Source organism: Coregonus lavaretus (genome assembly GCF_964263955.1).
Source record: "Coregonus lavaretus genome assembly, chromosome: 10".
Taxonomy (NCBI): domain Eukaryota; kingdom Metazoa; phylum Chordata; class Actinopteri; order Salmoniformes; family Salmonidae; genus Coregonus; species Coregonus lavaretus.
Window position 1 is genome coordinate 55001689 of NC_139997.1, and position 144179 is coordinate 55145867.

The following is a 144179-nucleotide window of genomic DNA, read 5'->3' on the forward strand; positions in this document are numbered from 1 at the left end:
TTAAGGATCATGTCACCTCCACCTTACCTGACACCCTAGACCCACTTCAATTTGCATACCGTCTCAATAGATCCACAGACGATGCAATCGCCATCGCACTGCACGCTGCCCTATCCCATCTGGACAAGAGGAATACCTATGTAAGAATGCTGTTCATTGACTATAGCTCAGCCTTCAACACCATAGTACCCTCCAAGCTCATCATTAAGCTCGGGGCCCCACTCTATGCAACTGGGTCCTGGACGTCCTGGACTTCCTGACGGGCCGCCATCAGGTGGTGAAGGTAGGAAACAACACCTCCACTACGCTGATCCTCAACAAAGGGTCCCCACAAGGGTGTGTGCTCAGCCCCATCTTGTACTCCCTGTTCACCCATGATTGCGTGGCCATGCAAGCCTCCAACTTTTACAGATGCACAATTGAGAGCATCTTGTCGGGCTATATCACCGCCTGGTATGGCAACTGCACCACCCACAACCGCAGGGCTCTCCAGAGGGTGGTGCAGTCTGCCCAACGCATCACCGGGGGCACACTGCCTGACCTCTAGAACACCTACAGCACCCAATGTCACAGGAAGGCCAAAAAGATAATCAAGGACATCAATCACCCGAGCCACGGGGTCGGTGGACACTGTGGCCCCATCCAAAGTTACCTCCTGGGCCAGACTACACTCAATGGACTTGCTGAAGAGATGAGTCTTCAGTAAACACTTAAAGATTGGGACAAAAATATCTTAGCTGTTTGCTTAGAAATTCTAGAAACAATAAGGAGGCCTGTGTCTTGTGACCATAGCATACGTTTAGGTATGTATGGCAGGACAAAATGAGAGAGATAAGTAGGAGCTTTGAAGGTTAATAGTAAAACCTTGAAATCCGCCCTAACCTTAACAGGAAGCCAGGCTAGCACTGGAGTAATAGGAGCACTAGCTGAAGTTTATTTTGTGCCTTATCCGGGTAGTGAGAGAGTAGTCGGCGAGTAGAGCATTACAGTAGTCTAAACTTGAAATGACAAAAGCATGGATTAGCTTTTTTGCAGGTTTTTGATATGCTACGAAGATGGAAAAAAGCTGCTCTTGGAATATATTTGATGTCTTTGACAAAAGAGAGATTGGGGCCAGAGTAACACTGAGGTCCTTCACAGTTTTTTTTTAGAAGAGTGCACAACCTTCGAGATTCATTGTCAGGTCCAACAACATACAGTGGGGAAAAAAAGTATTTAGTCAGCCACCAATTGTGCAAGTTCTCCCACTTAAAAAGATGAGAGAGGCCTGTAATTTTCATCATAGGTACAAGTCAACTAGGACAGACAAAATGAGGAAAAAAAATCCAGAAAATCACATTGTAGGATTTTTTATGAATTTATTTGCAAATTATGGTGGAAAATAAGTATTTGGTCAATAACAAAAGTTTCTCAATACTTTGTTATATACCCTTTGTTGGCAATGACACAGGTCAAACGTTTTCTGTAAGTCTTCACAAGGTTGTCACACACTGTTGCTGGTATTTTGGCCCATTCCTCCATGCAGATCTCCTCTAGAGCAGTGATGTTTTGGGGCTGTCGCTGGGCAACACAGACTTTCAACTCCCTCCAAAGATTTTCTATGGGGTTGAGATCTGGAGACTGGCTAGGCCACTCCAGGACCTTGAAATGCTTCATACGAAGCCACTCCTTCGTTGCCCGGGCGGTGTGTTTGGGATCATTGTCATGCTGAAAGACCCAGCCACGTTTCATCTTCAATGCCCTTGCTGACGGAAGGAGGTTTTCACTCAAAATCTCACGATACATGGCCCCTTTCATTCTTTCCTTTACACGGATCAGTCGTCCTGGTCCCTTTGCAGAAAAACAGCCCCAAAGCATGATGTTTCCAACCCCATGATTCACAGTAGGTATGGTGTTCTTTGGATGCAACTCAGCATTCTTTGTCCTCCAAACACGACGAGTTGAGTTTTTACCAAAAAGTTCTATTTTGGTTTCATATGACATTCTCCCAATCCTCTTCTGGATCATCAAAATGCACTCTAGCAAACTTCAGATGGGCCTGGACATGTACTGTCTTAAGCAGGGGGACACGTCTTGCACTGCAGGATTTGAGTCCCTGGCGGCGTAGTGTGTTACTGATGGTAGGCTTTGTTACTTTGGTCCCAGCTCTCTGCAGGTCATTCACTAGGTCCCCCCGTGTGGTTCTGGGATTTTTGCTCACCGTTCTTGTGATCATTTTGACCCCACGGGGTGAGATCTTGCGTGGAGCCCCAGATTGAGTGAGATTATCAGTGGTCTTGTATGTCTTCCATTTCCTAATAATTGCTCCCACAGTTGATTTCTTCAAACCAAGCTGCTTACCTATTGCAGATTCAGTCTTCCCAGCCTGGTGCAGGTCTACAATTTTGTTTCTGGTGTCCTTTGACAGCTCTTTGGTCTTCGCCATAGTGGAGTTTGGAGTGTGACTGTTTGAGGTTGTGAACAGGTGTCTTTTATACTGATAACAAGTTCAAACAGGTGCCATTAATACAGGTAACAAGTGGAGGACAGAGGAGCCTCTTAAAGAAGAAGTTACAGGTCTGTGAGAGCCAGAAATCTTGCTTGTTTGTAGGTGACCAAATACTTATTTTCCACCATAATTTGCAAATAAATTCATTAAAAATCCTACAATGTGATTTTCTGGATTTTTTTTCCTCAATTTGTCTGTCATAGTTGACGTGTACCTATGATGAAAATTACAGGCCTCTCTCATCTTTTTAAGTGGGAGAACTTGCACAATTGATGGCTGACTAAATACTTTTTTTCCCCACTGTATCTCTTTCTTTCTTGGGACTAGGGTTGCAAAGGAACTGTATATTACTGGAAACTTTCTAAGTTTACCAGTAAACTACCAGAATACTTTGTAAATTTCAAGGATTTTATGTAATTTATCACAAGACATCTAGTGGCCGTATTGGGTACTTCAGATTATCACAGGTGTCTGTAATTATCTCTGGCCCTCTGTGTGGCCTTATCACATGTAAAATATATAAAATAATCAAATAAAATGATTTTAAAATAAACAATTGAATGACAAAGCTGTAAAACATTATCCTAACTTTATAAAACGTGTTGTTTGGATCCTGGATGCTGATTGAGTTGTGGGACACCAACTCCCGCCAAATGCCATGACATGTTAATGTCATAGTTCCACTGTCCCACAGCCCAGGCTAGGGAAAAACGCGTCTACACATAATTTTCCCATGCTACTATTTGGTTTGAAACAGTTGGGGGTTGTATAAACCTACCTTTCTGCCTCTACAACCTGTGCAACAATCTATCATTTTACAAATGCGATCTCTCCCATGCCAGCAAAAAAGAGGCAAGCACTGGCTGTCACCAACCAGCGCCAGGACCATGGACAGTTCTTCCACTCGTGTGCCATCAACGGATATGTCACTATTAACATCACCAACTACCTTGGTCAGCTAGTTGTTGCCTATATAGGCCTATTGGATATTTATTAAATCATTATTTATTGAAGTTCTTGTCTCTCATCATCATTGAATCTCTGCCATCTAGCTACCTGCCAATGATTTGTTTAGCATAGCAACGTCGAATTAATATATTGTTTAGAATGAACGACTGGGTCAAAACATAAGGAAAGAACTAACGACCAGCCCGCTTGGGTAGCAACTTCAGAATGCAAAAACGAATTTACTCATTTAAAAATTGTTTTTAATTGTAAAATGTAATTCATCTTTTTTTTGTTGTTGTTGCCAACCGTTTTATACAATCAATAATTGTCACGGTTTCGGCCGAGGCTGCTCCTCCTCCTGGTTCGGGCAGGCTTCGGCGGTCGTCGTCCCCGGAGTACTAGCTGCCACCGATCTATGTTTCATGTTCGTTTGGTTTTGTCTTGATGTTGTACACCTGTGTCTTGTTAGTCCTCGTTAGTGTCCTAATTAGTTCTCGTTGTGTGTGTTTGTCTTTGTGTGTGATTGCTCTTCTGTTTCGTGTTGGAGCTACGTACTTCCCTCCAGTGTTTTGGAGAGGTTTTTCGCACATGTTAGTGCGCCGTTTGTTTGACGCCTGTGTGCGCCGTTATTTCGCCTTCGGGCTTATTGTGCTTATTTTCTACGTGAATATTGCACTAAAGTCTTTTGGACTGAGCTTCTGCGTCCTGCGCTTGATTCATGCACCACACCCACCTTCAGCACCCCTTGACAATAATGCCCTTGAACCCGGGAATTATCCTGTGACAACTCCCTCCAAGACCTGTATCCCGGCCCTTGGCTTCACCTCGGGCCTCAGAACAGCCCTTGTTGGGAGTTGTCACACAATAATTCATGGTTCCTCAGGCATTATTGCTTAAATAAACCATCAGCTTAGTGAATATCGTTGCTGTTTTATATAAGGGTTTCAGCATGGAATATCCTTTATATTTTTTTACACCGTTTTAATTATTTTACTATGTCAATATGTCTTTGTTGTAAATATTTTGCCGTCAAACTGGTGGCTGTTGTGAAAAAATGTCAATAGTTGGAAGAGTTGCAAGGTTAATAGAAAATAATGACACTGTTTTTTTTTCATTAATTAGGCTATTTTCTCTTGAACCATATGGTCTATCCACTAGAAACTAATGGACAACATGGACACATACTGTATATACAAAAAATTAATACTTTATATGTTTTTTTAGTTATTCAAGGATAAATTACCAAAGTTTCCATAGAGTGCCATAGATTACCTGTTAATTGCCAAAATTACAGAACATTCTGGTAACTTTGGTAAATTACCAGTAGCTTTGCAACCCTACTTGGGACCTACAACTAGCATATCTGCTTTGTCTGAGTTTAACCTCTTAACGATCTGACTATTTTTTTCAATTTTCCCCTAAAATGACATACCCATATCTAACTGCCTGTAGCTCAGGACCTGAAGCAAGGATATGCATATTCTTGATACCATTTGAAAGGAAACACTTTGAAGAATATAAGATATAATTAGATCTGGTAAAAGATAATCAAACAGAAAAACATGCGTTTTCAATTTTTTTTGTTCCATCTTTGAAATGCAAGAGAATGGCCAAAATATAATATTGCAGTTTAGGCGCAATTTAGATTTTGGCCACTACACTGCAGCAGTGTGTGTGCAAAGTTTCAGATTGATCCAATGAAGCATTGCAATACTGGACGTGCCGAATTCGTCAATTGATACATTTTCAAGTACACAACTATAGATAACATACAAAAATGATATGGTAATACAAAATATAAGTTTACACACTCCCAGGAATGTCATACATGATGGATCATTAGCTTATACACTAACTTTCACACATCTAGAGGACCGGACGGGGTGGGTGTGGAGCCAGAGACAGCAGGGGTTCAAACTGTAGAACCCAGTTCCTACATTTGAATATAAAAATTTATTTTATCAAACAAAACTATGCTACATTTGATCTCTGGGACCCTTAGGATGACAAATCAAAGCAAGATTACTGAATGTAAGTACATTATTTACCTTCAGAAGTGAATGTATCAAACCAGTTGCCATGATACGTATTTTTTTGTTGTGCACTCTCCTCGAACAATAGCATGGTATGTTTTCACTGTAATAGCTACTGATAATTGGACAGTGCTGTTAGATTAACAAGAATTTAAGCTTTCTGCCCATATAAGACATGTCTATTGCCTGGAAAGTTTGCTGTTACTTACAACAGTCATGCTAATCACATTAGCGCACGTTAGCTCAACCGTCCCGTATATGGGACACCCATCCCATAGAAGTTAAAAGTACATTTCTTCTGGTTTCTACTGGAATTGATTTCTTCCTGCTACAGTGGTCTAGTCCCACGGTCCCTTTCTGAGGGGACTGGGCATTTGGTGTCGTGTTAACAGTGTGGTACAGTGTCTGCTGACCACTTTCCCCTTGGATGCACCCGTCCACCTCACGCTCTGTCAGTCATGGCAGCTTCAAGATGAAGCGCCAGATGCCGCTGTCCCCAGTGGTCCCTGTGTGTGTGTGTGTGTGTGTGTGTGTGTGTGTGTGTGTGTGTGTGTGTGTGTGTGTGTGTGTGTGTGTGTGTGTGTGTGTGTGTGTGTGTGTGTGTGTTCATGTGTGCGTGCATGTGTGCGTGTCTATGTGTCTGCATGTAAGTGTGTCTGTGTCCTATCTATTTATCTATCTCTATCTAGGCTACATATTTGTGGGTGTCAGTATATGTCCTGTGGTTGATGAAGCAGTCTAGTCATACAGTGTGTGGGGAAACAGATGGGCCATTGATGGTGAGCAGGGAGAGAGTCACCCGTCCTTGACTATCTAAATCCATGAGCAAAGCAGCCCAGTCAGTCACTCATCTAACATGTTGGAAAGTGCATATACTGTAGAATTGCACCAATCTCTCAAGCATAGATCCTGTTTACATATGCAGTTCAGCTTTTTACTTTACCTTATGCAGCATAAAAATCATGCATTATTATTATTATTATTATTATTATGCATTTACGTGTATACGCAAGTAATGCAGGATATTTTGCTCAAGGACACACAACAGTGTCCCTTGGGAGATTCTTCCTCTTCCTATACTCTATAGTAGTGTTTTTCTCCTCTTTAGCTAGAGGCTCAAATGGACTAGACAGTAGATGAGACAGTACGTTGAACTTCCTGTCAGAGGACTTCTTATCTTTCAGAGGTTTTCCTGCTATTCAAATAAACCTGGAGCCTTTTTCCCATTTAATCATCCCAGAATGTTATATTATTGCCATCCGGCAGATAGCCTAGCAGTTAAGAGCGTTGGCCAGTAACCACAAGGTCGCTGGTTCAAATCCCTGTGTTGACGAGGTGAACAATCTGTGGATGTGCCCTTGAGCAAGGCACTTAACCCTAATTGCTCCTGTAAGTCACTCTGGATAAGAACATCTACTAACAATGTAAAATGTCCTCTCCTTTGGTGAGGGCTCATCTCTCCACTGTGATCATAGCGAGGTGAGAGATGGTTTCATTGATATTGCTAATCAATTGAGTTAATGGATGGGCTATGATGGCTTCCGTTCATCTGAGAGGAACAGCCCCTGGGTCTGAGTGTGAAGAGATTCCGCCAGAGTCAGGAAGACAAAGCTATTTGCCTGGTTATTGTTGCCTCTCCAGATGAGGTTTAATACGTTCTCCCGAGTGGTGCAGCGGTCTAAGGCACTGCATCTCAGTGCTACAGGCGTCACTACAGACCATGGTTTGATTCCGGCTGTGATCGGGAGTCCCATAGGGCGGCGCACAATGGCCCAGCGTCATTTGGGTTTGGCCGGGGTAGGCCGTCATTGTAAATAAGAATTTGTTCTTAACTGACTTGCTTAGTTAAATAAGGTTTAATAGCCAGTCAGTGGCATGATCAGGCTGATAGGCCAGTGAATGAGGGCCCAATTAAAGCTTCATTATTGTTGGGAATTGGAAGGAAGATTCCCTGATAAAGGACAGAAATCTTACCACTAGCTTGACTTTCACTGAATGCATGAGGCTAAGTGCCACCTTTTGCTTAGTCTCTCTGTTACTTGGTGGTATAAGGGCAATTCCATGGTAGCAGAGTCATGCTGAGACTCTGATGTTTCACTTTAAAATGTATGCCAAACAATAATTGCAAAGTTAAACAAACCATACAATTCCATGCACAAGGACAACCTTTAGCAATTTCCACTGAACATTTTACAAAAACTCATTTACTTGAAGAATCAATCAAATTTCAATCAAATGTATTTTACATCAGCAAATGTCACAAAGTGCTTCTACAGAAACCCAGCATAAAACCCCAAAGAGCAAGCAATGCAGATGTAGAAGCACAGTGGCTAGGAAAATCTCCCTAGAAAGGCAGGAAACTAGGAAGAAACCTAGAGAGGAACCAGGCTCTGAGGGGTGGCCATTCCTCTTCCAGCTGGGCCGGGTGGAGATTATAAGAGTACATGGCCATTAAGGCCAGATTGTTCTTCTAGATGTTCAAACATTCATAGATGACCAGCAGGGTCAAATAATAATCACAGTGGTTATAGAGGGTGCAACAAGTCAGCACCCTCAGGAGTAAATGTCAGTTGGCTTTTCATAGTTGAGCGTTCAGAGGTCAAGACAGCAGGTGTGAGAGAGAGAGAGAGAGAGAGAGAGAGAGAGAGAGAGAGAGAGAGAGAGAGAGAGAGAGAGAGAGAGAGAGAGAGAGAGAGAGAGAGAGAGAGAGAGAGAGAGAGAGAGAGAGAGAGAGAGAGAGAGAGAGAGAGAGAGAGAGAGAGAGAGAGAGAGAGAGAGAGGTGTAAGTCCTGTCGAAACAGCAGGTCCGGGATAAGGTAGCAGGTCTGGTGAACAGGTCAGGGTTCCATAGCCGCAGGCAGAACAGCAGAAACTGGATCAGCAGCACGACCAGGTGGACTGGGAACGGGGACAGACAGGAGTCACCAGGCCAGGTAGTCCTGAGGCATGGTCCAAGTGCTCAGGTCCTCCGGGAGGGAGAGAGAGAGCGCAAGAGAGAGAGATGGGAGAATTAGAGGGAGCATACTTAAGATCACACAGCACACCAGCTAAGACAGGAGAAATACACCAGATAGGACAGACAGACCCTAGCCACCCAGCACATAGACTATTGCAGCATAGATACTGGGACTGAGACAGTGGGGGTCGGGGACACTGTGGCCCCCATCTGACGATACCCCCAGACAGGGCCAACCAGGCAGGATATAACCCCACCCACTTTTCCAAAGGACAGACCCCACACCACCAGAGGGATATCAACAGACCACCAATTTACTACCTTGAGACAAGGCGGAGTATAGCCCACGAAGATCTCCCCCACCACATGAGCCCAGTGCAGATGTAAAGTTTGGTAACAGAATGACGGCACCAACAGCACAAACCATCATTCTGTTACCAAACTTTACATGTGCACTGGGCTCGTGTGGTGGGGAAGATCTTCATGGGCTATACTCTGCCTTGTCTCAAGGTAGTACGTTTTGTTTTGTAAATTGTTAAAAGTTGTCCCTTGTACATAGAGTTGTATGGTTTGTTTAACTTTGCAATAATTTTTTTGGGTTTGACATACAGTACATTTTAAAGTAAAAATTCTAAGTCTCAGCTTCACTCTGTTACCGTGGGAATTACCCATAAACTCTATGACTATCCTGTGACAGCTGACGTGTCCTGTCATAAGAATAAAATTCATCAGAATGCAGTTTTTCTTAATCCACTGCAAAGTTTTATTGGCTTAGCAAAGCATTGTATATGACTTAGCCTATGTTGGATACTCATTATTCAGAAGGCAACGCTTAGTGTATTTTGCAGTATGTGTCATCTGTGACTGCAGTCAGTATGTCAGCATACTTGGAGTTATTAAATATGATTGACATGACTAGGGGATTATCCCATTAACCCAGTTTCACTGTTAGCACTTAGTCTACTCTGTCTGTTTGCAATGAGATACATTGACGTTGTTTTAACTGAATGAACGCATACGCTAAATGGCATTAAGCTGGGAATGAGCCATTAATTCAGTATGACCAAATTATGAATTATTCTATGAATATAGACTATTACTGGTAATTACATAAGCCTTAGTTACCAACCTGAAAATAGCTAACTCAAACATTTGCTCCTTTTAATTCTGTTGAAAACAAAAATTAGCATATAACTCTCTTCCAATGAACAATACATTACACAATTAAGGTCCTATATAATGAACCGAGGTGTGTGATTTAGATTTAGTTTCTGAAAGAGGAAAACAGTGTTGGCAGGCAGACACAAGCAGGCAGGCAGCCAGACACCAGAGGGAATGGATGGAATCCCCATTACAGGTGTGTTTTGCACTCAGGCTCAGCACTTGGCATGTTTCAGACGTCGAGACAGGGAGTTCCATGTCCTCGCCAGACACATTTTCTAAATAATTAAATGATTCTCCACGCTTTGAATATTGCATGTACCAAACTAAAGAGGGGTCCCCAAAGCACACCAGTGAAGAACTGTACAAAGCCTGTTTTAAATGTCTCAAAAAATTTAGGCCAAACCTAAATGACACACAACCCTTAGGCTTCCTCAGAGGACCCAGCCAAGTCTCCATTAAGAGAGACCAGAAGACTGAAGGAGGACTCATAGGTCAGAAAACTGTGTCCACAATGACAAACAGACTGTCATTCTATTGTCCGATATTCTACACTAACACCATTACAGTAAACAATCTAAAAGATGGCGGAGTACTGTACTTTTGCCGTTTATCTTTACTTTTTTTTTAATGATCGACAAGAACCTTTGAACATCAGATCGGCAGTTACTAACCTCAATTCCAGCTTCAACTTCGAATTCTACTCATCTGCCCTAGGCTCTTTGTGTACCTCCGACCCAATCTTTGGGCTACCCAAGAGGAAATGCCGGTGAAAAAGAGGCAGGAGCATAAAAGAGGCAGGAGTACCGAGCCATGCATGAGGGCCCCCACCACCCCAGAGGACTGGGTGATCTTGCTCTCGAGGCCGACCTGAGTAAGGCAGACATCTTCACAGTAATTTTCAGGAGAGCATGCATACTGGTGAGACTAAGGCGAAGGGTAAACCAGCCCCACTTCCCTCCATCCTATGGTCCACTCTATTAGTCACTTGAGAATAAGATAGGCATTTAATGCACGCTTCGACAAAAACAACACAGAGCCATGCATGAGGGCCCCCGCAGTCCCAGAGGACTGGGTGATATTGCTCTTGAGGCCAACGTGAGGAAGAATTTTAATCTGGTCAACCCTCGCAAGACCGCGGGGACGGACGTTATCCCAGGGCGCATTCTCAGAGCATGCACAGACCGGCTGGCAGGTATCTTCAGTCATTTTCAGGAGAGTGGGCATCCTGGTGAGACTAAGGCGAAGGGAAAACCGGCCCCACTTCCCTCCATTCTATGGGCCACTGTTAGTCACTTTATAATAAGATGGGTGACCTCTGATAACGGATTTGCTATCAATTAGACTCTCTTAACTGCAATATTCTCTGTTTTTTCTGAAACAGGCTTTTGGAAATGATACCCACCATGGCTATCTAACTTGATGGACAGTGGATTCTGGAAAATCCAGAGGGGGAGGAGTATGTCCCTTCATCAACAACAAATGGTGTGCAGACTGTAGCGCAGTAGAAGTCTCTACCTATTGTTCACCCATCTTGGAATACCTGATGATCAAATGTGGACCCTACTGAGAGATTTTTCATCTTTTATCATGACTGCTACATATATTCCACCTCAGGACAACAACAACAAGCTGGCACTTAACGAACTGTATGAGGCTATAAACAAGCAGGAAACCATGCATCTGGAGGCTGCTTTTCTTGTTGCCGGTGATTTTAATTCCACATCACTAAGACACGTGATGCCCAACTACTATCAACACATCTAAAACAGGAAGTACCCGTGACGTTCTCTGTAGAGAAATGGTCCTGCTGCAGGACAGTTTTGCTAGCCCTGACTGGAATTTGTTCCGGGACTCTGCCAATAGCATTGACGAGCAACCACCTTCGCCCCCAGCTTCATGAGGAAATGCATCACCGACATTGTCCCCACAGTGAAGGTTCACTGCTTCAAAAGCCCTGAATTAACACCTAGGTACGCGCTAAGATAAAGGACAGAGCTATCGCAGCCAACCCCAAGGCTATGGCTGAGGACACAAATGTGTACAAGAAGTGAGTAAGGATCTGGTCAACACTCGCACGGCCGGACGGTATTCCAGGGCGCATAACGTTCTCAGAGCATGCGCAGACCAGCTGGCAGGCATCTTCATTTTCAACCTCTCCTTGTCCCAGTCTGTAATCCCCACATCTCAAGCTGACCACATTCATTCCTGTTTCCAAGATCTCTAAGGCTAACTGCCACAATGACTACCACCCTGTAGCACTCACATCTGTAATCATGAAGTGCTTTGAAAAGGTGGTCATGGCACACATCAACTCCATCATCCCAGACACACTCCAATTTGCATACCGCCCTAACAGATCTACAGATGATGCATTCTCAATTGCACTACACAATGCTCTCTCCCACCTGTAAGTAGCCTTGCACGAGCCTTGGCTTGTGCAAGCCGAAATGGCTCATAGGGATGGAGCCTATCTCCTGTTCTGTAGCGTGAGCCAGCTTGATGTACAATTACACCCCCTGGACAGGACTCTAGTCTGACTTAGGGCCTTACCCCCAATCTATCTCCTTAATGCTGAGTGCCAAGGGGAGACGCATCAAGTCCCATTTTTACAGTCTTTGGTATGACTCAGCCAGGGAGCAACTGCTCAGCCTCCGACCGCAAGGCACTACAGAGGGTAGTGCGTACGGCCCAGGACATCACTGGGGCCAAGCTTCCTGCCATCCAGGACCTCTATACCAGGCGGTGTCAGAGGAAGGCCCTCAAAATTGTCAAAGACTCCAGCCACCCTAGTCATAGACTGTTCTCTCTGCTACCGCACGGCAAGCGGTATCGGAGTGCAAAGTCTAGGTCCAAAAGACTTCTCAACAGCTTCTACCCCAAAGCCATAAGACTCCTGAACAGCTAATCATGGCTACCCAAACTATTTGCACTGCCCCCCCATCCCCACTACTACCCCATCTTTTTTACGCTGCTGCTTCTCTGTTAATTATTTATGCATAGTCACTTTAACTCTACCCACATGTACATACTGTATTACCTCAACTACCTCAACTAGCCGGTGCCCCCGCACATTGACTCTGCACCGGTACCCCCCTGTATATATAGCCTCCCTACTGTTATTTTATTTTACTTCTGCTCTTTTTTTCTCAACAATTTTTTGTTGTTGTTTTATTTTCCTTTTTGTATAAAAAAATAAATGCATTGTTGGTTAAGGGCTGTAAGTAAGCATTTCACTGTAATGTCTACACCTGTTGTATTCGGCGCATGTGGCCAATACAATTTGATTTGATTTGATTTGGAATTCACAACCTTCCGATCTCAGGGTGGTTAGAGTGGAATACCTATATAGGTCTTTCTATAAACTAGGGTACCAGTGAGCATTTTTTGTAGTGGGCAACTGTTTGGAGCTGTTACAAAGTCATTAATAATAATCAGTCTGTTTTTCATGTGAATACATTAATAAGATATAAAGGGGGAATAGATACATTCAATTCAATTCATGAATTGTATCAAAACCTACATTTAAACCCTTTCTTATGCTTGGAGTTTTCACATATTTGGCTAAAATCATGTGACATAAAACACTACCTTTTTTCCCTTACATGTATAATGCTGCTGTTTGTCTTTATATCATATACTAAGCATTTGACAATTGAATTACACGTTGAACTTGATCCTGTAAAATTGCTGGATATTGCTGTCAAACTCTTTTTTGTATGGAGATCTCAGAAGTGCACTGTGACCTTGTAACATTTCGTATCGCCCTATGTTACGGTGTGAAAACTGTTTTCATGGGCACAAATATCCAAAATAATGTATGAGATTGCAAAATAGAATGCTTCTAACAGAAAGAGTAACTTTATCAAGATTAATCAAACAAAAATGGATACTGTCAGTAACGGGGTTCTTCAATAATTATGCATAACAGTTGAGGATTGACAGAACATTTTGGTGTCTATGTTGTTAGAGCGGTCAAGATGATTAGCCTATGTCGTGGACAATATTAAGTCAAGATTCCTGAGGTAAGATTACGGTACGTGTATGTTTTGATCTTTTGCCTTCCAAGTTAAAGCAGAGCAATTGGGAAAGTGAAAACGGCCTTTATATTAGTTTTTAATACAAAAAAATACATCTCAAATGTGGCTTGTTTTTTGTTGTTTTTGCATATAAAACCCCTAAACATGTTGTTTAGCAATGTTTAGCATGGCTATAAATGATAGAGAAGTTGACTAAAGTACAAACAGACCTGGCTACTAGGCATGACAAAGAAACATGTGGTGTCCATGTTTCATGTGACATTTTGAATGACATGTAGATGTTTTGTTGTTGTTAGGTGGAGTTATGGTCTCATTGCACCTATCTAGACTTTTATTCCTGCCACTACACGTGACGTTGCAAGAAAATCCTATTTAAATGTATATCAAACCATTTAGAAATGTTGACCCTGATGTCACACATTGGCCCCTTTATTTATAGAAAGACCCATATGAGAACGCTGTTCATTGACTACAGCTCAGCGTTCAACATCATAGTGCCATCCAAGCTCGGGACTGAACACATCCCTCTGCTACTGGATCCTGGACTTCCTGACCCCAGGTGGTGAGAGTAGGCAACAACACCTCCGCCACACTGACCCTCAACATGGGGGCCCACCAGGGGTGTGTGCGTAGCTCCCTGTTTACCCACAAGTGTGTTGCCATGCACAACTCCATAATTTTACATTTAAGTCATTTAGCAGACGCTCTTATCCAGAGCGACTTACAGTTAGTGCATACATTATTTTTTTATACTGGCCCCCCGTGGGAATCGAACCCACAACCCTGGCGTTGTAAACACCATGCTCTGCCAACTGAGCTACAGCCAGCCATTCCCTCCCCTGGGCCAATTGTGCGCCGCCCCATGGGTCTCCCGGTCGCAGCTGGCTATGACAGAGCCTGGATTCAAACCAGGATCTCTAGTGGCACAGCTAGCACTGCGATGCAGTGCCTTAGACCACTGCGCCACTTGGGAGGTTATCAAGTTTGCTGATGACCCAACGGTGGTAGGCCTGATCACCAACAGTTTAAGCTAGAGATTTGCATGGGCTGCATCTCAATCCACTGCATGCATCCGCCTATGTCGGCCATCTGCATTGGTGTTTGTCTGACCATGTTTGTCACACCATGAGACATCCCAAAAATCGGTCTTCTCACCAAAAAAAATGGTGTTCTCCGTTTTGCTCTATGACCACAACAAGCTCCACGGGACTTGTCTGAAGGTAACTCATACAAATGAATGGAGGTAGTTTTGTGCCAACAAAAATAAGGGGTTATATATGTGTCCAAAAAAACTAAAATATTTCCTGAGCTTTCTTATATCTCCAAGATATAGGACAGACACTTCAAAACCTTATTCCTTATGATTAATTTTTTGACTGTCATTTTGCCATTTATGAATTTGTTATTCAATGCATTTCAATGGCCTATAGTCATAAATTCAATATTTTATCAAATATTTTTAATATATATTTTTTGATACCTAAAGGGGTCCTAAAATTCCAAATCAAATAGCTAAATGATCCATAACCATCTTAAAACAATTCCATATGTTAGCTTAGATGAAAGACTTGAATATGGTTGTCTAGCAATGATCAACAACAAACTTGACAGACTTATTGCATATGCATGCTTGTTGCATTCTCCCTGGTGCACTCGTTCTTTCGTGAGCTGGTTGCTCATTCTAAATAGTATAATGTAATCTGTTCAAAACAGTGGCAGCATGTGCAGCAGTGGTCATTCAGTTTTTGAAATGCAAAAGTGAAATAATGTAGGTGTTTTTATGCAAATGCACAGATCACTTTATATATCTTCTCAAAGAAACTACCGGTAGTTCGAAAACTTGCCATCGTATTTCTGTCATGATGCTTTGTTGACTCCAACCACTCCAACCACCTCGCGTCCCAGGTATTCAGCCAATCAGCGGCCGCCGCTGACCCCTGCACATTGAATAAGGGACTGTCACTGACCTGCATATACTTGCACTCTCATGTTCCTTCAACCTGTATCGTACTTCTTGTGTCTTTTTTTACCGTATATTATTATATCACTGCATTGTTTGGAAAGAGCTCTCAAGGTAAGAATTTCACTTTACTGTTTTACACCTGTTGTAGCCTGTGCATGTGGCGAAATTTGAAACTTGAAAATAGTGAAACAAAACAAATAATGAAATTACTACATTCTTAGAAAACAAAACCAGAGTCAGGCAGCAGGGCTATGGGAATCCAATTCTTACTGTTTCAGAGAACAATCATTCCCTATTTTCAATTTGTCAGTTGATGGAATGAATTTATTTGCTCACAAATCAGTCCTAAAATAGAACAGAATATAATCCTCTGTGGTGAATAGATCCCTGAGTGACCTTTCCACACATTTGTCAGCTCAACAAATGAGGCTTCAACTTTAACTGCCTCACAGAGGTCAGAATTGTTAAAAGTGTCAAACCTTAATAAAACATTAGCTGTGTCTGCGGGGGGAGGGGGGAGGGGGGAGGGGGGAGGGGGGGCTTTACAGCACAGTTATGTGTGATTTCAGTTAATGTAGTGTGTGTGTGTGTGTGTGTGTCTGTGTTTGTGCGTGTGTGTTTGTGCGTGCGTCTGTGTTTGTGCGTGTGTGTGCATGTCTGTGTTTTTGTGTGTGCGTGCGTGCGTGTTCTGTGTGTGTGTTCTGTTTTGACCTTGTTTACTTAATGTCTCCCTTGGTGCTTGTGTCCCCCTGCCTGGGTGTCCAGCTGAGCTGCAGCCTTTCTCTGACAGCACGACAGCAGGTGGAGGAGATGGAGGTGTAGACACATAGGTTGCATCTCAAATGGCACCCTATTCCCTATGTAGTGCACTACTTTTGACCAGCACCCACCGGTCAAAAGTAGTGCACTATATAGGGAATAGGGTGCCATTTGGGACACACCCACACAGATGGCTTACAGTGGGTAAGTCCTACACAACACTCCTCTAGCAACGTCTAAGAGCAGCATCCAATGTACCTGAATCATTGGCATTTCAGTCTGGAGACACTCTGTCAAACATTGAAGTCTGACAATACACCTTGTTGTGATTACGCAGTCCACTTTTCATATTCAGCCTGAAACATTGATTGAGTCAAACGAAATCTGGAAATGGTGCTGTATGCACTCTAAATACTCACCAAGAAATCCTGCAACTAGGAAAGGGTGTCTTTGAAAATGAAGTTTATTCAATTAAAGATAAAGCAAATGAAAGAGAGAAAGAGGGAGAGGGGGGATGGGGTACTATTGGCCAGCATTGAAAACGACCAAACAAAGCGTCAGAATTAAGAGTGGTGTTTTAAACAAGGCTGTTCTGGTGAGAGGCAACAGATGAGAAGATAAATGGCTGTTCATTTCCACGTGTCAACAGTAATTCATGAGGGTGTCAGTCAGTGCCAAGGCTGCATAGACCTCTGTTATCTCCTGTCCTGCTCTCTTCACAGATAGCAAAGACTGTCCACACAGACAAAAGGTACGTCTCTAACAGTGACTTGACTAGTGCAGGGTTTTTGGGTTTGATAAACCTGGACAGCCTAACAATTGAGGCTATTTTCAATTATGAAAATCCCCATGTAGGAATCAATCTTTGATTGAGGTAAATCTTGGTTCAATATTTTACAATCAACCCTCTCTTAATGACTTAAGGCTTGCTTTGAGATGAAGAATGAGAATCAAAGACCAATGCTAATTGCAGTCAGGTAGTATCTACTATACAGTGCCTTCAGAAAGTATTCATACCCATCTACTTATTACCCATTTTGTTGTGTTATAGCCTTATTGTTACACCCGTCTACACACAATAGTGTAACTCAGTTGGGAGAGCATGGCGCTTGCAACGCCAGGGTTGTGGGTTCGTTTCCCACAGGGGGCCAGTATGAAAATGTATGCACTCACTAACTGTAAGTTGCTAACTGACGTAAATGTAATACCCCATAATGACAAAGGGAAAACAACATGTTTTTAGCAATTTACGCTAATTTATTGAAAATTAAATGCAGAAATATCTCATTCACATAAGTATTCACACCCCTGAGTCAATACATGTTAGAATCACCTTTAGCAGTGATTACAGCTGTGAGTCTTTCTGGGTAAGTCTCTAAGAGCTTTGCACGCCTGGATTGTACAATATTTGCCCATTATTCCTTTCAAAATTCTTCAAGATCTGCCAAATTGATTGTTGATCATTGCTAGACAACTATTTTCAAGTCTTGCCATCGATTTTTCAAGAAACTGTAACTCGGCCACTCAGGAACATTTAATGTCTTCTTGGTAAGCAACTCCAGTGAGATTTGGCCTTGTGTTTTAGGTTATTGTCCTGCTGAAAGGTGAATTCGTCTCCCTGTGTTTGGTGGAAAGCAGACTAAAGCTTTTCCTCTAGGAGTTAGCCTGTGCTTCTCTCCATTCCATTTATTTTTTATCCTGACAAACTACCCAGTCCTTAACGATTACAAGCATACCCATAACATGATGCAGCCACCACTATGCTTGAAAATATGGAGTGTGGTACTCAGTAATACGTTGTATTGGATTTGCCCTAAACATAACACTTTGTATTCAAGACAAAAAGTTAATTGCTTTGCCACATTTTTTGCAGTATTACTTTAGTGTCTTGTTGCAAACAGGATGCATGTTTTGTACAGGCTTCCTTCTTTTCAATCTGTTAATTTGGTTAGTATTGTGGAGTAACTACGATGTTGTTGATCCATCCTCAGTTTTCTCCTATCACAGCCATTCAACTCTGTAACTGTTTTAAAGTCACCATTGGTGGTGAAATCCCTGATCGGTTTCCTTCCTCTCCGTCAACTGAGTTAGGAGGGATGCCTGTATCTTTATAGTGACTGGGTTTATTGATACACCATTTCAAGTGTAATAACTTCACCATGCTCAAAGGAATATTCAATGACTGCTTGTTTTATTTTTACCCATCTACCAATAGGTGCCCTTCTTTGCGAGGCATTGGAAAACCTCCCTGTTCTTTGTGGTTGAATCTGTGTTTGAAGTCCACTGCTCGACTGAGGGACCTTACAGATAATTATATCTGTGGGGTAGAGAGATGAAGTAGTCATTAAAAAATCATGTTGAACACTATTATTGCACACAGAGTGAGTCCATAAAACTTATTGTGACTTGTTAAGCAAATGTGTACTCCTGAACTTATTTAGGCTTGCCATAACAAAAGGGTTGAATATTTGACTCAAGACATTTCAGCTTTTCATTTGTAAATAATTTGTAAACATTTGGAAAAATTCCACTTTGACATTATGGGGTATTGTGTGCAGGCCAGTGACCAAAAAAATACCTAATTGCATGTGTTTTCCCAGCTCCTGGTTGTGTTTTGATCTGAATCTTGACATTCAAGATGTGTCTGAGGTTTCACATTGTGAGCATACAGTGTCTTGCAAAAGTATTCATCCCCCTTGGCGTTTTTCCTATTTTGTTGCATTACAACCTGCAATTTAAATTGATTTTTATTTCGATTTCATGTAATGGACATACACAAAATAGTCCAAATTGGTGAAGTGAAATGAAAAAAATAACTTGTTTCAAAACATTCTAAAAAATTAATAACAGAAAAGTGGTGCGTGCATATGTATTCACCCCCTTTGCTATGAAGCCCCTAAATAAGATCTGGTGCAACTAGTTACCTTCAGAAGTCATATAATTAGTTAAATAAAGTCCACCTTTGTGCAATCCAAGTGTCACATGACCTCAGTATATAAACACCTGTTCTGAAAGGCCCCAGAGTCTGCAACACCACTAAGCAAGGGGCACCACCAAGCAAGCGGCACCATGAAGACCAAGGAGCTCTCCAAACAGGTCAGGGACAAAGTTGTGGAGAAGTACAGATCAGGGTTGGGTTATAAAAAACATTCCAATGAGCACCATTAAATCCATTATTAAAAAATGGAAAGAATATGGCACCACAACAATCCTGCCAAGAGAGGGCCGCCCACCAAAACTCACGGACCAGGCAAGGAGGGCATTCATCAGAGAGGCAACAAAGAGACCAAAGATAACCCTGAAGGAGCTGCAAAGCTCCACAGCGGAGATTGGAGTATCTGACCATAGGACCACTTTAAGCCGTACACTCCACTGAGCTGGGCTTTACGGAAGAGTGGCCAGAGAAAAGCCATTTCTTTAAGAAAAAAATAAGCAAACACGTTTGGTGTTCGCCAAAAGCCATGTGGGAGACTCCCCAAACATATGGAAGAAGGTACTCTGGTCAGATGAGACTAAAATTGAGCCTTTTGGCAATCAAGGAAAACGCTATGTCTGGCGCAAACCCAACACCTCTCATCACCCTGAGAACACCATCCCCACATTGAAGCATGGTGGTGGCAGCATCATGCTGTGGGGATGTTTTTCATCAGCAGGGACTGGGAAACTGGTCAGAATTTAAGGAATGATGGATGGTGCTAAATACAGGGAAATTCTTGAGGGAAACCTGTTTCAGCCTTCCAGAGATTTGAGACTGGAACGGAGGTTCACCTTCCAGCATGACAATGACCTTAAGCATACTGCTAAAGCAACACTCGAGTGGTTTAAGGGGAAACATTTAAATGTCTTGGAATGGCCTAGTCAAAGCCCAGACCTCAATCCAATTGAGAATCTGTGGTATGACTTAAAGATTGCTGTACACCAGCGGAACCCATCCAACTTGAAGGAGCTGGAGCAGTTTTGCCTTGAAGAATTGACAAAAATCCCAGTGGCTAGATGTGCCAAGCTTATAGAGACATATACCCCAAGAGACTTGCAGCTGTAATTGCTGCAAAAGGTGGCTCTACAAAGTATTGACTTTGGGGGGGTGAATAGTTATGCAAGTTTTTTTGTCTTATGTCTTGTTTGTTTCACAGTAAAAAATATTTTGCATCTTCAAAGTGGTAGGCATGTTGTGTAAATCAAATTATACAAACCCCCCCCCCCCCCCCCCCCAAAAAAAATCATTTTAATTCCAGGTTGTAAGGCAACAAAATAGGAAAAATGCCAAGGTGGGTGAATACTTTCGCAAGCCACTGTATGGGGAGCAGAGAGCTCAGAGAAGAGGTGCTAATTAGAACAGTAGATATAATAACCCTGTCAGTCACTGACTCTCTGCAGAGGCAAAACACACTGCCTCCCTGTGAGGCAGCAATAACAAAGAACAGGTAAGGTACGTACTGCACTGTATATCTGTACCTATAGTATAGCCTTGTGATATGAATGGTATATCTCTGGATATCTGTTCCGTTTTGGTCTGAACTGTTTCATGTATTCCCAGGTAGAATGTGCTTCAATGATCATGTGATGCAGGTGTCCTGTGCAGAAGTACCTTCGACTAGATCTGTATGCACTTTAACCCTCATACTGTACTACCAACATATTTTACATACTGTACATGGGTTACAAACTGACCCAAGAAGAAACTATTGGAAAAAGGAATAATCATAGCAAAATATCAACTTAATTCCTATCAAAACATCATTAGACATGTACAGAATGTTTTCTGAAATAAAAAATAAAAAAACTGACTTTTAGCACAATTACAGTTCATTTGCATTTTCTGTCAAGCTTTTTTCCCCAAGTACGATCCACATTAGTACTAAAAAGCTGATTTACCATCAATTCATTGTAGTATCATTTAGTTTTTAAAATGTTGAAGTAAATATGAATTTTGGCATATTTATGTGGTAAAAATGACTGCAATTTAAAGAGGCGGTACAACAACATTTGAAATATAAGTAATTTTATTGACAAAAAGTGATTCATCCATTGATCCTGAGAGACAATGACCAAACATATGGCTTAGTTTTCTTTATGTACTTACCCCACAGCCAGCATTAGCATTGCCGCTAATGACACAGTGGGATTGGTAGGGCCTATGGCAGGATGCTTCAAAAAGCATGGCCAAATCCTCAAAGTCACTTCAAACCAAATGTTATAGCAACCAAAATACCATAACAAGTTGCACTTAGAGCCCAATTCTGACCCGAGTTAAGAGTAAATAGAACGTAATTCCCTTTTTTTATGCACTTTTCTCTCTATGTGTATTCTGACCTTGAACATTTTGGTTTTTGCCCAAGCACTACACAGCTGATTCAAATAATCAAACCTTGATGATGAGTTGGTTATTTGAATCAGCTGTGTAGTGCTAGGGCAAACACCAAAACGTGGACCCAGGGGCGGCCCCAGGACCAAGTTTGGGAAACCATGGCTAGAGAACCTGCCGGTTCCAAGTGGAAAAAGCATCTACTTTATTTTTTCAGATATAAATAGCACCATTCTCCATGCACTGTAATTTACAACTTGATAAGAGCTATTGATATGAGCTAGGTAAATGAATAATCCGTTTGGATAAGGGAATTGTAAATATAAATTACATTTGTTTTCGATATTATTAACCTTATAATCGCTGTAGACAAATGTGAAACCCATCATATGGCAGCAAACTGAAGCATGTCAACATATCAACATTCCCACAGTAAAGTGTAGTGTATTGAGATTATGATGGTGTTAAATGTTTTTTAAGTGGAACTGAAAGAATGTTGATTTTAGTATCAAGAGGGAATGTTTTAGTGTAACGCCACATACAACAGACAGGAAGTGTGTTGTAGACAGGGGAGACTGGTGATTGGCCAGAAGAGGGAGCATCTCTTTGCATTGTTTATAAATAGGGGCTAGACTACAGAAAGGGCAGAACGGCCATTCCAATCTGAGGCGCCGTTCTCCGGGTGTCATGTCACCTGTCACTTATGCTGAAAGCTTGTGATCTGAATAAACTTATGATCAAGGATTCAGTATGAGCGGACTCCTTTGTTTATCAGCAATAATTGCCACCACTCACTCGATACGACAAAAGTTTATGATATACAGTGCCATTATGCAGAATTTAAATTTCACGGCCTTGGGATGGGCACTCTCAAATGTCTTTATTATAGGCTACCCCAACTTTCTCTGTTTCCTATTTCTATCATGTTAAATATTAGCCACTGTCAGTATCGACCGTCGGTAGGCCTAATAACAACACAGATTCAACTGCCAATTTACTGTTAGTTATTTTCAGTTGGTATAGCCTACATGATCATTCCATTTAATTCCATTGTTTCGTTTAGCTTCATTTGCTTCCTCTGTAAATGCCGTCACGGCCATGTGGTTGTTGCTGAGGATCATTAGTAACAGTTGATAATATAAAAAAGACATGTAGGCTAATTAAATTGTTATGGAGCGGAGCGCAGATCAAGCCATAACAGTTTGAACACGATACATGGTGCAATACTTGGCTGTGTCATCACACAGTTCCATGGTTAGTGCAGGCAATTGACACACTATTCTTCCTAATATAATTGTACACTAATCTACAGTATGTCCACTAATCTTCCAACATTACCATGGGTTAAAGAACTGAAGTTCATATCGATACAGAAACACTAAACAATTATTCAGATTGATTTAGAACAAGTTGATTGACAAAGTCATGAAAAGTTGGAAGAATTTAATAAACCACTTTTGGGCTTTGATAAAAAAATATGCTCAGAGTGTGGCGGGTGATTTCGGACGGAGTCAGGCGCAGGAGGTTAAATCACAGAATATATAGTTTAATCAGGAACACAGCGGTACGCATCAATGCGTAATAGACTCCAGTGCAACAAGGCACACGGGTGAATATCCCGGCGATACAAATATAAAGTAGCTCACCGAGCTATAATACCTCCACAATAAACAACCACAAACAAAAACAATGGGGCAGAGGGAAAACTTATACAGGTACTGATGAGGGGATATGAACCAGGTGTGTGTAATAAACAAGACAAAACCAATGGAATGATGAGATGAGGAGCGGCAGTGGCTAGAAGGCCGGTGATGACGAACCGCGAAGCCTGTCCGAACCAGGAGAGGAGGCAGCTTCGGAGGAAGTCGTGACACAGAGTGACCATTGGGTTCTTGGTCACCTCCCTGACCAAGGCCCTTCTCCCCCAATTGCTCAGTTTTGCCAGGCGGCCAGCTCTAGGAAGAGTCTTGGTGGTTCCAAACTTCTTCCATTTATGATGGAGGCCATAGTGTTCTTGGGGACCTTTTTTGGTACCCTTCCCCAGATCTGTGCCTCGCCACAATCCTGTCTCTGAGCTCTATTTATATAATTCATGGCTTGATTTATGCTCTGACATGCACTGTCAACTGTGGGACCTTATATAGACAGGTGTGTGCCTTTCCAAATAATGTCCAATTAATTTAATTTACCACAGGTGGACTCCAATCAAGCTGTAGAAACATCTCAAGGACAATCAGTGGAAACAGGATGCACCTGAGCTCAATTTCGAGTCTCATAGCAAACTGAATACTTATTTAGACGTGATATTTCAGTTTTTTTTTTTTTTATAAATTTGCAAACATTTCTAAAAACCTGTTTTTGCTTTGTCATTATGGGGTATTGTGTGTAGATTGATGAGAAAAAACAAACCATTTAATACATTTTAGGATAAGGCTGTAATGTAACAAAATGTGGTTAAAAGTCAAGGGGTCTGAATTCTTTCCAAATGCACTGTATGCAGCATTTACCGTGAATGCAGTCTCCGTGAATGGAAACATTGACTTCAATTTAATCACGCTATAACGCTGATCTTCAGCGCTACAGATTGAATCCAACCGCTACTGTACAGATGTGGACCAGGATAATGAAGAGAATGGAAGTCTGGAGCATTGAAAACAACAGGACAAATACTTTCTGTACAGGTCACAGCTTGCTTTATTTTCATTTCAAACCTATGGGATGCACACTGAGAAACTACTCCAGGCTTTGCTACATATCATCTACCAAAATCACAATAGTTCAAAAAGCGTTTTTGACAACATCAAAAAAATGTAACGGAACAAAACTATGCAGAGAAGCTTATCTAGAAATGGATCTAAACATTGCAGAACCAACCGTTTTAGCAAAGACAGTGATATACACACTGTTCCCCATCATCTCCACGTCTTGGGTATTTATCCCTAGCTTGGCCCACATATTGATGTTGTGTACAGTATCTGGACTGTTTGCTAAAGTGAAATGTAACTGGCAATAAGGTCGTTATTCTCCCATTGAATTATTTTACAAATATCATGAAACCTAGCTACAACAATGCACACACAGAAACTAGCATGAATGCATTGGGCTTTATACAGCTTGGCTCGATGAGGGAACTATGACATACAGTACAGTACATTGAAAAGTGTTCAGTTATCAAACCGTCATGATAGAGAATACTTAGCTAGCTTTGCTCAGATCATTCAGGAAATCTATTGTATATTGGTGTTCATGTTCAACTTCCATAGACGTACAAATCGGTACTCATCAGGGAAAACCTTTTTTATAAGAATGTATTACAGTATGATTATGCACAGAGTGACATAGATATGCCTGGACTTCAATCAGAAACATGTTCCTAGTGTTTATCATGACATGCCTTCCACTACATACAGTCATGACACTACAGGAGGACTAGCAGATAACAGGTGCACACATCTGAAAAATGAAGTTTGACTCTGTTAGTAGCAGCTCAGAAAAACATTGACTCGTGCCTTTGTACAAACAGTTGTTTGATATCAAATACAAAACAGCAATAACAAGTTTTAAAAAATAGTGATGATAAATAATGAATACATAGAGGGATGAGACAGAGACAGCCGGGAGAGAAGGGAGATTTGGATATGGGCAGGAAGGCGAGCGTGAGAGTACTCTGAGCCAAGCAAGAGACTGGGGAGACAGACACTCCCTGTTAAAAGCTTGGAATGGAGACGGGCAGACAAGGTAGGGTTGGTGGGAGGGTTGGGCAGGCAGACTCAGTGCCCGTCTGTGTTGGGCGGCTTGGCGTCATGTGAGGCAGCGCCAGCAGGGAGCCAGGGAGAGACAGAGCGAGAGGTGGTCTGCTTGGCCATGCTGTAGTGGCTGATCACCGTATAGAAGCGCCCTCGGGAGTTGGCATCCTGAGCCGTGTAGTAGGCCTCCAGAGAGGCAGGGATGCACCGCTTATGCTGCAGGGGGGCGAGAGAGAGAGTGGGGAGCGAGGGTTCAATATCATACTCTCCTCATTTACACACTGTTGCACAGCATTAAGGGCTTTTTCTGGTGAAGAGGTTGTTTTTTTCCTCTGGAGAGTGCAGTGGCTGTGTCTAAAGGTGACTCTGTACAGACAATTAACCAGTGTAGTTGTAAGGCTTTGTCCCAAATAGCACCCTATTCCCTATGTAGTGCACTACTTTTGACCAGGGCATATCGGGCTCTGGTCAAAAGTAATGCACTATATAGGGAATAGGGTGCCATTTGCGACACACCCTAAGACCCTGCAGGGCCCACTCACCTTGTATATGAATCCGTCTGGGCAGCTGTGGTCGTAGGTGAAAGCCTTGTACACCACCAGGAATACTATGCAGGCCAGGAAGGCCAAGGCCAGGACTATGAGGATAGTGACCTGCGAATGAGAGATGTCATACACACCGTTCAATTTAATAGCTGCCGGTGATATCAGGTCTCTAGTCAAAGCAGAGGTCAAAAACATCTTAAAGCAAGGTTCTGTTATGTCATTTAATAAATATGATGGAGTTTGACACTATAATATCGGTATATGTTCAAAAGAGCACTCAAACAACTAAAACAATAATTATTACTTGTCTGTTGACAAGGTAAGAGAAAACAAGTCAATATTCAGGATATACAGTGCCTTGCAAAAGTATTCATCCCACTTGGCATTTTTCCTATTTTGTTGCATTACAACCTGTAATTTAAATTGATTTTCATTTGGATTTTCATTTGGATTTTCATGTAATGGACATACACAAAATAGTCCAAATTAGTGAAGTGAAATTTAAAAAATAACTTGTTTCAAAAAATTCTAAATAATAAATAACGGAAAAGTGGTGCATGCATTTGTATTCACCCCATTTGCTATGAAGCCCCTAAATAAGATCTGGTGCAACCAATTACCTTCATAAGTCACATAATTAGTTAAATAAAGTTCACCTGTGTGCAATCTAAGTGTCACATGATCTGTCACATGATCTCAGTATATACACACCTGTTCTGAAAGGCCCCAGAGTCTGCAACACCACTAAGCAAGGGGCACCACCAAGCAAGTGGCACCATGAAGACCAAGGAGCTCTCCAAACAGGTCAGGGACAAAGTTGTGGAGAAGTACAGATCAGAGTTGGGTAAAAAAAAATAATCCCAAACTTTGAACATCCCACGGAGCACCATTAAATCCATTATTTAAAAAATTGAAAGAAGATGGCACCACAACAAACCTGCCAAGAGAGGGCCGCCCACCAAAACTCACGGACCAGGCAAGGAGGGCATTAATCAGAGAGGCAACAAAGAGACCAAAGATAACCCTGAAGGAGCTGCAAAGCTCCACAGCGGAGATTGGAGTATCTGTCCATAGGACCACTTTAAGCCGTACACTCCACAGAGCTGGGCTTTACGGAAGAGTGGCCAGAGAAAAGCCATTGCTTAAAGAAAAAAATAAGCAAACACGTTTGGTGTTCCCAAAAGGCATGTGGGAGACTCCCCAAACATATGGAAGAAGGTACTCTGGTCAGATAAGACTAAAATTGAGCTTTTTGGCCATCAAGGAAAATGTCTGGCGCAAACCCAACACCTCTCATCACCCCGAGAACACCATCCCCACAGTGAAGCATGGTGTTGGCAGCATCATGCTGTGGGGATGTTTTTCATCGGCAGAGACTGGGAAACTGGTCAGAATTGAAGGAATGATGGGAATGATGGCTAAATACAGGGAAATTCTTGAGGGAAACCTGTTTCAGTCTTCCAGAGATTTGAGACTGGGACGGAGGTTCACCTTCCAGCAGGACAATGACCCTAAGCATACTGCTAAAGCAACACTCGAGTGGTTTAAGGGGAAACATTTAAATGTCTTGGAATGGCCTAGTCAAAGCCCAGACGTCAATCCAATTGAGAATCTGTGGTATGACTTAAAGATTGCTATACACCAGCAGAACCCATCCAACTTGAAGGAGCTGGAGCAGTTTTGCCTTGAAGAATGGGCAGAAATCCCAGTGGCTAGATGTGCCAAGCTTATAGAGACATACCCCAAGAGACTTGCAGCTGTAATTGCTGCAAAAGGTGGCTCTCCAAAGTATTGACTTTGGGGGGGGGATAGTTATGCACGCTCAGGTTTTCTGTTTTTCTGTAATAGTTGTTGTTTGCAAGTTTTTTTGTCTTATGTCTTGTTTGTTTCACAGTAAAAATTATTTTGCATCTTCAAAGTGGTAGGCATGTTGTGTAAATCAAATGATACAAACCCCCAAAAAATCAATTTGAATTCCAGGTTGTAAGGCAACAAAATAGAAAAAAGGCAAGGGGGGTGAATACTTTCGCAAGCCACTGTAACTCATCATCATTTGTCTCCAGAAATGCAATCTGAGTAGTGAGGTAGAACGTGTTCATTGCCTGCCATATTAAGCCCAGTGGAGACAAACAGATTCAATAAACATCTTCACTAATTACATTTTTCACAACCCAGCAGCCAAATTGGTCACAAAATGCAATTGAAGCAGACAGATGCAAAAAAAAAAAAACTCCCTAACCACATCCCTAAAAAAGACAATCCAATATGTCAGAATACATTACATTACTTTCAATTGAGTGATGCAAAGAAGTCTATATATATATTTGGTGCTTAAAATGTGTATTTCCCTGTTAGACAATATTATTTTATAGTGGGAGGTTAACATATAATAGGACCAATTTTCTCCCTGTTCCTCCTGAATCTATGATTGGGTGCTTTGGAGCGCTGGTTAATAAAAATCATGCAAATGTATGTAAAGGATAGCTGAGAGATGTAAGAATGGTATTGCAATCTGATTACTTTGAAGAGGAGTGAAAGAACATGTACACACGGCAAAGCTCTATCATAATATAAATGTGGTGTTAGTACAGTAAAACTCTGGTTTAGTACAGCACCAAATCAAGTGACTGAAGGGCTATTTTCATCCTCAGTTCCATAATTAATCATAATGCACCATAAAACCATTTCTCTGTTTCCAATGGCCTCCCTCCATATTGCCCATCACGCCATCTCGGCAGGATGTTAGGGTAATTACATGTAGATAGCGTGCTGATCAGCAGAAATTAGGGTGATTTGTAAAAAGGGAGCACAGAGGCTAAATGACTATTGGCTTGGGTGTTAATGTGAGGACACATGTTTGGTTCTGTCAGAATGTTCATTAAATTACATTCGCTTATCACACACCCTTAACATGTGAAATGGGTATTAGGGCTTGGGCTCAAATAGATTTAAACATACTGTAATAACCAGTATTTTGCATCTTACGTTTGATTTTAAAGCATAGTAATTCAAAACTCAATCAATCTTTCTAAATAAATAAATACTATAACAAAACAGATTTTTCAACTGCAATTCTTTGGCAGTTGTCCACATGACATATAAACACATTATCCCAGTACAGGAGTGTTTAAGCATTAAATTGATAGCTTTGAACCTAGATTTGAAGAGTATTGGTAATACTGACAGAAGCATGTGGACCATTAATATTAATGATGACCTTTTTACATTATTCATAATCTCAATGAACCCTAAACCTCACAGGATTTGGTTTAATAATAATAATAATATGCCATTTAGCAGACGCTTTTATCCAAAGCGACTTACAGTCATGCGTGCATACATTTTTTTGTGTATGGGTGGTCCCGGGGATCGAACCCACTACCTTGGCGTTACAAGCGCCGTGCTCTACCAGCTGAGCTACAGAGGACCACGTTTAATGTCATGACACTAATTTGACATCCGTAGACACTGGATTTTCTTTATCTGTCTATATGTCCATAGATATATCATAATATTTCCATTACTGGTGGCCAGCATTTGTTAAGCCTGTATAAGACTCATCTCACAGCTAGCATCCATTCCTATTTAGTGTGTCTCCCTCTTCAGGTATCACCAATACAATGGTTGGCTTTGTCATTGTGTCCTTCTAGTCAGAACACTACAGTATACTGAGGAAATGGAACCCTACTATTGAACAGGGAAGTCTGAATCACACAATCTAGTATATTCCTCCTCTAGGTGAGGATATGTTTGCCAATTTCCACCACATCAAATGTCCTACATTAATACAACACTACCCACATGGAAAAATACTATACTATCGCATAAATACTATAGTATTCACTGTAGTGTTTTTGCGGACTTTACTGTAGTATTCACTGTAGTATACTGTAGTATTTACAGTCAAACTGTAGTATATACTATAGTAATTAATGTTCCATAACCTGTATGTAGGTAGGACTGTGGTCTGAATGGATAGTTCAGAGCTTCTGCTTTTTTCTATAATCTGAAGGGAAGACAATATGTGATCTGCAGTGCATTCGGAAAGTATTCAGGCCCGTTGACTTTTTCCATATTTTGTTACGTTATAGCCTTATTCTAAAATGGATTACATTTTTTTTAATCCTCCGCAATCTACACACAATAACCCATAATGACAAAGCGAAAACAGGTTTTTAGAAAACATTTCAAATGTATTAAAAATAAAGAACAGAAATACCTTATTTACTTAAGTATTCAGACCCTTTGCTATGAGACTCAACATTGAGCTCAGGTGCATCTTGTTTCCATTGATCATCCTTGAGATGTTTGTACAACTTGATTGGAGTCCACCTGTGGTAAATTAAATTGATTGAAAAGGCACACACATGTCTATATAAGGTCCCACAGTTGACAGTGCATGTCAGAGCAAAAACCAAGCCATGAGGTCGAAGGAATTGTCCACAGAGCTCCGAGAAAGGATTGTGTCGAGGCAAAGATCTGGGGAAGGGTACCAAAAAATTTCTGCAGCATTGAAGGTCACCAAGAACACAGTGGCCTCCATCATTCTTAAATGGAAGAAGTTTGGAACCACCTAGACTCTCCCTAGAGCTGGCCGCCCGGCCAAACTGAACAATTGGGGGAGAAGGGCCTTGGTCAGGGAGGTGACCAAGAACCTGATGGTCACTCTGACAGAGCTCTAGAGTTCCTCTGTGGAGATGGGAGAACCTTCCAGAAGGACAACCATCTCTGCAGCACTCCACCAATCTGGCCTTTATGGTAGAGTGGCCAGACGGAAGCCACTCCTCAGTAAAAGGCACATGACAGCCCGCTTGGAGTTTGCCAAAAGGCAAGATTCTCTGGTCTGATAAAACCAAGATTGAACTCTTTGGCCTGAATGCCAAGCGTCACGTCTGTAGGAAACCTGGCACCATCCCTACGGTGAAGCATGATGGTGACAGCATCATGCTGTTGGGATGTTTTTCAGCGGCAGGGACTGGGAGGCTAGTCAAGATCGAGGCAAAGATGAACGGAGCAAAGTACAGAGAGATCCTTGATGAAAACCTGCTCCAGAGCGCTCAGGATCTCAGACTGGTGTGAAGGTTCACCTTCCAACAGGACAACGACCCTAAGCACACAGCCAAGACAACACAGGAGTGGCTTCGGGTCAAGTCTCTGGATGTCCTTGAGTGGCCCAGCCAGAGCCCGGACTTGAACCCAATTGAACATCACTGGAGAGACCTGAAAATAGCTGTGCAGCAATGCTCCCCATCCAACCTAACAGAGCTTGAAAGGATCTGCAGAGAAGAATGGGAGAAACTCCCCAAATACAGGTGTGTCACGCTTGTAGCATCATACCCAAGAAGACTCGCTGCTGTAATCGCTGCCAAAGGTGCTTCAACAAAGTACTGAGTAAAGGGTCTGAATACTTATGTAAATGTAATATTTCAGTTTTAGTTTTATTTTGTATTAGCAAATATTTCTAAAAACCTGTTTTTGCTTTGTCATTATGGGATATTGTGTGTAGATTGATGAGGGGAAAAACACAATTTAATCAATTTTAGAATAAGGCTGTAATGTGGAAAAAGTGAAGGGGTCTGAATACTTTCCGAAGGCACTGTATACTTTACATGTAGGCTTCTTACTTATGGGTGTCAAAAATTGGGATATGGAGGATATATGCAGGGTAGGGTTTATAGGCAGGTTATATGCAAATTAAACACTGTAGTATTTACTATAGTTAAAAATGTGGTGTTTTTGCGGACTGTAGTGTTTTTGTGGACATTATTGTAGGATTTACTACAGTGTTTTTTTGTGGATAATACTGTAGTATTTACTATAGTATTCTACAGTATACTACAACATGCTATAGTAAGTACTACATATGATCAAGAGATACTACAGTGTGTAGTATATTATACAAGGGGAGGGTCTAATCCTGAATGCTGATTGGTTAAAACTGCATTCCAGCCGGTGTCAACTAATAGTCTTGGAATTAATTGTTTTAACTTGTAAACTGTGTTGGTTGTAAACCGATGTCTGTCATAGTTAGTAAGCTACCCAGTCTGCTTAAGAAGTGATTGCTACCAATTCACACTGGACGCAGGTCCAGCCACTTCTTTTGTTCTCTGCAGATTACAACTCAATAGCTTAGTGTTATTAGCACAACCTCTTTGTTCAGCGGCAGCTGTCCCCAAAACGAAGACTGTCCCTGAAACAAAGACAGTTCTGACAAGTTGTTCTGCGGGAGTTAGTCGAGGGAGGCCCCGCTCTCTCGCTTCCCCAGATGTTTAGTTAATTTCATTCCGATCTCTTTTGCATTATTGTAGCCTTTTCTGAGCCTGTCAACTATGTGTCTGACTATCCCTGTTTTCTCCTCTCTGCACAGGCCATACAAACGCTTCACACTGCGTGGCTGCTACCACTCTAATCTGGTGGTCCCTGCGCGCATGACCAACGTGGAGTTCCAGGTCTCCGGCAGCCTCTGGAACTGCCGTTCTGCGGCCAACAAGGCAGAGTTCATCTCAGCCTATGCTACCCTCCAGTCTCTCGACTTCTTGGCGTTGACGGAAACATGGATTACCACAGAAAACACTGCTACTCCTACTGCTCTTTCCTCGTCTGATCATGTGTTCTCGCATACCCCGAGAGCATATGGTCAGTGCGGCGGTGGCACAGGAATTCTCATATCTCCCAAGTGGACATTCTCTCTTTTCCCCCTGACCCATCTGTCTATCTCCTCATTTGAATTCCATGCTGTCACAGTCACTAACCCATTCAAGCTCAACATCCTTGTCATTTATCGCCCTCCAGGTTCCCTTTGAGAGTTCATCAATGAGCTTGACGCCTTGATAAGTTCCTTTCCTGGGGATGGCTCACCCCTCGCAGTTCTGGGTGACTTTAACCTGCCGATGTCTGCCTTCGACTAATTTCTCTCTGCCTCCTTCTTTCCACTCCTTTCCTCTTTTGACCTCACCCTCTCACCGTCCCCCCCTACTCACAAGGCAGGCAATACGCTTGACCTCATCTTTACTAGATGCTGTTCTTCTACTAATCTCCTCTCCAAGTCTCCGACCACTACTTTGTATCCTTTTCTCTCTCACTCTCCTCCAACACTACTCACTCTGCCCCTACTCAGATGGTAATGCGCCGCCGCAACCTTCGCTCTCTCTCTCTCCCGCTACTCTCTCCTCTTCCATCCTATCATCTCTTCCCTCTGCTAAATACTTCTCCCTCCGGTCTCCTGATTCTGCCTCCTCGACCCTCCTCTCCTCCCTTTCTGCATCTTTTGATTCTCTATGTACCCTATCCTTCTGGCCGGCTCGGTCCTCCTCTCCCCTCCTGCTCCGTGGCTTGACGACTCATTGCGAGCTCACAGAACAGGGCTCCGGGCAGCCGAGCGGAAATGGAGGAAAACTAGACTTCCTGCGGACCTGTCATCTTTTCACTCCCTCCTCTCTACTTTTTCTTCCTCTGTTTCTGCTGCTAAAGCCACTTTCTACCACTCTAACTGTCAAGCCTCTGCCTCTAACCCTAGGAAGCTCGTTGCCACCTTCTCCTCCCTGCTGAATCCTCCTCCTCCTCCCCCTCCCTCCTCCCTCTCTGTGGATGACTTCATCAACCATTTTGAAAAGAAGGTTAATGACATCCGATCCTCATTTATTAAGTCAAATGACACCGCTGGTCCTGCTCACACTGCCCTACCCTATGCTTTGACTTCTTTCTCCCCTCTCTCTCCAGATGAAATGTTGCGACTTGTGACGGCCGGCCGCCCAACAACCTGCCCGCTTGACCCTATCCCCTCCTCTCTTCTCCAGACCATTTCCGGAGACCTTCTCCCTTACCTCACCTCGCTAATCAACTCATCCTTGACCGCTGGCTATGTCCCTTCCATCTTCAAGAGGGCGAGAGTTGCACCCCTCCTCAAAAAACCTACACTCGATCCCTCCGATGTCAACAACTACAGACCAGTATCCCTTATTTATTTTCTCTCCAAAACTCTTGAGCGTGCAGTCTCTAGCCAACTCTCCTGCTATCTCTCTCAGAATGACCTTCTTGATCCTAACCAGTCAGGTTTCAAGACTGGTCATTCAACTGTGACTGCTCTTCTCTGTGTCACGGAGGCTCTCCGCACTGCCAAATCTAACTCTCTCTCCTCTGCTCTTATCCTTCTAGACCTACAGTATCTGCTGCCTTTGATACTGTGAACTATCAGATCCTCCACTCCACCCTCTTGGATTGCGTCATACCTGACAGGTCGCTCCTACCAGGTGGTGTGGCGAGAATCTGTCTCCGCACCACGTGCTCTCACCACTGGTGTCCCCCAGGGCTCAGTTCTAGGCCCTCTCCTATTCTCTCTATACACCAAGTATATCCTCTGTCATATCCTCACATGGTTTCTCCTATCATTGCTACGCAGACGACACACAATTAATTTTCTCCTTTCCCCTTCTGATAACCAGGTGGCGAATCGCATCTCTGCATGTCTGGCAGACATATCAGTGTGGATGTCGGATCACCACCTCAAGCTGAACCTCGGCAAGACAGAGCTGCTCTTCCTCCCGGGGAAGGACTGCCCGCTCCATGATCTCGCCATCACGGTTGACAACTCCATTGTGTCCTCCTCCCAGAGTGCAAAGAACCTTGGCGTGACCCTGGACAACACCCTGTCGTTCTCTGCTAACATCAAAGCGGTGACCCGATCCTACAGGTTCATGCTCTACAACATTCGCAGAGTACGACCCTACCTTACACAGAAAGCAGCTAAGGTCCTAATCCAGGCACTTGTCATCTCCCGTCTGGATTACTACAACTCACTGTTGGCTGGGCTCCCTGCCTGTGCCATTAAACCCCTGTCTAAACTTTTTTGTCTAAACTAACACCTGACTTATTTCACCTGCTAGCACTGACTCGTTTAAAGAAATGTACGTATTGTGATCAAGATGTAGTTGTCCCTGATTGCACTGACTTTGCTCACAGCTGCTTGTTTGAAGAAGTGTACTTACTGTGATCAAGATGTGGTTGTCCCACTGGCTATCCTAAGTTGAATGCACCAATTTGTAAGTCACTCTGGATAAGAGCGTATGCTACATGACTTAAATGTAAATGTAAATGTATTCCACAAGTTACCACCGGCTAAATCTATGACGTTGAAATGCCTATTTACTCTGTTCCATCTGACTGCGCAATCCACTGTCTCATCAGCCCAGCCAGGCATTTTATAAACTTGATCTCCACTATAAAAAGCATCTAGACATTATCTCACATTTCTTTTAGACTAACATTCAGTTTTCAACAGTGGAGATTTGTATAAACCTTGCAGTATGTCTCTCCGACATTTGCAACATTGTTTCAATATTCAAATTTGATCTCCAGCTGTCCCATAGTAATGAACATGTCGGGAGTCGGGATGAGACAGACAGGAATGAATCAACATCATTTCTATGGATATATACAAATAATTAACAATAGAAAACAGGTAAAACTAAATTAAGTGCAGCTAGATTGCGGTCTTTCCAGCTTCAGTTTGAAGTGATTGTGTTAGCTGTGTTGTTGGCTAGCTCCTCTGAACAACAGTGTCCTGACAAGAGAGCACATTTTCTGCACCAGGCGAAATCACACATCATTAGCTCATTGTTATGGATGTATCCAAATAAATGTCACTAGAAAACAGCGTAAACAAACGCAAATGCAGCTTCTTTGCTGTTATTCTGGCTGCAATGTTTGATGTGACTGTAAGTTAGCCGTAGTTGGCTAGCTAGCAAGCAAGGGATAAGAACGTTGCCAGCCAGTATGGCAATGGAACATTTAGAACGAACGACTGGGTCGATAGATACAGTACAAAAAGACTGAACGACTGGGTCGCATCTCTGGCAACCGAACCGATAGAACGAACGACCAGCCGGCTTGGGTAGCAACCCTAGATTTGTGTCGGGACTATATCTTGTGGAAGGATTAAATAGTATGAATAAATGAATACAAATAACATTTTTTATGAAAATATGTCAATCATTATTTGAATATGTTGGTAACCTGTTGTATAAAAAGGCTAACTTCGTCTCGGGCCTAACAACACCCGTGCCAATATATCCTCCAAACACCAGCTTCTCTGGCATTATCACTAAAGTATTCTACAGTACACTACAGAATTCTGTAGTAAGTACTGTAGTATTCTTTAGTAAACTGTAGTATTTTTTTCATGTGGGTATTGGCAGATGTGCTCCTCGCTGGCACGGGGTTAGTTGAGAATAGGATGACCTCTATTTTCCCTGGACTTGCTTGGACTGTAATGGGGATTAAATTGGTGTGCAGTGACAGATGACCCTGCGCCATCAAATTGGCCCATTTGAAGTGCTGGCATTATTTCACTGGGATAGTCAGGGGTCTGGTATCTGAACCGCCATGGTCCAATTCATATCTGACTGGTTAACAGACACTGTTTGTTTTTATCTGTATTTTGATTCAATACACACGGTTTCATTTTCTAAAGCTTTTGCCGGCTAGCGGCAATGCCAAATGTATTTGCCCTTGTGCGAACTGTGGGCCTACATGAACATTCCTTTAGCACTCTTCAATGAGGTCAGGGAGGGATGTCATCAAACGAGGTCAAATTTGCCCCAAACATTGCAGCTCTAGTCTAGTTAGTGCAGACAGACAGAGGCGAGACACTAGGCCATCTGCTCACCTCTCCTATGCCAGTGCTGTTTCTCTGCCTGGATGTTGGTTTATTACTGTGCCCTGCTGATGAGGCTCAATGTTGACGTTTCTACTGCTGCTGTTGTTGGTCTTGTTGTTGTTGGCGTCATAATCTGACGTCACTATAATCCATATAGACGGAGGCTCATAATCCCCCAGAAGCAGTGGGATTTATTCAATGGCTAAACATCCCTGGAGTGCAGCAGGGTGGGTGTGTTACGGTGCTACGGTAACAATACAGTCAGAGTGGAAGTGGTACAGTACAGAGAGGGTGTGTTCTTCAGATGGCCATGGAGAACATTGGGGAAACAAAAGACAATCCAAACTGAGCTGAGCCCACTGCAGATGTCCATACTGTGGATGGGTGGACATCTTAAGGACTCTGTCACCCGCCCACAACAACTTGTTTTCATTTTCTCACTCCCTAATCTCCTCTCCCCCACATGTTGTTCAGCAGTTCACTGAGTCTGCGGTGGCTTTGTGTAATAGGCTTCTGTTCAAATCTCGATTTATAGTAGGTTCCAAATGCAGGGGAAAATGTCAGCATACGGCTGCTATGTTTTCAGTGCCATTTCTGTCACCATCAGACATATGGTTTTGCTATATGTGTGTCAGTTTTATCTTCCCTTTCCTTACTAACTCTTGCCCAGTATTGTAATTCCAGTCTCCTTCCCTTATGCTGTTAGAATGCTACCCTCACACACTCTCACAGCAAGGCCACTTTTCCAGCCATATGTTACAGCGAAAACTCTTTCAGTCGCTCCAGGGGGAGAGATAGGGAGAGGCAGAGAGAAAGATAGAGGTAGAGAGAATCTGTTCTTCTTCCTCTAGAACCAGGTGGTGCTGACAGAACAATGGTCGTAAGTAAATCAATAGATCCCTGATTGAGGAATAAAGGCCCGTTGTCTGTGAGTCATATTCTTATTATGCTTAAGCTGATGCTCAATACAGAGCCAGGCATAGAAAATAAACTATGTTCTTCTATTGTAAGATAAATAACATGAAGAAGAAAATCGTCTTTATCTGCCATTTTCACATCAATGACCAAATAACTGTATCTCTGAGGCTAAGACCTCTTAAAATGGAGGGAGCTTTGTAAGACTGAGGGAACTACAACTGTCTTTTTTCTTGAATGTAATCATCTTAGATGTCCTGCTATTGCTCTTCTGAGATGGTTTCAGAGGAGTGAGCAACATGGCAACCTGCAGGGGAATGCCCACTAGGGCATGGTACTGTTGTAGCTGAGGAAGGGAAGGGAGGAGTGACACACAGGAGACGTGCCATGGGAGAATGGATGTCCCATGCGGGTTGCTTATCCTGTGGAGGTAACAATGTTTAGAACAACCACAAAGTACTCGAGACAGCTCTAAACAGCAACGCGTACATCTTCAATGCAACAAAATCAGATATCTGTACAGTACAATCTGTATGACAATTATGATACCTACAATCAGGTCCATAATTATTGGCAGCCATGATAAAGATGAGCAAAAAAGACTGTATACAGAAAATTATAAAAAATTCTGAGCTATATTCTATGCTACAAAAAATTGGGAAATTGTATTATTTTATACTAATACAATTGCTCAGAGAAACAGATTTTGTTTAACAAGTAAAAAAAAAAAGGGTTACAATTATTGGCACCCCTGTTTTCAATACTCCCTTGCGAGGGTAACGACACTGAGCCTTTTTCTAAAATATTTAATGAGATTGGAGAACACGTTGCGAGGGATCTTAGACCAGTCCTCCATACAGAATCTTTCCAGATCCTCGATATCCTTCGTCTGCTCTTATGGATTGCCCTCTTCAATTAAAACAAGAGGTTTTCAATGGGGTTCAATTCCAGAGACTGAGATGGTCATTGCAAAATGATAGTTTTGTAGATTTTGATTAGTGCTTGCGGTTATTGTCTTGCTGGAAGATCCACTTGCAGCCAAGTGTCAGCCTCCTGGTAGAGGCAACCAGGTTTTGGCCTAAAAAGTCCTGGTACTTGGTAAGGTTCATGATGCCGTTGACCTTAACAAGGGCCCCAGGACCATTGGAAGCAATTAGCCCCATAACATAAAATATCCACCATCATATTTTACCATAGGTATGAGGTACTTTTCTGTATATGGTTCTGTTTTTCAATGCCAAACCCACCACTGGTGTGAGTGGCCAAAGAGCTTTATTTTAATGTCATCTGACCATAGCACCGTTTCCAATCCAAGAGCCAATGCCGTTTATCAAACTCCAGTCGGTGCTATGGTCAGATGACATGAAAATAGAGTTATTTGGCCACACACACCAATGGTGGGTTTGCCGTTGAAAAAGAGAAGCTTATGCAGAAAAGTACCTCATACCTTGCATCTACTGGTCCTGTTCACCAATGTCATAAAACATTTTTAGAAAAAGGCGTTAACCTTGCAAGGGGAGGGTGCTAGAGTATTGAAAACAGGGGTGCCAATAACATTTTGACCATATCTTTTTTAGATTATTTTGTATTACTTGTTAAACAGAATCTCTTTCTCTGAGCAATTATATTATATAAAATGATATAATGTCCCAATTCTTTGAGCATACAATATGGCTCAGTACTTATATTGCTTATTTTATACAGTCATTTTTTGCTCATCTTTATCAAGGGTGCCAATAATTATGAACCTGACTCTATGTGCATGTGTACAATGATCAACACACAATAACACATACACACAAATACCAATAGAATGCCACTTATCCATTAGAGAAGGGAAGCAGTGTCATGTTCAGTATAAGTTAATTTCTCATTATGCTAATGTTTCCCAATTAGGACAGGTCTCTCAGGAGATAGAACTTCAAGGGTGTGAAAGAACACACTGCCACATCTAATAAAGACAGTCCTTGGCTCAAACTTATGAACTTAGGGACACAATCTTGATTTGTATTAGGGATAACACTTGAAAGACTTAGTGGCGTTCTATGAATCCATGCATGCACAGAGAAGAGCACATGGAGTAAACATCAGAGACCGGAGCTGAGCCCCATCTTCTTTCTGACAGCATGGCACTCTCTCAAAGCGAGTGAAGGCATTTGTTATTCGCGATTAAATGAGTGGAAGGCTGGCCTTCTACCTGTTCTGAGCAAACACACCACTAACGAGGCTCGGAGGATATGCAAACGGAAACAAATTTGATTTGCCAATGAGCAGCATGTCAGAGAAATAAAGTTGCTGAGGAGAAAGAGATGTGATATTAATGCTGATGCGTTGATTTCGGGGCTCAGAGGAAATCTACCCCACAACACCCCCTAGGCTTGGTAAAGAACAACTAAACACTCCTCAAACGTCCACTTTACATCCCTTTAGACACGCTCATTAACATCTTCGGGTCACTCAGTCTCCAGCGCCTCACACACACCTCCTCTTATTATGTGCTAGATGTGGGGAGAGGAGGGAGAGGAGGAGCAGCTTGATGAGGAGATGAAGGGAGTGCCACATGGCCCTATGTGAACCCTGCCTGCCTGGCTGTGCGCTACCTAGTGCTTAGTTAATAGTACCTAATGCCTACTCCACTGGATCACTGTCCGAGAGCATCATCGGCGGCACAACAACAAGGCTGGTCCTCCTGGGCAGTGGCTCCACCGCCACGGTGCCAAGGGATCCTCAGGCCAGTTGGCCAAAATGTAATGATGTACAGTACAGAGAGAAAGATAACAGAGATAGAGAGTAGAGGAGAAAGATAAACAGATATAAATATAGCGAGATAGAGAGCCCAGTGAGTGTCATACTGTAACAATACACAGAGAGAGAATTGGGGAGGTGCGACAGAGACAGAGAGAGAGAGAGAGAGAGAAAGAGAGAGAGAGAAACCAGGAACTGTTTTGTATCTGGAGCCACTAATTGATCCCCAAGCTCACCTTGGTAGGCCAGGCCAGGGATGGAGGAGAGGGCTCTGACAAAGCACAGCAGTCAATGAAAGTCCCACTGTTTTCATCATGGCATTACGACATGCACAGAGCTCATGGAAAGTGTCAGAGTCACACTAACCAGAAACAAACCACAGCATCCGTGACATGGACTGCTTGAATCACAAATAAGCTACCTATATGCTACCTCCTCAATGCGAGCATCTTTCTATTCCCACATCATGGCAGATCAAATGTTCAAATAATTTCTGTAGGGAGTGAAAACCAGGTTACAGAATGTAAACCAGGTAGAGTTGACGGATAATTGAACTTATCCTGAAACTTTATACAGAATGTATAATCATTAGGGACAAAGTTAATTGGATTTAACATTAGCTCCATATTCAGATGTAATGATTGTGAGGTATTGGAGGCAGCTGAGAGGTGGGATTAATCAGCATTAGAACCGAGGAAAAGCCATCTGGCTCTATAAATCATCTCAGGCATTGTTCACACAAATGCCCTTGTCCCCCGTGGCACCTCAAATACGCTGTCCTTTTTGAAATGACAAATGGCAAAAATAAATTCCCCCTTTGGCACACACTACTAACCGTCTTTTGTTGTTCTTTTTGGTCCAATGGAACAGTGAATAGGAGTAAGAAATTAGCATATAGCATTTCCCATCTGTAGCCCACATAACCCATTGCATAATTTGGCCTGTGTGTATCTGTCTGTATATGTGTTCAGGGGAGTGGTAATAATGGGGAAAGCAATTCATTGTAACACTATTTCCACATGCTCAATCTTAGCTATAATGCAATGCCTCCTATCCACTCATGCCATAACCATTAAAAGTTGAACCTCCCCATGCAATGCCATGTTGATCCAATCAATGGCCAGAGTTCACCATGACAGTATCTCTAATTGGCTACCACTAGGACCTGGCAGTATTTCCATGGCTCCAGGGTGAGTGGGTCAGAGGGTGAGTGTTTGTATTTGCTCGCTGGGCAGCAGCCCTCTTACGGCGCAAGTGACAGACTGACAGAAGTGCGGCGGAGGATTGGTGGTTGCTGCTGGCCAGAGGCCACAACACAACTACTGACCGGAGGACTGACTGGAAGACTGGCTGATCCATACTCAGTTGTGTGGCAGAGCCGAAGAAAGCAGGTTCAAGTATATCCGATCCTCTGGGACGCTGTGAGCTGGTGCAATGATTATTGTCACTCTGAAGGGCTGTCTGAATACAGGGAGAATAGCCTCTCTACATGGAAATGATAGGTTTCTTTGTAACATATTTAGAATTCCACAGAGAATCCATGTAGATCAATGTGATGCCTCACAATCCAAAACATACACTCACTGGCCAGTGTATTAGGTACACCACCCCGTTGAGTCACGTGGCCGTGGCTTGCTATATAAAGCAGGCAGACGGGCATCAAGGCATTCAGTTACTGTTTGATTGAACGTTAGAATTAGCAAAACAAGTGACCTAAGCGACTTTGAGCGTGGTATGATCGTCAGTGTCAGGCGTGCCGGTTCCAGTAACAACTCCAAAGCCAACACCTCCTTTGGCCGCCATTCCTTCCAGTTCTCTGCTGCCAATGACTGGAACAAACTGCAAAAATCTCTGAAGCTGGACACTCTTATCTTCCTCACTAACTTTAAGCATCAGTTGTCAGAGCACCTTACCGATCACTGCACCTGTACACAGCCCATCTGAAATTAGCCCACCCAACTACCTCATCCCCATATTGTTATTTATTTTGCTCATTTGCACTCCAGTATCTCTATTTGCACATCATCTCTTGCACATCTATCATTCTAGTGTTAATACTAATTGTAATTATTTTGCACTATGGCCTATTTATTGCCTTACCTCCATAACTTGCTACATTTGCACACACTGTGTTTTTGACTTGTTTTGTTTTACCCCATATGTAACTCTGTGTTGTTGTTTTTATCGCACTGCTTTGCTTTATCTTGACCAGGTCGCAGTTGTAAATGAGAACTTGTTCCCAACTGGCTTACCTGGTTAAATAAAGGTGAAATAAATACAAATAAAAACTCAGAAACGGCTACCCTCCTGGGTTTTTCACGCACGACTGTGTCTAGGGTTTACCAAGAATGGTGCGACAAACAAGAAACATCCAGTCAGCAGCAGTCCTGTGGGTGAAAACAGCTTGTTGATGAGAGAGGTCGAAGGAGAATGGCAAGAATCGTGCACGCTAACAGGTGGGCCACAAACAGACAAATAACGGAGCAGTACAACAGCGGCATGCAGAACGGCATCTCGGAACGCACAACTCATCAATCCTTGTCACGGATGGGCTATTACAGCAGACTACCACACCGGGTTCCACTCCTATCAGCTAAAAACAAGAAGCTGCTGCTCCAGTGGACACACAATCACCAACACTAGGACAATTGAGGAGTGGAAAAACATTGCCTGGTCCGACGAATCCCGGTTCCTGTTGCTTCATGCTGATGGCAGAGTCAGGATTTGGCATAAGCAGCATGAGTCCATGGCCCCATCCTGCCTGGTGTCAACAGTACAGTCTGGTGGCGATGGTGTAATGGTGTGGGGAATGTTTTCATGGCACACATTAGGTCCCTTGGTACCAACAAACGTTTCCGACATCTTGTAGAATCCATGCCCGAAGAATTCAGGCTGTTCTGGAGGCAAAGGGGGGTCCGACCCGGTACTAGATGGGTGTACCTCATAAACTGGCCGGTGAGTGCATTGTCTCTTAATAACATAGCACAAACCGTTTTTAACAATTACACTGCTTCGCATTGTATCCTGACTCTCTACTCCATCTCTCTGTGTCCACTGATAAAATGGCAGACTAAACAGCATCAGGTGTCTAAACTAGCAGTACTGTTGAATATGTGGAGCTTTCTCTGCTAGCCGAGACACCCAGCCAGCGCCTGTCCTTCATTCTCATTCTACCTGCTTCTCTAGAGGACGAGTCCCTTGACAGAGAGAGAAGCATCTCAGCTCAGATCTCTGCACTTTCATGTCATTTTCTCTATCATGTGCACATGGGGAGAGCATAGCTATTGTTACAAATGAACCAGTTTCCCTTTGTGCGTGCGTGTGTGCGCATGTGTGCGTGCCTGTTTCTGAACTCAACCTCTAACAAAAATGACTAGCACAAAATAATCACACACTGAACATTCTGTATGGCAGCATTACTCATCCAACTGAAACAACTGTGTAGGTCACATACTGTATGTAGAACATCCATTATCTCCAACCTGTTAGAACACTGACACTTCAGTGGAGTGGAGCATTGCTTGCGACAGGCCTTTTTTCCTCAGATATAACAAAAGTAAGTGAACATAATTATAGGATAATTGCTTTGGATGAGAGTCTCTCTGGTTGTATGGTGCGGGCAGGACTCTGGACGTGGCTGCTGCAGTGTGCTCTACTTGGCAGGCTGTGTGTGTCAAACATCCTACCTCCCTGCCTGAAAAGAAAGAGAGCCATAACCTGCCCTCCGAGCCCCAGCAGCGAGCTTGAACCCCATCCACCTATCCATCCCCCCACCCACTCATCCATCCATCCCTCAATCCGCCTCCCCACTTTAACTGAGTCCTCCTAATTCCCTCTTTTATTTCGACATGATATGTTAATATGTTCCGCTTTGCTGCATCAGATACCAAGAGACCTCCGTCTTCCTTTGTTTTGTGTGTATAATGAGGGAGAACGTTCCTCCCCTGTTCCCAGATAAAGTAACTATGGGGAATTTGGCTCAACTGGGAGCAATCGCAGGGAGCACTTCATCCATCAACACAATCTGCACAGCTTTGGAGAGGGGATGTGCGAGCTTTCTACACAGATCCGTCTCTCTCTCCTCAGTCAGCGCTGAGCCGGGCTGGGAGGATACAGCACTAAACATTCAGCTCCATCAGTCACTCAAGGCAGGCAGCCCCCCCAAATTAGGCTGAGTTATAAAGTATCTCATTTGAATTCCCTTCCAACCAACAGAAGTCGATAGCTCACTGCGCCGTGCAGTCTGCAAGGGAGGGACCTCCTTGTTTCCAGGTCATATGCCTCCGTCTCATCTGCTGGCTGTGGGAGGGAAGGCCAGGCATGGTCGATCAAGCCTCTCCACTCTGCCACGGAGGGAGCTAGGCAGAAGAGATCCGCCTCTCAGTCAGTCATAACCCCACTCAGACAAGCTTCACAGCCTCTGTTTGTGTTGAATATCTAATTCTCTCTCTCTCCTCTCTGCTGGCTCCTCAAATGACCTTTAACGGCAAAGCCAAACTTCCCCTCTCTCTGCTCTCCTTCCTCCCTCCCAGACTCCATCTCACATTAATTATAGTCAAACACTCTGCAGAACCCTCTCTTCCATCAAATCCAACAGTACCTAAAATGGTTATAGCCCTTACTCTCAGGACTTTATAAGGAATTGCAGCTCGTTGATTTGAGGTGTCGAGGGAACAATGACCACTGCTATTGACACTCATCAAAGCAGAGAGTGTGTTAATTATGGATGAGGTCAATCCATTTCACTCTATGCTCTGGGTCTCCACTCACTGTTAGAGACAGAGCTGCTCTGGGTAAGATAGTAGTGCATCTTGGTTTGAATATCAACCTGGATATCTACATTGTATGTAAATAATGTGATAACTCCAGACGATACATCCAGCATTTCCTCAGGTACTGTGGATCACACACTGTAATATTCATACAGTTGTTCAGTACAAGCTTGCTAGCTCAAGTATTACAGAGATTCTCATGAGTTTATGCATGAGTTCTGGCTACCATGACAACCAAATTACCATTTTGTTTCCCGTACAGCACCTAAGGAATTAAAAAAAACAGATCCAGTGAAGTTGATGCTTTACCAAAGATAACTCCTCATCAGGAACAATGGTTATATGTGCTTAGGACCGGAATTTTAATATTGACAACGCTAGCAGCAACCAGGGGAGGCTGGTGGGAGGAGCTATAGGAGGATGGGCTCATTGTAATGGCTGGAATTGAATTAATGGAATGGAGTCAAACATGTGGTTTCCATATGTTTGATGTGTTTGATACCGTTCCATGAATTCCATTCCAGACATTACAATGAGCCCATCCTCCTATAGCTCCTCCTACCAGCTTCCTCTGGCAGCAACGTAGCTGTTTAGCACATCTTAGCACTGAGGGAATAGTTGGTATGTCTCAGTGAATTAAGAAATAAACTTCCCTAGTACCTTGATTCTCTCTGACACTCCATCAGTGAAGCTGATGGTGAACTCCTCCACCTTGGGCACCTTCAGCTTGGTTTTCTTCTGGTCCGTTTGGTACTCAGTCCGTGTCTTCACCACCACCTGCATGGAGAGGAGAGGACAACAATGCACAGTCAGTCGGTTACAGTGACACAGCACATTATCACTAATGGATTAGCTGGACTTCAGTTAGACAGAGCCATAAGCCATCATACCACAAAGTCTTACTGTTACGTCATCATTGTGTTTTGTATACAAGGGCAAAGGCAGAGAGAAAAACTAAAACCTCTGCCTCTGCCAAGCAACTGTCAGGGGGTGGCTATTTTAGGCACTGTCCCGTTTGATGCCCGCCAATCAGAACCAATCCACTCTCTTTTAACATGATGTAGAGGAACAGAGAGCTGGGTAAGCAGGGGTCTGTCCTAGTAATGTCACTCTGCTATTTTTCACTGAAATTGGCTCAGAGTGGCAGTCAAAATACAGAGGGGGAGAGAGAGAGAGATAAAAATGTGCAAGTGTGAGCCTCATATTGCTGCTTATATGAATGTCACACCGAAGGTGTCGGCAGAAAGTACTATGCGGTAAATGACAGATTAATTCAGCACTTTGTACTGCTGGTTCCTTATCACTGCTACAGACCACTGTACTGTTCCTCTCAGCTATCAGACACTATTCCCCTGAACCTCTCTAACTTGACAAATCACAGGAACTGAATGATGCTAGCACTTCCAGTAATGATGGATCAAGGACTACATTTCCAAAATAATTACACCTTCCACAAACCCTTGGTACCTCCTCTCTCCAACGAACAACCTGGAATGAGTGGCATTATATTATCCTGAAGTCTCCAAGAAGAGACTCGGCTACTGCAATTACAGCCTCTCTGACTCCCTCCCGATCACTTTGACATTTAATTTCCCCCCTCAATTACCAGGCTGTCTGCACCCATTTTTCTCCTCATGCTCCACTGTAGTATTTGAGGGACCCTGTTATCATTACCACTGTCATTTCATTTCTCATTCATGGGTAAAAGCAATGTGTAGGCTACCCTTGGGTGAGGACCTGCAGTTTCCCAGGTAAGTAATTCTAGTCAATGGAAGTGCTAGGAGCTCCTCCTGAGTCATAATCACAGGGACTGTATTTGCATTATGATTTACATAGATCTAAATGGCTAATAATAAGGGATGGGCATGATTATTCAAATATTTAAATATCTGAACGTACGTTAGTATTTGAATAATTGCAAGAGAATTCATTTTTGGGGAAAAAAACCATAGGCCTATTTTAACAGCAAAAAGGCTTTATTGTCTTAATTAAATTAAATAATCTATGTGACATTGCTACACACAATAAAACAACAAACTTTGGAATATCGTTTTTATGACGTGGACCCCATAAAAAGACTGTATAGCCAACATGCGGTGTGTAGTTTTTTTTGTAGTGTTTTCATTGTCAGCCAATAAAAGTGGCGCGCACTACAGTGAGAGGCTCCATGTGTAGCAATGTGAAGTGGAAGATCTCTAATCAATGCTAAATGGAATTAAAATTACATAATTAAGTTAGCTAAATGAGAAGCAGTAGGCTACAACGAGCAGCCGACAGGTAGGCTGTTGTTTAATCTGAATGGAGTTGTTGTATACAAGGACAGAGAGCACAGCAAAATAGCCTCAACTAGCCTAGCTAGCTAACATACAGTGAGGGAAAAAAGTATTTGATCCCCTGCTGATTTTGTACATTTGCCCACTGACAAAGAAATTATCAGTCTATATTTTTAATGGTAGGTTTATTTGAACAGTGAGAGACAGAATAACAACAAAAAAATCCAGAAAAACACATGTCAAAACATGACTTAGTACTTGGTGGCAAAACCCTTGTTGGCAATCACAGAGATCAGACGTTTCTTGTAGCTGGCCACCAGGTTTGAACACATCTCAGGAGGGATTTTGTTCCACTCCTCTTTGCCGATCTTCTCCAAGTCATTAAGGTTTCGAGGCTGACTTTGGCAACTCGAACCTTCAGCTCCCTCCACAGATTTTCTATGGGATTAAGGTCTGGAGACTGGCTAGGCCAGAAAATCACATTGTATGATTTTTAAGTAATTCATTTGCATTTTATTGCATGACATAAGTATTTGATACATCAGAAAAGCAGAACTTAATATTTGGTACAGAAACCTTTGTTTGCAATTACAGAGATCATACATTTCCTGTAGGTCTTGACCAGGTTTGCACACACTGCAGCAGGGATTTTGGCCCACTCCTCCATACAGACCTTCTCCAGATCCTTCAGGTTTCGGGACTGTCGCTGGGCAATATGGACTTTCAGCTCCCTCCAAAGATGTTATATTGCGTTCAGGTCTGGAGACTGGCTAGGCCACTCCAGGACCTTGAGATGCTTCTTACGGAGCCAGTCCTTAGTTGCCCTGGCTGTGTGTTTCGGGTCGTTGTCATGCTGGAAGACCCAGCCACGACCCATCTTCAATGCTCTTACTGAGGGAAGGAGGTTGTTGGCCAAGATCTCGCGATACATGGCCCCATCCATCCTCCCCTCAATACGGTGCAGTCGTCCTGTCCCCTTTGCAGAAAAGCATCCCCAAAGAATGATGTTTCCACCTCCATGCTTCACGGTTGGGATGGTGTTCTTGGGGTTGTACTCATCCTTCTTCTTCCTCCAAACACGGCGAATGGAGTTTAGACCAAAAAGCTATATTTTTGTCTCATCAGACCACATGACCTTCTCCCATTCCTCCTCTGGATCATCCAGATGGTCATTGGCAAACTTCAGACGGACCTGGACATGCGCTGGATTGAGCAGGGGGACCTTGCGTGCTCTGGGCTGATCCCTCACCTTCCTCATGATCATTGATGCCCCACGAGGTGAGATCTTGCATGGAGCCCCAGACCGAGGGTGATTGACCATCATCTTGAACTTCTTCCATTTTCTAATAATTGCGCCAATAGTTGTTGCCTTCTCACCAAGCTGCTTGCCTATTGTCCTGTAGCCCATCCCAGCCTTGTGCAGGTGTACAATTTTATCCCTGATGTCCTTACACAGCTCTCTGGTCTTGGCCATTGTGGAGAGGTTGGAGTCTGTTTGATTGATTGTGTGGACAGGTGTCTTTTATACAGGTAACGAGTTCAAACAGGTGCAGTTAATACAGGTAATGAGTGGAGAACTGGAGGGCTTCTTAAAGAAAAACTAACAGGTCTGTGAGAGCCGGAATTCTTACTGGTTGGTAGGTGATCAAATACTTATGTCATGCAATAAAATACAAATTAATTACTTAAAAAATCATACAATGTGATTTTCTGGATTTTTGTTTTAGACTCTGTCTCTCACAGTTGAAGTGTACCTATGATAAAAATTACAGACCTCTACATGCTTTGTAAGTAGGAAAACCTGCAAAATCGGCAGTGTATCAAATACTTGTTCTCCCCACTGTATATATATATATATAAAAAACATGGGGGATTGGAAGTGATGCAGACAATTACATTAATGGAAGTTACAATCTATCTGCAATATTAAGCTGATCTACTCCCCCAATAATAAAAGGATATAAAAAAATAAAAAATAAAAAACTAGCTTGAGTCAGTGGCTGCTTTTTCTCTCTCTGCCTCCCGTGTCACACACACACCAACTCCTGCCCATCCCCCGCCCTGCTGCAGCGCGCATCGTCTCTCCTGAGTCGTGCAGGCTGCGCAGCAAGCATCCAAGTTTAAACAAAGTAAAAAATATACGTATTTCCTCTATCCGGATATCCGAAAAACAATCATATTATTCGAATAGTGAACTTATTTCAAATGCCCATCCCTACTAATAATAAGATCACTGCGAGATAAAAGTCCTGAATCGTTATCTAATCCTAGAACAGGAGCTCATTTCATATCATCCAAATGGCACTCTATTCCCTATTTATTCAAATCAAATCAAATGTTATTTGTCACATGCTTCGTAAACAACAGGTGTAGACTAAAAGTGAAATGCTTACTTACGGGCACTTCCCAACAATGCAGAGAGAAAAATATATAAATAATAACACGAGGAATAAATACACAATGAGTAACGATAACTTGGCTATATACACGGGTACCAGTACCAAGTCAATGTGCAGGGGTACAAAGTAATTGAGGTAGATATGTACATATAGGTAGGGAATAAAGTGACTAAGCAACAGGATAGATAATAAACAGTAGCAGCATCGTATGTGACGAGTCAAAAAAGTTTGTGTAAAAAGGGTCAATGCAGATAGTCCGGGTAGCTATTTGGTTAACTATTTAACAAGCTATTTAGCAGTCTTATGGCTTGGGGTTAGAAGCTGTTCATGGTCCTGTTGGTTCCAGACTTGGTGCAACGGTACCGCTTGCTGTGCGGTAGCAGAGAGAACAGTCTATGACTTGGGTGGCTGGAGTATTTGACAATTTGTAGGGCCATCCTCTGACACCGCCTGGTATAGAGGTCCTGGATGGCAGGGAGCTCGGTCCCAGTGATGTATTGGGCCGTACGCACTACCCTCTGTAGCGCCTTGCAGTCGGCTGCCAAGCAGTTGCCATACCAAGCGGTGATGCAGCCAGTCAAGATGCTCTCAATGGTGCAATACTTTTAGGGATTGGTGAAAAGTAGTGCACCAAATAAGGAAAAGGCTGTCATTTGGGACGTATCCCATGACTTCCTGTCTGAATAATGCACATGAATCACTGCATCACTGCTACCAGGAGTAATGAGGTGAAATGGAAACTCCAAAGGAAGAATACCAAGATACAAAGCCCCCAAATATGGTCTTTACATATGCTATATTCTCCTTTATGTTTTGATGTGTTCACTTCGCTAAAAAGCACTGCAGTTATATATTGACTCATTTATACTGTACAGAGTAACAACATGGCATCCCTCATCCAACAACCAACAAGCTCTCAGATCTCTGGGCCAAGTGATAGGTCATCCAGTTCACTCTGGCAAACAACAGCTTGTTCTGAAAGAAGTGCAATCAAAGGCACGGCCTGGGGCCTGAATTCTTGAGAAAATGATTTATTCAAAGTGCTGCATGTACCACTCTCCACTACACTCCGCAGGTCAACTACTTCTAGTCAAGCTCTGCTAGTTTCCCTGAAATCACTGGCCATCCAATCAAGATATTGGAGCCACTTCAGGCACTTCCCCAGCCTTCCAGATGAGATCAAGTCTAATTCCTCGCCAATCCATCAGCACTCGCCCACTGAGGATTTTGTTTCTCAGGGCTGTTTGTCTCACTGCTGCCCTGTAGCCCTGTGTAGCTCTGTGTAGCCCTGTGTAGCCCTGTGTAGCCCTGTGTAGCCCTGTGTAGCCCTGTGTAGCCCTGGTCACACAGCCAGCAGTGGTTAGAGGGGTAAAAACATCTGTAGCTTACTGACAACTCCTCCCACACAGGTTGACAGAATGGACTTAAACCCACAGTGTTGTTTTTGAAGGAACAAGGTGTAAATACCATCTAGACCAGGCCTCTCTCTCTAATGTTCTGAGGGGGAGTAATGGTTGACTTCCCTTTTCATCTATTTCTGACATCTTTATGCATTCATCTGATAAATGTTTAAAGGTAATACATGGGAAATTATTTTCATTCAGCCAAGAATCGCTGAGAAAACATGGTAGCATCACCTCAGGCTTGGAAGGCTTTTTACATGAGGGTGAAAATAGAATCTGGGGAAAGCAGAATGTGAACTGTTCCCACAGCTATGCCTTATCTGTAGCCCAATGAAACCGCACTGTGGCCACTCTACTCACACCACTGCCCCCAGAGCTCTGAGAGCCTGCATGGACCACCTCAATCTCTGACAGGGACGAACTGGATACAAGAATGACCGTTCTTTGAGTGGAATCTGGAGACTGTAGCCTCATTTATACCTGGTTCTAATATGTGTCCTGATCTTGTCCACATTATGATTGCGGCCACATTTACAGACATGCGTCTAAACATTGTATGTTTGCCATCTTATCCGTCCACTGTGTCCGCATTGTGACCAGATTTCCTGGTCCCTCCCTATATGCAAGTTATTTGACATTCTTTCACAATAATATTTATTTTGACACATATTGATGCCATAAGTCAATGGTGCCACCTGTAAATGATTTTAGAGGGTGGAATAATGATGATATAAATGGTTTCACTGTCCAGATCTGTCTACACTTGTAAGATATCCAGACACAATGCCTGCCTGACTACCTCTGGAGGTGGGCAGGAAGATCTGATCACAATGTATCTTTTGATTGTCTACATCTGTCTAGAAATGTTGGCACAATCAGAATGTGGACAGGATCAGGACAAAGGATGCATGTTAGAACCAGGTATAAACGGGGCTAGTGAGGTCTACTCTTCATATATTCAAAGACGACAAACCAAGTAGCCTATTCAAACCCTCTGATTTCCTTGTGTTTCTTGAGCCATGTAATTTGCCCTGTTCAGCAAACACAGGACCACTGTAAACACGTCATGAAATGAGCCTTCACTGTACTGTTTCAAATGTCAATAATTCAGCATTAAAAAAATTACTCATTGGTATTTTCCAAGGCTGTATGCCCAATAGAGTTTCCAAATTTTTCCTAGCTATCCAACCTCCTTGGGGAAATATACTGGCATGGCACCTAGTCCACTTCAACAACTCCATCTCCAAACAACCACAAAATATGTACTTATCTGATCCTCTACATAGTATATCTTATATGAACCTTTACAGGCATGTATCAACCCTTTGAAAATCCTGAATGGTGCTCCAATTCCTCCTCGGGCGGGCATGGGTAAGACAGACAGATAAAGAAAATAATTGGTTGTGCCTGTCTGTTTGCCTGCCACAGTCTCCCCAGAGTCTCCCCTCATTACACTGTTGTGAAAGGAGATGTATGGACCGGCTTTTGTGACCTTGCCCCCCTAAATGTAGTGAAAAATGACAGTGGGCTCTTTAGTAATTCTGGTACTCTGTATTGAGTGACCGGTCACACCAGTTTGCAGAGATTGTGCCTCCATCAGCAGAATCCAAGATGAGGGCTGAAGCACCACTCTGCAAAAGTGTCAGAGTTCTTCCCCTAATGTTTACTTCAGAGTGACGGGCTCGGCCTGCATTGGGCCATGGGTTCTTCTGTGCTGCTGATCAAATAAATCACAGAGGAGCATCATTTCAGCATATCACCATTCACTGCTGAAGTAAAACATGCATGAAATGACTTCAGCAGGTAGGCTGTGATAACACAACAAAGGACTGTCCTTCACTCCTATGGAAATAAAAAACCTACCGAGATCATATGGAGCTGTTTTGATTGAAAATCCCTTCAAAGTAAGATTAAATTATGTGCATTATTAAACAATTACAAATATCATCACTCATATCAATCATAGTAACACATTCAGTTCAATGAGGCAGCACTGGAACTGTAATAACAGAGACTGCCATATGGATTTTGTCAATTCATGAATCATTCTGTGTAATAAACTGCAGCAGTCTGGTCCAAAAATAAAACCCCTTGTCAAAGTAAATTATGGATGACATGTTTGCTGGCTTCCTGGAATGGATGATGTGCATCCCAGTTATAAACCAAAAACTGCTTCTTTAATCTGTGCTTTAAACAAAGGAGGCAACAGGGCAATTGAGATGGGTTTGCTGTTTTATTATGTAATGGCTTTGGCCATAAATCAAGGAGTGTGTGTTAATCAGAGGAGGTCTCAGCAGACAGACAGTCCATCTTACCTTGTCTGGGGCTCCATACTGGAGATTACCGACATCCAGAGGGGTGATGAGAGGCACGTTTTGGAAGCCATCCTCCACACTGACCGGTTTAGCGCCTTTGTCTTGTAGATTACTCCCCAGTTTAACCATCTTTACCAATAGAAAATACTGCGCTTCTCAAGCAGATGCTGTAAATATGACAGACACTCTGTTAGTTAATTGTTCATGTCTCATTTATCAAACAATAAAACATCTACTGACCACGCAAATCAATGTTTTTTCTTTAAACATTAAATTACATACATTGGATTTAAACTTTAACTTCATAATAAGATCAAATATTTTTTTACAGGCTAATAAAACGCTCTGAAACCCCGTTAAATGTTTCTAAATATTGGATTAATTAAATATTGGGGGTAAAAAAAAAAGTGGAAAATCATTTTTTCTAACGCTATAGAGCAGGCGTCAAAATAAATCCTATGTTCATAGGCTACTGTGCATAGGGATGCACCTGCAGTAGCCTAGCCTAGACTACTTCACGCTTCTTATCCGCCAAAAACAAAACATCTCAAACAAAAACAGCTACTTACGATGGACGACGCACTTGTATAAATCCTTTTCGTTTCTTCGTCTGCTGTTTTGTTATATCAAAGACAGGATGCAAGGAGCAGATGCATGCAGACCGGGCAGAGATGCAATCAAAGCTCAGCGATGCTGATGCAGGAAAGTAGACAGCCCGATCTCTGCAGAGACTAGCGGGCTCCGTAGGCAACCCAGCCTCCAAATCCAAACACTGCCTCCTCACTTTATGCTTGCAACTGGCGCCGCTAGGGGGATTTTTGAATGAAATCCCACATTTGTTTTGCCTAACCATAAACCCCATTAAAATGTATTTTCTTAGTCTTTATCGCCACCTAGAGACTTAAAGTTAGAACTGTGCCTGTCTGTATCTCTCCCTCTGCATAATAGCCTATCTACTGGAGGCTATATAGGCTAGGTGAAAAAGGGCTAAAGTGCAAGACCGTAAAAAGGGACATTATTGCACTTCAAAATCCAAAAATGTTTTGAGACCTCAAAAGTTATTTAATGTCAAGATGGGTCCACGTCCCAGGCGATCTGTTTTGTTGACCCAGCTATAGCCCCTATGCCACAATTAATGGACAAGATAATCCGATGAGAAAGGTAGTGATCTGTCCATCATCAAAAATAAATATAGTGCATTGGAAGTGTTAGCCTATGTTTTATCTGTCTGTATGTAGGCTATATTAAAGGGCTATATTTTCCACCTGTTTAATCATCAATACCAAAATCTGTTTCACTAAACACCACAAGAGGGCGCAAATATACAGGAAAACATGCATCCATCCCATCAATCCACTGTATGAACAAGTAAAACATTTTGAATTGGGAGGTGGGGTGGGGGAGCCCTATTTGGGTGGGTTAGGGTTAGAGTTAGGGTTAGGTTTCTGGTTAGCATTACAGCTGTAGGGCCATTGCAATGCCATTTTAGGGTTAGGGTTGCCGTTATTATTACAGCTGTAATGCTAACCGCAAATATAACCCTAACCCTAGCTCCATTTGTCCCTTACCTTGAGGAACAAACTTTTTCCCTCAGAATAGCCTCAATTCGTCAGGGCATGGACTCTACAAGGTGTCCAAAGCATTCCACAGGGATGCTGGCCCATGTTGACTCCAATGCTTCCCACAGTTGTGTCAAGTTGGCTGGATGTCCTTTGGGTAGTGGACCATTTGTATTTGTATTTGTATTTATTATGGATCCCCATTAGCTGCTGCCAAGGCAGCAGCTACTCTTCCTGGGATCCAGCAAAAAAAAAAAAAGATTTGTTAAGTGTTGCAGTCATTTCAGTCGCTGTAGTAGCTGACATGTATAGTGTTGAGTTGTCCGCATATAAAGACACTCTGGCTTTACTCAAAGCCAGTGGCATGTCATTAGTAAAGATTGAAAAAAGGAATGGGCCTATACAGCTGCCCTGGAGAATTCCTGATTATACCTGGATTTTGTTGGAGAGGCTTCCATTAAAGAACACCTTATGTGTTCTGTTAGACAGGTAACTCTGTATCCACAATATAGCAGGGGGAGTAAAGCCATAACACATACGTTTTTTCAGCAGCAGACTATGATTGATAATGTCAAAAGCCGCACTGAAGTCTAACAAAACAGCCCCCACAATCTTTTTATCATCAATTTCTCTCAGCCAATCATCAGTCATTTGTGTAAGTGCTGTGCTTGTTGAATGTCCTTCTCTATAAGCATGCTGAAAGTTTGTTATCAATTTGTTTACTGTAAAATAGCATTGTATCTTGTCAAAAACTATTTTTTCCAATAGTTTACTAAGGGTTGGTAACAGGCTAATTGGTCAGCTATTTGAGCCAGTAAAGGGGACTTTACTATTCTTAGGTAGCGGAATGACTTTTGCTTCCCCCAAGCCTGGGGGCACACACATTCTAGTAGGCTTAAATTGAAAATATGGCAAATAGGAGTGGCAATATTGTCCTCTATTATCCTCAGTAATTTTCCATCCAAGTTGTCCGAACCCAGTGAATTGTCCTTGTTGATAGACAACAATAATTTTTTCACCTCTTCCACACTCACTTTACAGAATTCAAAATTACAACGCTTGTCTTTCATAATTTGGTCAGATATACTTGGATGTGTAGTGTCAGCAATTGTTGCTGGCACGACATGCCTAAGTTTGCTAATCTTGCCAATGAAAAAATAATTAAAGTAGTTGGCAATATCAGATGGTTTTGTGATGAATGAGCCATCTGATTCAATGAATGATGGAGCTGAGTTTGCCTTTTTTCCCAAAATGTCATTTAAGGTGCTCCAAAGCTTTTTACTATCATTCTTTGTGTCATTTATCTTTGTTTCATAGTGTAGTTTCTTCTTCTTTTTATTCAGTTTAGTCACATGATTTCTCAATTTGCAATACGTTTGCCAATCGGTTGTGCAGCCAGACTTATTTGCCATTCGTTTTGCCTCATCCCTCTCAGCATTTCACACATGTTATCCAGATACTGACTGTTAGCACTTGGTGGTCTATAGCAGCTTCCCACCAGAATGGGCTTTAGGTGAGGCAGATGCACCTGTAGCCATATTACTTCAACAGTATTTAACATGAGGTCCTTTCTTATCTTCACAGGAATGTGGTTCTGAATATAAACAGCAACTCCTCCACCATTGGCATTTCTATCTTTTCTGTAAATGTTATAACCTTGTATTGCTACCACTGTATCATCAAATATATTATCTAAGTGAGTTTCAGAGATAGTCAGAATATGAATGCCATCTGTTACTAGCAAATTACTGATTTCATGAACCTTGTTTCTTAAGCTACATATGTTAACGTGGGCCATTTTGAGCACTTTTCTTCTGGGATGCTTACGTTTTCATTGCTTTACTTGGAAGCTTAGCAGCAGTAGATGTGCTCATGTTCTTTATGTTAGTGCAGGTTGAGTTGCACACAGTGGACTTCCTCCTAGGTCACACTGGCTCAATGCTAACAGTATAAATCTGGTTCTTAGGCACATGATTACTGCATACAATAGCTGTAGGATCAGCAGAGGCATTCAGGGCAGTTAGAGGGACATAAATTAGGTTACTTATATTGTGTCTACCAACACCCCTGGTGTAATGTACATTTGCTGAAGCATTATGACAACTCTGTGTCACAATGGTAGGGATTAGCTGAGCTGGGCTTGATACACACAATACACACAGGAAACTGTTGAGTGTGAAAAACCCAGCAGCGTTGCAGTTCTTGACACAAACCGGTGCGCCTTGCTCCTACCTCCATACCGCATTCAAAGGCACTTAAATATTTTGTCTTACCCATTCACCCACTGAATGGCACACATACACAATCCATGTCTCTATTGTCTCAAGGCTTAAAAATCCTTCTTTAATCTGTCTCCTCCCCTTCATCTACTCTGATTGAAGTGTATTTAACAAGTGACATCAATAAGGGATCATAGCTTTCACCTTGATTCATCTAGTCAGTTTATGTCATGGAAAGAGCAGGTGTTCTTCATGTTTTGTACACTCAGTGTAGTGGTTGTACTGTAGATAAAAATAGTGGATGCATCCAAAATAGCATCCTACAGATGAAGAGACATATATGTGCGTTTTGAAAATAATTAAATAGACTTCATGAATCGTTATTAAAAGTATGGAAAATATGTATGAAAACAAGTAAAATTAAAAACAAGTATAATTGAAAGAGATAAGTTTTCTTTCAATAATGACACTTGATGCGGTGTACACATTCCCCCCCAAAAATAGATAAATATTTGACAATATCATAATTTTTCTAAACGCACATACATGGTTCCCTTTCAGTCAGTCAACTTCGATACAACATACTATGGGGAGTAGCACTCTCACGACTTCGCTTGAAGGATCTACCATCACGTCTGACAAGGCCAATGAAATCCATGCCTCGCTGGAAACCTGCCTTCCACAGGTGATAAGCGTGAGGCTTGGATTCATTCCTTCAATTATTCCTCTCTTCACCTCAGTATGAACAGGAACGATTCACGCTACTAAAACAAACAATTGGAAAACGAGACTGTCTTACGTTGCGCCAACTATACTGTCCCATAGTGGTAGAGCGTGCTCACCCCTGGACGTTGTGTGCTGAAGTTTGTACTTGTTCTCATACGTTTCCTAATCACAAACAATTTGCTAGCACAATGAGTAAGATGGCTAAGAAAGCAACCGAAATGACAATGGCTATGCCATGTTCGTGGTGGAGCTCATGACCCCAGTCATGCAGTTATAGTATTTCTCTGAAAGATACTCACGATTTATGTGTAGTTTGTCTCGGCTTGGAACACGCTCAGGCGGCCCTCACTCGATCCAGTCATTGTGCGCATTGCCACGTACTGCTGACAAACTCCCTGGAAAGACATGTAGCATTCTTGGGGAAGATTGGAGTTACCGATGGCGACTTTCCTTTCCCGGATGCAGTTACCTCGTCTGGGACTGAGGTGCAGGAAGTGGAGAGAGACTTGGGGCTGTGGTCGAAACAGGTGGAACTAGCATCCCAACAGGGGGATAGTGAGACGGCTGGAGTTTCTCGGATAAGGATGAGGACATGGTTCTGAGACAGCCACCTCCTCACACTCCGGGAATAGCAGGAGAAAACCTAGTTTACAATGCATCGTTCATAGAACTGTGTTGCAGGGTAGCTATGCGTTTGGAGGTGACTGTGGCTGCCAAAGTCAAGCAACACCTACCCATGTTTCCGGATTTCATCGAAGAATTGACAACAACCTGGTCCAACCCACATTCAGCTAAGCTGATGCTGCATGGGTGTGCCCCCTTCATGGATCTGGAAATGCTATGCGGGCTGTCCCGGGGTCTGGGTCAGCACCAGGTCAGACCGGCCAGTCTGCCTCGCACAAGTGCCGCCTCGCTTCCGGGGGCAAGGTGAGGTGAGAGGTGGGCCTGCCACCTCATGGGGAAGGAAACAGCCCCCGTGCACCTAGATTGGGGATGAGGGGTGGCACAGGATCGGGTCCTCCCTTGCCATCTGCCCCAAACACCTGTGGTGACAACAGCACGGCCAATCGGGGTACGTCACAAAGCCCCCGAACCCAGAGTGGACCGGGCTTCAGGCAAACGTTTGCACCTAAACACATTGTTTCAACCCCATAGTTTTCAGGTTTCAAGAGTGTTGTGTATTCCTCATGTGAGTTCAATAAGGCATGTCTCTCCTCCATATTCAGACAAAAGGTTGTCAAGAGTGGTGGAGATAAAAATAGTTTTAAAAATAACCTATTTCTACCAGTCCACGAGGGACGTCATGCCCCCTCAGATGGCCCTTTACGGGAGACTCGTTGCCTGCTCCGACCAATGGCTCAAATGCGCAGTGTCGCCCTGGGTAATGTGAACCATAACATTGATGTACAGGCTACAATTCGTTGTACGCACCCTACTTTTTTGCGGCATAATGACATTGACTGTTCTCCTGGCCTCAGCACCAGTATTAAGGGAGGAAATATCCTCCCTGCTCCATAAACAAGCAATACGAGTGGTTCCTCTGTCCCAAGCACAGGACAGCTGGTACAGCCAGTATTTCCTGGTTCCGAAAAAGGACAGGGGTTTATGCCCCATTCTAGACATGCATGCCCTGAACAAACATCTCAGAGTTTGTAAATTCAAGATGCTCACAAATCAGCGGCTGTTACAGTCCGTGCATCCCGGCGATTGGTTCACCACCATTGACCTAAAGGATGCAAACTTTCATGTGCCCATGTACCAAAGTCACAGAAAGTTCCTGAGATTCCATTACGAGGCAAGCTTACGAGCCTCTCGTCTCCATTTTTTCAAAGGCCCAGGGGCCTATCTGGACGATTGGCTGATAGCAACAGAGTCAAGGGAAGGTGTCCGGGTTCCAGCTCTGCTTGGCCCTATTTTGGTTGGGGCTCACAGTACGTTTTCGCCAGTTCCTGCGCCTACTGGGGATAGTGGCTTCTATGATAGTGGTCATTCCCCTGGGACTATTATTGATGCGGCCATTCCAGCAGTGGGTACTAGCAACATGCTTGGATGCATCTCGCCACCTAAACTGGTCAATTTAAGTGTCCCTGACATGCCTTCGGGCACTGGCCCAGTGGAGGGATCCCCGGCAGCTGTCACAAGGGGTTCCTATGGGCCAGGTGTTGTCTCGCAAGGTGGTCACGACAGACGCGTCCTCCCAAGGGTGGGGCACGCTGTGCGAGGGTTACTCAATTCGGGCAGTATGGACAGTGTCACAGAGTGCCCGGCATATTAATTACCTGGAACTTCTGACGGTGTACTTAGCATTTAGGCGCCTCGTCGCGCGTTTGTCGGGCCGGCATGTGTTGGTCAGATCCGACAACATGACAACGGTGGCATATATCAACAGACGAGGGGGGGTACTCGATCCATCCCCCTCCTCACCTTGGCTCACTCCCTGTTGCTGTGGAGCAGTGCACTTTTGCTCTCACTTCGAGCGGTGCATGCAGGGTGCTCTCTAAGCAGCGTCTCTCTCACTGGATTGTGGTGGCTATCTCCCTTGCATATAGCAGCAAGGAGCAGTGGTTACCTAGCCGTGTAAGTGCCCACTCCACCAGGAGTCTGGCGGTGTCTTGGGCGTTGTTTAAAGGGTTGACTACAGGAGATATTTGTGCTGTGGCGAGTTGGGGATCACCACACACTTTGTGAAATTTTATCGCTTCAATATCACCGCTCCCAGTATAGCACACAGTGTGCTTATGGCAAGGACAGGGGAAAGTCACTAGGCAGCACACCGTGTGCAGAATACCCAGACTGCCACATCTGGTGGGGTCAGGTCTGGGTTGTCTGCCATGGGCCATTGGGGCGTGATTATATTTCCCCATATTATGTTGTACCGAAGTTGACTGACTTAAAGGGAACGTAATGTTATGACTATAACTACTGTTCCCTGAAGGAGGGAAACAAGGTACAACACCTATTTGGTCCTGCACCGCCCGTTCCTGGGCTTGGTGAAGAGCGTTATTAAATTGAAGGAATGAATCCGAGCCTCGCGCTTATCACCTGTGGAAGGCGAGGCTTCCATCGACGAGCGGATTTCATTGGCCTTTTGTCAGGTGGGATTGTAGACCCTTCAACCGAAGTCGCGAGAGTATGATGTACCTCGTTTCCCTCCTTCATGGAACAGAAGTTATAGTTATAACGTTACATTCTTTGTGCCAAGGATTTAGTGCACTACTTTTGACCAGGGCACATAGGGTACATAAGACCAAAACAGTGTTCAATAACCTAAGGAGATTTTGAATTCCTGTCCTAGAGTACTCATTCTTATAAATGTACTACCTAAGGGACAACATGTCCAGGGCAGAGGCCTTGCCTTGCTATGGGTCTTACCAGACACCACGGCCTAGCTGTGCTTGCTGAGTGGTCCATGTCTCTGTGACCTGGTTTCTGGCTGCCACAGAGGCAGAGAGAGAGAGAGAGAGAGAGAGAGAGGCATGCATCCGGTCGCAGAATGGATTGGCTCAGCAGAACCTTTGTCTCCCCTGTCAGAGAGACAGGCATGATGTCATCTGGGCCTTTCATCCAAGTTTTTTGTCACTATTATTCTATACTGAATAAAAATATAATCGCAACATGCAACAATTTCAAAGAATTTCAATCTATGGATTTCACATGACTGGGCAGGGGCGCAGCCATGGGTGGGCCTGAGAGGGCATAGGCCCACCCACTGGGGAGCCAGGCCCAGCCAATCAGAATGAGTTTTACCCCACAAAAGGGCTTTATTACAGACAGAAATTCTTCTCAATTTCATCAACTGTCCAGGTGGCTGGTCTCAGATGAACTCGCTGGTGAAGAAGCCGGATGTGGAGGTCCTGGGCTGGCATCCTTACGCGTGGTCTGTGGTTGTGAGGCTGGTTGGATGAACTGCCAAATTCTCTAAATATACATTGGAGGCGGCTTATGGTAGAGAAATTACATTCAATTCTCTGGCAACAGCTCTGGTGGACATTCCTGCAGTCAGCATGCCAATTGCACGCTCCCTCAAAACTTGAGACATCTGTGTCATTGTGTTGTGTGACAAAACTGCACATTTTAGTGGCCTTTTATTGTCCCCAGCACAAGGTGCACCTGGTTAATGATCATGCTGTTTAATCAGCTTCTTGATATGCCACACCTGTCAGGTGGATGGATTATCTTGGCAAAGGAGAAATGCTCACTAGCAGGGATGTAAACAAATGTGTGGGCAAAATTGGAGAGAAATAAGCTTATTGTGCATTTGGAAAATGTCTGGGACCTTTTATTTCAGCTCATGAAACATGGGACCAACACTTTACATGTATTTATATTTTTGTTCAGTATATGTACACGTCCTGCAGCGGTATATCCATGCAACGCCATCCGAGAACAGGGGTGGGGTCCGCATTTACAGGAGCCCAACTACTGTTTTTGATGCAGTCTTATGAGAGGAAAGGTTTTCCCAAATGCACTTCACAGCCCCAGGGACCTAAAACTTTTTCTCTTGCATTACCTATTTTGATGATAGCAAGGTAATTCATGGTTTTGCCTATATTGAAGGAAAATGGTATGGCTTTACACTTACTCAGGCAATGTGAGTGCTGTGAGTGCTGCTACCCAAGGTAGATAAGGTCCCAAGGGTAGTGAGCTAATGGTTTTCTTTCAGGTTTGACACATTATTAGACTACATTAGAGTGAATTCTGAGTGGTGCTTTATATTGGTTATGTACCAGTCAGCAGGCAGGTGGCGCTGCTGAGTCTGATGAATATGATCACTTACAGTGTTTGTAGACTGTGACACTAATCACATTCTTTATCCCAGGACATTTCTGCATGATTATCAATACCCTGGCATGTGTGATGATACATCTATTTACAATGACTGGCTTCATCAGCTACGGTTTGTATAAAGCAGGGGTGTCAAACTCATTCCATGGAGGGCCTAATATCTGCTGGTTTTTGGTTTTTCCTTTCAATTAAGACCTAGACAACCAGGTAAAGGGAGCTCCTTACTAATCACTGACCTTAATTCATCAATCAAGTACAAGGGAGGAGCAAAAACCCGCAGACCTCCATGCAACGAGTTTGACACAAGGTATAAAGCAAGGATGACCATAGCATTAGAGTGACATTGAGTTTTTGAAAGGATTGTGTAATGACTGGCATACAAACACACTGATTTCATAGCCTGGAAAAGGAAATAATTAATGGTTGCAAAATAACTTCTCATAAAATATGAATGGTTAATATACCGACATCTGCGAAAGCTGCTGGTGGTCGCCATTTACCACCCTCTCTCTCGCTCTCACACACAGCATAACGTACATAAATCATTGCAACCTTATTTGCTTGTATGTAGTAAAGATATCTGAATTAATTCAGAGGTTTTATCAGCCAGGGCCCAGTAATTGCCGCTGCCTAGCTTTATGAAAGCAGCAACCAACGAACATCTACAGAAAACGCAATACACTTAACAGTCCACACAGAAATATGAACACAAATGGGCCTTATCGTCACAGTTAAGTTTTATTCATTCAACATTTCACATTACAAATATTTAAAAGTTATGCATACTGTTATAAATAGTTGGCTGCAAACAATTAAATAACATTAGATTTTTCTTTTTCATTTCACTAGCACTTCTACAGACCAACTTCTAGAAATATGGACATTTTGTATTACATAACTTAATTAGAAAGGAAAATACAAAAATAGGAACTTATAAAGTGAAATGACAATAAAAATTAAGGTGATCTCTTAAGTAAAAAACAAAAAATATTAATAAATACAACAACCTTCCCATACAGTTAAAAACTATCGAAATTTTGCCATTAAGTATAACATCATCAACAGACCAATATTTAAATATTTATTTTCCTTCAGAAAATGTGAACCATATATTGTGGAGCACAATATAGCAATTAGTAAAAACTAGACACTAACATATTAAAAGCTTCACCTCAAAAATATAACAAAAAATCTGATCAAAATTATAAAAAAATTATACATTCCAATTAAAAATATACCAATAAACAGCTAAATACATTATTGACCTAATAATTACATTGCAATCAATCACAGTAGCTTGAAATAAACAAATTAAGCAAATGAGCACAAAACCTTTAATGTTTTAAAAAATAACTTCAATTATTTATATTAGTACAAATAGTTTGATTTCTTTTTCTTTTCTTTTTTACAAACACCAGCATGAAAAGGATTACAATAACAGTAGAAAATGACTGTGAAAAACATATTAACATCTTCTTTAAATGTCTGCAATTAAAAATGGCATTAAAGAATTACATTGCAAAGAGTCTTTATCTGGAAAAAAGTTCAAAAAAAGTATTGCACATAACAACTCGAAGTTAACTTGCAACATTTACCACATTCAAGTCTTAATGTTCCCCTTCCTCCAACAAGGTTTATTTGCCTCAACAGACAGTGGAGAAGAGTTATCAAGTCTTTTCAACAGTGTCCTATAAGATGCTCAAGTCCTGCACTGCTAAAATATATTTTAGAGTTTTTTTTCATCTTATTTTCTTGTATATTTTTCTGTGCATCCTGCAGAGGTCTGAGTATGGGGAAGGCAAAGAGATGAAAACATGGGAGGGGAGTGAGGTGTGGGGGTGTCCTTAAATTAAAGTTGAGAAACATCTGGTGCACAACTACAACAATTAATTTCAATAGCTAATTCATGTACTTATCTTCTTTTTTTTTATCATGCATGCTAAGGATTACAATAGGAGCTAGTTGGCAAGTTCAAGAATATACATTTTCAAATGTTAAAATATCTAAAACACCAAACATCCATTCTTGTGATACGAGATTCAGCCTAATTATGAACCATAATTTGCATTCTCCTTATAATTGTTACATTCCAGCTATGGAGAGGAAACAAAAATAATAGAAGTTACCGTTTTCCAACTAGGATAGCCATTTTTTTAACATTAACATTAATTTTAAATGACAACCTTTTCTCACCATGCTGTTAAGATCAGATTTTTGTGAAACATTTAGTGTATGAGATCTAATACCTTAAGCAATACACTTTGATCATTCCTCTGCAGTTTTGAAGTCGCATCAACACAAGTGTGCACTTAGTTGTAAAGATTCCTCAGCACTGAAATGTATAAAAAGCATAATTGAAAATAATATATATTGAAATCACTCAACTTTTTTCTTTAAATGAGAATGTCCATATATGCAGATCTCTCAGTAACAAAAGTACAAAAGCTACCTTTCACAATGTGAAAAATTGAGGTATTGCAAAAAGGAGTTTTCCCATTTGTGAAAAATGTGCCTAAAATGACTGTTGAAAAAAAAATATTTAGAAAAGTAGTGCATAATAAATGTTTATATGTGCATGACAAAATAATTTAGCTAGAAAACACTGTACCAAAAATCAGCAGGCCATGTATAAAATAATCATTTTTTTTTTTATCTCATTAACAGCAAATTCTTCAAAAAGGGTTTTTAACTTCTAAAATGTTCACCCACCACACCCACAAGCTAAAGACATGGTGCAGACCTGGTGCAGTAGCACACCATCAAGCCAACACAAGGATACGTACTTCACTAGTGTATTAAGTTATATTTCAGCACTTACTCCCTGACATATTTAACGCTAGTAGATTCAGATACTGTATGACTATAATAACCAGACCAACTGTGAGTCTTTGTTTAGCTTTTTGCATTACATTTCCAAACCTGTTGCAGACCTATCCACGTTACACAACTGCCTAGCAAGAAGCTTCTCCATTTTGACCCTTGGAAATGAGCGGATTGACTGGTGAAAAGGCCTGGGTGCTTGTAAGCTCAATAAGTCCAGTTGTTTTCACTAATATTTTCCTGGATTTTGACTGCACTGTTATCTATTCAAGGCCAATCTTTGGTTTACTGGTGTCCATCTGGTCTTCGTAAGGAAAGGGTAGAAATGATAGAAAAACAAGAATGAAAACTCAAAAAAAAAGAGAAAAAAAGAAATGAGCTAGCATTACTCACTACTGCACAGCCGTCTTTGGTTCCCTAAAGCGTCTAGGTATAAACTCTTTATTGCAGTCTTGTTTGAGTGAATTAACTGCATGTGGGACGCACATAGTAGAGCACATTGCATGGAGTATCTTCATTTATGCTTAAAACACTGGCTGAGTTAGCTCGGCTGTTATAGTTATATCAACTCCTCTAGCCGTCAATGTGTGTTGATGACAACCCCGACTTTCCTAATTTCTTTCTCTTTTTTTGAGGGGGGTTAAAAACAAAATAGGGTTGTGGATAAAGGCTTGGGAGATTTGCACCACTGCATTAATAATAATAAATGAAAAACAGGGGCTTTCTGCTCACATGCAGCCCTGATGAGAACTAGACCCTAGCCCCTCCTTCTCTCCTAGCTAGCAGGACCACAGACACAGAGAGTGGGGTCACTTATTATCTCTACACCGGCCAGCGCTCAGGGCCTCTGGGACCTCCAACGCCATACATTCCCCAATAAGATGCTCTGTTCATTCTTACTACAACCCTGGTTGGATTACAAAAATAAGGAAGCGACAAAACAGTGTCTATAAACTGTGCCTTTTTGCTGACGCCGTTTCCCTTTGATTGTGGTCCTAAGGGAAGGGGGAGACCTTATTCGGCACATTAGCAGCTAAGCTTGAGGTATTAGTTTTTGCATGTCAAAATGGAGATCAAACTCAAACGCCTATTGTGAAGTCGATCTTGTCAAGTAACATCAAATATTAGCATGGTCTTAAAACATTATTTCAAACATTTGATCTGGGAAAGAACCCACGTTTCTGTAGTTGTTTCTTTTTCAAACCAATTGAGATTAAGCTTTGGTTAAACTACTGGGATTTTATACTGTATCATCTGCACTCTAAAGTAAATAAATAAGTGCACTCTTCCTTAGCAACACCTTTTATATTTACATTTGCTCTGAAACCTATTGTATCAAAATTAAAACTGAACATACTGCTTTTAAATTCATGGTCAATGACACGCCAAATTGGATAGCAGAGTGACAATTGAAAGCCCAATTTTTTTCAAATGTCTATATGCACTATTAAAATATAAAATCAACTGGAGAAAGTAAAGAATGGGATTTAAACATGTTCTTTTCCTTCCTTGACATATCTGGATATAATTCCAGTTTCTCATCTTTAAAATAAATATGAATTTAAAATTAAAATGTATTTTCAAATTAGAGCTAAAAAGGAACCAGCAACAGAAAAGTGCATTTATTTGTACAATGATTTTGCAACTCCTACTCCCCCCTCTGCCTCTCTCTCTGTGTGTGTGTCAATCAGTTCCAGCGGAAGGAGATGTGCCTAGGCCGGTCCCCTCCTTCCTTTACCAGTGGCTTGTGGAACTCACGGCCGGCGCGCGAGTGAATGGCCGCCCAGCAGTATTCACAGTAATACTGGAGACAGGTGACGTTGGCGCAGAAGAAAGGGGCAAACTTGCCCCCACACCGGGTTCCCTGACACTCATCACACAGCTGGTCGTCCAGGACGTATGGCTTCACTTCCACCTGTAGAGAGACAGAGAGAGAGACAGAGAGAGAGACAGAGAGAGAGACAGAGAGAGAGACAGAGAGAGAGACAGAAGACTATCTGTCAAACACCCACTAGAGAACAAAGCTAGGATTAATTTACATTCATGTACACTACATGACCAAAAGTATGTGGACACCTGCTCGTCAAACCATGGGCATTAATATGGAGTTGGTCCCCCCTTTGCTGCTATAACAGCCTCCACTCTCCTGGGAAGGCTTTCCACTAGATGTTAGAACATTGCTGCGGGGACTTGCATCCATTCAGCCACAAGAGCATTAGTGAGGTCAGGCACTGATGTTGGGGCGATTAGGCCTGGCTTGCAGTCAGCGTTTCAATTCATCCCAATTCATCCACACCGATCTCGACAAACCATTTCTGTATGGACCTCGCTTTGTGCACGGGGGCATTGTCATGCTGAAACAGGAAAGGGCCTTCCCCAAACTCTTGCCACAAAGTTGGAAGCACAGAATCGTCTAGAATGTCATTGTATGCTGTAGTGTTAAGATGTGGTCCTCTGTAGCTCAGCTGGTAGAGCACGGCGCTTGTAACGCCAAGGTAGTGGGTTCGATCCCCGGGACCACCCATACACAAAAATGTATGCACGTATGACTGTAAGTCGCTTTGGATAAAAGCGTCTGCTAAATGGCATATTATTATTATTATTATTAAGATTCCCTTCACTGGAACTAAGGGGCCTAGCCCGAACCATGAAAACAGCCCCAGACAATTATAAACTATGCATTCGTGCAGGTAGCGTTCTCCTGGCATCCGCCAAACCCAGATTAGTCTGTTGGACTGCCAGATGGTGAAGCGTGATTCATCACTCCAGAGAACGCGTTTCCACTGCTCCAGAGTCCAATGGCAGCAAGCTTTACAGCACTCCAGCCAACGCTTAGCATTGCGCATGGTGATCTTAGGCTTGTGTGCAGCTGCTCGGCCCTGGAAACCCATTTCATGAAGCTCCCGACGAACAGTTCTTGTGCTAACGTTGCTTCCAGAGTCAGTTTGGAACTCGGTAGTGAGTGTTGCAACCGAGGACAGATGATTTTTACTCGCTACGCGCTTCAGCACTCGGCAGTCCCGTTCTGTGAGCTTGTGTGGCGTACCACTTTGTCAGCTGAGCCGTTGTTTCTCCTAGACGTTTCCACTTCACAATAACAGCACTTACAGTTGACCAGGGCAGCTCTAGCAGGGCAGAAATTTGACGAACTGACTTGTTGGAAAGGTGGCATCCTATGACGGTGCCATGTTGAAAGTCACTGAGGTCTTCAGTAAGGCCATTCTACTGCCAATGTTTGTCTATGGAGATTGGACGGCTGTGTGCTCGATTTTATACACCTGTCAGCAACGGGTGTGGCAGAAATAGCAGAATCCACTAATTTGAAGGGGTGTCCACATACTTTTGTATATATAGTTTATCTTCAAAGATTTTACACACAACACATAATTGTACTGACAATTACGCACATTCCATCCTTTTTACAAAACATTTTATCTACAAAAATTCTCAAGTCACTACAAAAGTAGAGACACGTTGGCTTGGCACATATTAATTTGTGAACAATTATTCCAGTTTGACTGATTTTGGCTGAGTGAAATAGCCAAATTCTTCTGCAGGTGGCAGCTGGTTAAAAGTACAAGACATTTGTTTTCTGTCTTCGTATGCCCCAGTCAAAATGCCAACAAATATTTTTCTTTAATCTTTTAAAACCATTACAATAAAGAACAATGCCCTTTTAAAAGACATGAGACAAGAGCCTTTTATCTGTTTTGTACAACATTTCTGTCCTTCTGCATATTTGTTTGTGTAATGCTGTATTTGCCTGAGAGAGAAAAAAAAGAGCCTTCACTAACCCGTTTATCAATTTCTCCGTGCTGCAGTTGGACAAAACGAGCGCTGATAGCAGCAATGTAGCTCTGCTGATTAGAGAAGGCCACCCGCCCTGCTCCCTTGGGGTACTTGAGCTCTGGGTCTGTGTCGATCCCTGCGTAGCACACCCCTCCATACAGCCTGTCCATGATCATGGCCAGCTCCACTGTGGAAGGAGGGAAACACAGGTTACAGATGTGTTAGACTGCAGCACAATTCCAGGGTCTAGCCTCATAGATTTAATGTGACATTCCGAACTTGGCCATAATGTTCCAAATAGCTGTACGAAAGTCCTCCCTTCTCCCCCATTACATACATGCTGATGTGATGAAATGCAACACTCATCTAACCGGTTTTAATATACCATAGAGGAGCTAGGGCTGCATCCCAAATTCCCTATGGGCCCTAGTCAAAAGTAGTGCACTATATAGGGAAAAGGTTGCCATTTGGAACACACCTCAGGACTAAAGTGCCAATGGAAGTGTGGCTTTAGCTGACCAGGGTCAATAGGTTACCTGCACGGAGAGGGCGTGGCACCCCACCCACAAATATGGTCTTCCTGGGGTCCAGAGGCTGGGAGCCGTCCATCACAAAGTCACTGTCGTTCAGGTTCCAGGGGCGGATCTGGACCTGTTAAACATATACACAGGGAGACATATGTATCACAACATGTCATGTCTTAACGTTTGTCATGTCTACCATGTTATGCCTTTAACGATGCAAAGCCAATTCTACAAAGAAGGGTGGCTGCTTGGTTATTCACTTGGTCAGCGACTAATCGAATGGGCTCACTAAATAAAACATGACGCAGTAAAATGCTGCATCTTGATATCTTTCACAATAGTATGAGAGAAGGGGAGAGAAGATATTTAGCAGATGGGTGATGGTGCAATCCGCTCACCGGCTTGTCTTTGATGGTGGGGCTGGACACACATAGGTAGAGCTTGCCATCCTCTTCAATACAGGCCTCAATCAGGGCCTGCACAGAGCTCTCCTCCTGGAACAGCAGGAAGGCATAACCTACAGAGCAAACGACAGAGGACAAGGCCACTCAAATCACCTACACAGAACAATGACAGAGATTACTAGAGGACTTAACGCTTACCTCTACCGTTTCATTCTCTGTCTGCTGCTGGAAATGACTGCCGACGGTAAGACCGCTCTGCTCATGAGTTTGTTCTAACATTTCAGACTATTTCGACCTCAATAGTCAATTCTGATAGTACATTTTGATAGCACTGCTGTATGTGGCGATAAGGACAGTAGCAGTAGGTTGACTTAAAACGTGACTCACCTTTCGGGGGAAAGTAAGATTTGCTCTCTGCCTTGTGAGGCCAGTCCACAAAGAGGTGTCCGAAACGACGGAAACTAGCAGTTATCTCATCTAAAAAGGTGAAAAAGAAAAACATTCAACTATTGCTTCACAGTGGTTCTACTGTGATACGGTGCATATGTGTTAACATCCGATGGTTGTTTTTAGTGGGGTAGACTACAGGGATATGTGAGTCCCTGTTACGTTGGGTGTGGATTGTAACGGTAAACGGAGAGCATAAAGCAGAGCAGATGGTAGCATCCAGAAAACAAGCAAAGCCTCAGTTGTCCTCTCAAATCCTCTGCCAGCAACACGAATCTGTTCTCCACTCCTTATTCTACAAAACACACAGAATGTACTACAACTATGCATACTCATGAGCCAAAGCCCTCAGGAAGCAATAAGAACCAGGCAGAAACTGAACTAAATAACACACGACGTTGTGTCATGCAGTGAGAAAAATGGTAGAGCAGCGCTGTATGGTGAAAGTCTACGGCAGAAATTGGTCACAAAGGGAGACATCTTTAGCATCCGTCATGTAACCCTACTGGCCATGAAGACATACACATTCTAGACCTCCACCCTATCAACCAGGTGTCCAGTCCAGTATCATCCTTGTGTTCACAGCTCATTACCTCCACCTATGTGACTGGCGTCAGCAGTGTTGTCCAGTGAAGCTGTAAAAAGGTTACCTTCATCAATATCAGGGGGGAGACCGCCAACGAAGACCTTGCGGGAGTAGCGCTCCACGCGCTCCCCGTTCTGGTGGGGGAAGCAGTGGGGCGAGCCCAGGCCAGGCAGGCTCTGCTCGCCACGCTCGTCGTCAGGGAAACCATCCTCCATGGGGAACAGGGAAGAATGGCCTGAGGAGAGGATCGCACACAGTCAGCCAATGATACATGGCTACTTAACACAACTGATATAACACCGATATAACAAAAAAAGATCAACACTCATGGAGTTTATTTCCTAGGTTTATCAACATGAGTTGAGTGAGGGGAATATCATTGCATGGTTAGGTATGGCCTAGTAATATTAGCTACAACAACGTGCCCATTTTCCAGTAATTCATCTCACATGAGTCATTGAGTGCCAGAGACAATGCTAGAGTAAGGCCCTGCTGAGCTGTGTAAGAGGGACTGAGCCAGGGATTCTAATCAATCTCCCTCTCCCTCCCTCCCTCTCCTCCCTCCCTCCCTCCCTCCCTCCCTCCACATCCGTCCCCCAGCACAGAACTACACCAGCCATCCCCCGTTTCAGCTCAAACACACAGTCCACACAAATAGCTGTACGAAAGTCCTCCCTTCTCCCCCATTACATACATGCTGATGTGATGAAATGCAACACTCCAACTAACCGGTTTTAATATACCATAGAGGAGCTAGGGCTGCATCCCAACTTCACTATGGGCCCTAGTCAAAAGCTGTCATCAAGGCAAGGGGTGGCTATTTGAAGAATCTGAAGAAATATATTTTGATTTGTTTAACACTTTTTTGGTTACTACATGATTCCATATGTGTTATTTCATAGTTTTGATGTCTTCACTATTATTCTACAATGTAGAAAATAGTAAAAATAAAGAAAAACCCTTGAATGAGTAGGTGTTCTAAAACTTTTGACCGGTAGTGTATATATATATGATGGGATGTATAGACAATATGGACAGTATACGGATAGAATGTAGTATATCTGAAGAATATTTATGTACAGCAATAGTTCAACAGGGTAGTCCTTGACTAGAATACAGTATACAGATATGAAGTACGTAAAACAGTATGTAAACATTAATCAAAGTGACCAGTGTTCCATGTCTATGTACATAGGTCAGCAGCATCTAAGGTGCATGGTAGAGTAACCGGGTGGTAGCCATCTAGTGACAGTGACTAAAATACAGGGCACGGTACTGGGCGGGGGTCGGCTAGTGGTGACTGTGTGACGTGTGTGTAGTGTGTTTCTCGCTCTGTACACAAACAAATGTAATGCTGACAACCACAACACCACAGACAAAAGCTCTTGGAGACTAATACACTTTTGAGGGGAAAAACACCAACATGCCAGACCAACCAACAGACCAACAATGAAGCACAACATCTCCATGCAAACACATACTGTCCCCCTTCACAAAGACTGAACATGGATGCAAAAGACAGGGTCTTTCGATGCCCGTTTTGAAGGTAAAAAAAAAAAAATAATCCACTTGAATAACCCAAGATAATCTATTTACCTCGTCTCCTCCCATAATTCCTTGCTGCATGTAAAAACAAGACAGGTGAACAAAGGGATGCACAGAACATCAACAGTGACCAGCAATGACAGTTTTCAACACATGCCCTTCTCCTTTTCAGTCAAATCCTACACATGATTAGTCCTGTATTGCCTCCTCAGTGCCCAGCAGTACATGGCAGACACAGCCAGAGGATGCCCTTGTGTTGAACATCCACCCTTGATATAGCTGGGCTGTCACGTCTCTACACGTCTCCTGGACTCCTCATGAGGATCACGCACGCACTCCCTTCCATGGGCCAGATGGAGAGAAGCTCTTCAGGAAGTCAGTGGAGGGTGCTTTTACACGCTCTCTGATACACGTGTGTGCCCATATGTGTGTTCCACAGAGTAACTATCAGCTGGTGTGACTGCCTCTCTAAGACTAGTACTCTCTGAATGGTATTTATGCAGGACCAATATCTGTACTGTTTGATCACTGTCTGACCATATGACGGCGCAATATAGGCTAACACTATGAGACTCAGGGAGAGCGTCCATGTTGGATCACTGAGCCCTCAGTTGCACTTCGGCTTATGCATATCAAAATACAGTTGAGGAAGCTGTATGATTATATTTTTTAGGCAATAGGAGGTTTCATTCTCAAGTAAGAACACAAATACAGGGAGCTTAGTTCTTTCATTGCATAGCTAGGCAAATGAGAGGTCTGGCTGAATGCAAATAGCATAGCCTCCGGCCCTCTGTGGCCTTATCATATGTAAAATATATAAAATCATATCTTGCCTATGCAATGAAAGAACTAAGCTCCTCGTGTGTGTTCTTACTTGAGAATGAAACCTCCTCTTGCCTAGAGATAGTGACATGTTCATAAAACATTTAAATTAAAAAAAATACAGCTTCAACTGTATGTTGATATGCATAAGCCGAAGTGCAGTCATCTTAGTTATACGATTTTAAAATAGAAATTAGAATGACAAAGCTGTAAAACATTATCCTAAATATAAACCATCAACTTAGTGAATTCCAATGCTGTTTAATATGAAGGATTCAGCATGAAATCTCCTTTATATAACAATGTTTATTTTACTATGTCTTTGTTGTAAATGTGTTGGCGCCAAACTTGTGGCAGTTGTGAAAAAAAGTCAATGGTTGGAAGAGTTGCAGAGTTAATTGAAAATAATGCCATTGTTGATTAGATGCTTTTTTCCATTCATTAGGCTATTTTCTCTTGAACCATATGGTCTATCCACTAGAAACTCATATATAATATGTTATAATATAAAAAAATGAATACTATGAATACATTTTTAAAAAAGTTATTTGAGTATAAATTACCAAAGTTACAATAAATGATCTGTTAATTACCAAAATGATCAAAGACTCCAGTAGATTTGGTAAATTAGCCTAGCGTAGCTTTCCTATCCTATTACTATTCAATTAACCCAGAACAAAAAAATGGATTCAGTTCTGGGGGAGACATGTTAGAAAAGATACTAGAACGAGGAGCGCTAGGTGAACGAGGAGCTCCACCCCCTCTCTTTTTGGAAGTTACAGACAAGTCTATGGGCCAAATGTCCCCTCCTAGTCCGAAATTCAAATGATGCTTACACCTGCGAAATCGTGATTTTTTTGTAATTACCAGTGCTGAAAAATCTACGCACCGGAAACAAGTTCCTCGTTAGTGGTTGCAACCCACACAGTCTGTTGACAGATGCTACAATACCAGTAATTCTACGTGCATCTGTCCACAAAAGATTACTATTCAATAAATCCATATCAATCATTAAAAATAACTAATGGCGTAAGAAGAGTCGTCCACAGATTAGCAAACCCACAGCGGTGCCTCAAGAGCACGCTAAGCACAGACATGATGCTGCTAATCTTGCGGACTATGTTAACATATGGCTTGTTTCACCCTCCATCCATCCATGGGTTAAGCATGGGTTAAGCCATCAGAGCACTAGTGCTAGAAAACCATTGACATACCATTTATGGGCAAAGGACTATCTCCCCCTGGATGGGTGAATCCTAGGCGACCTAGTGAGAGGAAACAGAGTATAAATCATTAAGAGATACAGTCACAAGCATACGCTGCAATACACAAAATGAGCCGTGGTTACATTAGCCCTCGTAATAGTAAACCCATTGTGAGCCATGTATTTAGAGAGAGTTGGGCCATTGAGGTTTCTGCATTATGATGCATTTACATGACACTTCAAAATGATATGGCAGCCATGTCAGCGTCACATAAGCATTACATGGAGAATATTTAAATAATGCTATTTAACTGAATGTCTAGAATTGGAATAATATTTTGCTTTTTTTGTTTGACCAACTCTCTATACATGGCTCCTGTGTGGACTAGTGGAGAGTTCCGTGACTGGTGAATTCCGTTCCATCACACAAATTCTCTAAGCCCCTCCCCTCCCTCCACCTATTCAATCAAAGAGTGAGAGAGAGCAGGCAGGCAGGCTCAGCAGTTAATGGTGACAGAGCCAACACACCATTTTGTAACTTTTCAGAGAACAGAGTGCTCTTTTTAGTCACAGAGGATGGAATCGATTCAAAGCCACTTCTTCAGTCGATTGTCCTTTTAATCTGTTCTACAGAGGTTCACGTTTGGCGGTCAGATAATTATTTTCAATTAGGGATAGGGGGCCGGGGCACTGCTTTGGTACCCTTGGAGCTCACCCAAAGCGCCCCAGTAAGGTCAGGACACAGCAGGAGTAGGGCCTGCATCTGTGTGGATCTTTCTAATGTAGAAACACATTGCCCTGGAGACAGTGGCGAGGAGCTGCTGCTCACAAGGCACATGATGCATCATAATGATGTTTTTCTCTGCCTTCTGTAGCTGGCACGCAGCACTGGGAGCATCATTGCAATAATCAGCAGTGGCACAAACTAGATTGGAGAACATCTGAGAGGCCGAGAGCCTGAAGTGTGTGACAAAGTTGTTGACTTTGTCAACAAACGTTCCGGTTTGCAATGTTTGCTTCACAAACCAGATGGACAACCTATAGAGACCGCCGCAAATGCTGCATTTACAACCCTTCAATAGCTGCAGCTATGAAAATACCTCCCACACAACCAACACCTAACCTGACCTCTAGTTCCTCACTTCACTTCATTATAACCCGATACAAAATCCTACATAAAAAGGGAAGCAGCAGACAGTTGTATTAGTGGTGGAGTCCCTTCCTCCACGTCACACCGTCTCCACCCTCCACATCCTGGATCAGACTGACTAATCCTGAAGAAGCCTTGCATTACCAGCACCACGGAGATGGCCTGTCACCACACCAAGCACGTGCTCCCCTCCAGGCATGGCTGGGCCAGGGAAAGAGGCTCCAGTGGAGGGCTGCTCCATCAGCCAGCCCAGTGCTGCTGCAGAGATGCAGGCGTTTATTGGTCAGTGTAGCTGCTGCTAACACCAATCTGCTGCGCCACAGCATTGTCCTGTACGCGTGCAGAGTCACAGTTCTAATGGACCAAAGTTGGGCAGCTGCTCACAAAATCACCTGCAATGACCTCAAAAGAACAGTAATGGGGAAATACAGGTAACTAGGAACGAGAAGGAAGCTGTTGGAAGGAAAACGAAGTCCCATCAGTGATTATCTCTCTATGTCTGTCTACTCCATTTGACTTTACACCTGAAATGATGGGACTTTTGTACCTTTTGCAATGCAAAGTTGAGAGGTCTAGTGGGGACCGTGACATTGAGAGCGATGCCACTCAATGTTGTTAGCACGCATTCATTCAAAATTTCAAATAGACATAGAAAAGGGGAAACATGCAAGTTAAGGATGTGCAGGTAGCTTTGTGGGTAAGAGCGTTGTGCCAGTAACCGAAAGGTCGCTGGTTCTAATCCCCGAGCCAACTAGGTGAAAAATCAGTCGATGTGCCCTTAAGCAAGGCACTTAACCCTAATTGCTCATGTAAGTCGCTCTGGATAAGAGCGTCTGCTAAATGACTAAAATGTAAATGATTAGATACATACACTACCGGTCAAAAGTTTGGACATACCTACTCATTCAAGGGTTTTTCTTTATTTTCTACATTGTAGAATAATAGTGAAGACATCAAAACTATGAAATAACACGTATGGAATCATGTAGTAACCCAAAAAGTGTAAACAAATCAAAATATATATTATATTTGAGATTCTTCAAATAGCCACCCTTTGCCTTGATGACATCTTTACACACTCTTGGCATTCTCTCAATCAGCTTCATGAGGTAGTCACCTGGAATGCATTTCAATGAACAGGTGTGCCTTGTTAAAAGTTAATTTGTGGAATTTCTTTCCTTCTTTTCCTTCTTAATGCGTTTGAGCCAATCAGTTGTGTTGTGACAAGATAGCCCTATTTGGTAAAAGACCAAGTCCATATTATGGCAAGAACAGCTAAAATAAGCAAAGAGAGACGGTTAATTTAAGACATGGTCAAAAATAAAGGAAAACCCTTGAATGAGTAGGTGTTCTAAAACTTTTGACCGGTAGTGTGTCTAGATGCATGGGCTCTGATACGATACAGGAACGATACGTTTTAGTTTGAAACAATTCTTGCGATTCGGTTTGATTAGAGGAAGGAATCGGGGAATCGATGCACAAACACATTCATTTTCCATTCTAAATTAACATCTGTTGCGGATGGAGCTCATGAGCTGGGCCTCTCTGAGCTGGATCTGTGTGTGTGTGTGTGTGTGTATGTGGTGTGTGAATATGTCTATGGTGTATGTAGGAACCTGAGCTGAGCCATAAGGTCCCCTGTACCTCAGTTGGTAGAGCATGGCGCTTGCAACGCCAGGGTTGTGGGTTCGTTTCCCACGGGGGGCCAGTATGAAAAATGTATGCGCTCACTAACTGTAAGTCGTTCTGGATAAGAGCGTCTGCTAAATGACTAAAATGTAAAAAAAAATAAGGGAAACTACCACCCCCACTATCAGTTCAGAGGGGGGGGAATGTTTGCATTATTATCATTTTTTGGACCGTTAGGAAGTTGTCAGACTGGATGTGAGCTCCTCCTCCTATCCCGGTTCGACCATGCAGTGCGGGTATCAAAAGTGATTGCTGTCCTCGTTACGAAATTATCAACTTTACTATGTATATGTAAAAATGACCATACTAATTGTTTCAAGCAAAACTACCAAAACTATTGCTGATGGTGAACCTGAACAATCTAAATAAAATCTAATGTAAGCCCCGATTAGAAGGTAGGCTATTGCCTATAGCCAGATGAGAGTTGTGTCTCCTGCAGTAGCTTAGGCTACTTTTACTCAAGTAAAACTCCATTTTCAACAGTGCATTTGATAAAAATCACCTAGCAAATTACATTGGTTGTCACTCAACTAATAAAGCCTAATGTTGCGCAAGCCATTTTACAAACATTTGAATGCTGAAGGTGATGCGAAGATGTGCCAGATCAGGAATAGTCTAGAATTTCTAGCATTAGTTGTTTTAAAGACGCACTATGCAGAAATCGCTCCACCATTTCCTGGTTGCTAAAATTCTAATAGTTTGCCTAATTTCAGTTTATGTGACAAAAAACGCAATCATTCTGTAGAGAATCATTGTACCATCTAAACCGCTGAGAAAAATATTTTCCTTAACCCAAAATATTGTATATTCTGCTGTTTGAAACTGGTGTACAAAACCGAAAGTAAACGACAAAAAAACTAAACTTCAGAAATGGAAGCATAGAAATAGCACACATAGAACAGATCTACTGCTTCTTAGACTTGCTTTCAATGAGAATGACAGATCTATAACACACATTTCTATGTGAATTTGGTCAGGACGCCCAAAAAGTTACATATTGTAGCTTTAACGGAACAGCCTACAATCTTTTTTTCAGCTCCGATTTACTCAAGTGGCAATGGCATACAACCCGGCATAGCCTATAGGCCTAGGGGTTTCATGAATTGTTTTATTATGTATTTATTCGGGTTCACAGTGCGGACCGAACCGAGGTCCCCGTACCGAACGGTTCGGTACGAATGTGTACCATTACACACCTACTGCACAATCATAAGTCCATTTGCACTCTCTGTAGAATAGCCTACATAAGCCTTCACGCTTTATTTCCTAGTCTACTCTAGGGCTGAAATGAAAGCTCAGATCAGCAGTTGTCTGACATAGCTGTCCTCGATGACCTTGCAGCAGATTTGGAGGACAAAGGTTGTAAGATACGGCCACTAACAGCAATTTTGTGACCGGACATGTGATCCTGATGTTGCTGTGATTGTCATCTTACCTTTCAGGGTATCTTGCTCGGCCCTCATGATGTCAATGAGAGAGTTCTCCAGGGAGTGCATGTTGAAGCCATCAAAGGATCTGGTGCGCTCCTGTGTAAAAGATAGATGAGAGTTCTGCTTTAGAGGGATGCAGCTGCCGCTGGTTAAATGTTACATTTTTTGGCCTATATTCTGAGTCTGACGCCATGAAATTTCCATTAGGCTTTCATTCCATCACACACACACTTATACTTCATGCATGGAATACAAAATATTGTGAATGTGAAGTAAATGAAATCGTGACAGTTACTTTTTACTGCAGTGTTGATGTGTTATAATTAATGTATAGCTTCATCTCTTATTGATGTAAATCTGTATCTACACATTTTCATTGCAAGTATTATTCTGTACAGAATGCAGGTCGTCGGCTCATAGTGCACGCAGAGGAAGCTCATGCAAACAATGATTGAGATTAACTTTAAACACAAGACCATGAATAGGACTGACACCGTGACCAAACTGGAAATGTTCAATTCTTTCAGCCAGTCGGGCTCGACGTGGCAGTGCGATAAGAGGGCGCTCATAACCTAAACCAAACACGTTCTTAAGCCAGCAGTTCAACTTGTTTTCAAAAACAATATCCAGGCCTACTACTAAAACAAGGCAGCCTCTCACTCACTGTCCTTGACTTGGATTATTTTCTATGGATAATGAACACTTTCCATGAAAAATTGTAGTCTCGGCTCGTTTCTAAGAATTACTTGAGCAGCAAGCAGGTTAAAACCCTCTAGTGAATGGCATACCAGAGGCCAGCCAGGAATAACACAAGACAAGTCCTACCTGATGATAATGTGAGGCTTGTTGCACAAGAGCTGGAAATTATTCACAGTTGACTGGCTGTCATATGACTGGAGAAGCACTAGTATGAAGGCTCATGTGGTGTTTGGGACATGGTCATGTCTCACATGTTATGGAATCACATTTAGATTTCTACACAGGCCCAATTTTACTGTTTACTGACAAATCCATGCTTTATATAACTTGGTGCTGCAGTAGACTATGGTTTATTTTCTACAATGCACTGGAGACATGAACTACTTGAAGTCAAATAGGCTACCAGAGATTACTGCAAGAACACTCATTACAAATTACATTCTCAACTAAATCTACCCAGCCAAAAAAAACATTGTGTTCACTAAAGTTGGGAAAAAAACAACCCTAGACCTACCCTAGGAGGCAAAGCAGGAAGGGTTTTAGTACAGTAATAAGTAAGGAGATGCCATAAAAGGTGTGTGCAAGATCCTGTAAAACCCTTCCGCCACCACGACGACGCACAAGCATGGCTGCGGTTGTTGCTAAGCATCTGAATGGATTGGCAACCACAGTGATTAACTATCTGATCTGCCCCTCCTCTCTTACACACCTCCTCCCATCTGATGAACAGGCAGCAGCACTCATCCCTGGAAGCTTAGAAGGGCTAGGCTACGTACGTAGACGCACACACACAGCCCTTAAGAGCACACATGGCATGGGCAAGCTGAGCCTGCCCGGCCCTCAGTGTGTCTCTCTATCGCACAGCCTCACAAGATAAGTTAGGTTCATCTCCAAGGTACACACACGGAAAAGTGGGCAGGTCAGATAAGACACTTCCTTACCAACCTCAACAATAACCTTTCAGAAAAATTGTAAATTAAAAAAAGTCAGGCTTTAGGCGTCCGCATGCTTCCCAGCCAAAACAGTTTCAGGAGAGTTGGAGAATATATTATGACGACATTTTGTGACATTTTTGTTCGTTTTGGACTTCGGTAAGGGTTTTTTCGGCTGTTTGGGCACACATTTATTCTCGAGGCCAGCAGAAGTTCGGGAGCCGAAGTCTACACCCCTTCGTCTGTAATTGGTCAGCTGTAGGGATTCTTCAATGAAGTCTGTGGTCATTCAACGAGAGACGACTCGTTTTCATGCACATTTTCTCATTGAGAAATACTGCACCAAACATCTTAGTTTGGATGTAAAATTGCACGACTAAGATCCCCTCTGCAAAAACGTTAAATTAATGACAGATTAATTCTGATTATTTTGAGGAAGTGGCTATGGCGTGTCAAAATGGCCAAACAGTACCATTGCCGCTTTTTCCAAAACGTTCAAGCGAAGGTCTTTTAAGGGAGTATGCGAGCACACACTTTTGGTTTGCCAGCCGAACAGAAGCATGATGACGCATTTAGTTTACATAATAGAAGAGTCACACATATACTACTGTTCAAAAGTTTGGGGTCACTTAGAAATGTCCTTGTTTTCGAAAGAAAAGCAATTTTTGTACAGAGCGTTGTACAAGATCTTCAGTTTCTTGGCAGTTTCTCGCATGGAATAGCCTTCATTTCTCAGAACAAGAATAGACTGACGACTTTCAGAAGAAAGTTCTTTGTTCTGGCCATTTTGAGCCTGTAATCGAACCGACAATTGCTGATGCTCCAGATACTCAACTAGTCTCAAGAAGGCCAGTTGTATTGCTTCTTTAAATCAGCACAACAGTTTTCAGCTGTGCTAACATAATTGCAAAAGGGTTTTCTAATGATCAATTAGCCTTTTAAAATGATAAACTTGGATTAGCAAACACAAAGTGCCATTGGAACACAGGACTGATGGTTGCTGCTAATGGGCCTCTGTACGGCTATGTAGATATTCCATTAAAAATCAGCCGTTTCCAGCTACAATAGCCATTTACAACATTAACAATGTCTACAATGTATTTCTGATCAATTTGCTGTTATTTTAATGGACAAAAAAATTGCTTTTCTTTCGAAAACAAGGACATTTCTAAGTGACCCCAAACTTTTGAACGGTAGTGTATACAGGAATGTAATAAAATAATTCCCCCGATCCCAACTATGAGGAAAAATAGGTGCACCTTATAAAAGAGACAAAATAAAGAGGGAAACCGTCAGGGAGAGACCAAACCGGTGTAACAAAGAAGAAAACAGTGAAGGAGACCAAACCGGTGTAACCCATTTGTATTATAATAACTCTCTCCAGGCAGAGAGCCTGTGTTTGGGAGCTTGAAGCTAGGGCCAAACTATCCAACGTGAAGAACACTGCTAAAATAGGCCTTGATGAAACACCCTGAGCAGAATGATTAAGTATGGCATGCTAAGGGTGTTTCTGCTACAACATTAATCTACAATGTCACGGCTATACTAATGAAAAAGGGAATGGAACGGGGGAGGGAGGTAGGGATAAGGGGCCCAGCTTTGACTCTGTTGATTTTTGTGTTGCTGGTCAAGGTTTTTCAAAGCCTTGCACATTAAAACACCCTCAAGCCCATTAATCCAGCCCCAGAGCCTGGTTAGGGAGGCAGGGGGGTGCAGACTGGTTCCACGGGGGACCCAGATCTACTTTGGTGATAAAGTAATTAAAGAACAGCAACAGAGCCTAATCAGAGAAGGGGTATTAAATGCCTGTGACACTTCTGACATTTCTTTTACATCTCTCTCTCTCTCATATTACAACACACAAGATACTTCCTGTTTCAAAACGTTGTTCGAGGGTAAGAGAAGGGCGAATAGAACATAAGAACACAGTTGTGCGCTAGTCACTGATGGTTATTTAATTATTCCAGGGACATTTGCCGTATTTAACGCCATAGGATCATGCCTAATTGGCTGATGTCCTCGAAATTTGAATAGCTGGAAGAGTGTTCTGGCCGTAAACGAGGTGTTGAATGACAATTAATGAATGAGGCTTGTAACTATAGCAGTAGAACAAAAGATGACATCTGGAACGGACCTCAGAACAGCAGTCAGTCACACAGTCTAGTGCACATGATCGAAAACATCTTCCCCTTAGCACACTGTCAACTGATACCCAACAGTGATGTGAACAAGAGACCTTTGGGGTAGATGTTTTCTATTTTGATAAGACATCCTGCCAAATCGTGACCCAATGGATATCATAGACTACTTTTGATGTTCTTAATGCATTATAGATTTTAAAAACACAATGCAGCAACGTCTCCTATAAACTAATGACTTACTGGGACTTGTGTCATACCTATTCAAATCAGGATTTATGAATCTCTTTGAAATGAGAAAATATTAAATGAATTCCAGATTCAAATGTTCAGCCTTGTGTACAAGGACAACGCAATCACCAAGCACTAAGGTCCTTGTGCACTGCCCAATGTTCCCATAATTCTATTAGGGCATAAATATATATTGCATGGTTCAATGAAAAAAAGCTAATATGATAATAACCTCAATTCTGATTTGGAGCAGTTATACATGCAAGCAAACGTATGTCAATTTAAACTAGCTAACCAGAATACCATGACCATAACCTACCTCTACTAACAATTTCCCACGTAGATCGCTAATGTGGCCCTTTGGGTGCCTACCCAGCCCCAAATCCACAGGCATGTTACCAGGCAGCAGGCCCTATCCCTCCCAGTCAAGGAAGGCTGTAGAGCAGCTTACACAGGGCTAAGAGGCTGCCTGGGTTTGGGTTTTAGAAAGTGAAATACCTACCTTGCCTCAGTGCAGAGGCCTAATAACATAGCTCTAGCACCATACCCAAAGGCAGTATAGTAGGGACCAGGGCCATTCACACAAACTGTCTCCTCTCCATGTATGGAATATGTAGAATCTTTGAAAGAATATCACCAGAGATGATTCTGGCGTGTGTGTTCGTCCACTGTCCATGTTGTATAATGTTTTCATGACATCCCCTCTCTGGGAGGCACAGTCACTAATCCCTGAGAGATGACACTAGACCAAGGTAACATATGACTGTTTGCCACGGGCACCTGCACCCAATGGCAAAAGCTGCTCTAATCCAGAAACAAACAGAGGACAGTGGCCTAGCCAGCTAAACAAACAGCCATCCTACAGTGGTCTAGGTCTCCCAGTACAGTACTGATCTGTGATCAGTAGCAGCACAGCCCAAGGCCATCACAGGATGCACATCACATCTAAATAAAAGGAGGGGCCTTTTGTTTTTAGCACCATTGTCTCTTGACAAACCTTTTGTTGCCCGTTTTTGTTCTCCCCTGAGTGGGAGCAGCATCTCCCTTCTTATTTTCTCTCTAAGCCGCTGGTTAGCCTAATCATGAACGCCTCACCTGTGTCAGCTTGCATGGAACCAGTGCTCTCCTCCCCCACCAGACAGCCTCTGCTTTCACACCAAACATGAGATATTCTTGGCTGTGACACAGGAGGCCTATGGAAACTTCCAGCGCCATTAAGCTCTGACTAAGAGATGGGTATCGCATCACTTGTATCAATGTAACTAGTTAAGTCCCCAAGGCATACACCTAAACAGTCAGTGAAGCCTCCTTTAAATAGGCTACGAACATGATCCAGCGTTGATTAACATAACCAAGGGTTTCTATGAAAAGGTGCTGCTACATGGTATGGTGCCAAGGTTTTGCAGACAGTAAGGTATTTCTACACAATGTTACTTGAGCAATGTAGCCTAAATGTTGTGTCAACTTGATGGATGTAGGCTATGCTAAAAAAAGGAAAGAGGTGACAGCCTATTGGCTGCTGCATTTTATTATTTTTAAAACAGGTAAGTGGTTAAGAATGAATAGGGAGTAAACAAACAGGACAAGATAACTCCAAAAGGGACACCACAATCCCCCACACGTTGCCTCTGTGAGAAAATGGAAACTATGTGGAGCCATTTGGAAATGCCTGGCAGTCACAAGAGAAAGGCATGTGATCCATGGAAATGGGCTTGTGTTCACCATCACTGTCCACTTTAAGCTGAAAACATTGCTTGGTCAGGGACAGAGACGAACAGAAAACCTAGTTATTATGTAGTAATGTCCTTAGTACAAAAATCAGTGTTTCTCCTATATTCATTTACTAGCGGTGACCCACCGCTGCTAAATTGTTACCAAACGCTGCAAAAAATATGTAATACATTATATATATATATATATATATATATATTTCTGCCGAGATGCGCTTTTAAATGGATAGTAGTTGGCTCAATGACTGGAAGTCTATGGGAACAGCTAGCATGTCATTGCGCTTACGCTAGTAGCAATGCACTCACCGCCCACCCCCACTAGCCTTGCCACCACTGCTGAAAAAAATCCTAGGGGAAACACTGAAAATAGAATACAACCATGCGAGTTAGCCTAGTGTGTGACTAAACATGATTGTACAGTAGAAATGGAATAGCTGTGTAATAAATCAACAGCACTTTCAAACGGTCCAGTCACACAAAAGTAGCCTATGTCCTTTCTCTACTCAACCCTTCGATATAGAGACTGTTGCAGCGGATTCAACCTCATTTCCAATGGATTTTAAGAGCACACCTTCATTCTGACAGTCTCTATTCAACGCTCTGCATCTCAAACTGCCCATCAGGCCAACCTAACCCGATATGTGAGAATATTCAGCCTCTTGAAAAGACAATTGAAGTATTACAGCCTGCATCAGGAAGCTAAAACCCCCAATCTAGCCCTCTACCCCCAATATATTTAGAGGGCAGTGTCACAATCGAGCTAGCCTGAGCAGCACAGGGTGATTCTAAACCAACAAGGCTACAGTAACATAGTAGTTAGGCTATTATCAATATCTAACATGGTCGGTATGGCATCATGGCTGATGATGCAGCACTTCTGGGTGGGAAGGAGATCCTCAAAGCCTTCAATCAGGCCTCACAGCACATATACCAGCCCAATCCCCGCACCCACCTTTACCCCCCCCAGATGCAGTCACCCCTGTGCTTGATCAATAAAAGAACCTCCATGCCGTTTCCATCAATCCTATCAGTGTTCTCTGCGCATAACACTGTTATCTAAGTCGTCTTCACATTGTGCTATCAAATTGCATTAGAAATGCGATGGCATTATAAAGACAGCATAGACCGCTAGTCTTGAGTTATTATTATATACACTCTACCGCGTGTTCTCTGGCTGAAGAAAAATATCTGATACGTTCTAGGCTATGTCATAGCTTCTCTATCTCATATAGTGGGACATCATCACTGCAGTGGCAGAGCTACACTAGTTATAAGGGGCCTCTGGCAATTAAAGCATAGGACTAACATTAATACTGTGACAAATTCATCATATAATGTAGAGTAGGGCCTTTGGGTACACAAAATGCAATTACATCTCAATGAGTGGCTCTAAGTATCATTACAGAATTAAGAGATATAAAAGCGGTGAGAACTATTCACTGACCTGGAAGGGGAAGATGTTCTCGCTCCTGCTCACACTCTCGTCCATCCAGGACTTGGGGTTGAAGCCGGGGCTGGTGCGGGAGTACTTCTGCGACGGCACGTGGTTGTTGGGGAAGGTCTTCTTCAGTGGGGAGATTGAGTTCAGGGGAGTCATGCCTCCGTTGAGGCCCCGACGGTACTCACGCCCCTGGGAGCCTCCCCAGCCACCATAGCCCCCACCGGGGCTCCAGGAAGTGGAGGAGGGAGAGGGAGAAGGGCTTTGGTAGCTACCCCAAGGTGACGGGGGCTTATTCAGGTTATTGGACAAATGCGGCAACTGGCTGAAGGCAGCATTCCTATGGGGGAAGGGAGGAGGGTGGGGGCTGGCGGGGGACCTTCGGTGCTGTTGGTGCTGGTTGTGGGGGTGCTGAAAGTGGGGGTGTGGGGGATGGTGCTGGGAGATGGGTCCAATCTGGGGAGAGAAGTTTCCCCCGAAGCCTGGGCTGACGTGGTGGGAGAAATTCTGAAACAGGAGGGGCCCGTTGTTAGCAGAGGCAGCTGGGTTGAAGAAGCTGACATCCTCGTTGATGATGGTGGAGGGGGTCTGGGAAATAGCAGCTGACCAGTTGTTGAAGCCAGTCAGGGACGAGGAGGTACTGGACTGGCCCGGAGTCCCAAGACCTGATGTCTCTTGGTAGTCGAAGCCTGTCAGTACTGGGGACTCGAGGCGCAGCTTCTCTTTTCCATTGCTACCCTCGGAGGGGCCGCCCTCCACCTTGTTCTCCTCTGACCTCGCCTTCTCTAACTCAGATATGATTCCAGACTCCTGGTGGCCAGGGGACAGTTGCTGTTTTTCTTGCGTTTCTTGCATTTCCTGTTGCTGGGCTTTGGGCTTTTCTGACCCAAGAATTTCATCTTGCATGCTGCTGTGGGCAGCTGTGGCTGAAAACAGCCAAGGTGACCCATTGTTACTGCCATTACCAGCTGTGGTATTGTTTATAAATGCAGCAGGGCTTTGAGACACATTCTGATGATGGTGTGGAGGTTGCAGATGTGGATGAATTCTAACTGGGAAAGCAGACTTGTTGCCAGTGTTGTTTTGCAGTAAGACTCCAAACCCGTAATCCCCCATTTGTTTTCCCACACACAATATCTGCTATCCCGTGATCTTTAGGTCCTAAAGAGAGGGGCAAAAACAAAATACACCAGTTATTAATTCAATGTTTGTAAATGAAAATCAGGCTGATAGAGAAATCAGAAAGGACATTGATAGCAATCGAGTCCTTTTCTGCTGCTAACCATCTTGCTAGTCGAATAACAGCTAGCTATACTCAGCTAACGTTATCTGTCGAGAATAGCTGCCAGTATAATAACCTTACTAACAAGACATGTTTCTCTGCCACATCAGTTCCTTGTAGTTAAATGTTTTTTTTGCATGCTAGCTAGTTAGTTAGCTAGCAACATCTTTAACTATAGGCTCGTGACGTTGCCACAGAATATGCTACCCGCAAGCAGCTAGCCAAAGCAGCTAGCAGCAAGCAGCTAGTTAACGTTAGCCTGCTATGTCGGACAGTCGAGCCAACATTTCTAAGGCCAACTAGCTTACTAGCTAGCATTTTGTCGATAACAGCCGTAATTAGCTTGCTAGTTGCAATAGTGTTATTCAAGAGTATTTGGAAAATGTATCTTATTAGCTAAATTTAGAACGAAATCATGACAGACAAGCGACCTTGCGTGACAGCTGTCAAAGCCTATTCCCTGTGTGGGTGCTATTTGGACTCGACCCTTTAATTTCAGAAAAATGATGACGTAGCTAGTTAACGCATTAGATATCTCTATTTATACCGTTTCTGATTGTTTTAGGCAAAATATTAAACATATATTATCAAGTCGATAGTCGTAGATGCTAGCTAGCTAGCTTCTGTTCTGAATAACGTAATCTGGCTAAAGCGACGCTGCACACACACCGAGTATAAAATCCCTTTTTCACCTTTTGGTCGCTACCCTTGATCCAGGCGATGACTCGATCCGTCCTGTAGTTAAACTGCAACCTCGATGTGTCTGATACAATTATGAAAATAAAGTTTATGACACAAGCGATATGGTGCTTTTATGCCTTTCGCTCATACAGTAGCTATGGCTAAACAGCTTTTCTCTCCTCTCCTGACGTGTCCTGCCTGATCAATGACACAGCCCTCTCTCGCGAGCCGCTAACCTTGACTGTATCAAAAAATTACGTCATTGAATTAAATGTATACAACTAATTCAACACTAGTTAACTGTAGTGGCTTATTCGGTCGGTTTCATTGTTTAAATGATTTAAATTGTGTCTCTTGCTAACTGACTTGTTCCTGTGTTTCTTCGCGGTAGCTGTACCTCTCCTCAGAACCGACCGTGGCCAAATGACAGGGTTCTCAGCCGCGAGACACTTCCGGTTAGAGCTCTGCCCCCTCCTAAAGCCCCTCCCACGGATGGCTGAGAGCCTCGCCTCAATCCGTGACACCACCCCACACCTCGTGAGATAGCCGCGTGTAATTGGTCATACAAACGGTAGCCGCACCCATTTCTTCTCCAAATAAGGCGCACATGCGCAAGATGTGTCCGCCTTTTAAGGTCTTCAACGTGATATGCATATTCTCTTCACGCCAAGTCTCCGCCTAGTAAGGTTGAATCGTGAGAGATGAGATCCAGTTGAAATTGCATTCGATGCACGGTATCTTATGCATCTCCCTGTCCTGAGCCTCCTACAGAAATATTGAAAAAGGTGAATGGTATGCATCCTTAGCAGAATTAAAGCATTGACCAGGCTGTAGTTATGATGATATAGTCCTACCTTACTCTTAGATGCATATACACAGTGTACAAAATATTTGGAACACCTGCTGTTTCCATTAGACTGACCAGCTGAATCCAGGTGAAAGAGATGATCCCTTATTTATGTCACTTGTTAAATCCACTTCAATCAGTGTAGATGTAGGGGAGGAAACAGGTTAAAGAAGGATTGAGACAATTGAAACATGGATTGTGTATGTGTGCCATTGAGGGTGACTGGGCAAGACAAAATATTTAAGTGCCTTTGAACAGCGTATGGTAGTAGGTGCCAGGCGCACCGGTTTGAGTGTCAAGAACTGCAACACTGCTGAGTTTCACACTCAACAGTTTCCCATGTGTATCAAGAAAGGTCCACCATCCAAAGGACATCCAGCCAACTTGACACAACTGTGGGAAGCATTGGGGTCAACATGGGCCAGCATTCCTGTGGAACACTTTTGACACCTTGTAGTCCAGTGGCCATCAGCCGGTCAATCTTCAAGGTCAATCTTCAAGGCATTCCTAGTCGATCATCAAACATTTCTGTAGAAAAGCCAAAGATACAGGCTTGCGCTCCGTTTCTTGTTTTTAGTAGTGATGGCAGTAGGTGCACTTGATTCAGAAGCCCTGTACACTGCAAAGTGTTCCCATTTTTTGACCTTTTCATTTGTCTGAAAATACAAACTCCGCCTACTCGGCGGACCGGGAGATCTGTGGCCAAATCGAGTGTGCCTACTGCGCTAGGCCAATCGGATAGCTCAAATCACCGCGCCCACAGCTTCCACGACCCCTGCCACAGCAAAGTTTATACTAGCCTACGTGAGATTTCATAACTTTCAAAACCATGACCAGAGAGGGACTGTCAAAGAATACAGCAAAGAGCTGCTGTTATCAGTGAGTTCATGTTTAGGTTTTTATTCAACACGGTCAACACTGTTTTATTCATCACTATTACAAAACATAAAAGGTAATTCTGAGACTAATGCCGTGTTCAAAACAACTGGTAACTCGGAAAAAACGAGAACCGACTGGGAAAAATTGCTTTGAATGGTCATCTAACTCTGAATTCCAAGTCGGAAACTTATATTTCTAGGGGTGCGTTCGTAAATTCACTCTGGCTATCTACTCCGAATAACTGATGAATTTTCGAATGCTCAACACCCGTTGAATATGGCCGCTGTCAGTAAACGTCGACAAAAAAGCGCAATTAAATTGTTGCCAGCAGCACAGTTAGTCACCAACGCTCTGGATAACATGAAAACAGCCTAACCAGCTGCTAGGGCGAGTAAAATGGTCAGTGAGCTGTTCTCTCATTTGTGTCTGGAAGTAGCTAGCAAGCTAGCCAACGTTAGCTTGGGTGCTTGACTGCCGTTGTGAGGTCAGAACGCTCTGATCAACCCTACTCCTCGGCCAGAGTGTCCAGTGTGTGCTCTGAACGCTCCGAGAGCGAAACGCTCTGAATTTACGAAAGGACAATCTGACAACGCTCTGAATTTACGAACACACCCTAGACTTTCCGACCTGAAGATCACTGACGTCATGATTTGACCTTGTTTTTTTCCAGAGTTCACAGTTGTCTTGAAAGCACCATGACCTACAAAAAAGCAGATTGTTATCACATTTTTTAAATGTATCCTGAGCTGTGCCTCGCAAGTGCTACACCAACTGCTCTATTTAGTTATCAAAGCTCGAGTTTTGAAATATAATATGGTCTGAGAATATCAATAGGCCAGGCATATAGCCAATATGCTGTGATAATGTAGCCTACTGCACAAACCTAATTCCTAGAGAACTGTTTTTATAGGTTAATGTAAAATGTAAGTAATGTAAAAAAAAATCTGAGCGGTAGATCTCGGCTTGCTTTTTGACTGGGAAGTGATCTTGACTCAGAAAAGGTTGGTGGGTGACTACTGTTGTAGGCATTGCCCCCGACGAATTGAGGCTGTTCTGAGGGCAAAAGTGGGTGCAACCCAATATTAGGAAGGTGTTCCTAATGTTTTGTACAGTCACTGTAGCTTGTCGTCCTAAGCTGTGTTTTATTTGTTTTTGGCTAGGTTCTATATTAACTATAGCATGAACACCCCAGTACAGCTCAATATTGAACATGGAAAAGAGAGCTTGCTCTTCTGATCTTAGACATATTCACCATCAAACACTCACAGACAACCAGGATAATGTGATGTGCCTTAAATGAGCATGCAGCCCTTTAACTGCAGGCCATAGGCATGGAAGCTTGGGATGCAAATGTCTTCTTCAACTTCCTGAAATTCTTCCTATCACTGTGGTTTTGAAAGGCAAGTAGGTGGTGATGGGGCAGATTGTGACAGCGAGGGAAGGGTCTGCTGTCTTTGGTAGTGGTGGTGGCGGCACCTGCTTGCTCTCCTCTCTCCATTTTTGGGCAAGCAGGATCAATCTCATTACCAGTGGGCTGTGAAATGATGGGTCAGGGAGCACAGTGAGAGAGCCTTCGCTCTGAACAGCTGTGCCACAGACAGAGATCTCATTAAACCAAGCTGCTGCCTAGCCTTCTATTCTCTCACCCACTAATCAAGCTCTTCCTGCCTGATCATTTTCCTGGGCTGCTCGGGTCACAACTAACTGATATTCTCTCATTTGCATTTTCATGAAACGTGAAGTAAAATAATACAAGTAAATGCCTAATTGTATTTTTACATGTGTGAGTGTGGTGTAATGGGGGTTCTAAAGAGTGTGTGACCACATGCGGATGGTGGCCATGGCTACTAGAGATTGAAAGCCCATTTTAAAATGTTCAAGATCCAATCATTCTGACATGACATTACATTTGTCATGTCCCTTTAAATGGAGCTCATTCGCTTCAGCCAACATTTCAGGATTTCTGTAAAGGAGTAAAATGTTACCACTCTGATCACTTTTTTTTTTTACACTGAATAAATGCTTATTTTGGCCCATAGTTTTTCCAGTTCAGGACAGATTGCAGCCTAATGCTTACACAGTAATAATTACTTAGTGTCAGTTAATGTAGACCAGCGTTTCCCAAATTTGGTCCTCAGGACCCCAAGGGGTGCACGTTTTGGTTTATCAAAGCTTGATGATTAGTTGATTATTTGAATCAGCTGCATAGTGCTAGGGCAAAAACCAAAACATGCACCCCTTGGGGTCCCGAGGACCGAGTTTGGGAAACCCTAATGTAGACAGTAGACACCTCCATAGCGCTCTGTCCTATACCCCCTGTTTTCCCATTTTCTCACCAATTCAGCAAACATGGTCCCCCCCCCCCCCATTTCATCTTCCTTCCCATGCAACCCAGGGAAATAACATCCATATTCATGAGAGAGAGCAGCTTGGCAGATGATAATAGCTTTTAAACTATGTAGCCTACTGTATTTCCTATCAGGATGTGCGTTTGTTTGTCCCCCGTAGCATGTAAACCAATCGCAGATCCAGCCATGTTTTGTGTCTGTTTTTTACGTGTATATATCACAATAGTGCCGGGGAGGCTATGAATAAAACATTGAAGCCATTAAAAAATGTATCACCACTACCTAAGGCACAATTATGGTGCAATTTCTCCTAGAGGGCTGAGAATAGACTGTAACAAAGCCACATTATGTTGCGTAATACCATTGTATTTTGCCACATAACATATTCAAGCCATGTACATACACCAAACAAAACAACCTGGGCACACTACTGGGTGCCTGGCCTTGTGTTCACAGTAGTCATCTGTCCTCATGATGCCAATGGCAGGAGGATCAACAAAGGCATAATTTCTGTTTGACGTGTTGTGTACATATACTTTTCAGCAACCTGTCCTTAACACCACCGCTACGTAAGTGCCAGACGCGGCTCAACCTGAATTTACACTAGCATGTTCCACTATACTTCCAGACTGCCTCCTTATCTTTGACACTTGATCCATTCCTTATCACCGTAGTTTGTTTGAAAGGGGAAAAGGGGATACCTAGTCAGTACAACTGAATGCATTCAACTGAAATGTGTCTTCCCTATTTAACCCAACCCCCCTGAATCAGAGAGGTGAGAGGGGCTGCCTTAATCGACGTCCACGTCATCGGCGCCCGGGGAACAGGAATGGAACATAGTCATGAACTATGTTCCAATACAGTAGGCCAGGGCTTTTTCATATTGTTCTCTGTGTATTTGTCCTAGTGTATTTTTCCCCAGGGATGAAATACTAATTAAGCCAAAGAGGTCTGGCCAGTGGAATATCTCAGTGTTTGAGGGAGGAATGTTGGATGGTGGATGTCAGAGAGGTCTTAGTGATTTCATTAGTCCTTTGGGTACTGTAAGGAATAAATTACAATGGACCAGCTGTGTATGTGTGTGTGTGTGTGTGTGTGTGTGTGTGTGTGTGTGTGTGTGTGTAACAATTGAGATGCTGCCTCTACCAGCACTGGGTCCATTTTCCTTCGGGGCAGCTCTCCACAGTTGATGAGCTTGGCCTGTTGACAGGGGACATCTGACAGTGCCAGATCTAGTGGCACAGCTTACTGCGATGGTGAATGATCAAAATAGCTACCTAACCATCATCTCACTCACACTACCAATCCACCCAGAACGACCTCTCTTTCCCCTCCTCCCTCTCTCTCCCCACATTTATCTCTCCATTCTCTCTCACGTAGTGCTGACTCGGCCTAAATAATGGAGCTTTGGACGCAGAAGTGCTGAGTAAGACCGACCTGAGCCATCCTTCACACCTGCAGATATGCACAGTGTGGCCTCATCAATAATGTAAAGTCCTACGCCTTGCTGTATTTGAGGGGACATAGCCTAAAGTTTATGGTTCCACCTCTACTCAGCTGAGGGATGGAGTTTCAACATGAACCTCATCAGTTGATGCCCTGTCAGCCCATGGATAATGTAATGTCTATGTGTCATCCACTCTCAGAAAAACTGGTCAGGGTGACGTGATACAGTGGCTTCCCATGTGAAAGAACCTGACTCTTTTACACCAGAATCTAAACAGTGTTTTACATTTGAAGGAGAGTGAAAAAGAGTTGCGCCAGTCACTAAACTCTTATCTACTTGTCCCAGGAGTGCTTGAGACCATCATCATCATAAAAACTTGAAAGCCCAAGGAGGGAAGATCTGTCTGTTTTTGACTCCCTCTCTCTTCCCGAGCTTATATTCTTCTGTCTTAATTACTGCTCCAGATGTTTGTTTCATGGTGTCCCCATAAACTTCCCGTGTTTAAGCACCAGACAAAAGAGAACTGAGATGGATTCCCTGAGGCTTGGCATAGTCCCATTCTTTTCTTCACTGCTTTCAGTATACAGTAGCCTACTTGGGTCTGGGAACCTGGCATGAGGTAAACTGTATCTGACTAGTACAGGTTGGGTTTCAGCCTTCCAGGTCATACATGATCATAAGTGTACCGTAGCTTTAATGTAGGATTCAATCCAATATTTCAAAGTGGTGCCAGTGCTTATAGAATAAATAATTGAAGACAGAGTTAATACAAATGGAAGGATATTGATCCCAGGGTCATAGTTCAGTTTTATTTTCAGCTTTCTGGGAACGTTATGATTAGCACCACTGTGTTTTTATGATGTGAAGAGGACTGGTGACCTTTTAATCATGACCAGAGCGAGGCTGGGCTTTAGTGAAGGGATTGATTTCCCCTCAGGGCCCCGGAGGCTCTGTTATGTTTATTGACCTCAGTTTGCAGAGTTCACAATCTGGCGGATTGATAGTTGGTCCCATTGATTGAAGTATAACACATCGATTATTAATCAGTTTAAATCGCTCTCTCTGACTCTCCTCCCAGCCCTGCATGGGATGCTCCCAGCCTCCCAGCACAATGTGACTGCTGTCTGGGTAACAACGATGGAACCAAAGGAAAGGTCCTGCAGTGTGCCCTATGCATGTATAAGAGCTCTCCCCTGCCCCACCTATACACTGCACCATTTTGAATCAATACCGTACAAAATCCATGAGAAACCATTTAACATATCCTTTGATCATCACATATGATGCCTTCTAAGAACCTCTAAAAGTTACTGTTTCATGGGTAGGGGAAGGGAACGCCGATGACTACATCTTTCTGCTTCTCTTTCTCTTTTGTCCATCTCTCCCTTCAGAATGCTAGGCTGGGGACAGATGGCATGATGCAGCCTATCAGAGCAGCAATCTGCAATCCCATCAAACATTTACACCACCACTCCACCCCCTCCAAGGCTAGCAGGACAGACCCAGCCCTGTGCTGCCTGCCTGGGACAACACGCCCTGCTAGTCTCCTGTTACCATTTACTGTGGCTTGCGAAAGTATTCACCCCCCTTGGCATTTTTCCTATTTTGTTGCCTTACAACCTGGAATTAAAATGGATTTTTTGGGGGGGATTGTATCGTTTGATTTACACAACATGCCTACCACTTTGAAGATGCAAACTAATTTTTTTTGTGAAACAAACAAGAAATAAGACAAAAAAACAGAAAACTTGAGCGCGCATAACTATTCACCCCCCCAAAGTCAATACTTTGTAGAGCAACCTTTTGCAGCAATTACAGCTGCAAGTCTCTTGGGGTATGTCTCTATAAGCTTGGCACATCTAGCCACTGGGATTGTTGCCCATTCTTCAAGGCAAAACTGCTCCAGCTCCTTCAAGTTGGATGGGTTCCGCTGGTGTACAGCAATCTTTAAGTCATACCACAGATTCTCAATTGGATTGAGGTCTGGGCTTTGACTAGGCCATTCCAAGACATTTAAATGTTTCCCCTTAAACCACTCAAGTGTTGCTTTAGCAGTATGCTTAGGGTCATTTTTATTTTTATTTCACCTTTATTTAACATTTTACATTACATTTTACATTTTAGTCATTTAGCAGACGCTCTTATCCAGAGCGACTTACAGTTAGTGAATATATTTTTTTTTATACTGGCCCCCAGGTAAGCCAGTTGAGAACAAGTTCTCATTTACAACTGCGACCTGGCCAAGATAAAGCAAAGCAGTGCGATAAAAACAACAACACAGAGTTACATATGGGGTAAACAAAACATAAAGTCAAAAATACAACAGAAAATATATATACAGTGTGTGCGAATGTAGGTGGTAAGGCAATAAATAGGCCATAGTGCAAAATAGTTACAATTTCGTATTAACACTGGAATGATAGATGTGCAAAAGATGATGTGCAAAAGAGATACTGGGGTGCAAATTAGCAAAATAAATAAAAATATGGGGATGAGGTAGTTGGATGTCCTGCTGGAAGGTGAACCTCCATCCCAGTCTCAAATCTCTGGAAGACTGAAACAGGTTTCCCTCAATAATTTCCCTGTATTTAGCACCATCCATCATTCCTTCAATTCTGACCAGTTTTCCAGTCCCTGCCGATTAAAAACATCCCCACAGCATGATGCTGCCACCACCATGCTTCACTGTGGGGATGGTGTTCTCGGGGTGATGAGAGGTGTTGGGTTTGCGCCAGACATAGCGTTTTCCTTGATGGCCAAAAAGCTCAATTTTAGTCTCATCTGACCAGAGTACCTTCTTCCATATGTTTGGGGAGTCTCCCACATGCCTTTTGGCGAACACCAAACGTGTTTGCTTATTTTTTTCTTTAAGCAATGGCTTTTCTCTGGCCACTCTTCCGTAAAGCCCAGCTCTGTGGAGTGTGCAGCTTAGAGTGGTCCTATGGACAGATACTCCAATCTCCGCTGTGGAGCTTTGCAGCTCCTTCAGGGTTATCTTTGGTCTCTTTGTTGCCTCTCTGATTAATGCCCTCCTTGCCTGGTCCATGAGCTTTGGTGGGCAGCCCTCTCTTGGCAGGTTTGTTGTGGTGCCATATACTTTCCATTTTTGAATAATGGATTTAATGGTGCTCCGTGGGATGTTCAAAGTTTCAGATATTGTTTTATAACCCAACCCTGATCTGTACTTCTCCACAACTTTGTCCCTGACCTGTTTGGAGAGCTCCTTGGTCTTCATGGTGCCGCTTGCTTGGCGGTGCCCCTTGCTTAGTGGTGTTGCAGACTCTGGAGCCGTTCAGAACAGGTGTATATATACTGAGATCATGTGACAGATCACGTGACACTTAGATTGTACACAGGTGGACATTATTTAACTAATTATGTGACTTCTGAAGGTAATTGGTTGCACCAGATGGTGTTGGAGGAAGGGAATGGAGGGTATAGGTACTTGTATGAGAGAAAGGGCTTCAAAGCCTTGGTTTATATATCTGCTCTATTTTGGATAAGTTTGATGCATCTGTTTATGTGTGCCTCTAACCTTTGAAGCCATAGACATATACATACACAGGTTTACTGGTCATCAATACTCTGAGACCATTCTAAACCCTTATGAATTCAGTTCAAACCTGTGTAGCTAGGTCTGATCAATACTACCCTCCATTGTACTCCACTCTCCTTCATCTGCATTCATTGAGCTCTCCCACCCCTCTTCTTTTCATGGGGATGGGAGAGCTGTTTGCGGGAGGGGGTGGAGGGATGTGGCACAGTTTTGGGGGAAACCCGTTCTTTCAGTTTCCACTCACCAGGTCTGACTGGGTCACTGGCAGGGCATTCTGCTACAGGCCAACATGGGAGCTGATTAGATGGATTTCTGTCATTCGCTGTCTATAGACCTTTATTGACACACATACAATCGCTATACAATGTATAGCACTTTCAGACTCTAACCTTCACAGTAACTCGCAGGCATTCTCAAACAACCCTCCCACAAACATTGCAACAACACAAACATTAGCATTTGTACATTGAATGATGACAGTCTCTGGCATGGACCAATCTTTGTCATGTGTTTTATTAAGCTTTTTTTCTGTAAATATCTATTATGGTACTGTATAGCTTAAACAATTAGGAGCAAATCTAAGCAAACATAATTTTATGGAAAAGGTAAGACATTTTCTAAGGAATCCTGGTTAAGCACAGTGTTTATTTTTCCGTTACCTGATTTTGATTCAGCCAGAAATTGAGAAGGGGTCCTCTGTCCTTGTGCTCATGGCGACTGCTGAGCCCCAGTGTGTTGCAACTCGCAGTGTGTGAGCAGCGAAAGGTGTGGAGGACAGCACACATCACTGTCACACCAGGCTCTCCTGCAGGCCATATGTGGAAGGCCACAGCCCATTCCCCAGAGCAAGGCCAACGCAACAGCACACACAGAGACACAGCTGTATTGTATGTGTACGCGACCAATAAACTTTGATTTGATTTGATAGGGATATCAGCTAATATACTACACAGAGACAGACATAGACGCTGTATACCAGAGGCATGCTAGTCTAGATAGCACTAGAAAGTCATCTCTCAAGCGCAACTTCTATGTATGTGTTTTCATGTAAACGACAGCTCTCTGTGCTGGTTGCTAAGTCAACCATGGCCCTTTTAGATTCTCTTCCTTCTCATCACAGCCAATAGTAGTGCTGTAACATCTCTCAATACAAAGTTCACTTGACACTGTGTCCTGTTCTATTTCAAGTCAAAACATTACCATTGGTTACAGTTTAAGCCTGCTCACCCTTCCTTAGGAGAGGCCAGGTCAGTGCACCTTAAGACGGTTGACCTGCCTACCCAGTGGTGGAGAGAATCCAGATAACTGTTGGAATATATGGAGTGTTTTTTTTTTTGTGGCTGGCCCACTGCCATGCTAACCTTTGTGAGAGGTACCTATATTGCTGCTGTAAAACAAGTAAACTTTATGTGGATTGCAAATTATGGATGGCATGGTATTGTACGAAAGTCCTCCTGGATACGCGGAATACATGTATTGTAATTGGGCACTATATTACAGAGCAATTACATTAGAACGCATCGTTAAAACGTGTTCTATTGGGTATGATAAAAAGACTGCATTCCAAGCAAAAATGGATAGTACTGGATCTACTTGCAGTGGAGGATGTTACTATGCAAACTGTCGTTGTCCCTGTCCCCATAAGTCTTATCTCATGGAGCGGATGCACCGTAATCAAATTCCTGCTGGAAGGTAATTTGTTCAGCTGCCCACTCACCACAGAAGCGAGGAGGCAGGAGGTACTCTGCCAGTGGGGATAATGCAACAGCCAGGCCATCACATCACATCGCTGCCTGCCTGGCCGAGTGTCCGGGCCCCGCACAAACACACACTACCACGCCCCAGCCCCATCCTCCTACAGTACAGTACACTCTGTCCACCAGCCACACCAGACAGCACAGACATAAGGATGACTTTTTAAACACCTCCCTGTGTCCCAAACTCATTTCTAGCAGCACCACTACAATACATTGAAATGCATGGCATGGTCCAGTGCGAGTGCTGCCAATTGGTCTGCCATTACTGCAGAGCTCCACTTTAAAAATAATGGCCCACCACCACCTCCTGTTTTTGCTGTATATAACCCAAAATCATTGGTATGCGCTGTGTCTGTCATATACAAAGGGAATGCACCACAGCGTGCACAGTCATGTGTTTTACAGTATAATGCAACACCCCCCTCCGCATCCTTTTTTAAAATCGAAAAACGATCAAGTCAGTCAGACTGACACAGTATTTTACGATACGGCTGCAGCTCAAGCTGGTGAGGGCCCAATGGTTTCCCTTGTCTAGGATTTCCAGTTAGTTCATCCCACCCCTTGTGAGAGGAGTTACTCTCCCTCATTACGTCTGCCAGAGGGTTTAAAAGTACAAAGGTCAGACTAGAGCAGGGTGAAAAGGGCTGGACCTACTTAAACAAGCACTACTACCACTACTAGAACAGCTACCATTTTTTTCAAAGACAGAAAAAGAAAGAACACAAACTGTTTTGGCATGTGCACCCTACAGAATTCTCTGAGGTTGCTCCAGTGTGCAATTAAATCACAATGCTGGTCTGCTCTTTGGCTCAGCAGCACCGGCAGGGAGGAAGAGGAGTAGAGAGACAAGAAAGCTCCTCTTTTAGCTGCTTGCTCTTTTTTTCATCAGGCGATGCAGTTTACTCTGTAAGATATACCCGACCAGATATAGCTGCTACAGATAAGGAGTCTGATTCAGATGCTATAATTAGGGCCAGGAATCATCATTATAAAGACAGCCTTCTCCCTCGCCTGCCTGCCACCGACGTGCAATTATCTTTTATGGGTAGGGGGTGCCATGGCACCCCGAGACGTGATGACCCTGCCGTTCCGCTCCACTTCGGTCGCCGCTGCACCCCTCGTCTCATCTCAGTGGGGGTGGGACACCCCCTCTCCCTGAATCCTCCACAACAAGCAGCCCAAGATAGCCACCCAACAGGAACGTGTCATAGCTATGGTGACAACACAAGACCCTATGCACTCCCATCTTAATGATTAACTCTGTTACATTCAGATCCAGGTTCACATCTCACACTCAGGTCTCATTTATCGTCCCCAAATGAGGAAATATATTTTCAATGCCCTTTTCTGGTTGTCTCTCTTTCCTTTCGTCTGTTACTCTACTCTCTCTAGAAGTGGAGAGGAGGATAAAGGCTACTTGAGCTGGGTATGTTTACCCTCCAGCTCTGCCCTGACAAGGGTCCCAGTCTGCTCCTCCAGCCCCCAACCGAGCAACCTGGACTCCGGAGTAGACATAACATAATAAAGGTAATTAGTATGATATGTTACATTTCATATTGTATATATTAGTTTGTGGATGTCCATCATCCATTTCATATGATATTTTATGAATTGCAATTCATACAATATGTTACGGATTTGCAAAACATATGATAGTGTATGTTATGAATTCCAATTTGTTGTGGCGAATGTTAGGTGGCTAACGCTAATATTAGCTAGGTGGATAACGTTAGCTACGCTAGGGGTTAAGGTTAGGGGTTAAGGTTAGGGGTTAAGGTTAGGGTTAAGGTTAGGGTTAGGAGTTAGGTTAAAGGGTTAGGGGAAGGGTTAGCTAACATGCTAAGTGGTTGCAAAGTAGCTAAACATTTTGAAGTAGTTGCTAATTAGCTAAAATGCTAAAGTTGTCCGTGATGAGATTAAAACACACAACCTTTGGGTTGCTACACGTTCACGTTACACGCCCACCCATCAACCTCGACCAAGCAGCCTACTTTAATTTTTGCCTTAAGTAACCTTCTGTCTTATGTAAAAATACCAAACATAACATATCATACTAATTTGAGTGTCCAGGATGTTACGTCTAGTGTATGAGACCAGGCTGGACAGAGCTGCTCAGCCCAGGACAGACCAGCCCTCTGTCCTGGCATGGAGTGGGGCTCCTGTCTCACACCCTGACCACTGTTAACCCCACGGGCCCGGTTTCAGGGCAACGCCTCATAGACCACACTGTGGAGAAGAAACTGCACAGTCACTCTCAACAACAGGGCCATTTTGTTTCAGGTGCCGTGGCCTGCCGGTGTAGTGTATCAAGCCCAGAACTGAATTACCCACACAGGAAGAAGCCTGGCTTTTTCCCAGGGCTGGATTCAGCTGACTGTCTAAAAGCTTTTTTCCCTTCTTTTCTCTCTCAGTCAATGCATCAGCACAAGGTCAGACTTAAAAGGTAGGTTGAATACAGCAGTGTTCTGTGGTGTGGTGTGCTGCCTGCCATGCAGCTGATTTAGCTGAGTGTACATAGGCATCAGTACAGCTCGCTCTGTAAAGCTGATTTATGGAGAGAGAAATCACTGATGCCACTGAAGTGCTCCAAACTGTCCGTCTCTATACCCAGAGTCCTCTCTTGCTGTCCCTCGTCGTGCTACATAAACAATGCATTATGGCTCCGTGGGTGACTAAGAAAACACTAATTACCATGACAACGTGATGGAGTGGCGTGGCAGTGCAGTGTTCTGTGCACGGCTTCTCATGGTGACTCATTGCAGAATCATAGTGCTGCTCCTCCGCCAAGCTATTCCTCACGAGGTCATGCGAGCGTGTGTCCATGTATACCCAAACGCCACCTCTCCACCGCCACCGCCAATGGTGCCTGTACTCCCTCTCCATGGCAACAGCGATGATTGCATTGCAGCCTACACATCTCCATGCGCGAGTGGGAGTGAGGGACACCATCTTGTGCTGTGGAGAGGATTGGGAACACAGCTGGCAAGGCGAGGTGAGTGGGTTATCTACATGAAGGCACCAGATATTAGTCTCTACAACAAGCCAGATATATGGGTGGTTTAATCAGATGAAAGATAACTTATTCTCTAGTATTACAATGAGTGGTGAACATCTAGACTCATAAACAGCTCCCCGATATCGCCCAAGAGACTGCAACACAGACACGATTGATATGGAGAAAACGCTCATGATATAAATCCTATGCATCTCATGCAGTGGATAGTCTAAAATGGTTGCCAAGCACTTTAGTTCCTATAGAGACTACAGCATCCATTTGGCGTGGCAGTGTGTGTGAGGGTAAGTGTGTGTGAGGGTAAGTGTGTGTGTGAGGGTAAGTGTGTGTGTGTCAGAGGTATCCTGGACCCTGTCATAGAAATGGCACTGCTGGTGCTCTGAGATGCGTTAGACAGATGGAGCATGTGATAGGTCACATCTGGCGGTGGGGGAGGAGAGGAGAGGAGAAAGCCTTTCTAGTCATTTACACAGTAAGAGTACTCAAGTAGAGAATCTAGGTTCAAAACTAGGATATGCAAAATATTATATAGAAAAGTATGAATATTTTCTATTTTATTCACGCGCATATGACAGTGACCATTGGTCAGTGTGTGTGATTACAGTAAACACTGAGTTTACAAAACATTAGGGACACCTAATGACAAAGACTGACCAGGTGAATCCAGGTAAAAGCTATGATCCCTTATTGATGTCAACTGTTAAATCCACTTCAATCAGAGATGAAGGGGAGGAGACATGTTAAAGAAGTCTTTTTAAGCCTTGAAACAATTGAGACATGGATTGTGTATGTGTGTCATTCAGAGGGTGAATGGGCAAGACAAAATATTTAAGTCTTTGAACAGGGTATGGTGGTACCCATGGGAGAACCCTTTGAAGAACCCTTTTTGGTTCCAGGTAGAACCCTTTTGAGTTCCATGTATAACCCTTTACACAGAGGGTTCTACATGGAACTCAAAGGAGTTCTACCTGGAACCAAAAAGGGTTCTACTTGGACCCAAAAAGGGTTCTCCTATGAGGACAGCCAAAGAACCATTTTGTAACCCTTTTTTCTAAGAGTGTAGGTGCCAGGCACAACGGTTTGAGTGTGTTAAGAACTGCAACGCTGCTGGGTTTTTCACGCTCAACAGTTTCCCGTGTGTATCAAGAATGGTCCACCTCCCAAAGGACATCCAGCCAACTTGACACAACTGTGGGAAGCATTGGAGTCAACATGGGCCAGCATCCCTGTGGAACGCTTTTGACACCTCGTAGAGTCCATATCCTGACGAATTGAGGCTGTTCTGAGGGCAAAAGGAGTGGGGTGCAAGTGCAACTCAATATTATGAAGGTGTTCCTAATGTTTGGTATACTCAGTGTATTTGTTTGTGTTGGTACATTGTTTGTGTTGGCGCTTGTGTGTGTGTGTGTGTGCGTGATAACCAACAACCCTGTGGATCTGTGCGTCGGTGGATCTGTGTTGGTTGGTGTCTCTGAGAATGTGTTGCTGTTGCATGTGATCTGGCTTCTCTCATGACCGGTTTAGGAACAATGAGCTCCATATAGAGGCTGGAGAGGCAGCACAGCCCCTGGAATGTGTGCTCCAGCACCTCCACCATCCACTGCCCAGCCTGCCCAGCGTTACCGCCTGTGCCCTCGCACTGCTCGCACCACACCACACCACACGACCTATCCCATCTCAATGCCAACCCCTCCATGTCACCCCACACACTACACCATCCCTCTTTGCCCCCTTCCACCCCTCCATGTCCCCCTACACACTACCACATTCCTCCCTGGACCCCTCTCCTCCCCCTCCATCTCACTCTCTCTCTATGTCCTTTCAGTACCCCACCCCAATCAAATGCCCACATCACCCCTTAAATGCCCCACCTCATCCAAACCCTCCATGTCCCCCGCATCATCATGCCCCACTTTTCCATAACCACATCATACCCTCCTTCCCCCCACCCCTCCACCCCCAGGCTCCTGTTTGAAGCTGGCCTGATTTTGATGAGCCCCCTCTCTATTTCCAGGCCTGTGGAAATTCCATCCGCAGTGTCTGTTTACTCCCCACAACAGTAGCTACAGATGTAGGATCTTAATTTGAGCAAGTTTGCTACAGCAGGTAAATAATCCTGCAGCAACAGATCATGTGAATTATGTGGATTATAATTATGTGGATTATAATAATTTTTTGGGTAGGAGTTGATACATGTTTCATTAGGGCAAATCAAGTCTGACATTTTAAAGTGGAAAATACAAACTTTAGATGCCTTTTTAAACATCAAATACACTACAAGTTTGCGTTTCCTGCTGTGCAGAAAAATTCTCAGCAACAAAAGAGTGATCAAATTAAGGTCCAAATTAAGATCCTACATCTGTAGCTGCCATGACCACAATGAATAATAGGATGTTTGGATTCTAAAGAACAATACCTACTTAACCCTGTTGAAATCTAGGACAGCAATGTTTTGTCTTGAACACGTGTATCCCTTTACTTTACTCTGAACCCTATGAATCTATTGAGGACCTCCCACAATAGGGCATGATTGAGTTTCATTTCACCACCCTCTCTCTGTTGGTAGGGATACATGGAACAAAGATGGATGGCAAAGACACCACCCATCTTGATGACATTTTGTATTTATTTCATGTTTCATGTTTTGTGTGGACCCCAGGAAAAGTACCGGTAACTGCTGCTATCGCAACGGCTAATGGGGATCCTCATAAAACACCAAATACCAAAGCAACGGCATCTGTAGCGTATCACACCTTAGAGAGTGTTTCATCTGGTTACAATTGATGAACAGGTCGGGCGGCGGTATGGCCGATCTGGTTCACAACCCAATGAGTGACCTCAGCACTGTGTGACTGGAGAGAGAGAGAGGAGACCTGGCTGGTCTCCAGTTACTGTTACCGCGGAGACAACAGGGATCTCAAGGTTAAGCCAGGACCTGCTCCTTGTCATCGACTGCATTACCTAGCTAATCCTACTGCCGCCCAACTGACCCCTCATCCTCCTCCTCTACAACCCCCTCCCTCTCCTCCTCCACCTGTGTAGGGTAGTAGTCTGTTTAGGAGGTAGGTGTGTCATGTTTAGCTGTGGGATATAGTGGTGGCTTTGCTGGGGCGGTCTACCTTCACAGAGGGACATGTCACTCTCTACGTGTTGTGTACCTTCACAGAACTATGGGGACAGCAGTGTGTCTGTCTGTGTGGCGTACCTCACAGAACTATGGGGACAGCAGTGTGTCTGTCTGTGTGGCGTACCTCACAGAACTATGGGGACAGCAGTGTGTCTGTCTGTGTGGCGTACCTCACAGAACTATGGGGACAGCAGTGTGTCTGTCTGTGTGGCGTACCTCACAGAACTATGGGGACAGCAGTGTGTCTGTCTGTGTGGCGTACCTCACAGAACTATGGGGACAGCAGTGTGTCTGTCCGTGTGGCTGTGGGGACAGCTGCTGCTTATGGTGCTCCAGTGGTTTGTTTTCTTCAGACTCCATTAGGCACCCAGACACACTAGAGCAGCTGGGAGAGCCAGCATGCAGCACTCAGGAATTAGACAATGATTGATGCTAAACCTTGTCTCTGTCCCCATCCTACTGCCTCTCTCTTTCCCTCTGTCTCTCTATCTCCCTCTGTCTCTCTATTGCTCTCTTTCTCTCTCTCCCTACAGTCTCTCAGGCCCTGGTGGGTGCACAGGAACATAAACACATGCACAGACAGACACAGACATACACAGACAAACACAAGCACAAGTACAGACACAATGACACACTCACACAGGCACACACAGGCATGCACACATTGAAAGACACAAGCAGACACGCATTGACACAAACACAAAGGCTCACACTCAGACACAGAGAGAGAGCGACACACAAACAGGGGATTGTTGTGCGGAGCCGAGAGGCTGATCTCCAGTGCAGCCAACCCAGTCCACCCGACACAGAGCAGCTGCACATGGTGAGCCCATGTGACTTACTTTTGGCCATGTGAGTCTCTCTCTCTCTCTCTCTCTCTCTCTCTCAATCTCTCTCTCTCTCTCTCTCTCACTCTCTCTCTCTCTCCCTCTCTCCATCTCGCTCTCTCTCTCTCGCTCCCTCTCTCCTTCTCTCTCAGAAGCCTGCAGTGTGACAAGCCGGTGCTCATGGAAATCCACAGTGTTGGGGCCTGTGGGATTCCTTCCTGCTGGATTATGTTCCGTCATCTGCAGTATGTCTCTCTCTGTTTCACCAGCTCTACAACACAGCTTTTTCTATGACATTAACCACGTTTCCATCCACCGTTTTAATGCGAGTAAAGTCATGCCGTATAGAAAAAAAATCACGACAGGTGTGATGGAAACGTACAAATTCATAAATGTTTTTTTTTGTGTGTGTCTGTAAAATTAATTATGCCACGATTGTGGTGGAAACTCAATGATATGCTAAATTGTACTGCCACTATGACCTTGGAAGGCATCAAGAGATTATAGGCAGATTAAATAATAATTTATGATGAACTTCATGGTGGTTAAGTGATGGATGGTGATGAGTTTGATGCAAATATCGAGGGTACCGTATCTCATCGTATAACCTACCCTGTCCACTTGATCAGCGAACTGTTGTTTAGAGAGCATGCACCAAAACCAGATTGAGAAAGTTAGCTATTTATCACAACACATTGAACTTCTGCTTTTTATTCCGTACATGGAAACTTCAGTGCAAAAGTACTAATTATGTGCGCTATGTCATCATGCACAGCATTTTATCCTCAACAAGTAAGTTTGATGGAATCACACCTCTGGTGTGCAGATTTTAGAATATATTCGCATGAAAATCTATCGCCAACTGGATGGAAACCTGGCTACTTATTTGGCCCTGTCTTTCTCCTATAACCTAGGTGCATTGTCAACCATTGTCCTGTTACATGGCGAATAGACCACGTAGTTATCCCCATTTCATTGGTGAATACACCGCAGTTCTATGATTATGTAGGCATGTGTATAAAGGGTTACATGACTGCAGATGGAGAAACACTGTGATCTCTGGAGGCAGTGACCTCCGGGAGGAACTCCATGTGCTGATTACGAAATGTGGGGATTGTGTAAGAGACTGCGCCGATCTATCACCCCTCCATGGCTTTATAAAAACCATGTTTATCTGTTTACTTCTCATGTAATTGTATGTCATCCACCCCATACTGTGTGGACTGTGTCTGTCTACACATGCAAATACATACTAGCTAGCACTGCTTCGAATTTCACTCACTCACTTAGCAAGCTACCCTTCCCCCAACACTCAGATCGCTCACTGACACACACACACACACACATATACTGTAAACACATGCGCAATAACACACACACACAAATACACATGCGCAATAACACACACAGACACACATAGCTGATTACATGCACATAGTCACAAGCTGATTATAGTGGTGCTTACCGTACCTTACACTCACCCACACAAACATACTAGCTTTTTGCTAACACACACACACACACACACACACATGGTAGCCAGTTAAGAGAAATTTGGACAGCTCTGCACAAACCTTGGTATGTCATTCATTCAAAAAAACAGAAGAGATTGGATCAGGTGACAGTGTGACACACAGCCATGTCTAACCTCTCACCAGACACATGACCATGGAGGGATCTGGAGCGCCTGAATAACTAGACTGCATCATTGTCACACTTCGTCCCATCTATGAGTCTTTATAAATCTATATGAGTGTACAGTATGTCTATGAGAGTAATTCAAACTCATTACCAAAATCATTAGTTCAGCCAGTTAAACTACAAACATACTGTACATCATATACCATAAGATCCTATTTTATACTCAATAGTGTCATTCAAGTATTACTACCAATTTACTAAAGCAACCTTAGTCATAAAAGCATCTACTCTCACAGTATATAAGCAAAGAGATTCCATAATGATTTACATACAAAATTTGGTCATGCTCATACACAATTAGAGGACGTGCCATCCTGTTTTAACTAAAGAGCCTGAAAAAGTCAATTAAATGTGATTAAGAATGTCACAGCCTCTGTCACACCCGCATGTCAAACACAGCTAGGGGACGGTCCTGCTGCAGGCACTGTATGGCAGCTTTGTTCACAAGCCGGCTCAGAATCTCTCACCTCTTAGTCTGGGCAGACTAAATAGATAATTAGTGGGTTATTTAGGCACCCAGAGACACCCAGCCCTGCACATACAGCACTTCACCAAGCTGACTGCCCAAATAGAGCACAGAGCAGAGATACAACACAAGGATAGAGGGATAGTGCAGTGTGCAGAGGAGAGATAGTCATGTGACCAGAGCTCTGGCGTAAGCCTGAGGAAGTAACACAAGGCGAATGGGGGGGTTGGGGGGGGGGGGGGGGGGGGGTGAGTGGAAGGGTTGAGGGGTGAGCCTATAGCTCTGCTGTGTGAGTGTCAGTCATAGTCCACTGGTAATCTAATCTGCTGGGCTGTTTTCCTTCATTCTCACCAGTGAACAAATGCAGCTCTTACTCTGTTCTGTTCCAGCATTTACATAACCAACCCATGCTAAGCCCTTGGCCAAACAGAACAACAACAAATGTGACGTGGTCATGTACAGTACATTGTGGTAGGAAGCACTAGAAACATGACCAATAGTTGGTCTTGATATTAATAGATGCATTTTGCTAGTCAAACTTCCATTGACTTCCAAGAGTAAGTTGCTGAATATTCTTCACATTTTCCGGTTAGATCCATTAATCATGCACCTTGGTGGGAGAGGGAGGTAGCTAGCGACAGCAGACCTTTTCCTCTGATATGAAGGACGAGCCAGCACGTTTTGAGGGTAGAAAGTGTTAGACATTCACCACAGGGGAGTGTCTTTCCTGCATGACAGCAGTACAATCACATAAGTACAGGGGCTGACAGGAGAGACTGATAAAGGCCTCACACACTTCTGTGGAATTAGAAGGGAGGGCACACCCTTATCTATAACCCCGTCCCCCCACCTCTCCTCTCCGCTGCCATAACCAGAGACCTTCTCCACATGAGCTCTGTCAATATGTTTTTAACCAACTTCTCTGATCTTGTGGTGAAAGTCTGTAGTTATCTTTCTACAGCACTGTATGCAATACTGTTAGGAAGAATCTGAATGTACTGAAAATATATAGTCCCCATGCATTTATAATATGTATTTTCAGAGGATATTCTTGAGTTCCGCACTGTCTTTCTTTCAGTAGGTGTGTGTGTATAGGTCATAGGAGCCTGTGTGTTTGTACATCCTCCCGTCAGTCAGTCAGTCAGTCTGTTTGTGTGTGCAGCCAGTTACAGTATGTACACAGCACTGTTTGTGTTATTAGGAGTAGGAGTGACTGGGTTGTATCTGTTTAAGAGAGTCTGAGGGCATAGCCTATGTGTTTGCCTGACTGCCTCTACCCTGTAAGGTAGAAAGAAACAGGTTCTGTGCTGTGTGACTGATAGGAATCCCCTCCCTCCCTATAGCTGTTGGGATTGGTCAGAGCTGCAGTGGGAGGGGGTTACACGGCTCTCCCTGTAAGACCTAATTGATTGAAACGGATAACTTCCAGTAATTCAGCTGATTAAGCCTTTCACTCTCAAGGCTGGCAAGACATGAACACCCTAGCGGGGCGGAGGTCATTGGCCAGCCAGGAACAGCCTGAGGGGGAGAGATGCATACTGTTTTGTTTGAGCCCTTTTTTTCTAGAGACGATAGTGCTGATACTTGCTTTTCACATTCCATCGTAGAGCACATGGTTCAGTGGAGCCATAAAACTATGTGGCAGTTCAGTTCCACCCAACCCTCCAGCTGCTAGCTGCTAGCTGCTAAGGGCTCCATTCAATCTACCCATGTTACCTTTGATTAAAAAGGTTTTCCCATAAGTAATTATAGCATAAAAGAGTCCATTAATAACCCATTTAATCCCAGCGGTCTCAATATTGAAGAAGAAAAAAGTTTGTACTTTACAGCCTCTAGAGATGTTAAAGTTGTACTTATCAACAAATAAGTCATATATTTTGCATTATTAAGGTGTCTAGTATGATTCAGAGAAGTTTCATATGATTTCACAAAATGGTCAAGACCACAAGCAAAAAAATGAGTACTTTTACAGACGGTTTGACACCAGAAGTCTGTATTCAACAACTTAAAAAAACAAATTGTTTAAATGTTAAATATATTTAAAGGGTCTAGTTTACATATATGCCTTCATTTTCCATACATTGAATCCATGATGCCCGTTGTATATGAAAATATCTGTAACCAATGGGAAAATGCAGTGACTCTAACTTATTATATACAGTATATTTAATCATAGCAGATTATTTATTTTTTCAGTAGATTGAAGATGAGTTGGGTTATGGATATACTTGATTCAAGATGATCTTACAGATGATTTTACCATTATCCATTAGCCTTTAAATATGTTTAAATCAGTGGTATTGTAAAACATCATATTTTGTTATTTCAAGGGAGGAATTGGCCATGAATTAGTGTAATAACTTAACAAATATTGAATGTCAATAAGTTTGTTTAGTGTCTCTTGCACAATGATAGACCTGGTTTATGTAAGTCTTGCTGAATAGTCACAAGGGTAGACCTGGTTTATCAGAGTATTGGGACATAGCCACAGGTGTAAACCTGGTTCGTATTTGGGCTGAAATATGCAGGTGTAGATCTTGTTTATATTAGTATTGGGACTCAGTAAAAGGTGTAGACCTGGTTTGTAGGAGTACTGGAGCTGAGGTGCAGGGGTAGACCTGGTTTACAGTTTATGAGTATTCAGGCTTCAGCACATTAAGACCTGGCTTAGTTGACTAATTGGGTTCAATCACAGGTGCAGACTTTGTAGGTATGTAAATTGGAGCGGAAGTACAGGTGTAGACTTGGTTTATATAAAAGTGAATGAGGCTGGGAAACATGTGTTATACCACTGTACTATGTTTATATATTAAATTATTAGCATATACAGGTCAGAGGTCACAGAACTCTCTCTCTTCCCTTCTGGAGGACCTGAGCCCTAGGACCTTGCCTCTTTGCTGTCCCCAGTCCACCTGGTCGTGCTGCTGATCCAGTTTCTGCTGTTCTGCCTGCGGCTATGGAACCCTGACCTGTTTACCGGACGTGCTACCTTGTCCCAGACCTGCTGTTTTCAACCCGCTCTCTCCCTCTCCCCCTCCCCCTCTCTCTCGCTTTCCCTCCCTCTCCCTCTCTACCGCACCTGCTGTCTCGACCTCTGAATGCTCAACTATGAAAAGCCAACTGACATTGACTCCTGAGGTGCTGACCTGTTGCACCCTCTACAACCACTGTGATTATTATTTGACCCTGCTGGTCATCTATGAACGTTTGAACATCTTGAAGAACGATCTAGCCTTAATGGCCATGTACTCTTATAATCTCCACCTGCACAGCCAGAAGAGGAATGGCCACTCCTCAGAGCCTGGTTCCTCTCTAGGTTTCTTCCTAGTTTCCTGCCTTTCTAGGGAGATTTTCCTAGCCACTATGCTTCTACATCTGCATTGCTTGCTGTTAGGGGTTTTAGGCTGGGTTCTGTATAAGCACTTTGTGACATCTGCTGATGAAAAAAGGGCTTTATAAATACATCTGATTTGATGACTAAGAAATGCAAATAACAGGGTTGGGATGTGCAGCAAATAGCTGGATATAGGTTACTGTTGGTGACTTGGGGAATACAGGCCTAAGAGAAGTGGGTAAGAGGGCTGAGATAGGCAAGTAACAGGGATGAGGTGTATTGGCAAACGAACTGGGGTCTATGAGTAACAAATAGGGCATTTAGGGCTAGGATATGGGTGTATCGGTACTTGATTGTATCAATATTAGGGTATTGGCATGTGGGTGTTAGGGTTAGGCCATGGGGGTAACAGGGCTGGGGTGTGTGGGTAATTAGGTTTAGTTGTGTGGGTAAGTGGGCTGAGGTATATATATATATTGAAGTTCAGGAATATGGGTAAATGTCTGTTAATTTTATTATAGGCAGGGCACATTATGTTCCCATATTGTTATTTTTTAAAGCAATATGTATTTTTTTTTTTTAGGGGTTAGATCAGCTTTAATATTGCAGATAGATTGTAACTTCCATCAATGTAATTGTCTGCATCACTTCCAATCCCCCATATGTTTTTTTTCTTTCTCGCATATATACATATATATATATATTTATATACATACATATACACTTACAAACACACATATATATATATACACATACATGCATATATACCTACATACATATCCTTAAAAAATATATATATTTCCCTTTATTACTTTCCAACCCCACCATCCCCTCCCTAATTGGAGTAAACTAGTGAACAACAATGCTTAGGCCTCTACTTCATGCTTATACATACTATATACATTTTATGGACACAGTCACTAATTATATTTTGTTTGTTTTTACTCCTGAACTTCCTCCGATATGTATTACATGTTAGGATGACTAATGGCATTAGATTTGCATAGTGGCATGTCTGGTAAAAACGTGGGAATAAATGGTGCTACCTCACCGGGATTCACTTTGATCTTAAACAGAAGTATCAAACATCCAGAAATTGCTATTTGAACAAACAAAAGCAGACTACACAGTAGCTAGTTCAGATGGCAAAACCTTTACAGGAAAGTGCCAGCCAGGAAGACCCTGTCATAGTGTATTTACACATACACTAGCACAGGGACAGGAAAGGTCTGGTATAGGCTAAATGGATTGCGCTGTGGAGACTTTGTGCAGGGGGCTAGAGCCCACCCCAACCAACCTCACCCCACCAGCCCCAGGACCAGCCCAGGTCAACCTCACCCCATCCCATCCCACCCTATCCTATCCTATCCCAGCTTGGCACAGTTATCAGCCAGGATGCATGTGAGAGCCATAAATAGAGGCACAGAGCTGCAGATCTCAGATCCCAGCCACGCGGCCCTAGATTACGCCCGCTGAGAGAGAGAGAGAGAGAGAGAGAGAGAGAGAGAGAGAGAGAGAGAGAGAGAGAGAGAGAGAGAGAGAGAGAGAGAGAGAGAGAGATTGAGAGAGAGAGAGAGAGAGAGAGAGAGAGAGAGAGAGAGAGGAGAGAGAGAGAGAGAGAGAGAGAGAGATTGCTACCCTCTTCATTAGATCTGCCATATTGAGGATATCCTGTACTGCAACATTGTTAGTTCCCATGTAGAAGCTGATATACAAACCACATCCTGATCCTCTACTGTTTTAATGTAATTTAGACCATGGGTTTCTCCAGCTCCTCTCTGTGTGATAAGGTGTTACCTCATCATTGCTGGCTAGATGAGCTTTTCACATAAATCCTCTCTATAATTGACCATTGAAAGCCTCTGTAGAGGAAAACTGTATTAATGAATCTGTCATGTGAAAGATGAATGTGATACAGTGGTCCCGTGTAGCTCAGTTGGGAGAGCATGGCGCTTGCAACGCCAGGGTTGTGGGTTCGATTCCAACGGGGGGCCAGTATGAAAATGTATGCACTCGCTAACTGTAAGTCGCTCTGGATAAGAGCGTCTGCTAAATGACAAACATTTAAATATAGCATGGGAGTTTTATCCTGAGAGAGACTGAGATTTTACAGGGACAAAGGAAAAGAGAAGGAGGGATACGTCCACTCTATTTAACCTTTAACCATTTGTTCTTTCCACACACACACACACACACACACACACACACACACACACACACACTCACACACACATTTGTTTTACTATCCTTGTGGGGACCAAACAATAAAATAAATACAAAGTTAAATAAAAAACCTAACCCCTAACCCTAACCCTGACCCTAACCTTAACCTTAACCTTAACCTTAACCTTAACCTTAACCTTAACCTTAACCTTAACCTTAACCTTAACCTTAACCTTAACCCCAAACCCATAACCTTAACCCAAAACCCTAACACTAAATGTAACCCTAATTGTAACCCTAACCCTAAACCTAACCCCTAAGCCTAAAAGAGCCTTTTTCCTTGTGGGGACGGGCGAAATGTCCCCACTTTAAGAATTTTCCTTGTTTAACTATCCTTGTGAGGACTTCTGGTCCCCGACATAGCTGGGTAGGGGGCACAGGGGAGACTGGGTCAGACGTGTCCTTCTGCCTGGCTTTATCACAATCAAAGGCCAGAGAGGAACAGGGGGAGCTACAGGAAGTGTGTTTCTTTGGAGATTAGTTGCCATGGTCTGTGGTGGTAATAATAGGGCATTTAAAGCCCTGCTCTCTCTCTCCTGCTCTCTAGAACAACATGTTCTAACTACAGTCTATCTGCACCCTGCCAATATGATGGGAGCCTGATAGTTGCATAGTGTATTTCTACCATTCTACCAGCCATGACCGCCGTGAGTCCGAGGAGGGCTACACTCATGTGGTAATCAGACCTTGCTGTGCACCGGATCCCTACTAGTATCCATAGCCTATATTTAGAATCCTAATGGATGGAAAATGGGGGCATGAAAGGATTACGCTTATAATCAACTGAGATATGAACATTTCTCAGAATAAGGTGCTCCTGAGCTCCTGCTGGATAGTGCTGAATGGATAATGCATGGGATACCTGAATGGAAGCAATTTTCTAGCTAAAGCTGACCCTGCAGGAAACGCTATGAATACAATATGACTTGATACAAGATATATACAATTCACCATGGTTTATTGGTGAATGGCATCTGTTCCCAATGCCTATACCAGACCATATGGCCCTAGGCTGGCCATCATCTGATTCAGCCAAATATGCATGCTCCGTATTTTAACTGGGTCTGGAGGGCACAATGGATTGTCCCAGTATCACAGGACAGGAGTCTGGCAGGGGTACCACTCAGTCTGCAGGGTGCCTGCCGGGGATCCCATAAGCCAGAGGCAGGCAGCATATTGAGCTCTTCTCATTAAATTGTCACCATGAGCTCACAATCTGGGCATTTTGGGCTTGCATCCATCACATCCACACACACCCCAACACATTGCTAAATTAATTTATTCCCGTCCCTACCACGGCACAATACTGTCTCATGTGGAGGCAACAGAGACTAACACGCATGCATGCACACACGCAAGCACGCACGCACGCACACACACACACACACACACACACACACACACACACACACACAGAGTGCAACACACAGTTGGTGTCTTAATTAGCTTTGGATTACAGTACAGCATGTGCAGGAACAGAAGAATAGAGGGGAGACTGGAGACTGGAGACTGGGGGGAGGGGAGAGTGGAGACTGTGGGAAGTGTGGCATGGTTTTGATGGGGAATCGGCTGTTTGTTTCCATTTGGTCAGTTGCTGGTGGGCAGGCAATGTCGGGGAAGCTACTCTGAAAATATAGTTTACCAAGCTACCAATTACTTCACACTGGAAGAAGTTAAGCTACACTAAAGCTACCCTTAAGAAAAATATATCCTACTTAATGACATGCTCCGGAACTTTGGCAACAACTAAGTATTTTTTAAACCTCCCGCTTCGGGCTGGATGTGTAGTTCATACATGCATAATCTATGAGCAGAATTACTGTCTTACCTCAATTAGCCACAAAATCCCTAGTTTGAAAGCGATTGTTTTTCTGGAAGCTATGCTGCGCCATTTTCCCCCACGTGGGCCATCCCCCTAGCAAATCTAAGATGTCATAGACTACAAATTGCAAGAACAGTTCACTCTGGAGTCAGATGTTAACAGAATGTGTATTTTAGCCTATTAAACACAAAAAGTTAGAATTAGGCACACAAAAAGTGTTTCAAGTGAGAATTAGGTAGATCGGATGCCGAAAAAGAAAGGACATTCTTGCCTACTTCACCCATATGTTATTTTTGCAAAAGAAAGTAGTGTGTAGTTTCAGTAGTTATCTACACCACTACGTGGCAAAAAAGTTATTAACTACTGAAAACACTACCAAGATTTGAATTTAGTTCAACTACCACCAATCTACTGCAAAATGTAATTAAATTACCAGTTGAACTAAATGTAGTTCACTACTCCCCAAAACTGTGGCCAGGTGCCAACAAGGCATGGTTGTTCAGACTGGACTGGGCAGGAGGAGGAGCAGGAGGACAGGACATGCCTCAGCACACATGTCAGTCTTGGAGAAACTTGGCCTTGGCATTGGTTAGATTGGTGACACTTGACCCCCCAGGCTGTATTGACATGTCATCTCTTCCTGCCTCCACAGGCCTCTCAATAATTCATCCACTCCCACTTATCATTTATTTATTGGACACAGAGGGAAAGAGGCAGGCGTCTCAAGTTGCCCCCTACTGAAAAAAATACACAATCACAGATCACGGCCTGCCTCTAATGTCAACCCCCACACTAGCAGAGAAACACACACATACAGTAACTCAGACAAACGCACGCACACACAGGCAAACACATGCATACTCACACACACACACACACACACACACACACACAAAGACACACACACACACAGACACAGACAAACACACACACAGTACACACACACCTGCCCGCACTTTGTAAATCCCATCGGCCTCGGCTTGCCAGCTCAATTGAATTACTGTTATCATACACCCCCGGCTGGGAGTGAGGTCCATTCTGCCCACCATGAACCATGCCCCATATGTCTAGCCTTCACTGGAGTACATACACAAGACCAAACACACACACAGACAAATGCAGGGCCGAACACACACACACACACACTCACCCACCCACACACTACCAAAAACAGAGACACACACACACACACACCACCACTGTCTCCCATTAAAGGCAAGCCTCCCATTATGGCAATCACTTACAGGCCGTATTGATTCCCCTCAAGCTCTGACTCATAGTTTGGGCAGGAGAGATGTTACCCAGCTAACAATTCTAGGGAGAGAGTACGTTTTTGTAATGTTACCTATAATGTTCCCCAAATGTTTGAGTGTCCAGTTTTCCATTCTATCTATGTTAGCAAAAACCTTCTGAGAACCTTTTTAGCATGTTTTGGCGTTAGAGTTAGGAGAAAATTCCCTTAAAGTCAAAGACAACATACCCAGAACATGGTTACCATGTTCTCAGAATATACAACATTCATGTTCTGGACACACTTCACGGGACGTTGCAAGAACATTCGTGTCCAATTTTCTGAGGGTTAGGAGAATATTCCATCAATGTCCCACTAAAAATACATAAATGTGGTTGCAATGCTCTCAGAATATAAGATATTAATTTCTAGACACGTTTCATGGGAACGTTGCAAGAACATTCATGTTTCCAGTTTTCTGAGGGTTAGGAGAATATTTCATCAATGTTCCACCAAACAAACACAGAACATTGTTGCCATATTCTCAGAACATAAGATATTAATGTTCTAGACACTTTTCATGGGAACGTTGCAAGAAAATTTCTGTGTATCAGTTGTCAGGTCATCGCCTGATGGAACCAATGAAACGTTCTCCCCCCCAAAAATGGTTTCATTACACATCACGCCTACTATTGCCGTGATAATCAAGACCCTGATTGGGGAACTATTGATCCATTCCTAGCTCTTTGTCTGTTGCCAAGGTTAGGGATACTCACATACACAGTGTTTTTAACATACAGCCCACTGTTTCCACATAATTTCAACAACAAAAAAATCTATGTGATGACATTGAATAACCATGTGAAAATGATTGGAATTGCAGAAAGTCATCGACATAACAGAATTTCATATTTATTTCGCCCAACTTTCAACCTAATTCCTCTGACATGGTGACATTTTTATTTTATTTCATGTTGAATTGTCCTGCTACGACACCATGTCTGTGTCTTGTATCGGTTCATCTGACTATTCTCATCATTGATTTGATTGACTCATTTCCGCAATTTAAGGGCTTTTAGTATAGTTGTCTAATGTTGGTGGGGCTAATTAACCTGATTTTTCTGAATCCCTATGATCAATACAAGATTTTCTTGAGCTGAGATTTACTTCAAAGTGCATTCACCCTATTGCTTACAGCCTTACACCTGTCTAGTTGTTTCAGATCTACACAATAACCTAGGGAGGAGGGGGTAGGGTTTCATCTGGACAGGACAGGGCCAAACTATACTGAACTAAAATATAAACGCAACATGTAAAGTGTTGGTCCCATGTTTCATAAGTTGAAATAAAAGATCCCCGAAATGTTCCATATACACAAAAAGCTTATTTCTCTCAAATGTTGTACACAAATGTGTTTACATCCCATTTATAGTGAGCATTTCTCCTTTGCCAAGATAATCCATCCACCTGACAGGTGGGGCATATCAAGAAGCTGAATAAACAGCATGATCATTACACATGTGCACCTTGTGCTGGGACAATAAAAGGCCAATCTAAAATGTGCAGTTTTGACATACAACACAATGCCACAGATGTCTCAAGTTTTGAGGGAGCGTGCAATTGGCATGCTGACTGCAGGAATGTCCACCAGAGCTGTTGCCAGAGAATGTAATGTTAATTTCTCTACCATAAGCCGCCTCCAACGTCGTTTTAGAGAATTTGGCAGTTAATCCAACCGGTCTCACAACTACAGACCATGTGTAACCACGCCTGCCCAGGACCTCTACATCCAGCTTCTTCACCTGCAGGATCGTCTGAGACCAGCCACCCGGACAGCTGATGAAACTGTGGGTTTGCACAACCGAATAATTTCTGCACAAACTGTCAGAAACTGTTTCAACTGTACCGGGCAGATGGCAGACAGCATGTATGGCGTCGTGTGGGCGAGCGGTTTGCTGATGTCAACGTTGTGAACAGAGTGCCCCATGGTGGCCTTGGGGTTATGGTATGGGCAGGCATAAGCTACAGACAATGAACACAATTGCATTTTATCGATGGCAATTTGAATGCACAGAGATACTGTGACGAGCTCCTTAGGCCTGTTGTCGTGCCATTCATCCGCTGGCCTCACCTCATGTTTCAGCATGATAATGCACAGCCCCATATTGCAAGGATCTGTACACAATTCCTGGAAGCTGAAAATGTCCCAGTTCTTCCATGGCCTGCATACTCACCAGACATGTCACCCATTGAGCATGTTTGGGATGCTCTGGATCGACGTGTACGACAGCGTGTTCCAGTTCCCGCCAATATCCAGAAACTTCACACAGCCATTGAAGAGGAGTGGGACAACATTCCACAGGCCACAATCAACTCTATTCAAAGGAGATGCGTCACGCTGCATGATGCAAACGGTGGTCACACCAGATAATGACTTGTTTTCTGATCCACGCGCCTACCTTTTTTAGAAGAAATCTGTGACAAACAGATGCATATCTGGGGAAGGCCCTTTCTTGTTTCAGCATGACAATGCCCCCATGTACAAAGCGAGGTCCATACAGAAATGCTTTGTCGAGATCTGTGTGGAAGAACTTGACTGGCCTGCACAGAGCCCTGACCTCAACTCCATTGAACACCTTTGGGATGAATTTGAACGCTCACTGCAAGCCAGGCGTAATAGCCCAACAGCAGTGACCGACGTCACTAATGTTCTTGTGACTGAATGGAAGCAAAACCCCACAGTAATGTTTCAACATCTAGTGGAAAGCTTTCCCAGAAGAGTGGAGGTTGTTATAGCAGCAAAGGACCAACTCCATATTAATGCCCATGATTTTGGAATGAGATGTTCGATGAGCAGGTCACCACATACTTTTGGTAATGTAGTGTATATACATATATACATGCATATATACAGACACACATACACGCATACATACAGTGCATTCGGAAAGTATTCAGACCCCTTCCCTTTTTCCACATTTTGTTACGTTACAGCTTTATTCTAAAATGGATTCCCCAAAAAATCCTCATCAATCTACACACAATAACCCATAATGACGTAGCGAAAAGAGGTCTTCAGAAATGTTTGCAAATGTATTACAAATAAATGAACTGAAATATCACATTTACATATAGTACCAGTCAAAAGTTTGGACACACCTACTCATTCAAGGGTTTTTCTTTATTTGTACTATTTTTTACATTGTAGAATAATAGTGAAGACATCAAAACTATGAAGGAGTTTCCACACTGCTTTTCCTTCACTCTGCAGTCCGACTCATCCCAAACCATCTCAAATGGGTTGAGGTCGGGGGATTGGGGAGGCCAGGTCATCTGATGCAGCACTCCATCACTCTCCTTCTTGGTCAAATAGCCCTTACACAGCCTGGAGGTGTGTTGGGTCATTGTCCTGTTGAAAAACAAATGATGGTCCCAATAAACTTAAACCAGATGGGATGGCGTATGGCTGCAGAATGCTGTGGGCGTATGGCTGCAGAATGCTGTGGTAGCCATGCTGGTTAAGTGTGCCTTGAATTCTAAATAAATCACAGACAGTGTCACCAGCAAAGCACCTCCACACCATAACACCTCCTCCTCCATGCTTTACGGTGGGAACTACACATGCGGAGATCATCCGTTCACCCTCACCACGTCTCACAAAGACACGGCGGTTGGAACCAAAAATCTCAAATTTGGAATCCAGACCAAAGCCCAAGCAGTTCTCTTCTTCTTATTGGTGTCCTTTAGTAGTGGTTTACTTGCAGCAATTCGACCATGAAGGCCTGATTCACACAGTCCCCTCTGAACAGTTGATGCTGAGATGTGTCTGTGACTTGAACTCTGTGAAGCCTTTATTTGGGCTGCAATTTCTGAGGCTGGTAACTCTAATGAACTTATCCTCTGCAGCAGAGGTAAATCTGGGTCTTCCATTACTGTGGCAGTCCTCATGAGAGCCCGTTTCCTCATAGAGCTTGATGTTTTTTTGCGACTGCACTTGAAGAAACTTTCAAAGTTCTTGAAATGTTCCGTATTGAGTGACCTTCATGTCTTAAACTAGTGATGGACTGTCGTTTCTCTTTGCTTATTTGAGCTGTTCTTGCCATAATATGGACTTGATCTTGTACCAAATAGGGCTATATTCTGTATACCCCCCCCCCCCCCCCCCCACCTTGTCACAACACAACTTAACTTTTAACAAGGCACACCTGTTAATTGAAATGCATTCCAGGTGACTACCTCATGAAGCTGGTTGAGATAATTCCAAGAGTGTGCAAAGCTGTGAAGAATCTCAAATATAAAATATATTTTGATTTGTTTAACACTTTTTTGGTTACTACATGATTCCATATGTGTTATTTCATAGTTTTGATGTCTTCACTATTATTCTACAATGTAAAAAATAGTAAAAATAAAGAAAAACCCTTGAATTAGTAGGTATGTCCAAACTTTTGACTGGTACTGTACGTTACTCCGGCATACATTATATGTAGTGTTTTCAATAATACCATTACCGATCATGAGCTCTTTAATCCCACCCCTCAGCTACTCTCAGCCCATTCCACCTATCACCGTAGACCACCATCGTTTGGTTTCCATGTGCCATATATTTTCAACTGTGCTGTGATGTTTTACATGGATGTTGAACCTTTTTAATCGCATAGTATCCACAGATTGTGACCTAAAGATGAAAACCTCTCCTACCAGTTTTATTATATCGTTGATTGATTGACTATAGCTTTCCAAATCGCCCCAACACTGCTATTTGTAAGGTTAATTTTTATTTTGTAATTTTTTTAGCCATTCCTGAACCTGTGACCAGAAACAAGCTACATAGGGGCAATACCAGAATAAATTATCTAATGATTCTGTCTCTTCGTAGCAAAATCTGCAGAGCTGAGATTGTAGTATGCCCTATATATATAATATTCTATTGATGGCAAGAATTTAGTATCATATTTTTCATTGAAAAACTCAAAAGTGTTGAATCAAGTGTTGTTTTTTGTATCAGTTTATATACCATGTGTCATGGAATCGGTACATCGAAAATCTCTTCCCAGCTATTTTGCAACCTGTATGTCGCAGCTATTAAAATGTTTGTCCTCAAATGAAACTGGCATATTTGTCTATTTATGCCAATCTTTTTCAGCCAATTTTTGTCTTTAATATTGTATATGGTAAACAAACAAGTTCCCTACCTTCTCCCTCTTCCACTTGCCTCTTCCATTTTTGTGGTAATGCTGCAATCAGTTGGTTGTAACTTGGAATTCAACAAACATTCCTCTCACATTCTTAGCAATATATTTTAATGTCATTATTTGGCAATTTACAACACACCTATCTGATCTGATTAAAATTAGTTTGGCAATGACACATGTTTGTTATACATTGTATGTCACGTCTACTCCTGCTTGCGACGTCGCCGGAATACTAACCACCAGTCCTGGGATTCATCATTATGCACACCTGGCATCCATCATTACGCGCACCTGCAGATCATTATGATTCACACCTGGACTACATTACCTTCCTCATTACCTCCCCTTTATATGTCCCTCCCTTACGTTTAGTCCTCAGTCGGTATTGTTCCTGTGTTTATGCTATATCGCCACTGTTACGCTGTCTCGGTTCATGTTTGTTGTTTTATTGAACGTTGCACCTGCTTCTCGACTCACAGCGTCATTGATACAGAATACCGACTCAAACCATGGAAGCAGCAGGAAATTCGAATATCTCTCAGATGGTCGATGAACAGTGTTATCTTCCACATCAACACCATGACCAGCTGGCACAACTGGGATCGGTTATGGAGGAGGTTCTTCGCAGTGTGTAACGTCTCGAACACACCCAGGAGGCGTTGTCTTCATCCAGTGGAGGATACTCTACAACCAGTCGACCCAATGAGCTAGCACATCAGCCCATTCAGCAACCCGCTCAGGTCAGCGATGCCCATTTATCCCTCCCTGATAAATATGACGGTACACCATCAAAATGCCGTGGCTTCCCACTTCAGTGCTCTCTCTATTTTTCGCATCAGAGGGGAGCTCCCACCACCGAGAGGTCCAAGGTTGGAGAGAGGAGAGGAGGAGCTTGATTCTTATGAGGTGTTCATGGCTCTGTTTAAATGTATTTTTGATAATTCCCCAAAGGGCAGAGAGGGAGGTGAGCGGCTACTGCAATTACGGCAGGGTAACCAGACGGCTGCTGAGTACACACTCACCTTTCGGACAGTAGCTGCATCCAGTGGATGGAATGAGCCGGCGCTTCGTACGCTATTTAGAAGAGGTTTGTGTGAAGAGGTCCAGACGGAACTGGCCTGTCGAGACGACAACCTCTCCTTGGACGCACTCATTGCGATGGCCATCCATCTGGATAACCTATTTCGGGAGCGCCGGTACTCTCATCGCTTCTCTCCCTCCCTCAGTGAACACTTGGAATCAGAGTCTGAACCCATGGAGGTAGGGGTCACTCGTCTCCCCGCGGCAGAGCGCCACAGACGGATACAGCAGGGGCTCTGTCTGTACTGTGGAGAGGGAGGGCACAAGCTCCAGAGATGTCCGGCATATCCAAATCCAGGATCCACAAGAGCAGAGGGATGGTCACGTGATCTTCCACCCCCTAGGGCAGGAGTGAGTATTCCATCTTCATCATTGTCTACTAGGCTCTTTTTGGTGTCCATTACACTATCTGACTGTCCCTCATGTACTGTGTCGACAGCGTTAGTGGATTCCGGTGCCACAGGGAACTTTATTGACCAGACCCTTGCCTCCTCTCTTAACATCAACTCATACCCGCTCTCCTCTCCTTTCCGTTTCAAGCCCTGGATAGTCGGCCTTTAGGATCCGGAACCGTCACCCACATCACTCAACCACTCACCCTCTCCGTGGAGTCCATTCATCAGGAGAACATTCCCTTCTTCATTACCAGTGTGCCAGTCCACAAGATCATCCTCGACCTCCCTTGGCTTCAACGCCACAACCCTACCATCTCATGGTTGAGAATGAGAATTACAGACTGGTGACTCGAATGCCGGAGGACCTGCTTCCCTGTCCCCTGTGGTTCCACATCGGTTGAGAGTCCTGTGGTTGCCCAACATCCCGGAGGTAAACCAGGACTTGCGGGAGGTATTCTCCAAGACCCGCGCCACCTGTCTTCCTCCTCATCGCCCCTGGGACTGTGCCATCGACCTGCTTTCAGGTTCTGCGCCTCCGTGCAGACGCATCTACCCTCTGTCGGTGGCTGAGACCCAGGCCATGGAGGATTACATTCAAGAGGCGCTCCAACAAGGTTTCATCCGCACGTCCACTTCCCCTGCGTCGGCTGGTTTCTTCGTGGCCAAGAAGAATGGAGGGTTACGTCCCTGCATTGACTACAGAGGACTCAACGAAATCACCTCAAAGTATTGGTACCCTCTCCATTGGTGCCATCGAGCAGCTCCGCGGGTCCCGGTTCTTTACAAACTGGACCTGCGGCATGCATACAATCTCATCCGCATCCGGGAGGGGGATGAGTGGAAGACGGCATTTAGCAAGATGTCTGGTCACTACGCATACTTGGTAATGCCATATGGCTTAGCCAGTGCGCCGTCAGTGTTCCAGGCATTCGTTAAAGAGGTGTTCAGGGACATGCTCGGCCACCAGGTGGTCGTGTATATCGACGACATCCTGATCTACTCGGCTACCTTGGAGGATCACATCATTCTCGTTCGAGCAGTCCTGGAATGCCTTCTCGCCAACCATCTGTTCGTCAAGGCTGAGAAGTGCCAATTTCACCAGAGGACGGTGTCCTTCTTAGGCTACCAAATCAGTCCGCAGGGTGTGAAGATGGACGACAAGAAGGTAGATGCAGTCAGGTCATGGCCAGTTCCAACCACCATAAAGGGGTTACAGCGGTTTTTGGGGTTTGCCAACTTCTACCGCCGCTTCATCAAGAACTTCAGCTCAGTCGCCACTCCTCTCACCTCTCTCCTTAAAGGAGGGCCCCATAGGTTGATGTGGAACCCAGCAGCCGATGAGGCCTTCTGTCTACTCAAAGGATGTTTCACCTCAGCCTCAGTGCTCAAACATCCAGATCCCACAACATCCTTTGTGGTGGAGGTGGACACTTCAGAGGTAGGCGTGGGGGCAGTTCTGTCTCAATGACAGGGTAACCCATGTGCGTTTTACTCTAAGAAACTGTCCCCTGCAGAGGAATTACGACGTCGGTGATCGTGAGCTGCTGGCGGTGAAGTTGGCATTAGAGGAGTGGAGACACTGGCTGGAGGGCGCCAAGGAACCATTCGTCATTCTCACCGACCATCGGAACCTGGAGTACATACGGACAGCGAGGAGGCTGAATCCGCGCCAAGCAAGGTGGGCCCTTTTGACTTCACGCTGACCTATCGCCCAGGTTCTAAGAACACCAAGGCAGATGCTCTGTCCCGTCTCTACGATTCAGGGGAGGGTCCTGTCCAGAATGTGCCCATAATTCCATCCTCCTGAGTCGTAGCTCCTGTGGTCTGGGACGTAGATGCGGACATCCGCCAGGCTCTGGAGAGGGAGCCCGCACCCACTAATTGTCCTCCGGCGTGCATTTACGTTCCCACAGGGATAAGGGATCGGCTGCTGACCTGGGCGCACACAGCTGTCGTCGCTGGACATCCAGGTATTTCTCGCACTACCCAATCCATCTCGGGGAAATACTGGTGGCCCACCTTAGCGCAGGACGTCACTCGCTATGTCAACTCCTGTTCCGTATGTGCTCAAACCAAGTCCCCCCAGAACGCTCCAGCAGGGAAGTTCCTGCCACTTCCCGTGCCTCAGCGACCCTGGTCACATCTATCCATTGACTTTGTAACCGATCTCCCCTCCTCTGATGGTTTCACCACCATTTTGGTGGTAGTGGATAGATTTTCTAAGTCCTGTCGTTTAATCCCTCTTCCTGGTCTCCCCACTGCTCTCCAGGTCGCTGAGGCACTCTTACAGCAGGTCTTCCGGCATTATGGCCTTCCGGAGGACATCGTCTCTGACCGTGGGCCCCAATTCACATCACGAGTATGGAGGGCCTTCATGGAGAAGCTCAGGGTCACGGTCAGCCTCACTTCCGTGTACCGGCCTCAGTCCAACGGGCAGGTGGAGAGGATGAACCAGGAGCTGGGGAGGTTCCTGAGGAGTCACTGTCAGGACCGGCAGGGTGAGTGGGCACGGTTCCTTCCATGGGCAGAGTATGCCCAGAACTCACTACATCACTCCTCCACTGGGTTGACCCCCTTCCAGTGTGTTCTGGGTTTTCAGCCGGCCCTGGCCCTGTGGACCTCGGGCCAGACCAAAGCTCCTGCGGTTGATGAGTGGTTCCGATGCGCAGAAGAGGTGTGGAGCGAAGCTCACGTGAGACTCCAGCGCGCCGTACAAAGGAACAGGCAGACCGCCACCGCAGTGAGACCCCTGTGTTCCACCCTGGGGATCACGTCTGGCTTTCTACCAGGAACCTATATATACAAAAGTATGTGGACACCCCTTCAAATGAGTGGATTCAGCTATTTCAGCCACACCCGTTGCTGACAGGTGTATGAAATCGAGCACACAGCCATGCAGTCTCCATAGACAAACATTGGCAGTAGAATTGCCTTACTGAAGAGCTCAGTGACTTTCAACGTGGCACCGTCATAGGATGCCACCTTTCCAACAAGTCAGTTCGTCAAATTTCTGCCCTGCTTCCCCGGTCAACTGTAAGTGTTGTTATTTTGAAGTGGAAACCTGTAGGAGCAGCAACGGCTCAGCCGTGAAGTGGTAGGCCACACAAGCTCACAGAACAGGACCGCCGAGTGCTGAAGCGTGTAAAAATCGTCTGTCCTCGGTTGCAACACTACCAAGTTCCAAACTGCCTTTGGAAGCAACGTCAGCACAAGAACTGTTCGTCGGGAGCCTCATGAAATTGGTTTCCATGGCCAAGCAGCCGCAGACAAGCCTAAGATCCCCATGCGCAATGCCAAGCGTCAGCTGGAGTGGTGTAAAGCCCGCCGGCATTGGACACTGGAGCAGTGGAAACACGTTCTCTGGAGTGATTAACCATGCTTTACCATCTGGCAGTCTGACGGACGAATCTGGGTTTGGCGGATACCAGGAGAACGCTACCTGTCCGAATTCATAGTGCCAACTGTAAAGTATGGTGGAGGAGGAATAATTTGGGCTAGGCCCCTTAGTTCCAGTGAAGGGAAATGTTAACGCTACAGCATACAATGACGTCCTAGACAACTCTGTGCTTCCAACTTTGTGGCAACAGTTTGGGGAAGGCCCTTTCCTTCAGCATGATATTGCCCCCGTGCACAAAGCGAGGTCCATACAGAAATGGTTTGTCAAGATCGGTGTGGAAGAACTTGACTGGCCTGTCACGATTCAGACAGACGACCAGAGGACCACAATTGCGTCACACCAGAAAGTTTATTAAACTTAAGGGAAAAGGGAAGTAGGGAGTGAATGAAGGCTCCAGGGGTAACAGGGATCCCGTCCAATGTGCTGGGTCTGTGCCCCCCCCAGTGGCAGCGATGCGTCCTATGAAGCCGGTGGTGGGTGGTCCAGAAGTCCTGGGGGGGGGAGACACAGACACAACAGGGCGGAATGAAACAAGGCAGCAGTACAGTTCAAGGGAAATCCAAAATACGTAGTAGCAAGGCAGAAGGCTGGTCAGAGTTACCGGGATTGAAGAGTAGTCAGGAGTCGTAATGGCAGAAGCAGGTCTGGATCTCCTGAGGCAGAAGAGTATCCAAAAAACAGGCAGGTCCGGGGTCACAAAACCAGGGTGAGCCAGAAGCGCGAGCAAACAGGTTCCGGGTGTGAGCTTTGCAGACGATCTGACACCGGAGAGCTGAAAGACAGGGCCTTAAATACTGGGAGAGGTAGTGGGTAATGCAGCGCAGCTGGCAGAGTAATTAGAGCAGAGCAGAGCAGGGACAGGTGGAGCTAGTTAGGCTGAGTAGAGAGAGTGGTGAGCAGAGTGGAAGAAAATTAAGGTGGTAACCCGGTGGAGTGAGAGGCCCATGACAGAACCCCCCCCCCAAGGGACGGCCCCAGAAGTCCCAAGAGCAACACCACGCCGGGCGGGAGGAGGGGAGCCGGAGGAGGGCTAGAACTCCTCCGAACGGTCCGAGTGAACGTCCTCATCCTCGGAGGAAGCCGGAGGGCCGTGGTCGGGAGATGGGACAGGTCCCGAGACAGGATCAGGCACAGGACAGGAAGCCGAGCGGGCAGGACGGTTAGGGACCCCTCTGGGGCGGCCCCTACGGATTGCAGGTTGATCAGGATGCCGTTGGTGGAAAGCGGTGATGAGAGTCCTATCCACAATCCGACTAGCTGGCACCCAGGTCCTTTCCTCAGGTCCATAGCCCTCCCAGTCAATGAGGTACTGGAGACCCCTACCCCTCCGTCTGGACCGAAGCAGGCGGCGGACGGTGTAAACCAGACCACCATCGACGAGCCGTGGAGGAGGAGGACCAGGCGCAGCAGGGACCAGCGGACTCTCATGGATGGGCTTAATCTTAGACACATGGAAAGTGGGGTGCACCCTCAGGGAATTAGGCAGTTGGAGCCGGACAGCAGTTGGGCTAATCACTCTTATGATAGGGAATGGGCCAATGAACCGAGGTGCCAGCTTCTGCGACTCCACCCTGAGTGGCAGGTTCTTCGATGACAACCACACCCTTTGACCAACATGGTAGGTGGGAGCAGGAATTCTCCGACGGTTGGCCCCGGTAGTGTAGCTGGCAACGGATCTGAGGAGTGTGGCTCGGGCTTGTGACCAGGTGCGGCGACATCGACGGGCAAAAGCAAGTGCAGATGGGCAAGTAACCTCCTCTTCCTGGCTGGCAAATAGAGGAGGCTGGTATCCATAAACACATTGGAAAGGGGACATACCGATGGCAGAGCAGGTCAGAGAATTGTGTGCGTACTCCACCCATGTCAATTGCTGCGACCAGGAGTGGGGGTTGCGTGAAGTCATGCATCGCAGTGCCTTCTCGAGCTCCTGATTAGCCCGCTCTGACTGCCCATTGGATTGGGGATGGAATCCGGAAGTCAGACTGACTGTGGCTCCCAGCAGGTGACAGAACTCCTTCCAAAAAGCGGAGGAGAATTGTGGACCACGGTCAGAAACTACATCCTTTGGCAGTCCGTGGATCCGGAAGACGTGTTCCAGGACCACCTGGGCGGTCTCCTTGGCGGTTGGGAGCTTGGGGAGGGGAATGAAGTGTGCCATCTTGCTGAAACGGTCAACGATGGTGAGAATGACGGTCATGCCACTTGAAGGGGGCAGCCCCGTGACAAAGTCAAGGGCGATGTGAGACCAGGGACGTCTGGGCACAGGCAGGGGCTGCAGCAATCCGGCTGGGGGCTGGCAGGATGACTTGTGTTGGTTGCAGATGGGGCAGGCTTGGACGAATTCCCGTACATCCTTCCTCAGAGAGGGCCACCAGAACCTCTGGGCGAGCAGGTTGTAAGTGCGGGTGGAGCCAGGGTGACAAGCTAGGCGGGAGTCATGTCCCCACTGAACGACCTGGGACCTCAGGTCTTCGGGGACAAAAAGGCGGTCAGCTGGGCAAGTGCTGGGACCTGGCTGGTTACGGAGAGCCTCCAGCACCTGTTCCTCAACAGCCCAGGTCAGAGCTGCAACGATGCAGGGACTTGGCAGAATCGACACAGGGTCCTTGGAGGGGGTGTCATCCTTCTGGAATTGACGGGAGAGGGCGTCTGGCTTGGTGTTGCGTGATCCAGGCCGGTATGACAGAGTGAAATTAAACCTGGTGAAGAACAGGGCCCAGCGGGACTGCCTGGAGTTCAACCGTTTGGCCGTGCGGATGTACTCCAAGTTCTTATGATCGGTCCAAACGAGAAATGGAATGGTGGACCCCTCCAGCCAGTGACGCCACTCCTCCAAGGCAAGCTTCACAGCCAGCAGCTCACGGTTCCCTATGTCGTAATTGCACTCAGAGGGGGACAACCGACGTGAGAAAAAGGCACAGGGATGGAGCTTCCTATCCTCCGCAGCCCACTGAGAAATCACAGCACCAACTCCCACATCCGAGGCGTCCACCTCCACAATGAATTGCCGGTCCACATCAGGCATCTGGAGGATGGGAGCGGAGGTGAACCTCACCTTGAGGGTACTGAAGGCTTTGTCGGCTGCTGGGGTCCAGGTGAAGGGTTGCTTGGTGCTGGTTAGAGCAGTGAGAGGGGCAGCAACGGTACTGTAGTTCCGGATAAACTTCCTATAGAAGTTAGCAAACCCCAGAAACTGTTGCAGCTTCTTTCTGTTCTCCGGAACTGGCCATGAAGTGACTGCTGATACTTTGGCAGGATCCATTTGGATACTTCCCTCTGCCACTATGTACCCCAGGAAGGCCACTGTCTTGACGTGAAACTCACATTTCTCTGCCTTGGCGTAGAGGGAATTCTCCAGAAGACGATGAAGGACTTGCTGGACATGGCGGGTGTGTTCAGACAGGTTTCTGGAGTAGATTAAGATGTCATCCAGGTAAACGAAGACAAACTTGTTTAACATGTCCCGCAGTACATCATTCACTAGAGCCTGGAACACAGCAGGAGCATTGGTGAGGCCAAAAGGCATAACCAGATACTCGTAGTGGCCTGTTGGTGTATTGAATGCGGTTTTCCATTCATCTCCCTCCCGGATCCGCACTAGGTGGTAAGCGTTTCTGAGATCCAACTTGGTAAAAACAGTGGCTCCCTGGAGCAACTCAAAAGCAGAGGTGAGCAGAGGCAGAGGGTAACGGTTTTTCACTGTGATGTCGTTGAGTCCCCTGTAGTCGATGCAGGGGCGAAGAGATCCGTCCTTCTTCCCCACAAAGAAGAAGCCAGCACCAGCAGGAGATGAAGATGAACGGATTAATCCTGCGGACAGAGAGCCATTGATGTAGTCCTCCATGGACTTTCTTTCAGGAGCAGACAACGAATAAAGACGACCCTTTGGAGGAGCTGTTCCAGGGAGGAGGTCGATGGCACAGTCGTACGGTCGGTGAGGGGGCAGAGATGTGGCTCTTGCTTTGTTAAACACCTCTCTGAGACCATGGTAGCATTCTGGGACATTGGAGAGGTCAGGAGCGGAGTTAGTAGGTACTGGCCGAGGGGGTAGTGCGGCAGCAAGCAGGCAGGTTCGGTGGCAGTCCTCTCCCCACTCCCTGATCACCCCGGTCACCCAGTCGAGCTGAGGGTTGTGCCGGCGGAGCCATGGGTAACCCAGGATGAGGGGTTGGCCTGGAGAGGGGAGCAGGTGAAACTGGATAGTTTCTTGATGGTTTCCGGACAGACCCATCGAGACCGGGGCCGTGACATGAGTGACCGATCCGAGTAAGTGTCCGTCCAGTGCCCGGGCAGGAATAGGAGGTGTCAAACGGAGGTTCTCCAGTCCCAGTTGGCGTGCCAGCTTGATGTCCATTATGTTGGCTTCGGCGCCAGAATCCACCAGAGCAGCCAGGGTGTGAGTTGAGTCAGAGAGGCGGAGGTGAACTTGCAGCAGGGGTTTGCGGTCGGAGGACTGGATGGTCATTGAACTCAACCGGACTCCCCCTATGCCCGGTGAGCTTCGGCCCTTTAAAGGGCAGGTTACCACACGATGTCCATCACCTCCACAATAGAGGCAGAGGTTAGAGGTGAAGCGGCGCTGGCGCTCTGCAGGAGTGAGAGAGGCTCGCCCAATCTCCATAGGCTCAGACTGATCAAGCTGACCTGGGTGAGTGGCAGTAGATGACAGGAGCCCAGTCGGATCTCTCCGAATGCCGGTAGTAGGTGGACCTTGGCGCCCCCTCTCACGACGACGGGTCTGTATCCTTCTGTCGATCCTGACAGTCAGTGCGATGGCTTCATCAAGAGTGGAAGGCAGTTCATGGGAGACCAACTCGTCCTTGATATAGTCAGCCAAACTATGGAAGAACGCGTCCACCAACGATGGTGTGTTCCAAGAACTTCGTCTAGCCAGGGTTCGGAAGTCGATGGAATGGTCTGCGACTGTACGTCTGCCTTGTCGAATACTGAACAGTTCACGAGACGCCTCTGCGGTGGGTGAATCCAGGTCAAACACCTTCAGCATCTCCTCAGCAAACAGGTCGAAGGTTGCACATGCGGGGGTTTGACGTTCGAACTCTGCTGTTCCCCAGAGTCGAGCTCGGCCCGTCAGGTGAGTGATGGCATACCCAACTTTAGCCCCCTCTGTGGCGAAGGTCCTTGGCTGCAAGGAGAACTGAAGTCGGCAGCTAGTCAGGAATGGCCGGACCTGGGTTGAATCGCCGTTGAACCGCTCGGGGTTTCCAATCTTGGGTTCCGGAGCAGCGGCTGCAATGACCGGGGCAGGTAACTCGGGGGCAGGGCTGGTGGGCAGACTGGCTGGGGTAAGGTTGGTGAGGAGTTGAATGATCATGGCGAGTTGTTGTTGCTGCTGCTGGAACTGCTGCTCATGCTCATCGGTTTCCATGTCGGGGAAAGTGTGCGCTGAGTCCATAATGGTCAGATCGTACTGTCACGATTCAGACAGACGACCAGAGGACCACAATTGCGTCACACCAGAAAGTTTATTAAACTTAAGGGAAAAGGGAAGTAGGGAGTGAATGAAGGCTCCAGGGGTAACAGGGATCCCGTCCAATGTGCTGGGTCTGTGCCCCCCCCAGTGGCAGCGATGCGTCCTATGAAGCCGGTGGTGGGTGGTCCAGAAGTCCTGGGGGGGGGAGACACAGACACAACAGGGCGGAATGAAACAAGGCAGCAGTACAGTTCAAGGGAAATCCAAAATACGTAGTAGCAAGGCAGAAGGCTGGTCAGAGTTACCGGGATTGAAGAGTAGTCAGGAGTCGTAATGGCAGAAGCAGGTCTGGATCTCCTGAGGCAGAAGAGTATCCAAAAAACAGGCAGGTCCGGGGTCACAAAACCAGGGTGAGCCAGAAGCGCGAGCAAACAGGTTCCGGGTGTGAGCTTTGCAGACGATCTGACACCGGAGAGCTGAAAGACAGGGCCTTAAATACTGGGAGAGGTAGTGGGTAATGCAGCGCAGCTGGCAGAGTAATTAGAGCAGAGCAGAGCAGGGACAGGTGGAGCTAGTTAGGCTGAGTAGAGAGAGTGGTGAGCAGAGTGGAAGAAAATTAAGGTGGTAACCCGGTGGAGTGAGAGGCCCATGACATGGCCTGCACAGAGCCTTGACCTCAACCCCATACTTTTGGTCATGTATTGTGTATATATGTCTTTGTCAGGTGAATGCTGTATATAAAAGTACCGTTTATGTAGTACATAAAATATAATATGTAAAGTGTATGTATAGCTAACAAAAAAAGTCAGAGCAGGGGGACTCTCCTCGCAGGTCTCGAACACCACCAGCACCAATGTCAAAAGCCCTAACCACTGTCCCAATAAGGGATATCGCTAGGGCATGTGCTTGTTGGACCAGTATAGTTAGGCCCTGTCCAAAAGAAACCCTAACCCCTCCTCCCTAGGCACTTACGTAGATAAAACAATGTGAGAGGTGTAAGCAGTAGGGTGAATGGACTTTTCTGTAAATCTCAGCTCTGTTAAAAGTATACTCAAGAAAAAATATTTTATTCAGGAGTATCCCTAACCCTAACCCTAAATAAGTCAATCAAATCAATGATGAGAATAGTCAGATTAACCGATACCTGACATGAACATGGTGTCATAGCGGGAAGATCAGAGTACTGTGAACCAAGAGATTGTGAGTTCAAATCCCAGGCAAGGACATGTTAAACAATAATTACTTTAGAACTGAACATGCACAATGTAATTGTCAAAGTGTATCAAATCTGTATGTTAAAAGCACTGAATGTGTGTGTGTATCCCTAACCTTCCCAACAGACGAAGAGCTATGAATGGATCAGTGGTTAACCAATCAGTGCCTTGATGGGCTTGGCAACAGTAAGGCGTGATGTGTAATTAAACTTTTTTGGGGGGGGAACGTTTCTTTGGGACCATCAGGCAATGTCTTGACAACTGATACACAGAAATGTTCTTGCAGCGTTCCCATTAAACGTGTTTAGAACATGAACATCTTTTGTTCTGAGAACATAGCAACAATGTTCCGTGTATGTTTGGTGGGACGTTGATGAAATATTCTCCTAACCATCAGAAAACTGGACACGAATGTTCTTGCAACGTTCCCATGAAACGTGTCTAGAACATTAATATCTTATATTCTGAGAGCATGGCAACCATTAATGTTCTCTAAAATTGTAGGAACGTTTGTTGTTAGCTGGGTAGATCCCAGGCTATTGATTTTTCACTGTGGAAATTGTTGCCCTGCATTACACTGTTCTTTTTCTTCTGTTCTGTTTCATTATGGGAGGTTTTTGTTGCTAGGCAAATGGAAGAGGAGATGAATGAAACAGCCAGGCTCATGTATCGAAAACAAAAACACCAGTCCACTGCATTACAGAGGCAGGCAGAGAGGGCTGGAAGCAGAGAGGAAAAACCCAACTGAATAATGAATCAGCACACTCAGACCTAAGAGGCTGAAAAAGAGGAGCGTACTGAAATACTGTAGCTAGTTTAACACATCCTATTCTTCCAGCCTCATAGACCATTTTATGTCATAAGAACCTGATTATAATTGGAACCACTGAGGAGTATTTCTGTCTGCAATAAAGCCCTTTTGTGGGGGAAAACTCATCCTGATTGGCTGGGCCTGTCTCCCCAGTGGCAGCCAAGGCTGTACCCCTGCCCAGTCATGTGAAATCCATAGATTAGGACCTAATGAATTTATTTCAATTAACTGATTTCCTTATATGAACTGTATCTCAGTAAAATCGTTGAAATTGTTTCATGTTGCGTTTATATTTTTGTTCAGTATAAATGTGGAGCCTGAATCATTTTAGCAGATCTACTGAGGCAGATCTGCACAGTGGTAGCAGCACTGCTAAGAGGACAGGACAGGGAAGGAGAGGAGAAGAGAGAGGAGACACACTGGGGCTTTCCCCAGAGCCACTCTGTTCTGAGCCAAGGAGAAGGGGTTTCCATGGCAGCCACATCCACTCCCTCTCACGCTACATCCCACACCGCCCTCACCACGTTCCGCATGGGGGTACAGCCTTCACTACGCCAGCCGGGAGAACCAGGGAGAGCAGAACCCACACTCTTAGAAAAAAAGGTGTTATCTAGAACCTTAAAGAATCCTTCGGCTGTCCCCATAGGAGAACCCTTTTTGGTTCCAGGTATAACCCTTTTGGTTCCAAGTAGAACTATTTTGGATTCCATGTAGAACCCTTTCCACAGAGGGTTCTACATGGAACCCAAAAAAGTTCTACCTGGAACCAAAAAGGGTTATCCTATGGGGACAGCCGAATAACCTTTTCGGAACCCTTTTTTCTAAGAGTGTATGCCCCCCATGCTCATGCCAGCCACAGAGAGATTACTCATGCTCCCTGAAATCACTCATGTCTTATAGATGCTGCCGTATGCTAAGGAAGTCTTATACACAGACTATGCCAAGGCAGTCTGAAATCTGAATCATGCCTTGCTAGCTGGCGATGGTTCATTGATTTCACCATGCAAGGGAGAGATATAATCTACGCCTCTCTCTATTAATGGGTCTGCCTTGTGCCCCCCAAAATTCCCAGGGTCCTATCCACAAACTGTGAGAAAGCCCATCCTCCCTCTCACTGGTTGTAATGTACATACAGTATATCATGATATATTTTGTAATTTGATCTCCCCACCCTTTTTATGAGATGCTAATTAGCCAGTTGATGAGCTTTGCATGCTTGGTGATGTCTGTCAGATAGAGATTGACTTCTGGCTGATAATGTTCATAATGCCAGGGATATTTTGCATAATGATGCATAATGCATGTCTTCTAATGTTCTACATTAAACAACTACTAAATCAGTAATTTGACAAATAGTTGTTATGTCAGAGCTAAGTCAAAGAGGGTCTACATAATGAACAGGATTGATAGAAATCTATCAATCCATGCTAACACACACTACCAGTCAAAAGTTTGGACACACCTACTCATTCAAGGGTTTTCTTTATTTTTACAAGTGTTTACATTGTAGAATTATAGTGAAGACATCAAAACTATGAAAAAACACATATGGAATCATGTAGTAACCAAAAAAGTGTTAAACAAATCAAAATATATTTGAGATTTGAGATTCTTCAAATAGCCACCCTTAGCCTTGGCAGCTTTGCACACTCTTGGCATTCTCTCAACCAGCTTCATGAGGTAGTCACCTGGAATGCATTTCAATTAACAGGTGTGAATTATTAAACGTTCATATGTGGAATTTCTTTCCTTATGTGGGAACTCCTTCAAGACTGTTGGAAAAGCATTCCAGGTGAAGCTGGTTGAGAGAATGCCAAGAGTGTGCAAAGCTGTCATCAAGGCAAAGGGTGGCTATTTGAAGAATCTCAAATATAAAATATATTTTCATTTGTTTAACACTTCTTTGGTTACTACATTATTCTGTATGTGTTATTTCATAGTTTTGATGTCTTCACTATTATTCTACAATGTAAAAAATATTGTATTTCCTACCAGTACTTGCAACCAGCTAATACTGTAGTGTACAGATGGTGATATGGAGTCACTTTGTGTCTACAAGTCGATGGCATTTAAGTAACTGGGAATGACTCAGCTGTTACCTACAACTAGAGCCACAGATGGATAACATATAACATCCTACAGTGCAGTAGATCCACCCATCACTCTTATCCACCCTCCTGACTGTCTCCACCATCCTGACTCCTGAGTGGCTGAAACGGCAGCAAGGGGGAAGTGCGCCTAGACACCTAGAAAATGGATCATGGTTAGGGACCAATCCTATTGGTGTGACAGACCAGTGGCACACACAAGCATGCTGTTAGCTCTCACCCCAGGGAGCTGTGACCCCCCGCCCCCCAACCCCACCCAGATCAGCCACAATTCGTCGGGGCATGGACCAGCTGTATGACCAGACATGCAGTGCTGACCCAATGCATACCCATCCCATCCCAAGCATCAATGGAGTTGGAGTAGCTGGCCCTAGTGTTAAAGATATAGACAAGCAACACGCTGATAGCTTCCTATATCAAACTTACCCATTTGTATATGAAAGCCTCTTTGATTGATACAATGCTGAAGCGTCAATCATTCTCTCTCCCAATGCTCTCTGTCACCCCCTCCCCCTCTCTCTCTCCCTTTATATCATCCATCTACCTTTCTATCTACCTTTCTTTCTCATTCTAAAAAAGACAACGCATGTTTAACTGACCAAGCTTTTGTTGTAGCTAATTGATCCGAGAGGTAGGAAGGCAGGACAGGCTGGCTAGAGATGGCAGGAGGAGGGGGGGGGGGGGGGGGGGGGGGGGGGGGGTTAGGGGAGTGGAGGTTAACAGAAGGAGGGGCGGATGCTTGGGCCTCAGATGCCTGTGAGCGAATAATTCTCCTGATGATATTTGCAGATAGCGGCACGACGCACAGGAGAGGGCATCACAATTTGGGGAATACCTCACAACACAGAGAGAGGGAGAGAGAGAAGGAGAGAGAGTGGCTTTTAATTGCAGAGGGATATGCTGCCTGCCTCCCACACACTCTCTCTGTTCCTCTTACTCTCTCTCTCCTGCTCTCTCTATCCCCCTTTCTCCCGCTTCGTCATGAATGGCGTGAGAAAGTGGAGCCTCGCTCCCGTGTTTCTAGTGGAGTCATGTCCTCCATAAAAAACCCTCCATTGCTCCACACTAACACATTCCTTGTCTGTGTTAATACAGATCTTCGGGGAAGCTAGCTTGCATTAGCATGGAATGTGCATTAAATACTGACAAGGAAGCTGCTTGGAATTCTCCAGCTTGATTCCTCCCTCCTTTTATCTGGATTGGAACATACAGTGGCAGAGGCTGTATGTGTGTCAGTGATCTCTTTACTGTTCTGTCCACTTTAGTGTTGCCCTAGTATCACGATATTTATAGCCCACTGTATATGTGTCCTTGATTGTGAAGGGCTTATTCACCCCAGCACACATCTGCAGGCTTTACACACAGACTGGTGAGTACAAAGATGCTACACAGAGAAACATTAGATGAAACCAGGCACAGAGAGAGAGAGAGAGAGAGAGAGAGAGAGAGAGAGAGAGAGAGAGAGAGAGAGAGAGAGAGAGAGAGAGAGAGAGAGAGAGAGAGAGAGAGAGAAAGAGAGAGAGAGAAAGAGAGAGAGAGAAAGAGAGAGAGAGAAAGAGAGAGAGAGAGATACACTGAGTGTACAAAACATGAAGAACATCTTCCTGATATTGAGTTCCAAACATTGGCAGTAGAATGGCCTTACTGAAGACCTCAGTGACTTTCAACGTGGCACCGTCATAGGATGCCACCTTTCCAACAAGTAAGTTAGTGAAATTTCTGCCCTGCTAGAGCTGCCCCGGTCAACTGTAAGTGCTGTTATTATTGTAAGTCGCTCTGGATAAGAGCGTCTGCTAAATGATGTAAATGTAAATGTAAATGTGAAGTGGAAACGTCTAGGAGCAACAACGGTTCAGCCGCGAATGGTAGGCCACTCAAGCTCACAGAACGGGACCGTCGTGTACTGAAGCGAGTTCCTAACTGCCTCTGGAAGCAACGTCAGCACAATAACGCTTAGTCAGCAGCTTCATGAAATGGGTTTCCATGGCCGAGCAGCCGCACACAAGCCTAAGATCACCATGCGCAATGCCAAGCGTTGGCTGTAGTGGTGTAAAGCTCGCTGCCATTGGACACACAAAGTGAAATCCATACAGAAATGGTTTGTCGAGATCAGTGTGGAAGAACATGGCACGCCTGCACAGAGCCCTGATCTCAACCCCATTGAACACCTTTAGGATGAATTGGAACGCCGACTGCGAGCCAGACCTAATCGCCCAACATCAGTGCCTAACCTCACTAATGATGTTGTGGCTGAATGGAAGCAATTCCCCACAGCAATGTTCCAACATATAGTGGAAAGACTTCCCAGAAGAGTGGAGGCTGTTATAGCAGCAAAGGGGTGACCAACTCCATATTAATGCCCATGATTTTGCAATGAGATGTTCGATGAGCAGGTGTCCACATACTTTTGGTCATGCAGTGTATATAGAGCAAGAGAGGAAGAGAGAGACACCTTTTTAAATATTTCACACAGCGCTGAATGGCAGCATATCTCTTTGTTCGAGGGGGCTTGATCTCTCTCCAGAATATGGCAAGATGAAAAGAGATTGGGAACTTTACAAGAACCTTCCGGACCCTTTGTGTGTCATCCTGCCCGCCCGCCCACCTATGGTACTTGTCCTCAAATGGGACTGATTCTCACTACATTTGACACAACGTGACACATTGATCTATTGAGGTTTTATAAATGTCAGGAAGGTGACAATTCTTTGGTGGTGCTGATTTGACCTGGTTTTCATGAATTCCTGAGATGTCTTTCTTGACTGAGAGCATCAAACTTCACAGGCATATTTAGAATTGGTTTGAGAAACCTATTTCTATTCAGATTATATTGAATTATAGGTCATACCGCAGGAAGTTCCATTAGAACATGACTCTTTACAACTGAAAGATATGTATCTCTCTCCTCTCTGCGTTCTCTGAGTAGTGAGTGAGTGGTAAGATGATGTGTAAAGTAGAGCAGGGAGTGAGCAGTGAGCCCTCTAGTGGCCGACAACGGCCTCCAGCTTCTGTCAAGGACGTTTCCTCCGTTCCTTGCTTGCTGCAGTGGCTCAGCCTGTTTGTCTCCTCAGCCTGCTCCAACCCTAGCAGCCAGCACAGCCAAATCACAAATACACACAATACTAAACTCACAAATTATGCATCTGATGAGGAGAGCAGCCACAGGCAAGCATATGGCCCAGGCCTGCTAACCAGCCAGGCAGATCTGTATATCAAGGTTTTGGGTTTGGTTTTCTCAATGTCACTTACAACCTCCATTTTATTGAGATTCACCATTTTGTTTGGGTTTCACACTTTGCAAAGGGAAGAAGGAGCTTGAGTTCATTCCAGTTGCAAGGAGACTGGCAACCAGGTGGAATGAGACAATGACATGCTAGTATTCTGAAGGCATACCAGCCTATCAGGCCCCAGCGTTTCAGACTGACAGTCCCTCCTGTGACTGAGTGACAACTGAAACGTCTAATTGAATTAGCATGCATTTGCAAACATGGTAGCAGATGTGAGTGAATGTTTGCAGCAGACAATGTGGATCATCTCTGTCCCCATGATGATTAGCATAATTGGAGACTAACAGCATCAAATAAAATGACTTGGCTGCCAGGCAACAGAGGAATCCCTGCAGAAGTTTAAGAGACAGCTGTGCATTGTCTTGAGGTATAGTAAAACACATATTCACATATGCACGCACACAAGCAGACACACACATTTTGCATTAAAAAAAAAACATGCACATGTACACATTGTGTACACATGTTCAATGAACAGAGGCAAGATTTCATAGTTGGTTATTCACATTCAGTGAGAAAAGCCTAGTTAATGTAACAGGATGCACCACCCCTGAATAGATAAGACTTTCCTCAAAATATACTTTTTATGTTGGTTAAATGTCACCTCAGTTTTGCTGTTTGATTAGAATGAAAGGGGAGCACTGGCGTCTAGTGTACCAATGTGTGAATGCGAGTGATATAAAATAAAGATGAGGGACATGTCACATAATTTCCTCTCCCCTTAGTGGCTTGCCTTGAGACGACAGAGATGTATTATTTCACAGTCTCCTGTGCACATAACACACACACTCGTGCTTCAAGCAGTGCAGCGCATCGATGAGGAAAGCAAATGGGAGTGATTCTCTGGAGGCATGAATAAAACAACACGCAGAATTCAATCTAGCACTTCAGCAGGATACAGAGGACAATTTTAATATCAAACAAAACCATTCACACCTGGGTCGGGAAGGGGTGGGCAGTCCGCAAATCAGATATTCATCCCCTTGATATTTACTTACTATCTCCATAATGTCTGACAGGAATGCATAAGACCATGTGACACCAGATGACGTCATCAGCTGCGGTTGCCATGACAGATAACTATTCTATCTGTGGAAGCTATTTTCCTCCAGCCCTATATTCTTAATCTATATTACAGAGCTATGATATCCCGTCAGGGTGTTAGGAGGATGGAGCATTCAGACAGTAATTAGTGTTATTCTAGTAGCTGTGTGTGTGTGCGTGCGTGTCAAAGATGGAGACTGGAATCTGCTGCCATCCATCCCCCAATATCTCTTCCTCCTCCTCCTCCTCCACCTTGCCTTGCCTAGGATCTGTGGGCGTCATTTCTAAAGGCAACAATGTAATACTTCAAGGCTGTTAGCCCTCATTATTGTCCAAGGATCTGTTTTACAATGACAGCCATAATCATCCATTCGATTTTCAAGCATCAATCTAAAAATGTAATTGTGCTTTTGTGAACTCTACATTCACTGCTTAAATATACACCCCACACCTCCCAACCTCATTTCAGTTGCAGTAGAGGAAAGAAGGTTTAGCGCCAATAGATTGCAATAGAAGGACTATCTTGGCAGTTAACATGCAGTTACAGTGCCTTCGGAAAGCATTCAGACTCCTTGACTTTTTCCAAATTATGTTACGTTACAGCCTTATTCTAAAATGGATTCAATAGTTTTTTTCCCTCATCAATCTACACACATTAACCCATAATGAGAAAGCAAAAACAGGTTTTTAGAAATGTATCACATTTACATTTAAGTATTCAGACCCTTTACTCAGTACTTTGTTGAAGCACGTTTGGCAGCGATTACAGCCTCAAGTCTTCTTGGGTATGACGCTACAAGTTTGGCACACCTGTATTTGGGGGAGTTTCTCCCATTCTTCTCTGCAGATCCTCTCAGGTTGGATAGGGAGCATCGCTGCACAGCTATTTTCAGGTCTCTCCAGAGATGTTCGATCAGGTTCAAGTCCAGGCTCTGGCTGGGCCACTCAAGGACATTCAGAGACTTGTCCCGAAGCCACTCCTGTGTTGTCTTGGCTGTGTGCTTAGGGTCATTGTTGGAAGGTGAACCTTCGCCCCAGTCTGTGGTCCTGAGCGTTCTGGAGCAGGTTTTCATCAAGGATCTCTCTGTGCTTTGCTCCGTTCATCTTTCCCTCGATCCTGACTAGTCTCCCAGTCCCTGCCGCTGAAAAACATCCCCACAGCATGATGTTGCCACCACCATGCTTCACCGTAGGGATGGTGCCAGGTATCCTCCAGACGTGACGCTTGGCATTCAGGCCAAAGGGTTCAATCTTCGTTTCATCTTACCAGAGAATCTTGTTTCTCATGGTCTGAGTGTGAGGACAGACGCTGGGAGACAAGAAGCAAGTACAGGGAGTGAACATGTAATATAACAAAACACGGACAGTGTCTGGACAGGGGAAACATAACGACATTAATGCTGACCCGGGGATCAAACAGGGAAACAGACAGATATACGGGAGGTAATTAACAAAGGGAAGGAGTCCAGGTGAGTCCAATGAGCGCTGATGCGCGTAACGATGGTGACAGGTGTACATAATGATGGGCAGCCTGGCACCCTCGAGCGCCAGGGAAGGGGAGCGGGAGCAGGCGTGACAGTACCCCCACCTCTAGGGACGCCACCCGGTGTCCCACCTGGGCGAGCCTGACGGGCTGGCCGAGACATGGGAGCCGGACGAGCCTACCGAGGCGTGAGAACCTGTCGAGCCTGACGGGCTGGCTGAGGCATGGGAGCCTAACAAGCCGGCCGAGGCACGGGAACCTGTCGAGCATGTCGGGCCGGCCGAGACATGGGAGCCTGACAAGCCGGCTGAGGCGTGGAATCCTGACAAACCGGCTGAGGCGTGGAAGCCTGACGAGCGGGCTGAGGCGTGGAAGGCTGACGAGCCGGCTGAGGTGTGGAAACCTGACGAGCCGGCTGAGGCATGGAAACCTAACGAGCCGGCTGAGGCGTGGCAGCCTGATGAGCTGGCTGAGGCGTGACGTGGGATGGGAGCCTGCCGAGCCAACCGAGGCAAGAAAACCTCTCGAGCCAGCTACGGCATGGAAGCACGACGAGCCAGCTGAAGCACCCCCGGTTCCTTCGGCCCGACGTCACCAACCCCCCCCCCAAAAAAAACAAAAAACTTCCTGATGCTTCCAATTACGGTGTTAGCATTCTGTGACGACAGACGCAGAGAGACAGGAAGCAAGAACAGGGAGTGAACATTTAATATATACAGACATGAAACAAAACATGAACAGTGTCTGGACAGGGGAAACATAACAACATTAATGCTGACCCGGAGCTCTACGGACAATTCCTTCGACCTCATGGCTTGGTTTTTGCTCTGACATGCACTATCAACTGTGGGACCTTATATAGACAGGTGTGTGCCTTTCCAATTCATGTCCAATCAATTGAATTTACCACAGGTGGACTCCAATCAAGTTGTAGAAACATCTCAAGGATGATCAATGGAAACAGGATGCACCTGAGCTCAATCTCGAGTCTCATAGCAAAGGGTCTGAATATTTATGTATGTTTAGGTTTTTCATTTTTTTGCAAAGATATTCTAAAAACCTGTTTTCACTTTGTCATTATGGGGTATTGTGTGTAGATTCATGTTTTTATTTTATTTTATCCATTTTAGAATAAGGTTGTAACGTAACGAAGCAGAAAAAGTCAAGGTGTCTGAATACTCTTGCCCTTGGTATGGGATGGGACAGGATGCATTCTGTACAAGGCATACCATTTTGACCTGCCATTTTCAATTAGTAGAGTATATGTGCTCACTGTTTTAGTTTAGTTGATTAATTCACCAATTTTTTAAACAAGCGCACATGAAACTTGAAGAATACGTACATGTACACTACCGTTCAAAAGTTTGGGGTTACTTAGAAATGTCCTTGTTTTCGAAAGAAAAGCATTTTTTTGTCCATTAAAATAACATCAAAGCCATATCTCAGACTGGCCAATAAAAATACAAAATTAAGATGGGCAGTCTGAGATATGGCTTTTTCTTTGCAACTCTGCCTAGAAAGTCAGCATCCCGGAGTCGCCTCTTCACTGTTGACATTGAGACTGGTGTTTTGCGGGTACTATTTAATGAAGCTGCCAGTTGAGGACCTGTGAGGCGTCTGTTTCTCAAACTAGACACTCTAATGTATTTGTCCTCTTGCTCAGTTGTGCACTGGGGCCTCCCACTCCTCTTTCTATTCTGGTTAGAGCCAGTTTGCGCTGTTCTGTGAAGCGAGTAGTACACAGCGTTGTACGAGATCTTCAGTTTCTTGGCAATTTCTCGCATGGAATAGCCTTCATTTCTCAGAACAAGAATAGACTGACGAGTTTCAGAACAAAGTTATTTGTTTCTGGCCATTTTGAGCCTGTAATTGAACCCACAATTGCTGCTGGGCAGTTTTAATGCTT

General features: G+C 44.1%; 2 protein-coding genes across 4 annotated transcripts; both read right to left on the bottom strand.

Moving 5' to 3' along the window:
• Positions 1-24326: 24326 nt before the first annotated feature.
• nsg2 (neuronal vesicle trafficking associated 2) lies at positions 24327-54146 on the bottom strand. The gene is made up of 5 exons (XM_084169900.1): positions 53990-54146; positions 53421-53587; positions 45691-45807; positions 25942-26052; positions 24327-25615 (listed from the first exon to the last, which is right to left on the bottom strand). Exons 2-5 carry the CDS (start codon positions 53547-53549, stop codon positions 25424-25426), a joined length of 549 nt encoding a protein of 182 aa, XP_084026026.1. The 5' UTR covers positions 53550-53587; positions 53990-54146; the 3' UTR covers positions 24327-25423.
• A 12983-nt stretch (positions 54147-67129) lies between these two features.
• On the bottom strand, positions 67130-88668 carry cpeb4b (cytoplasmic polyadenylation element binding protein 4b). Of its 3 annotated transcripts, none has more exons than XM_084170873.1 (10): positions 88262-88668; positions 86294-87448; positions 79125-79215; positions 74861-74911; positions 71344-71514; positions 70634-70723; positions 70241-70359; positions 69855-69969; positions 69324-69505; positions 67130-67444 (listed from the first exon to the last, which is right to left on the bottom strand). In XM_084170873.1, the coding sequence occupies exons 2-10, from the start codon at positions 87401-87403 to the stop codon at positions 67217-67219; spliced, it is 2157 nt and encodes a 718-aa protein (XP_084026999.1). In that variant the 5' UTR covers positions 87404-87448; positions 88262-88668; the 3' UTR covers positions 67130-67216. The 3 variants fall into 3 exon arrangements, with proteins under 3 accessions (XP_084026999.1, XP_084027000.1, XP_084027001.1); XM_084170874.1 differs by having other exon boundaries at positions 88617-88664; XM_084170875.1 differs by lacking the exon at positions 74861-74911.
• Between the last annotated feature and the right edge of the window lie 55511 nt (positions 88669-144179).

Coding starts and splice junctions, on each gene's coding strand:
- nsg2 (XM_084169900.1), bottom strand. CDS start 53,549: ATGGTTAAACTGGGGAGTAATCTACAAGACAAAGGCGCTAAACCGGTC. Junction 45,808..53,420: donor AGTATGGAGCCCCAGACAAG/GTAAGATGGACT, acceptor CTCTCCATGCAG/GTGGTGGTGAAGACACGGAC. Junction 26,053..45,690: donor GAGTGTCAGAGAGAATCAAG/GTACTAGGGAAG, acceptor TCTCATTCGCAG/GTCACTATCCTCATAGTCCT.
- cpeb4b (XM_084170873.1), bottom strand. CDS start 87,403: ATGGGGGATTACGGGTTTGGAGTCTTACTGCAAAACAACACTGGCAAC. Junction 70,360..70,633: donor ATCTTACTTTCCCCCGAAAG/GTGAGTCACGTT, acceptor TTTGCTCTGTAG/GTTATGCCTTCCTGCTGTTC. Junction 69,506..69,854: donor GCCACGCCCTCTCCGTGCAG/GTAACCTATTGA, acceptor CTCCTTCCACAG/TGGAGCTGGCCATGATCATG.